Source organism: Arvicola amphibius, chromosome 12 (assembly GCF_903992535.2).
Source record: "Arvicola amphibius chromosome 12, mArvAmp1.2, whole genome shotgun sequence".
NCBI lineage: Eukaryota > Metazoa > Chordata > Mammalia > Rodentia > Cricetidae > Arvicola > Arvicola amphibius.
The window spans coordinates 98658775-98802953 of record NC_052058.2 but is presented as its reverse complement, the minus strand read 5'-3'; the positions used below and the strand labels follow the sequence as shown (position 1 = coordinate 98802953).

The following is a 144179-nucleotide window of genomic DNA, read 5'->3' as shown; positions in this document are numbered from 1 at the left end:
TGGCCATACAGAAGGTGCTAGAAAGAAAACTCCAACCAAAGAGTTTAACCACACCCAAGAGAACACAAAGAATAAATAATCCTAGGGAGCGGGAGGAGGGGAGGGAGTGGGAAATGGATTGGGCATGTAAAATGAGAAGAGACAGTTTTAAAAAAATAAATTAAAAGAAAAAAATTAAAAAGTAAGCAAACAAAAAGAAGTAAATGATTATACCATTGGTCCAGAAGGTGATATATTAAAACCAAGGGGTAGCAGATTTGGGGATTGTTGACTAAATCAGATCTCTAAATGGGAAGTGGGGCCAAGGATGCTAACTGATTATTAATAAAGAAGTGATACTTGAACATTAAAAAAAAAGAATAGGGGCTGGAGAGATGGCTCAGAGGTTAAGAGCACTGGCTGCTCTTCCGGAGGTCCTGAGTTCAATTCCCAGCAACCACATGGTGGCTCACAACCATCTGTACTGAGATCTGGCGCCCTCCTCTGGCTTGCGGGCATACATCGAGGCAGAATGTTGTATACATAATAAATAATTTTTAAAATGAAGGTACCAAACACAAGGACACTTCAAGTCACCAAAGAAGCACTGCTGCAGCTTAAGTCACGTTCTGACCCCACACACCGAGAGTGGGGACTTCAGTACCCACTCTCACCAGCGGACAAGTCATCTAGACAAACCGAAACCAGAAATGCTGGAGCTAACCAACATCATAAACCAAATGGACATAACAGATATTTAGAGAACATTTCACCCAAAAGCAAACGAATATACCTTCTTCTCAGAAGTTCTCGTGGAACTTTCTCCAAAACTTTAAGTTACTGAAGGAAGAAGTGAAAGAAGATATCACAAGATGGAAAGATCTTCTATACTCATGGATCAATAGTATTAATAAAATAAAAATGACCAACTAACCAAAAGCAATGTACAGATTCAATGCAATTCCACCAAAACTTCAACACAATTCTTCACAGATCTTGAAAGGACAATTTTCAGCTTAATGTAGAAACAAAAACAAAACAAAACAAAAACAAAACAAAAAACCACAGGATAACAGAAACAATCCTGAATAATGATAAAAGAACCACTGGATGTATCACCAACTCTAATTTCAAATTGTACTACAGAGTCATAGTAATGAAAACCACATGATACTGGCACAAAAACAGATATTTTGGTCAATGGAATCAACTGGAAGACCCAGACATAAATCCACATACCTACACACACCTTATTTTTTTATAGCAAAATCCAAAATATGCACTGGAAAACTGAAAGCATTTTCAAAAATGGTGTGGGTCGAACTGGACAGCTTCATGTAGAAGAACCAAATAGATCCATACTTATCACCCTGCACAAAACTCAACTCCACATGTACCAAAGCCCTCAACATAAAACTGGATACATTGAACCTGAATAGCCTTGAACTCACTGGTACATAAAAAAGACTTGAACAGAACAGAATACCATTAGTACAAGCACTAAAATCAACAATGAACAGGATCTCATGGAACTGAAACACTTCTGCACACCAAAGCACACCATCATTCAGACAAAGTGGCAGCCTCGATAATGGGAAAATATTTTTTTTTTACCAACCACACATCCAATAGAGGGCTAGTATTCAAAATATATAAAGAGCTCAAAAAACTAGATATCAAGAAAATAAAAAAAATCAATCAATAAATGGGGCACAGATCTAAACAGAAAATTCTTAAAAGAGGGAATGCAAATGGCTTAGAGAAATTTTCAATATCTTTAGCCATCAAGGAAATGCAAATCAAAACTACTTTGAGATTTCCTTTTATAACATCAGAATGGCCACAGTATATAACACAAGCAACAGCTCGTGCTGGAGCAAGGGGGACAGTCATCCACTGCTGGTGAGTCTCCCTTCTCAGGTGACTCCTAACTATGTCAAGCTGACAACAAAGCTAGCAAGGACAGCAAGGAATGAAGCCTCTCCAGTTCCTGACTGTGGATGTAATTTGACAGGCTGCTTTGACTCTCTGCTACATTAACATCCCCACCACAATGGACAATTCCCTGGGACTGAAAACCAGAATAAATCCATCCTTCCTTGATTTTATCCAAGCATGTTATCACACAAGAGGAAAAAAATGAAGACACATGAACACACAAGCACAAATACACACACACACACACACACACACACACACAGCTTCTTTTCAACAGCTTACGTTTATAGTCATTCTACATCTCTGTTTGAGATTTGCCCATCACATAATTTTGACCACATTATTGCCTGCAAGGCTGAGGACATAGCTCAGTTGGCCAAATCCTGCTGTGTGAGGTTCCGAGTTCAGATCCCCAGTGTTTGCATAAAATCCAGGCACAGTGGTGTATACCTGTAATCCCAGAAATGGGCAGGCAGAGGCAGACAAATTCCCTGGACTTGCTCACCAATGAGCTTCAGTTTCAAAATGAGACCTTGTCTCAAAAAGTAGGAGGGAAGCACATAGAAGAAGACAGTCAAAGCTTTGGCTTCCACACCTCATGGACAAGAACTCCTGTACATAAATGCGTGCTGTCCCTCTCCACATAAATAACCTACAACTCCTTTTAGATCTAGAGAATGTATCCCAGCATTTGGCAACTTAAAAATAAATAAAATATGCCTTGAAAAACTAAAGATTTGTCTCCATCCAGGAAAAAAAAAAGAAGACAAGACAGAAAGAAAAGAAAATGCACCAGGAGCAAAGAGAAGCTCTGGGTAGAGCTTCCCAAATGAAAATGCACCAGGGGCAAAGAGAAGCTCTGGGTAGAGCTTCCCAAATGTTCATTGTAGTGACCTCACAACAACGACACAGCTTTCAAGATTTCTAAAAAGCTACATTCCCTAAACACAGCTCTGTATATCCATTTAAAGTTCAATCTGGAAAGAAGGGAAGTGTAGTGGCATTTCGAATGTATTTTAATAAATAAAGACTGCCTGAAGATCTGAGAGTAAAACAGTCCCACGGGTCAGTTTTACAGACCATGTTATGATAACACACACCTTTAATCCCAGTAGCCATAATGACACACATCTTTAATCCCAGTAGCCACACTAGTTGCCATAGAAACTGAGTGGTGAATGCCTTTAATGACGGTGGTGCATGCCTTTAATCCAAGCCCTAGAGAAGATTATAAAATGGGAAGAAACAGCTCTCAACACAGTCTCATTCTGAGATTCCTAGAGGCAGGATTGCCATTTCAGACTGAGGTCAAGGCAAGAGCCACTGGCTGGCTGTTTTGCTTTTTGGATCTTCAGGTTGAACCCCAATTTCTGACCCTGAGTTTTTATTAATCGTGCTTCAGGGAAGAAAGGAAGGGCATCAGTTGTTACTTAATCATAATTACTTGATTGTGAACCTGATGGCGCTGAGATGTGCCTAAGCAATGAGTCGAATCTTCAGGAGTGTCCACGAGGGTGTTCCAAACACCTGGACCATGGGAACTCTTACCTAAGGACTGGGTTCATCCCTTCATGGGTGAATAATATGGTAGCTTGTTGGGGTTTAGATGGCTCTGCAGTTCCTTTCTGAAGCACAAACCCTGATCCAGATGTGGCCCTGTGACTGTTGACAACTGCAGGCATGAGATAGAGCCTAGGAGGACCGCCATCTGGGGTAAAACAAGACCACAAGGGCAAGGAAGTACAGAAACAAGAATGCAGACAAGGGGGTCCTAAAGACACTATATGCTCAACCTCTGCTTGCAATGCTATTTCTAGGAGCCAACTAAACCATATATAAAGAGCCATGGGAAAGCAAAAGTCACTAATTCTTGAAGTAAGCCCAGAGTCCTGTGTCGGTCTGCCATTACCATCAGTAGCATTATTGGAAGGTGATGGAAAAATAGGACAAGGTTTCTACTCACAGGAGATCTGGCTGCAGGAAAAAAGATACCACATATCTTTTATAGGGTCATTGTAGGAGAGCAGAGAGCCTGGTTATTGGCATCTTGGGCCGGAGAACAGTGAAAAAAATTACTGTTTGAATAGAAATAGAAAGGCCTGTTTTTTGAGGAGAGTACAAGGAGAAGAATAGGCATTAACTGGAATCACAGTAATCTGTGTTGTATATGGGGGTCAGTAACTCAATGTGGGAACACTATTGTTCTGGTTAGGGTGAGTTGTTTGCCTGCAGCTTCACAGCATGCCAATCAAACTGTGGAAAGGAAGACAGTCCAGACTGGCTGGTGTACAGTCCTGGGTCATCAGCATGAGCCACTGTGCATGCAAGTTCTAGTTGTGCCATCTCTGTCATGCAACAAGAACAGGGCCCATGTAAATCTAGGTCATGCAGATCAGGGTCATGCAAATAAAGACAGTTCTTAGTAACTGAAGTTTGGTCAAAGGGTGCAAGGTCAAAGCAGTCTGGGATTCCTGGGTCACGCCCCATGGACCAACTCTGTTTCCAGCCTCCAAACAGTGCCCCATTGCACCTTTCCCTGTCTCCTTCTATCCCTTTTCATTGTGTTCAGTCTGCCTGTTGTGAGCTACTCGGCTCTCCAGCATGCTCTCCTCACCTAGATGAACCGACACCTCCATAGACACCTCCTTAACCATGAGCCCAAACAATCCCTCCCTTTAAGTCATGTTTTTCAGGCACTTAATTGCCTAAAAAGAGAATAGCTGGGTCAAGGAAACTGTTCAGTGGGTAAAGCACATGCCACGGAAGCCTGAATGAAGGGCCTCTGGCCAGCTCAAGTGTGGTGGTTCTGACAGGTCTTGCCCCCTCCCACATCCCCTCTGACTGGATTAAAAACCACCAGATTTCATTCCTAAACCTAGCCCCCAAGGTCTATTCCCTTATTTGACCAATCCCTCCTCCTAAGGCTGACTACAAAGGTCCAGCATTGAAGTCCAGCAATCGAAAGCCCCCTTTGGCTCACCTAATTAACATGCCCGATCAAAATTAAACACCCCATCCTAATGCAGGGTTTCCCCTTGTGCCTTTTTAAGCTGCCATTTACCTATGTGCCATGTCTGTCTCCTCTCTATCTAGAGGCAGTCCTATGTCCCTCCAGGACAAATACCCCTTCTCCCTTTCCCTTGTTCTTTTCCCCTTCTCCCTCTTCTTCTGCCCTCTGTCTTTGTGTCTTGTTCCCTGCCCTTCATCCTCCTGGGACAAATAAATCTCCTTTGTGCTGAGAACTTGGTCTTGGGGTTCTGAGCTGATACTTTCCCTTTCAATGGATACCTGAGTTTAGATCTTTAGAACCCATGTGAAGCCAAATGCAGTAATGTACATCCAAAATCCCAGCACTCCCACAGAGAGATGAGAGGGGAGACAGGGGGAAACAGAGAATCCCCAGATACTCACAGGTCAGTTAACCTGGAGTACAGAGCAGCAAACAACAAAATATCTGTCTCAGCAAGATGGAAGGTGACTGTCCACACATGTACAGTAGCATGTGCCTACATTCACACATATCACATATATAGACATCATACATAACACATGCATACATACGTACATACATGAGAAATCACACTTGCATATGCACGTATATGTAGAGAGAGACTGTGTGTCTTGTAAAGTAACACAGCAATGTAACAATGTTTCAGTTCAAAGTAAACTATATACATTAGAGAAGCTGAAGAATTCATATTTCCCAGAGACCTCACAGCCATGGTGATGTAGCACAAAGCACTGCTCCTGTGTCTGCGGTGATGTGGGAGTAAGTAAAACTACTGTACAGTTCAGTCTACACAGCTGTGTACAGTGCCCAGGATCATGACGAGATCTAAGGCACTGGGTTCTGTTATGGCACCATCTTTTTAGACACTGTGAAGATGTGTCTTGGTTAAGGCACCTCCTGATTTTTTTAATAAAAGGTTAAGCAGGAGAGGTTTAGTGGGACTTGGGACAAACAGAGAGTGCAGGGAAGAAGAAGGAGAAGTTGCTAGCCAGACATAGAAAAAGCAGGAGATGAGCATGTCATGCTGAAAACTGGTACCACCACATGGTAGAGCATAGATAAGAAATACAGGTTAATGTGAGTTGTAAGAGCTAGTTAGTAAGAAGCCTGAGCTATTGGCCAACCATTTATGATTAATAAATCTCAGTGTGGTTATTTGGGAGATGGCTGGTGGGATAGAGTTGACTGATAGGACAGAGAAAAACTTCCTACAGGGTCCTGAATCTGCTATGTACCTTAAATTTAAGGTGCCTAAGATATTTTTACCCACATGTATATTGAACTTCAAGCATATTTCCTCTGACCCCACAACCCACATATCCTCCCCCTCTCACTAATCCTCCTCCTCCCCCTAGTGAGCTTTGCTTTTATGCCATATGCACATATATGGTTTTGCAAATCTATGAAATCTAAGGCCCATGAATGAGAAAAAACATGATTTATTTGTTTTTCTAATCATCTCCAGCTGTATCCATTTCCTGGCAAATAGCATTTTTCTTATTCTAAGATTTATTTTATTTTTATTTATGTATATGTGTATGCCTGTGGAGGCCAGGAGAGGGCATCATTTACCCTGAAGCCCAAGTCACAGGCAGTTAGAAGGCTCCAGTGTGGCTGCCAGGAACCACACTTGGATGCTATAGAACTGCAGAAAGTTCTTAACTGTTGGGCTGTCTCTATGGTTCCACATTCTTCCTTCTCATTGAAAAAAAACTATTGTTAAGGCTGGACAGATGGCTCCAAGGTTTAGAGCACTTGTTGCTCTTGCAGAGGACCCAGGTTCAATTCCCAGCACCAGCATGGTGGTTCAAACTATGCGTAATTCAAGTGATCCAACACTCTTTTCTGGCCTCTTTGGCACCAAGAAAGGTGTAATACATAGACATACAGGCAGGTAAAATACTAATGCATATAAAATAAAGTAAATAAGTACTTAAAATTTAAAAACAATTATGTATACATATTATATATACATACTTAAAATGAAATAAAAAATTTAAATGTGACTAAACATCTATAGTAAAACAATGGACTATATTATATTGACAGTAGCCCCATATCTCAAGCTTACCTCATCTTCTGATGATATCAGCCAGCTATGACATATGGCTTCATTCTGTTTGGGAAGACAATGGTGTAGGTGTTGATATTGCAGATGGAGACTTGCTTGTCTAGGCACACCCGACAGGGAAGTCTGCCAATTAGTAAGATTTGTTCCCATGCCCAGAATCTGATATCATTTCTATTCCTCTTTCTTAAAATTAACTTGGTGGGGTTGAAAAGGTGGATCAGTGGCCAAAGTCCTTGTTATGTGGATGTAAGAACCTGACTCCAGATTTTCAGAACACATACAAAAGTGGGCATGGAGTCTTGCCACAACCTCAGAGTTCAGGAGGCAGAGATAGGAATTCCAGGGAAAGCTGACTAGCTTGACTAGCTGAATCATCACATTCACACTGATAAAACAATTAAGTTGGCAGCTAACTAAAAACACACGAGAGTGGGAAAGATAAAGAGTCCCAAAGCATCATTTCTCGTTCTTCACCCTCACACCTGGATGGGAAGCTGAGGGATGATGAGCAAATGACTAAGGAAAACAGAAAAATACAACATAAGAAACTGATTCAGATAGAAAGAGACTTCCGTAACATCATATCCAAAGGTGAAACCACAAAAAACAGAACTCTAATTTTTTTACTTTAATAGAATGTATTCTAACCAATTTCCCCTCCCTCACCCCAGATCCTCCTACCTCCCCACCCACCCATCTCTATATGATCGTTCTCTCTCCCTTTAGAAAATAAACTTGCAAGCTAAAGAACAGACAGACTGGAATAAAACAAAAAAAGCACAAGAAGCATATATATATGTATGTATGTATATATGTATATGCAGATACACACCATAAAGACACAAAACTAAAAGTCATAATGTATAAACAAAGTAACATTTTTTAAAAAGCCCAAAGTTTTATGAGACAAAAAAATCTCTCAAAACACTGAATTCATTTTGTGTTGGTCATCCATCACTGGGCATGGGACCTACCTATAGGTGTGGTTTGTATTACACAGTGGGACTCTGCTGGAGAAGTCTAATTTTTCCTTATGAGTGGTTTACTTATAGAATAAGGGACTGGGTGGGAAGTAAGTATCTCCCAAGGAAGAGAAGATAGAATATATAGTTCTGGAGGGACAGAGGGGAGAGACAGAAGAGAAAAATTGAAGTGGGAGAGGGAAGTGGAGAGAGAATACAGGGAAGGGCAGCTAATGCTAAGATCCATTTGAAGGGTCATGTGGAAATCTACTACAGTAGAAACTTCCTAAAGTATACACATACATGAAAGAAATTGAAATGGAACTAACAAATAATGGGGAGATTAAGCCCCGACAAGATATCTCTTGCAACCAAGTAAAACTTCTAGTGCCAGAAATGGGTTAATATAATTGAATTGTTAGCCAAAAGGGCAACATGGAAACCCCTAAGCAATCCAGGTGATGGGTCAAGGCTATTGGTTGCTCTCTACAAACTGACGGTAAGGCCCTATTGCTGAAAACAGCACCTATATATCTTATTGACACAAAGAATTTGTGCCTAGCTAGAGCCTTTACTCTTACTGACTAGTGTTTGTGGTATTGGGAGGTATTCTGTATGAAACCAGATGAGAAAGGTAAACACTAACCTAGCTACAAACCCTGAGATCTACAATGGTCTCCCTGCAAGATATACTGTTGCAATAGTGGCTTGGTTCTGTGGGAGTAACCAACTACTCTCTGCTCAGATATAAGGTCACTGCTTGAGTGACCAAGAAACTGAGACTGGATGGGCCATGGACCTAGGGGAATACCAAATACTATTGTTCTGCTAAGGGATGTAGCAATGGAATGACTCCTAACAATCACTCTGTTATACCCATAGATCAATGTCTTGCTCAATCACTATCAGAAAGTTCTCACTAGTGAAGGTGTCCATGGATAAAACATGATTAATAAAAGCTCGGGGTCATAAATTGGGGTTCAACCTGAAGATCCGAAAAGCAAAACAATCAACACCACCCATTTTATATGGCTACTGGGATTAAAGGTGTGCATTATTATAGCTACTGAGATTAAAGATGTGTGTTACCATAATCTGGTCTGTAAGACTGACCAGTGGGCCTGTTTTACTCTCAGATCCTCAGCCAGGCTTTATTTATTAAAATACAATTGAAATGCCACTACACATGGAAGCCAGAAAAAGAAATCAAATATCCAGTAGCCACAGGTACAAGTGATTGTGAGCCGCTTGGTGTGCATGTGGGGAACTGAAATCCAGTTTTCTGCAAGAACAGATACACTCTTAAACACTGAGTTGTCTCTCCAGCCCTAGAAACCAGACTGTAAGATAGCAAAAAAAAAAAATGTTTCCTGGAACAAATGGTCAAGCATTAAAAAAATGCATCAACTAAAACTGTTAATAAAAAGACTAGTGGATATAAATCAAGACATTCCTTGGCGAGCTGAGGGGGGTAAAGGACAAAGGATATAGTAAAGAAAAGGTGTGGAGGAGCAGTGGAAGGTGGATGTGATCAAGATACATTGTATATGTGTATGAGCTGTCAAAGAAAAGTTTAAAATATTGCATTCATGAAAAGGAAAGAAAAGGTATGAAGAGAAAATCCAGGCAGCTCGGCACCTGATCAAGAGAAAAAGTAAAGGAATCATGGGAGAAAGATGTCACATAGATAATTCAAGTAATTCAAGAAATGAAAAGAAGCCCAAATGCTGATCAGAATTAGTGCAAGGAAGGCCAGCACATTGGCACACTATGGCAAAGTATCTCTTCACCCAAGGTGACAGTCCTTATTCTAGATTTAAAGGGGGACTGGAAGGAAATAGGAATCCGGTTAGACCAGGCTTCCCATGAGCAATGACAGCTGTCAGAAGACACTAGCGTGCAGGCTGCAAGCATGAAGGTAAATTACCGACAAAGAATTTTATATCCAGCTGCGGGGTCAGAAAAAGATATTTCAGGCATCACGGGTTGAGGCTGGTCTCACCCATGTAATTTCTAAACAATTTACGTGAAGGTTTGTGGGGGTGAGGGGGAGAAGAAGTGGTGAAAGCCAGAAATAGAGGAGGACCTGGGCGTTTGAGAAAGCGGGGAGCTCACTTCCTGAGAGCCAAGTGGACCCCGGGTCTTGAAAGCAATTATACTCTTCTGAATTTCAACACAATTGTCTTAAGATCAATGATGAAAAAAACTCTAAAAAATGTGATGAAGAGGTTGCAGAGCTGGATGAAATTAAGTCCGAAACCTGAATTTCTCTGGTGATGAGTAATTGTGGTTACAGTACTGGAAAGGAAGAGGCAGGTGGATTCTTGGGGTTGTCTGGCTGTGACTCTTACATGTGTTTCTTTCTTCCATGAGCTAAGTGACTTACCATGACCTCTGCACTGGATATAGCCTATGGCTCCTCAACCATGCATTCTACAGCCTTTCTTTGGAGATATCACTGAGTTCCTTCTGCCCCCTAGAACCTGATTCTGACTGTTCGACTCAACAGTCTCTAAGACATGTATGCGTGATGGATGCCAGGGTGTCTCCCCTCTCTGGCTTCCCTCACACCCATCAAGACTGCCTGCTTCTCATCTGCACTCGCTGACTAGCCTTGCCTAGCCTCGCCATGGGCATCTTAGCGCTGCAGCCTTAGTATCAGTTCTGAATGTGTACCTAGCGGTGCTCTGGCCACCATGCATGCTTCTTCAAGGCCTTCTCCTACAGTCTCTAGTAAGTTTGGAGAATTAGTTACTTTGTCCCTGACTGTGACAAAATGCCTGAGAAAAGCAACTTAAGGGAGGAAGAGTTTATTGTGGCTCTCAGTTCGTGGGTACAGTCCATCACAGTGGGGGGTGGTGGTATGGAGGCAGACTGAGGCAGCTGGTCAGGTGGTGCTTGCAGTTAGAACAAAGAGGGAGATGCGTGTTCTCTCTCTCTCTCTCTCTCTCTCTCTCTCTCTCTCTCTCTCTCTCTCTCTCTCTCTGTATGTGTATGTGTCTCCCCCCTCCCCCAGCAGCTCTGTCCAAGACTGTGGCTTACGGGACAACGCTGACCACAGTTAGGATACCCTCTTCAGTTAACCTAGTCTGGAAATTCTTGCAGACATGCCTCTGCAGAGGTCTGTCTCTTTGATGATGCTCTAGATCTTGTCAAGTTGAGCACCACTGTCAGTCATCACGGTCAAATAATGATTTATCCATGGTAAATTTTAGTTAGACCCTGGATATTCTATAAAGCAACATTGATTTTGATAATATTTCTATAATAGTTTGGTGGGTTCTTTGTGTTTTTGTGTGTTTGTTTTTCTGATTGGTTGATTGCTTAGATTTTCAAAACAGTTTTTCTGTGTAGGCGTGACTGTCCTGCGACTTTCTGTAGACCAGGCTGACCTGGAACTCAGGGCTCCACCTGTCTTTACCTCCTTTATAAAGGTGCTTGGACTAAAGGTGTGTGCTGTCACACTCAGTTAGAAAACAGTTACATTTACTGTGCGAGTGCTCGGGCACACACATGCCACAGCATACATGTGGAGTCAGAGGTCAACGTGCAGGAGTCAGCCAGTTCTCCATGTGAGTCCAAAGAATCAAACTGACATCCTCGGGGCTGAACATGAAGTACCTTTACCTACTGAGCCATCTTGCCTGATAGCTCTCCCCTTTCTTTTAGACAGAATCTTCTATATCCCAGGCTGGCCTCAAACTCCTGTGTAGCCAAGGATGGCCTTAACCTCCTGGTCCTCCTGCCTTTGCTTGCTGATTATTGGGATTACAGGTGTGTGCCACCATACTATAGTTGGGGGTTGGAAGCCAGGGTTTTGCATATACTAGATAAGCACTCTACCGACTGACCTGCACCTCCAGCTCTCTCAATCCTTATGCTAAAAAGAACAATTTAGCTCGGTGGTTAAAGCACCATTCAACAATGTCCAATTTCCTTTGTAATACGAGCAAACTGGCCTCAGACCGAGGGGCCTGGGTCAGCAACATCACTCTGGATTTGATCATTTTTATTGTATCTATTTTTGGCATAACTGCCTGATGACTAGGGACATTGATTTTCCATTATAGTAATGAGTTAAGGTCTCCTTTGAAACTGGGTTTATTTAAGGAGACTAGCGAATCACTTAAGGAACATTTTAATAACAGCACTGGTGATCTTAAACTATTAAACTGTGGCAGGGATCCTGGAGGGGGCAGAGAGATAACTGAAGTGGGAACAATCTCACCCTAATAAGCCGTGTAGTCACAGTTCTGTGCCCCAGTGCCTTCTGCCTACGTGCCACCGTGCGACTGAGCAGCCTTTATTGATGGAGCCGGCTGGGCTCGGTTTTCTATTAATATGAACTTAAGAGTTCTGGGGCTACTGGGTAAAACGTTTCTACTTCAAGCCTGTAGACCTGAGTGTGAATCTCCAGAATCCACACAAAAGCCAGTTGCATAGTGTGAGCAGCTGTAACCCCAACCCTCCCACAGAAGGATGGGACAGGAGACTCTCTGGAAGTTCACAGGCCAGCTACCCTGCCATAAGCAGTTATGGATAAGAGATACTATCTTGAACGAGGTTGAAGACAAGGGGCAACACCTGAGGTTGTTCACACACACACACACACACACACACACACACACACCTGCACGAATGCACACACATGCACATGAGTATGCTAACATGGAATTGTAATTGATGAAGGTTCATGGAAAATCAATTAGCATAACTGCTCATGGATTGAACAACTGAGTTGAGAAACCTGGGGAGACTGGACTGATTATCTGCCATTAGCTACAGTACATGGATGCTCAGTCATAAAATGGGTGCTCAGTAAGTACTCATAAAAAGATAAGGGCAAATCCCAAGTGACGTCAGTGATAAGGACTATCCCAGCAAAGGCTGCTGGGAAGGAAATACCTCAGTCTGCAAACTGCTTGCTGTTGGAGAATGGGGACCTTACTCCAAACCCCAGAACCTGAATTTCAAAGGTTGGGCATGGAGGTACCTCCCATCCCTGGGAAGCTGAAGAGAAGCAGGTCCCCGCAGCTTGCTGGCCAGCCAACATAGCCTAGTCCGTTAGCTCCAGGCCAGTGAGAGACTCTTTCTCAATAAAACAAGGTGGGTGGTGCTTGCAAAATGACAACCTAGTTGTTCTCTGACCTCCACACAAGTGCTCATTTGTGTGCAGTGTGTGCACCTCCACATACAGGTGTTCCCACCCTGCACACAAGAGGAAACTCAGATCAAGAGCGTGGTGATGTATGATCAATGGCTAAAGGGATGGAAGAGAGGAGGGAGGGAGGAGAGAAGGAAAGCAGGAAGGGATCATTGTCTTCAGGGACGGAGGGGGCACTGTGCTCAGGGCTGCAGCTGCGATCACTGTTAACACTCTCCACAGCTTCCACAGCTGCGGGGACTAAACCCCTTCACATCCCCACCAGAACTCTCAGGGGTTCTGAGCGTTAAGGTAACTTGATTATGGTCACTCGGCAACCAGCCAGACCAATGCATGGCCCAGCTCGTGAAGGCACAAGAACTGATACCCAAGGTGGAGTAGAACGAAGGCATCATTGTGAAGATGGCTGATGATGTTTAAGGGCTCAGGCGGCCATTTCCAGAGCAAGATGGGAACAAAGAGCAAGTCGCACAAAGCTGAGCCTGGGGAAGACCCACCTACAACAAGGTATCCAGAAACTTAAGGAGTGCAAGGGCTAGTTAAGTCCGAAGTTTCATTTGCTGGTATTAGTCAAGCAAGTCACAACACTTGCTCTGGCCTGCAAAGTCTTATTGGTGATGTGTACATGTTGGCAGGGAACTTAATCTCCTCCTTTTTTAGTTAACGTTCACCTTTGACACCTGTGGTATAAGATCCTTTCCAATACATGTAAAGAGGGTAGGATGGAGAGGTCACGTCCCTATGGGCTGTTATGGAAAGAAGGCATTTTCAAATATGCATAAAGAGGGAGTTAGCTCAGTAGTAAAGTGTTTGACTTTTAAGTGTGAGGACCTCAATTCAACCCCCAGCTCCCACATAAAAAGCAAGCAAGCAAACATCCAAGCATAGTACTGCATTTTTGTGATCTTTAAGTTGCTAAAGTGGAGACAGGGGCATTCCTGGGACTCACTGGCCACTCAGGCTTGCCTACTCAGTGAACTCCAGGCCCAGCTACAATTCATCCTACCCTGACAAACAAAATGGACAGCACCTAAGGAACAACACCCAGGTTGTCCTCTGGCATCCACACATGTACCTGTGCATACATGTGCATACACACATACACACTTAAACACACACAGGTGCTCTTCCATGCACAGTGAATGTGCACCTTCACATACGGTGCACATGCACTGCACGTGTGTGTGTGTGTGTGTGTGTGTGTGTGAGAGAGAGAGAGAGAGAGAGAGAGAGAGACTCTTACATGCATTTCCCTTCCATCATTTCACAGGAAATGGAGTCCAGCAGTATGACCTGCCCTAGGCACAATTATTTCTAATCTTCCAAACACTAGGTACACTAGCTTGGCTAGAAACTGGTTCTGCTAAAGGCCTGTTTTATCTCATTTGATCTTTTTTTTTCCTGAAACAAATATTCACATATTCTAGGCTGGCCTCACACTCAATCTGTAGCCAAGAATGACCTTGAACTCCTAATCCTCCTGCCTCCACCTCCTGAGTACTAAGATTTCAATCATACACCTCTATGCCCCGTTTCCATAGTGCTGAGAATGGAGCCCAAGTGCATGCTGGGCAAGCACTCTGCCAGCTGAGCCGCCTCCCAACCATCTCACTTAACTTTTGCAATCACTGTACATGATGCCCAGCCATCTGTTCTTTAAGAATGGACAACATATTTCAAGGAGGTTTATGAATGAATCATCTCACAATCACAGCCTTTGCACACTGCATAGTCCTTCCTGTTGAACTTGTAGTTCCAATATCAGTCACTGAGGCTGCCTAACCATTTCTGAAGAGACCGATGTCGTATTAATGGTCTGCACCCTCATTAGGCGTTGTCCTGTGATTACAGACTACAGGCACCTATGCTCTCAGTCTGTAATAGTGATACATTTGACTGTAAGTGGGACTGTCAGGTAAGAAGTCACGACTTTTAATATAAGACCCTGATGATCTATCCACAGTGTGAGTTCTGGTGGATGCTGACTGACAATTTGATAGGATCTAGAGTCACCAGAGACAAGTCTTTGGGTATATCTGTGAGGGAGTTCTCAGGCTGGGTTCACTGAGGTGGGAAGGTCCATCCTGAATGTGAGCAGCACTATTCCATGGGGCTGGGAACCTGGGAGGAAGAAAGTGAGTGGAGGACTAGTGCTCACCAGCCTCTGAATTTTCCCTTCAGACACAATGTGACCAGCTATCTTGCGTTCCCCCGCCACGTCTTCTCCACCACAAGGAATTGTACCCTTCAGCTGCGCCCAAATAAACCCTTTCTCCTTTAATTTGCTTTTGGTAAGCATTTGTCAAACTACTGACAGACAATAGTCTTTTATCCTTGTGTTATTTTTAATAAAATGCTGATTGGCTAGTAGCCAGGCAGGAAGTAAAGGTGGGGCGACCAGGCAGGATATAGAGGTGGGACAAGGAGAATGCTGGGAAGAGGGAAGCTCAGTCTGGAGTCATGACCCAGCCCCAGAGGAAGCAAGATGTGACTGTCTCACCAAAAAAGGTACCAAGCCATGTGGCTAACTCAAACAAGAATTATGGGCTAATGTAAGTTATAAGAATTAGTTAGTAAGAAGCCTGAGCTACTGGACCAATCAGTTTATGATTAATGTAGACCTCCGTGTGATTCTTTGGGACTTAACAGCTGCAGGAACGGACGGGACAGAAAACCTCAGTCAGTATCAAACATGTGACACATAACTAATGCAGTGCTTAAAACATAAAGTAATGAGGGGCCTGGGAGACAACTCGGCAGGTAAAGACACTTGCCACACTAGCCCAGTGCCTGAACTGGGTCTGTGATACATATGTAAAAGCTAGAAGGGGAAAACCAACTCACCAAGCTATGCTCTGGCCTCCACAAACATGCTGTGACGCATCCTCACCCCCACACAATAATGACAATAATGAATAAAGTAAGGAAAGCTGAGCAGTCTCAAAGTGGAGCTGGGAAGCTGTGGGAGGGTTGCCTTCAAACTGTTCAAATTAAACAAGAGGATGTTGCAACAAGGTAGGAAAAATAACTGAAGTCAGAACCACTCAAAACAGGTTCAGAGTTTAGGAAAGAAGTTAGTAAACTTCTTACCAAAATGACTACTGAAATCCTCTTAAAGAAATAAAAATAATAAAATACATATACATACACATGCAAATGCACACATATTGTATTTGCCTGAAGGGATGTTGTTCAGGGCTGTTGTGATTCCAGGACCCAAATTTCAACTCTTAGTTTCTCAAATAAATACTCTGGCCACTGCTAAGTTCCAAAGCCAGGACAAATAGCTGAGGTGTCTATTTAACATATCAAAGAACTGGCTGTCAGGTTCTCTTTCTCTCCCAGCATCCCTCAGTCTCTACCTGTTATAGGTGTAATGCTCTGCTCTGTCCTTTTAAGAGACAAGCCATGCCAGGCGGCAGTGGTGGTGGTGGTGGTGGTGGTGGTGGTGGTGGTGGTGGTGGTGGTGGTGGTGGTGGTGGTGGATGCCTTAATCCCAGCACTTGGGAGGCAGAGGCAGGCCTATCTCTATGAGTTCAAGGCCAACCTGATCTACAGGAGCTAGTTCCAGGACAGGCTCCAAAGCTACAGAGAAACTCTGTCTCGAAAAACCAAAACCAAAAACAAGACAAGCCACGCCCACTCCCTCCCCTGTCCACCGAGGCAAGCTGATCTTCAGCTTCCAGCCTAAGTCCCTTCTTTTCAGTCTCTCTCAGTCAGCTTCTGTCTCTCCCTTCTCCCCACTTCTTCCCTTCCCCCCACTCTATTTCTCTCTATCTCTTTCTCTCTCTCTCTCTTTCTCTCTCTCTCTCTCTCTCTTTCTCTCTCTCTCTTTCTCTCTCTCTTTCTCTCCCTTTTCCCCTTTTCCCTCCATAACCCACTAAATAAACATCCAAATTCACTCTGCACGGTGTGCCTATCTGTCTCTGTCTCTCACCCACCACGCGCTTCCTGCCTGGGACCAGGCTGCCTTTGTGGTCTGCCATGGTCCCAGGACCAGCTGCCTGTTGCAGCTACTCGGGGATCTGCAGCATTTTACTTAAACCATTACAACAGGGTTACAGGATATGACTGGCATTCTCCCCCTCAACCCCCAACAGCCCATTCCCCCAGAGACTCTTCCCTATATAACCCAGGCATTTTGGTTACCTGCCCCCTTGTACATTTGGCCTCTTGGCTGCTGCACCTGGTTTCTGTCTCTCCCATCTTCTTCCCTCTCCCCAGCTCCCCACATGGCCCAGCTCTGGTCATGCCTGTTTCTGGACTCTCCCCGATGTCCCTGTCTCTGGCCATTCTCTCCCACACATCTACAATAAACTTTCTCCTTCTTCCTTTCCTTTCCTTTCCTTTCCTTTCCTTTCCTTTCCTTTCTTTTCTTTTCCTTTCCTTTCCTTTCTTTTCCTTTTTATTTCTTTTTTCTATTCACACTGTGTCAGCTCCCTTGTTAGGCCTTGTTAATGCTAGTTAGGCCATTGTTGATCAGATAGTCTGAGGATATAGCCTTCCTCTTGACACAAGGTATAGTCAGGATATTTGCATATGGCCCAAATACCTTCAAATATCACCCAGGGGAGTCGGGTATATACCCTTTCTTGTATCTCATCACATGTTACATAATCTCAAATGTACTCCTTCCACAAAGACTCCCGGGGGGGCAAAATAAGTCTTCCCTCTGTTCTTTCTTTTTGTTAACTGCAGACGAGAGGAGTGCCCATCAGTTCTGCCAGCCACTCTTGCCCCTGCTATAGAGTTGTGTCTAACTTCAAGCGTCTCCCTGTCAAGATGAAGGTCAGGAAGGTATTTGGAAGGTGGGAGGCTTCTGCTGTGCCTGAATGCCCAGTGGAAGTCCTGTGGTGTTTCACTGGAGAAAGGATATGAAAACATTGGCCGGGGACTTCATGCCTGAGACCAAGTGGGAAAGACCAGGCCACTCCTCCCTTGAGATCCCCTCCTGAGATTCACCCTACTGTATGCCACCTTGCACAGACATCACTTGTTAAAGGGACTGACTTTCAGTTCTGTTTGGTTCTGGCACCTTCCCCTGATGGCATCATCAAGGTCTGGGGCACACACAAGGAGACATGATGGCCTTGCTTACAGGAGTTCATCGAGCAGTGGGAAGAATGGAGAGTGGCAGTAGACTAAATATTCTGGGCTGCCAAGGAACAGCAACTTTGAAGCTGGGAGAAGAAAAGAAGAATAGCTGAGGAGCGGGTTCCATCCTTGAAAGTGCCTGCCTTGTAAGTGCCAGGCACTGAATTCAGTCTTTACAGTGTTTAAAAAAGCAGAGCTTGGTAGTTCACGCTTCTAATCCTGGCACTGGGGAAGCAGAGATGGGAAAATCCTGTGGGTTGCTGGACAGCTAGCCTACGCTACTTGGTGAGTTCCACACTACTGAGAGATCATGTCTCTAAAACCAAGGTAGACAGTGCCAGAAGAATGGCGGTCATCTTCTGTATGTCACATGTATGTTCGCATGCACACACACACAGAGACACCAGCACAAGAATAAAAAATAGTGAAAGAGGAAACTTGCCAGATTCCAGACAAAGGGAAGATAGGATCTGGTTCTAGCTGCTAAAATCAACAGGTTCCGGAAACCTGACTGCTGAAGAAGAGCAGCTGGATTGAATCCTAGCTTTGTTCACCCTTCTGACAAACTGGACTAAGCCAGTATTTTCTGAATCTCAGCTTTTTACCAGTGCCATGGGAAATAATGATAGGCACCTATGAGATCATAGAGGACTAGATGGACAAACATTGGCAAATACTGCGCAGCCTCTAAGGTCATGCCTCTGCAGGTGCTTGCTGCATGGTTCTTTCATCATCATCATCATCATCATCACCATTACCATCACCATCATCATCATCATCATCACCATTACCATCACCATCATCACCATTACCATCATCATCATCATCATCATCACCATTACCATCACCATCATCACCATTACCATCATCATCATCATCATCACCATTACCATCATCACCATCATCATCATCATCATCATCGTCATCATCATCAGTGCTATTTTCCCAGCCAAATATTCAGGTCAGGGGCTCAGACAGTAATGCAGATCACCTTGCCCTTGAGGTGAGCACAGCTAATAGCATTTGTGGGGGTGCTGCTACAAACAAGCCCCATTCCCAGCACGTTAGCTCAGTGCACCCCAGTGCAGTGTAAGAAGTAGGTTTTCATGGCTACCCTCATTTTCAGAAGGAGGAATCAGAAGCTCATGGAGGTGGTGACTTACACCCTGCAAGGTCCCACAGATGATGGGCAAAAGTATTCATACATGAGCCTAGCTGTGCTGGCCCTAGATGCTTCCTCTTTGCCACTACCCCTTACATGGAGACGGACATCCAGAGGCAGCTGTGACATGGCACAATGTCCTAAGTGCAATGTCAATCTTATTAAAGAGTAAGTGTGCTAGTTTCCCTGAGAGAATAAATGGAGGAGATTGGGGAAGAGCGGTCGTAGTGAGCATCAGAACCTTCTTAGGGGATGGCAGGGAGCTGAAATAGCCTCTCCTTTTCCTTCTTTAAGTTGCTTCTCTCAGATATTTTGTCCCAGCAATGAGAAAACTAACCAACACCCCAACCCTCACAGGAGGTCGGTAAAAACAAAAACCTGGAAGACTCAACAGAAAGGAAGGAGTAGAACACGCGAGTACATCTCCAAGGACCCACAGGAAGCTGAAGTGTAGGTTAGAAACTGATATTTCATTTCTGACAACGTACTCGAACCCTCATATCCAGGCTTAGATCACTAAAGAAGCAGGACTTGGGACTTTGGAAACGACTCTTTTTACTCTGCCAGTAAAACGTTTGCAGCACAAACATGAGGATCTAAGTTCAAGCCTCAAAATCCACATAAGAAGGCTGGGCACAGTGGTGCACACTTCTAATACCAGCGTTATTGAGAGACAAGAGGATCCCTGGAGCTTGCTGGCCAACCAGCATGGCTAAATCAGTGAGCTCCAGGTTTAGTGAGAGACTGTCTAAGATGATGGGGGGAGAATGATTGAGGAATACACCCGACAGCATCCTTTAGATTCCACACATGCACACACTCACACACCTATACACACACATGCCTCCACACATACAATACATGCACACACTTGCATGCCTACACATATATGCGCACTTAAGCACATGCACACATACATGTGCACACACTTGCACACCTATACAAACATGCATATACAAATGTCTATGCATACACATTCAGCACACACACAAAACAATAAAAAGAAGAGAAAAAAGTTTCTTTCCCATTTTCACCAACCCCAGATCAGACAGAGGTCTGATCTCCAAAATATACAAAGAACTCAAGAAAATGGACATCAAAAGAAAAACAATCATCCAATAAAAAAATGGAGTACAGACTTAAACAGAGAACTCTCAACAGAGAAATCTAAAATGGCTGAAAGACACTTAAGGAAATTCTCAGCATCCTTAGTCATCAGAAAAATGCAAATCAAAACAACTCTGAGATCCCATCTTATACCTGTAAGAATGGCCAAGATCAAAAACACTGATAACAACTTATGCTAGAGATGTTGTAGGGTAAAGGGAACACTCATACATTGCTGGTGGGAGTGCAAGCTGGTACAGCCCCTTTGGATATCAGTGTGGTGATTTCTCAGAAAATTAGAAACAACCTTCCTCAAGACTCAGTAATACCACTTTGTGTATATACCCAAAGGATGCTCAATCATACCACAAGGACATGTACTCAACTATTATGTTCATAGAAGCATTGTTTGTCATAGCCAGAACCCAGAAACAACCTAAGTGTCCCTCAATCAAAGAATATATAAGAAAAATGTGGCACATTTACACAATGGAATACTACAGAGCAGAAAATAATAATGATATCTTGAAATTTGCGGGCAAATGGATGGAACTAGAAAACATCATTTTGAGTGAGGTAACTGAGACCCAGAAAGACAATTATCACATGTACTCACTCATAAGTGGTTTTTAGACATAAAGCAAAGAAAACAAGCCCACAAATCACAATTCCAGATAGCCTAGACAACAACGAGGACACTAAGAGAGACATACATAGATCTAATCTACATGGGAAGTAGAAAAAGACAAGATCTCCTGAGTAAATTGGGATCATGGGGACCTTAGGACCTTGAAGGGGAGGGGAGATGCAGGGAGAGGAGCAGAGAAAAATGTAGAGCTTAATAAAAATCAATACACACACACACACACACACGCACACACACATGTATGTATATAAGGGAATTTATGACCTTGGGAATGCAGAAGAAAAAAAAGAAGTATCTTTCCCTTGTGATAATTAAGTCCTTGTTCTCAGTCTATTTTCTCTCGTCTTAGGCTTCACCTTTCCTCCACCATTCATTTAACAATGTTTAATTACTTTCTCAATAGCTTCAGCTGCTCACTACTACTCTCCACACACATAGATACAAAGGGATGACGGAGGAGGTTCTGTTGATCAGTATCTGCAATGCACTGAGACTGATGAATGAACCACTAAGCATGCTATCACCGTCGCCAATAACAGCAGCCAGCTCAGCTCCCATTTATTGAGCATCTATTACATATCCGGTATTTGTAACGAACTGGAGAGATGCTCCAGTCAGTAAAGTGCTTGCCACTCAAGAATGAGGGTCTGAGTTTGATTCCCCGGGACCCACAGAGAAAAGAAAGATGCAACAACACACACCTATCATCCCAGAACTGGGGTGATGGAGGCAGGAGAATCCCTGGGGTTTGCTGGCCATCCAGTGTAGCTCAATCATTGAGCTCCAGATTCAGTGAGAATCCTGCTGCAAAAAAATAATGTGAAACATATCTTTAAAAGGCCGTCAAAATTGAATTCTGGCCCCTATAGAGACATGTGTGAACACACAGCCAATAGGAGCATATGTGCGCGCGCGCGCGCACACACACACACACACACATACAGAGTGGGGGCAATACAGATGGCACCTGAAGAACGATACCCAAGGTTAATCTTAGCCTCTACACACACATGCACACATATATGCACCATGGATTTGCACCCGTACATAACCCCACATACATGTACATTCATGCACACACATACTCAACATAAAGGAGTGATCTTCTTGCACAACTTCCAAGTCTTGTTCTTACAGCCATTCCTCTGTCACCAAAAGTGAAGGAATAGCTGAATAGTTTGGCTGGCAATACTGGAGTTGTTTTTCTGCATTCCACATTCCTTCTAGTAATTACACAAAGGGAAAGGAGTTTGTATTATTTTGAGAGAGAGATGAACCCAGGCTTTCAGTTTTACTAAGAAAGGGCATAAAAAGTTTTAGCAATGTAAGATGATTTCATTGGAATCGCATGACTTGCCAAAGATCAGAATTGCTGAGCTGACTGGGGCAGGGCCCTGGGCCAGATGGCTGGGCATGGTTCTCAGACAGCTTCACACAGGAGCATTTCAACAAGGCACTCCTCTGACAAGGCTATTGACGATTCATTTGGACCTATTTATGTGGAGTCAGTATCAAGAACCAGGCAAGGAAACTCAAAGCTGCCATTATATGGAATCTCTGTGAGGTAGGGGAGAGATGCAGGGGTCTTCCTCACAAGTTGTGGCACTATAAAAAAGATATGTCCGTAGATAGGATCAATAACCTGCCTACTTGAGACCCTGAAGCTAACACTGAACAAAATGTGTTTTTATTGTAACTGGCCTGCCAGTGATAAATTCATTCTTAAGGAACCCTTGTGTTACTCACTTTGACTATCAGATAACTCAAACTATATACCCGAGACATCAGAATTCCTTGGGAATTTCATGTTGGGGAAAGAGAGAAACTAAAAATAGCCTGGGCCAGACAGGGGGAAGCATTTTATACCACCTTACAGAGGAGACAATGGTGGGTCAGTAGTGGGCTGGACCACATCTTGACTGGGAATTGCTTAGATATGCACAACTCTGGCCTTGGTTGAACCTAGTTTATTGGGGTACAAGCTGTCACCCCAAGTCCAGCAACACTATCATTTTGACTAAGCTAGACAGCAGTTTTGAAACTTAATTATCACTTTACTTTTGCAGGATCCCATAAACTATACTAGACAGTAATTTTGAAACTTAACCATCATTTTACTTTTGCATAATCCCATAAAGAAAGCATTGCCCCCATGATAGCGGGAAGAAATTCTAGAGTGTACGACGCCCCTTCTCCCAAAAATTTGTCCTCAGGGCTGGGAACACCATTTAGGGGTTGTTGATTATTACTTGTATCAGATAGAGGGTTGGGGTAAAACTATATTTGTTTTTAATAAAAGGAAATAATAGTGGGTAACAGAGTGAATACATGTGAGCTATTATTTATGGGTAATTTACATTGGTATAGTTTTGTATATTGATACAAGTTCAAATAATATTTGCTATTTCTGTTTACAGTATTTGTACACCTATGCAATGTTATTCTATCAGATTGTATACATGCATGTTTCTACCTCTGTTTAGAACATTTTGTATATTGATACAACCTTTAGGATATATTTTCATATTGCATTATATATTATTCTTACCTCTGATCAAACACTTATACATTGTTTATACTTTGAGGTCATTGTCCTCATTTGCTGCACATTTGTTTACAGATTATTTAATATTCTGACATAAAGTCTTAGTCTTTAAGTTAAACAGGTATTAAATATTAGGTCAATAGTTGTTCATGTTTGTTATATAAACAGTAAGATTAATTAGGTTCTTTAGATACATTAAGATTGTATTCTGTCTAGATAGGTAATATTCAGCTACTTCAAGGATCTGTAAAACATGGCATTTAAATAAATTAGGGTTCTGTTGACATGAGACATGATTGCTCCTGACAACACAAATCTATTCCTGAGAGAATGTTGAGCACTGAAAACACTCCACTCGAAGTTTGTTTTCTTCTCGGCACAATTGGTCTTTGGGCAAGGAACTAACTGCCCATGCCTCAACCACTAACAAAGTACATGGTATCCAGACTGGATAAGCAGGACACAGGGTAAAAAAAGTCTGTCAAATCTTGCCAAGACAGGGTAAGATAGTTTTAAAAAGTTTCTGGCCTCTGAAAATGGTCTCTCAGTTACGATAGGCCTTAGCCAAAGTTGGTTGTCCCAACATTGCAAATGAGACTTTGGGTGATGGCTCAGGTGGCTAATTGTCCCTGTCATAGTCTACTTGTTTAGGAAGCTGCTTAATTGTACTTCCTGTCTACTCAAGAAATACTATCTCCCTTCTCAGGCCTTCAATGGGGTTGAAGATTAGATAGTCGTAGTTACCTTCCTCTTACGATTTAGCCAAGTTTATTTCCGATGTAAGATTTAGACTCCTTAGAATAGAATGTTTATTAAAACATTTGTCATGTATTTCCTGCTTAATATTGTTTATGCTGTTTGTAATTTTATACTTGATATCTGTTCCTACTGTATATAGTTTTGTATTGGGTTTGGATCACTCTTGTATAGAGAAAAGGGGGAGATGATGGGAAAAACCTTGTTAGCTGATTATCTTTAAGGTGTGTTTTTCTGGGACTTGAGGAAAAACCTGTGCACTGCCCAGTTGCTCTCTCTCTCTCTGTGCCATTCCCACTGGACATTGCTGTGCTTGGATTTCTCGTTTCCTATTTCGTGAGTTTCCCCTTATAATAAACAAAAATATAATTGTTGACTCCTTTAACTAGCCTGGTTTTCTCAACAGATGTGGAACATCTCAGTTTGTGTGTATGTGGTACATGCATGTTTGAATACATATGGGTGTGTCTCATGTTTACGTGTGTGTTGTGTGTGAAGGTACATGTGCACGTGTGTGTATATATGTATGTGAAGGTCTAGGGCTGACTTCCAGTATCTTCCTTGATTACTTTCTATTTTTTTTTCACTTGGATTTGAGGGGTTTCTTACATACTAATCCCAGTCCGTCGTCCCCTCCCCCGCCTCCCCTCTTTATTCCATCACCTTCCTCTCACCCCAGACCCCCATCTCTTCCTTATAGAGGGTAAGGCAGCCCATGTGATTGCTCTCCATTTTATTTACTGAACCTGGATCCTTCTAATTCTGGCTTCTCTGGTTAGTCATCTTGCCCAAGGGAATCCCCATCTCTGTTTCCCCAGTGTTAGGATTATAGTATGCTGCCATGCCTACACAGCTTTTTCATGGGTTCTGGGCATGTAAACTCCAGTCCTTGTGCTTATATGCCAAACACTTTATTACTGAGTTACCTCCATGACCCCTGGAACTAGTTTTAAATGTTTTGTTTGTTCCACATTTACCATTAAGCTTATCATCAGATCCCTCTTCTTTTCAAAAATTGTATTTATTTATGGTGCAAACGTGCATCCAATTGCGTGTGTGTGGAGACCAGAGAAGGACTTGCAGGAAGCAGTTCTCTACTCTGCCACGTGGGTCCCTTTACAGGCAGAAGCCAGCACATTTATCCGCTGAACTGTGCGCTGTCCCCATCAGACCAGTTTCTGAAGTACCGACATGAGAGTTTGATTTAAATAGAGGAATAGCAAAAGGATATGCACAGTTAAGTAGTCTTAGCCAACAGGTCAAGGTGTGATCTGCCCGAGGGTTGTCTCTGTTCTATTATTCAGGATGATCTGAAGAAATTCTTACTGCTCCAGGGAATAGTTGTGTTCTCAGGAGATAATTATGTCTAGCCAGGCATGGTGGCATTGCTAGTAATCCTATCGCTGGGAAGTGGAGACACACGCATCTCTGGAGTTCACAAGCCATGCTGTCTAGCTCAGTGAGCTCTAGGTTCAGAGACCCTTACTCAAACAGTAAGGTGGGAAGTAACTGAAGAAGTAACCTGACACCAACATCTGACTCTACAAGCACATGTGTGCAGCAAAGACACACATATACACACGCACACGCACACACACCAGATTTTTTTTAAAAAAAAATGGAACATAGGTGTTTACATCTGTTCCAGAGTGTAATGGTCTGCTCTGTCCCTTTAAGATACAGGCCACGCCCACTCCTTCCCCTGTCAGTGGAGATCTTCATTTTCCAGCCTGAGTCCCTTCTTTTCAGTCTCTCTCTGTCTCTCTCTGTCTCTCTCTATATATCTCTCTGCTCTTCTCCCCTTCTCCCCTTTCCTCTCTATAACACACTAAATAAATATCCAACCTCACTCCACTCTGCATGGCATGCCTATCCATGTCTCTGTCTCTTGCCCACCATATGGCTCCCTGCCCAGGACCAGCCGCCTCTGGAGACCTGTGGCAAGGTCTCATGGCATACCCATCTGTCTGTCTCTCCTCATGGGACTGGCTGCCCCACTGAGGTCTCTCACCCACCACATGGCTCCTTACCTGGGACTCACTGCCCCTCGTGGCTCATTGCAGCCACTTGGGGAACTGTACCATCCCTGCCTGTAACTGGCTGCTCTAGGGACCTGCTGCCACTGCCTGTCACCACTTTCTGGGATCTGCAACATGGACCACGGTCTCGTGGCCCGCTGCCCATTGCCACCACTCAGGGACCAGCAGTGTTTCTGCCTCTGCACCCCTCGGGACCTGCAGCATTTTAATTACACTCTGGGATGGTTGCCTTTGTCTGAGAGATAGACAGTCAGGGGCATTAGTTCCAGGACCCAAAATGATCCAGAGGGGAAGGTGAAAGACAACAATCTAGGTAGCTTGTTAGTGTTAAATGCCAGCTTGATGCAACCTAGAACGATCTGGGAAGAGTCTTAATCAGGAATTGTCTAGATCAGGTTGGCTTATGGTCTGGTCTGCGAGGGATTTCCTCCATTGGGTTAACTTAGGTTAGAATGCCCACATGGAATGTGGGTGGAGCCATTTCATCGGCTGGACCCGGGAGTGTATAATAAGGAGAGAGAAGTTGAGCCATGGCAGGTATTTATTTATTCTTCTCTGCTTTTGACTGTGAAGGTGATGTGCCTTGAGTTCCTGCCTTGATTTCCCCACAATGATGGGCTGTATCCTGGAACTAACTGTGCACTGAATAAACCCTTCTAACTTACAGTTGCCTTTGCCTGGGTGTTTTATCATAGACACAGACATGAAAGACGGACATTGGCCTTCTGCCACAGAGATGGAGACAGCAGTCACAAAATGAAGGCAGAGGGGTCAAGATTTCCTCCTGTGTCCAGTCAGCCATCAGCCCAGATGAGGTGACAATGGACTCCAGCCAAAGCAGTGTCTAAACTTGTTGATAGCTGTCAGCATCGAAGTACCATTGAACCAGTCCTTGGCCTCCACAGGATCTTCAGCTCTGGTTCCTGTGTGACCTAATTAGGAAGGTGTGTCCTCGAGGGAGGGTAGAAGTTAAGAAGGTTTGTAGGACTCCTTCCAGGGCAAGTGCTGGCACACACAGTTAACCTCTCTACTTCTAGTCATTAATTACAGCTCTTGATCTGACAATTACTATAATCATTTTATGTTCCGTCTTCAATAAGGTCACAGATGTCAAAATGTGAAGTATCAAAATGTGCAGAAATCACTTCATAGTTCCTACTTGTGGTTTTTAAATATTCAAATTTGATAGAACTTTAGTAAAGTAAAAAAATGACAGGTCGGTCTCCTCATTGGTGTGCTCTTGGGAACATGCGAATATTTTAGATCCTTTTAATATACAACTTTAATCTGAAAAGTGAAAACAGTTCAGGATGGCAGGGAGATGGCTCAAACAGTGAATCACTTGCCGTAAGCACAGGGACCTGAGTTTGATGCCCAGCACTCATATATAAAGGCGGGCCTGCTGGCATCTGCTTGTGATCCCAGCAGCAGGGAGGCAGAGACAGGTGGATCCTGGAGTTCAGTGGTTAGTCAGACTAGCCCAACTGGGATGCTCCAGGCCAGTGAGAGATCCTGTCTCAAAAAACACAAGGTGGACACCAATGGTTCACAAGTGGCTTATGTACACATGTGCACATGCACACACACACACATACACACACACACACACACACACACATACACACACAAAGTGAAAGCAGTTAAGTTGCTTTGAAGTCAAGCTCTGGGATGACTGGCATGGATCACCATGTCTAACCACTTTACATGGGTTCTAGAGGATTGAACTCAGGTCCTCATGCTTGCAAGGCAAAGACTTTACCACCTGGACCATTTCTCCAGCCCCATCTAACTCAGCCATTGATTTAGAAATGTCTCCACTTTAATTTACAAACACAATGTGTGTCTGCAAGATGGCTCAGCTGGTGAGACTTGTTGCCAAACTTAATGACCTGAGTTCCATTCCCAGGACCCACATGGCAGAAAGAAAAACCTAACTTACACAAATTGCTTTCTGAGCACAGGTTGTCTTACAACCTCCACAGCGAGCTGTACTGTGTATACCTGGGATTACAAACACTAGATAAATGAATAAAACAAATAATTCAATAAAGTTACTATACAAATAATCGTGTCCCACATCTCTTAAGGCATTTAACTCACAACAAAACAAAACAGGAACCCTCAGACACAGAACCAAAACTTACACTGCTGAAGTTGCTCACTACCCTAGTGAGAATTTAAATTTGTGTACAAAAGGTAAGCTCATGACTTCTGTGTATACGGTCAAATGCCACATCAAATGTTGTTCGGTCATAAACCAGAATAGATCAGATTATTGACATAAAAGGAATCAGTATGTATGAAACAGACAGTGGTGTTATTTTTCAGCCACTGCTAAAGGCAGCATACTGTCCTTTCCAATAGAAGCAGTTACAAGTGCCAACTGAAGCCTGTTCCCCTCCATTGCTTACACATAGCGCTTTACCCTAAGTTTTACCAAGCTTGAAAATCAAGCTCCATCTTCAATGAACTGAACTTTTGGGGGTTTTAGTTACTTTTGTTTATTTTTGTCTTGTTTTGGGGTGTTTTGTTATTGTTTGTTGTATTTTTAGACTACAGCTAGTTAACTGATAAATTTGTTGTGTGAGAGAGGGCCTATACATACCTCAGTGCAAATGCAGAGGTCAGAGGACAACTTGTCAGAATCGGTTCTCTCCTTCTACCGTGTGGGTCCCAGGGATAGAATTTAAGCCATCAGACTTGGCAACACAGCTACCCCAAGCTGAATTGCAAATTGCTACACATCTGGGGCTGACCTTGAACTCTGCTGGCTTCTCTGGAGTGCTAGGATTGCAGAGGTACAGCAACGCACCCAAGCTTATTCAGTGCTGGGAATGGATCCTAGGGCTTCCTGAATGCTTGCCTCTACTCACTGAACCACCTCCCCAGAGTGAATGGAAATGTCAATGACCTATTCAAGCAGTTTAAATATTGGATTCTGCTGTGACTTGAGGCAAGCGCTACACACGTGTGCTCTCTTTTCTGCTGTAAAGCAGGGACTGTCCTAGGTGGGTGGCAGGCATACCCTCAGCTCCACCACTCCACTCTGTGTCAGGCAAGTATTACCGGATAATGGCATCCTCATTCTAAAGAACCTTACTCATTTCAGAAGAAAAACTGCTGCTACCTAAAACCAGGGCGAGGACGATGTATGTCTCCTCCCTCTGCCCAGCTCTGGAGGCCCAGAAATGTGAGCCAGTTTCCACGTCAACCAAAGGTCAGGGAGTTTGGAGCTTTCTTCTAGAGCCTTCAAGGTTGTTGTGCTTCTACCTCAAACCTTCGCTCAGAGAGTTCTGCTCGCTTAAGGTTCTTGTCACAGCTGTGGCTAATTGCCAGACCTTGTGCTCCAGGAACAGAGAAATAGGTCTGTTTCTACAAGTTCCAGTTCCCTTTATGGAGATAACTCAGGATTCCACCCAGGGAGTGGTTTGCCACAGAATGTTTTTGTCTGGGGTGTGAGCGTGACTTGGTGACTTTTTTGGTTCTAGCAACAGAATGTTTAACTGAATGTAACCCGTGACTTTCAATTGGTGTGTTCATTTCCTTGCATCACGTTAATGCAGTCTTTTGTCTTACTCCTACCTTTTGGGGTCAGGGTATTTTAAGCAGTTGGAAACTAAACACAGGCGAATTTCAGTACACACTGAAATTCTCTCCCACGATACCATCCTATATGCTTCTCCGTTTATTATTTTCATCTGTGTCTTCATATTCTTTGCTGTATTTCTAATCCCCATCCCTTTACCCTGGCGAGAGGTAATGTTGTCGTGGCTGGTCCCTGACAAATGCTGCCCAGTGTGGTGCGGTCAGCTGACACCCAGCACTTGCTGCACAAGCATGAGGAATGACCATTTGTGCCTGTAAGCCCAATGCTATGGAAGGCAGAGACAGGAGGATCATGGAGGCATGCTGGATGCCAGTCTAGCTTTAGGTTCAGTGAGAAACCCTGAATCAACTGATTAGGGTGGAGACTGATGGATCAGGACACTCAACATACTTTTCTGTTTTCTGTGGGCACACACAGGCACAGTACACACACTTGAGTGCACACACACAATAAACGAAATAAATCTCTCAAGGAAATAGTGCAAGTATAAAAGGAAGGAAGGGCAAAGGAGAGAAGTGGTGACAGAGAAGACACTTGCTCATATTTGGAAAAACACCCAAAAATCACTTCTCCGAAATTTAAAAATGAAATTGAAATTATTATTGTCATTATTTTGTATATATATACATACACCCATATACACACACACATATATATATCACACATGTGCCAGTATGTTGTGTGTGTGTGTGTGTGTGTGTGTGTGTAGACCAGCAGTCAACCTTGGATATCACCCATGGGATACCATCTACCTTGTTCTTTGAGACAGGGTCTTTCAACAGCCTGAGCTGCCCTAGGAACCCTCCTTCCTCTGCTCCTACAGCGCTGCTTGCAAGAGCATCCAGCCACACCATTGTCTTCCGTAGGCTCTGTCTGGACTGAACTCGGGTCCCCGTTCTCACCTGACAAGTACTTTACTGACTGAGCCATCTCCCCAGGCCTGCAATTGAATTGTGAGGCATGGCTCTAGGAAAATGCGTTTCAGGTCACACACATTCCTTAGAATTATAATCCAGAGATCATAGATATAGCTCAAGTTGCTCTGGTTACTGGAAACCCTGGTGGTTGACATACTGCGATGCTTCTGTAAGTCCCAAGCTAGCTTATAAAATTAACCATCCCTCAGTATTTATTTTGACACCAACTGTGCGTTTCTTGGTCCTTTCACACACAAATGACACAGCTCTCATGGAATCCCATAGAATTCTTCTACCATCCTTATTTTATCTGCTCATTTTTTTTTTTGACTTGCCACTCCTTCCTCTGACCTCATAAATGCCGAACCTTTCAGGGGCAGCAGCCCCTTTAAAAGGAAGGCTCTACCTATCCATCTGAAAGCTGTTAAGGGAAAAATTCAGAAAATGCCTTCATACAAAAGCGGGAAAGGAAAGAAAGAAAAAGCTACCTCCCAGATTGAGTTGCTCGGGAAAGCACTGGGTATAAAGAGCCAGGCGTTCCCTGACAGATGGCAGGCAGGAGCACACAGCTAGAAGGGTGGTGCGCAGGGCTTTGCTCTGCTGCAGATACAGAAACAATAAAAATGCTTACAGATTTAAGAGAGAGCTGTAATTAAGTAGGTCATTCTAACCGATAGAGCTTTACCACGGCAGAACAGCCAGATCGGAGGCGTTTGCAAATTGGATAGTGTTTCGCTGATTTATAGGTCAGTTCTAGGATAGCAGAGCTTCCAGGATCCTGACGGGTGTGTGTGTGTGTGTGTGTGTGTGTGTGTGCGCGCGCGTGCTTGTGTCTGTGCTTCTGTGCTGCTGCACACACAACTAGAGCTAAGGTTTTAGATGGCTCCTAGCCATCTGACAAGTTCTCAGACTTAGAAAAACGGATACTATGACCCTTATGCTCAGTTGCTTTGGGCAAGCAAGAGAAAGATCTGTCAAGCCCCGGGTCTCTATGTTACAACTGGAGTTGAGAAATGTCCTCCAAGCAGCTTCAAGTCAACATTCGCTGTGACAGAAGCAAGACTATTATTTAAGGTAACAGAGAATGTCAAAAACAAACTGCGCCTGGCGTTTTGACAAGACACTATTGAAGGAGAAATACTTCTTCAGTACTTGTGTAACCGTTGGGGAGAACTCGACAATTAATATCCTGATGTCTGGGTAATAGGATTTCCAGGAGGCTCCGTGGCTGCCTTCTGATCCACATGAAAGGCACAAGCAAGTGGAGGACATGGGCAAGAATAATTTGAGACGATGAGGTCCCTGGAAAGGAGCTGACGTGTCAGAAGCCAGGTGCCTGGTGGCTAATTAAAACGTAACTCCTCCTTCTGGGAAGCACACTCCTGGACAGGTGACTCAAGGAGGGAAACTGCCGGCATCCCAAGGGGAAAAATGAAGAGAACCTGTCCCATATCTCTGATCCCTCTCCTCCTTCTGGTGGCACTGCCACATGAGCATCCCTCCCCAGACAGTAGCCCCAGACGCGGGCATCCCTCCCCAGACAGTAGCCCCAGACGCGGGCATCCCTCCCCAGACTGTAGCCCCAGACGCAGGCATCCCTCCCCAGACTGTAGCCCCAGACATGGGCATCCCTCCCCAGACAGTAGCCCCAGATGTGGGCATCCCTCCCCAGACAGTAGCCCCAGACATGGGCATCCCTTCACAGACAGTAGCCCCAGACATGGGCATCCCTTCACAGACAGTAGCTCCAGTCTGAGTCAAGCAAGCCCACAACACTGTTAAGCTATTAGTGACTCAGGATGCTGACAAGTGGCCAGGTTCCTGAACTCCCTCCTCAGGAATCTGTTCCCTGTCAAGGAACCCAATGCAAGGAGCACGCAGTGCAGTCAGCAGATGCCGTGTGCGCTTCACTACACTAGGCTTCCTCTTGCTTAGACAAAATTTAAGGGTGTGAACAAGATGGTTCAGGAGGGAAAGGAGCTTGCCATCCAGACTGAGGACCTGAGTTCAATCCCTGAGACCCACACTATAGGGAGATCTCACTCCCACAAGTTGTCCTTTGCACTCCATAGGAATACTATGGCAAGGATACACACACACACACACACACACACACACACACACACACAAAGTGATATTATATATCTATCATATAGATCACTAGAAGCACTTGCCCAAAATGTAAGGAATTTACATTCCAGAATTCAAGTGACTGCTCCTGACTTCCTTCCCTGGCTTTCTCCACCACACCCCAGGATTACCTCAGCCTCAGAATGCAGTTTTCCAATAAAATCCTGGCAATGCTAACGTGAGAGCCATGAACTGCTGTAAAGGAGGCAGTCTCCTCAATTTGCATGCCTCCAGAAAGTCACCCCCATGTGGTGCGGGAGAACAACTCTATATCTGTCAATTATGTTTTAAATAAACGCTGACTGGTCAGTAGCCAGGCAGGAAGTATAAGCGGGACAACTAGACAGGAAGTAGAGGCAGGGCAATAAGAACAGGAGAATTCTGGGAAGGAGAAAGCCCATTCCTCCCGAGTACTGTCCAGTCACGGAAGAAGCAGGATGTGATTTGTCCCGCTAAAAAAGATACTGAGCCATGTGGCTAACATAAATAAAAATAATGGGCTATATAAATTATAAGAGCTAATATGAAGCCTGAGTTAATGGGCCAATCAGTTTATAACCTAATGCAGACTCTCTGTGTGATTTTCTCTGGAACTAAATGGCTGGGGGACTGGGCGGGACAGAAACCCTAATAAGCAGGCCCTTCGTGTTTCACCCATGGGCAATTGTGCACCATACCAATGCAGACATGTGTGATGCTTATAGATTTCGCCAGAGCATTTTTAAAAACACTTATCTTTAATTATGGATATGTGTGTGCATATGAGCGCTGGTGTCCTTAGTGGCTGGAAGGGGACGGCAGCTCCCCTCAGCTGGAGTTACAGGCAAGTGGAGCTACATGATGTAAGTTCTGGGGACTGGACTCAGATCCTCTGCCCTAGCAGCAAGGGCTCTTAACTGCTGAGCCATCTTTCCAGCTCCACAAGAACTATTTAAAATGCCAAGAGTAGTCAGTCCCTCTGTCTTAAGGTCAACCTCCCACACTTTCTCTGTCTGCGGTGTTCACTATGCCTATCTATCCCCTCTCCCAGGATCTGTTTTCCGATCTGTCCCTACAAACTCACAAAGAAGTTCAGTCCCCAAAGTCATCTATTAATGATGTTCAGAAGGTTGAACCATAGTCTATGGTGGGCTAATGGTATCTTCACAAAGTGATCTGATGTTTGTGCTGTGCAACTATTTCCTCTGATTTAAAACATTCCCTCTCCTACACAGAGGCTCATTCAGACTCAGGGACACCCTGTCTTCCACCGTTTATATACACTACACAGCCTTGTGGCTCCCTTAGGGCTGATACTATGTCATACAGCTCATATACAAAACTCTGTCACCCAATACAATAATTCATACAAGTTTCTCTCTGATCAGATATTTTGAAAAAGTCAGAAATAAAATTTGTTAAAATTCTCTTTACTCTTCTGCAAGATTCCTTCCTGTATGGGACCAACTGGGTCCGTGGAAACTGCAGTAGAACCTCTACCTTGGAAAGAGGCCTGAAATCCAAGCCAAGGTGCTCAGAAGGGGAAGCCAATGGCCCTCTGGGAACACTTTTCCTAATGTTTCAAAGAAACCAGGTTACACAATAGAAGAGTATTGTCTGTGTTATTTATTCTTTTTGCAGCTTGTAGGGAAGGAGTTTATTTTGGCTTACGGTTTGAGGAAATTGCAGTGGAAATAGCATGGAAGCAGGAGGGTAAGGTCACATTGCAACCACAGTCAGGAAGCAGAGAGCATATAGGGAGTGGGGTTGCCCCATGAAACCTTAAGGCCCATTCCCAATAACCTGCTTTCTCCAGCTAGATTCTAGTTTCTAAAGTTTCTGCCATCTTCCCAAACAGCACCACCACCTGGGAACCAAGTGTTCAAACACATGAATCTGGGAGACACTTCACGTTCAAGCAATAGTCCACTAAGGTGCCTACAAAGCCCTTTAGTTGTATTATTATTATTATTATTATTATTATTATTATTAGTAGTAGTAGTAGTAGTAGTAGTAGTAGTAGTAGTATTGTGTATGTGTCTGATGTGCACACATGTACCACATGCTAATGTGCACATGGAAGTCATAGACATCTTGCAGGATTTGATTGTCTCCCTTCATCATGGGAGCCAGAAATCAAACTTGCATTGTCAGATGCTTTTATCTGAGCCTCCTTGCCCACCCATCCTCATTTTTCTACAGAAAATCTTAAGTTGCTTTCATGTCAATGATAGCTGTGCCAAGCCATTTATTATCAACAATGAAATAAGAAAGCAGGTGCACAGTTCATTCCGATCTGCTGAAGGACTCTCAGCCCAGTGACAAGAAGATCCTTGAAGTCAGATGAGGGTCTGGACTCCTGTTCTACCACTGAAAAACATGGACCCAGACAGCCACAGCAGGGTATCAATCAGGCTGGAAAGGTGAATCAGCTGGAAAGTGCTTATCCAGAAAGAATGAGGACCTGAGTTCAGATTCCCAGCACCCAGCTAAGAAGCTGAGCCTGGTAATGTGGATTTGGTATGAGTTCTGGGAAGATACATATGAGTGAGTTCCTGGAGCTCACTGCCTCGATAGTTTAACCAAATTGGTGAGCTTAGGTCATCAAGAGACCACGTTTCAAAGGTAGAGAACGATAAAGGCAGATATGCGACATTGACCTCTGGTGTCCATGTGTGCATGCACAGTTAAATGTGAACACGCACACATGCACACAGAGAATGATAAGAGGCAGATAGATACTCGACATTGATCTCTGGTGTCCATGTGTGCATGTGTGCACAGGTAAATGTGAACACGTACACACACACACACACAAAGGGTGGATCAATCCACACAGGGGCATACTAGGGATCTTACAGATACAAAGAGGCTCCTGACATATCCCTTCCCCTTACTTCTGCCTTGAGAGGACAGCAAGAACAAAAGCAAATGGCATTCTTCCTTCTCACCATCCTAGGACTTAGAGTTCTTATTTCATATATCTGAAATATTATGATATTATTATGTTATATTTTTACCATTAAATATTTATTTATAGTTATGCTTAGTATGTATCACAAAGAGAGAACATTCTAGTGAAAATACAATGCTACTTCTTTGCACCCATGGCTTGGAGCATTCAGAGTGGTCACTGGTATCTGGCTTTTCTCCTCCTGAAGGAAAGGTCACCCATCTATTTGCTGCTGGTCAAGGCTGCAGGATGAATCAATGTGTGAAGCAGAAAGGCAACATGTTGCTTCTGGGCTCAGCAGAAAATGATCAAAAGCTCAATGTCCATTGGTCCATACCTTGGCAAAGTGCACCATGGGGTAGCCACATATGGTGAGTCAGAGTTTTTGAGAAAGGGTCTCTCCATGATCTTGAACTCTCCAGGAGACTAGGTTGAGTGGCCAGTGAGCCTGAGGAACCCATTTGTTTTCCCTTCCCCCAGCACTGGGATTCCAAATCCCCATCACCACATTCAGCTTCTTATGTGGATTTGGGGTACTGAGCTCAGGTCCTTGTGCTTATAGGTAAGCACTTTACCAACTGAGTCATCTCCCAGCCCCTGAAGCACTGTTTCTTTACATATCAGACACTATTCTAACATTCCAACCAAGTTACATCTTGAAAGCAAATTGCCTTTTGAAAAGGCAAATAAATATATCAGATATTTTTCACTATTTTTGGGGGGAGAGGGGGAACAAACTCAATTTGACTCAACTTTGGGATGGATTTGACATTATTCTGGAAATATTTGCTTTAATATGCACGGGGCTGCGTTTTCTTAGACATGCATGATCTTGACACACATGAGGTCTAGAGCCACAAAAAAATTCAGGAGGGTCTGGTTTTATTGACAGTATTTGTGTGTGTGGGGGGGTATGCATGTGTGCATGCATACGAGCATTCGTGTGTGCATGTGTGTGAGTATGTGCATGAGTGTATGCATGCATGCATTCATGTATGCATGTCTATGTGTGTAGAGGCCAAAAGATGACCTTGGGTGTCATTCTTTCTCTGGTGCTGTCCAACTTGGCTTTTTACACAGGGAGTCTCATTTGCCTAGAACACATTGATTTAGGAGGGAAAAAAAGCTGGGGATGGTAGTACCACCTGGAAGACAAAAGAGGCAGATCCTGGGGCTTGCTGGGTAGCTTTTTTTTTTTTTCAAATTTATGTGTGTGTGTGTGTGTGAATAAGCACATGCCATAGGTAGCTGTATATATGTATATGTAGGTATGTGTGTGTATGTGTGTGTGTGTGTGTGTGTGTGTTCAGGTACCTATGGAGGGCAAAAGACCATGTCTTATATCTTAAATTAACCCATTTCTATTAATCTATGTATCGCCACAAGGCTGTGACTATCAGGTAAGGTTCTGGTATCTTTCTCCTTCCGCAGCTACATGAGGTCTGCCTGACTCCACCTTCTTTCTTCCTGCATTCAATTAAATTTTCTTGCCTAGCTATATTCTATCCTGCCATAGGCCAAATCAGTTCTTTATTAACCAATGGTGATAAAAACATATTCACAGCATACAGAGGGAGTCCCACATCAGCCTCCAGTAGAGCAGCAAGCACTCTACATATCTGATCCATCTCTCCAACCCACTCCAACACACCTAGATTTTTGTGCATAAATTCACATGCAGCAGCTCAGGTTCTCAGTCTGACCAGACAAGCTTTTTACCAGCCTTGCCATGTCCTTGACCTATTAGCAGCCCCTTTGATCCTCATTTTAACTGCACCTGCCCACAGATTCCCAAGCCAGGCAGGTAGGGACTGTGCACAGCAGATGTACCCAGATGACTGAAGGTGACGGGAAGACCCTGTGTTCTATGCCATGTCCTGCTGTAAAACAGCAAGCTTTTGTACAAGCAGAGGGATTCCAAGCAGAGCCACCACTGTCACACTCTAGTTGAGCAGACAGATGTTCCCGGCAGATCTCTGAGTGGCATGTGATGATGCGGGGGGGGGGGGGGGGTGTAGAATAAGCTGTGTTCTGTGGCAGATGCTCCCAGGGAATGTACTGCAAAACTTCTAGACAAACAGATTCAGCGCTCAGCCTCTTTCCTTTGTCTCCTTCACTGCTGATCACAAGGAACTGATCAGTGGCCACAGTCTGTCCAGCATTCCTCAGAAAGTGTTTCTAAGAGACATGAACTTGCGAATTACACAGTTCCAAAGACGCTTGGCAGCACAACAAATGTGCTGTTTTCAGAGCAGTACCCCCAAACATTTTAATATTTTTACTGTTTGACAATTTATACATGTTTACAATATATGTATCTTGATCATATACCCCAACTCTACCCTCCTCACCCCCAAACATACCACCCTCCTTCCTTCTCCAAAAAGACTGGAGATAGCTTGGTTGGCAAAGGGCTTGCTTTCTAGCTGATCCCAAAACGTATATAGAAAGTCAGGTGTGGTGTTGCATTCTTGCAATCCCAGCTCGGTGGCAGTGAAGAGAGGTGGATACTGGCGCTAGCTGGTCCATCAGCTGAGCCTGCATAGCAAGTTCCAGGCCAGTGAGAGACCCTGCCACAAAAACAAACAAGAAAAATAAAAAAGACAATCAAGGTAGACAGCATCTGAGCAGCCGCACCCGAGGTCATCCTCTGGTGTCCATGGGCACCGCCGGACACCTATAAGCACACCAGCATGTGCGTGCACACGCACTAGTTTTGGATGACAGTGTTTGCCAAGTATTGATCACTTTTAAAGTCCTCCTTCAGAACAATGGGCAGCTATATACCCTGCCATGAGAAAGCAGAAAGGAACACAGTTGTCATGGTGGTTTTGATTTGGAGCCAGAGCTGCCCTTGTTTGTGACAATCGCCACAGAAACAAAAGCAGTGAGATGGTGAAGGGGAAACAAATCGCCTGGGTGTGGCAATCAGTTTTGACAGCAGGCTCATCAATAGCCCAGCCTTTCCGGGGCACGCCATTATCTATCCTATCTGCCAAAGCTGATACCTAACAACGTTGTCTTCAGAGCTGTTGGCATGCCAGGAGAACGTCTATCTTGTAAATCACAGAGAGATGACAGCTTCTCCAGATCTCGTCGGCGATAAAAGGAAGCGACACACACAGGAACAGACGCTGGGGCGCTTGCTGGCAAGGACTCCGGGTACAACTTGTATTTTGAATAAGGAAATGTATCTGTTTCTATTTTTCTTGAGACCCAGTAAGAAATCACTGATTTAACCTATATATCCCAGCTTTTTAACAAAACAAAAATGGAGGGCCTCTGACGTAGCTGACCGGACATAGGCATTCAGCATTCACTACTTCATGATCTGAGTCTGATCCCAATACCCACATAAATGTACAAGGAGAGAAGCAACCCCCTAGGTTGCCCTCTGATCTTTGCCTCCACACCGTGACACATATGTTCACACAACACACATACAACGGAGGGACAGTAGTAATTGTAAATGGAGTTTTTTTAATGTACAGGGAAATGATAAGAGACAGCAATACATTGTAGTATAAGTGATGAGAGCAGTTAGGGGTGTGATTCAGCAGTAAAGCCCTTGCTTCATATGAAATTAAGTCTGAATGTATACACACACACACACACACACATACACACATTCAATCAGGTCAGTGAAGCAGGCAAGGTACAGCTTCTCCCCTCCTACTGCAAACCCATAGAAATAAGAACAACAAAAGCTTTTTAAAGAAATTGCATCTATACTGGAAAAAAAAAGGTACCTTGGCCCAGAAACTGTAAGGATTTCTTGAGAGGATGGAAACAGTCACAGGGAAACAATATCTCAAGATACCCATGAAGAAAACTGCTAAAAAAGCCAGGGACCTTCTAAGTCCAGAGGAGAGGTCACTGGTGTCCAAAAGGGAAGAGGGTAACTGACCTTCTTGGTCATAAGGAAGAAGCTAGGCTAGCCAACTGTTCCACACCTTCCCAACTCCAGGTGGACAAAAGCAAACCAGAATTCGCCTTACGTGGGTGTGAGTGCTGGCATTCATCTCTGCAGTGTACCAGGTCGTCCAGGGCAGGCCTCCACATCAGATGGTACACAGCAGTTCACTCATATAATATTAGCACTCGGGGCTGAGGCAGGAGGATCAACTCAGTTCAAAGCCAGTCTGAACCACAAAGATTCCAGGCAATCCTGGGATACAGTGTCTTGTCTCAAAACAAGAAAAAACAACCATTGCCCTTCCTGTCCCTTAAGACTTCAGAATTGACATCCTCAGAAAGTAAGGGATGTATGCCATACCTTCTTTAAAAATAGAGACTCTTGTGGTGTTTGCTGGCAGTACACAATTAATCCCAGACTCAGAAGGCAGAGGCAAACAGACCTCTGTGGGTTTGAGACCAGCCTGCTTTACAAAGAGAGTTCTGGGATTACACAGTGAGAATTTAGCGAGCAAGCGAGAGGGACCCTGGAAATTAAAACTGATCACTGAAATAAAAAACACCAAATAGATACAAATAAAGACAAGGGCTCTGGGAGCTGGAGGATCAAGTCAAGCAATTCTAAAGTGAAGCATGACAGGAAACAGCTGAGAGACATTCCAAAACCAGAAAGAAAGTTGGGGTTATTTCGGTTTGAGGCAGGCTCTCATGCAGCCCAGGTTGACCTCAAAGCTGAAACAGAGTTGAAGATGACCTCGAACTTCTGATCCTCCTCCACCTCCTGCGTGCAGCAATGATAGGCATGTGTTACTGTACCCAGCTTCTGCGGCGTGGTAGGTGGCTGAGCCCCACCCCCAGCCCTCTCACTGGCCTTTTACAGGGAAAAGAAACTGAGATAATAAGGAACATTAGGAGCAAAGACACGGGGGGAAGTCTCTCCACAGGATTAAAAGATTCCTCAAGTAGATTTTTTTTCATGATACCTGACATGACCTAAAGTCCTCTGAGAGGAAAGCCAGGGTTGAGGAATTGCATAGAACAGGTTGACCTCTGGGCACGTCTGAGGGTATTCTTATTAACTGATGTGGGAGGGCCCAGCCCACTGTGGGCAGGACCATATGTAGGCAGGTTCTCCTGGGTTGTATAAGAAAATTCGTCAAGAATGAGCTTGGGGGCAAGTGCCTTTCAACTCCATGGTTTCTGCCTCCAAGTTCCTGCCTGATTCCTGCCAAGAATCTCGCAAAGATGGACTGCCTCCTGGAAGCGTAAGCCAAATCACAATTTTCTTCTCCCAAGCTTCAGGTCACTGTTTCAACACAACAGAAAGGAAACCAGGACAACCAGGAGGATAAACACCTTACAAAATAAATAAATAGACAACGATATATATAAAAAAAAACCCTGGTTAAAATCCCATGCATACGGGATAATAGCTTCGTTCACTGACAAAGGAAGACATGAGTACCTTTCTTTGCATCTGGTCAGAGCCCGTTCCAGGCAGCACGTCTATCAGTTTGCACATCTCACCCTTGAGTATGTCCACTGATGCCCCCCACACCCGCCCACTCCAGTGAACAGAGTAAACAACTCCACCAGTCATCTCCTGAACCTCATCAAGGCTGGAAATGTTCCAAGCATTCTCGCCTATCTGCAAACCCACAGGCTGTCTTATAAAACAAGGTGTATTGGTTATTTCTCACTCTAGCCAAATGCCTGACGAGAAGCAATTTTGGTTGGGCTTATTTTTTGGCTTGACTTCAGAGCATAGACCATCATGGCAAGAAGGCAGTTAGAGAGTTGCAGGAGCTTGGGGTAACTGGTCACTTGACATTCACAGTCTGGAAGCAGAGAGAAAGAGTGGTGCCTAGCTCTATTTTTCTCTTTTTTTCAGTCCTAGATCCTAGTCATGGGACAATTCCACCCATATTATTCTCTGGAAATAGCCTCACTGACACGCCCAGATTCTGCATCCTAGGTGATTCCAAATCAACTGACCAATGAAGATGAACGTCCAAGGCTATCAACCTCCTTCAGATCTGCAATCTTGACTTCTTCCTATTCCCTCATGTGCTCAGACCAGCACAAGAGATTCGGCTTTCTTCCCCAATTTGCCTGCATCCTCTCACCGCTGTCTTCTTCTGTCCGTAGGACCCTCCATTTATCTTTCACATAGGCTGGGGCCAAGTTGACCCACAAATAGCAACCATAACAAATCTACTTTCTTGTGTTTGTTTCGATTCCTCAGCTGCTAGGTTCATCCACACACAGCACAACCACACCCACTGGCTCTAGTGCCAATGAACCTCCCTTTAGCTTGTTCCTTGACAGCTTCAACACGGACTGGCAATTGTTCCTTCATTTCTTGTCCGTTCCCATGTCTATTCCCAGATGTCTCCTCAAACTCCAAAGTTCTCTTGTTGCCTGCCCAGACCATGAGGTTTTCTCAATGGTATTAGCATTTGTGAAATATTTTCTTTTTGGTTTATTTGCTTATTTATTAAAGGCATGTTCTTGCTGTTTAGCTTAGGCTGACCTAAAACTGGTCATCTTCCTGTCTCAGCCTCCTGAATGTTGGAATCACAGACAAGCATTACCAAGATATAACACAGTAGGGACCAGGCAGGTGGTTCAGTTGGTAAAGAGCTTGTCATAACTTGAATCCACAGTAGCCATATAACAAGCTCCAGGAATGGTAGTGTGTGCTTATAATTCCAGCTCTTGGGGAGAGAGACAAGTCAGTCCCTGAGCTCAATGGCCAGCCAGTCTAACTTTCCAGGCAAGTTCCAGGTGAATGAGACCGTCTTAAAAATAAATGGGGGGGAGTGACTCCTGAGAAACTATACCCAAGGTTGTCATCTTGCCTCAATAGGCATGTGGATACATACACAGAAGATGTAACACACTAGATTGTTTTCTAGAAAGTAAAATCATCTAGCACCGTCTTTAAGATGAACTAACCCGTCTCACTGTCAAGCCTGCTGCGCGCTGCCTCAAGCCTTCCCACTCTAAGGCCCACTCTGGTGTCCTCCTCCTCCAGGGGACATTCCTCTTTCTCCAGCTTCTCTGCTCACACTCTAGAATGCCCCACTCCAACCCCCAAGGTAACCCCATCCATCCCCACAGCCTCCTTTATTACTGCCATGTACTGGTTAACATGCGGTCACCCAAATGCCAATGTCTACATTTCTCCGGATATCCCTTGCAAACCTCAATCTCAGCATGTCACAACCAACTCCCTGACTGCCTTCTCTGCAGGCCTCTCTAGGTTTAAGGAAATAACATCCACCTCTTTGCTCAAGCACCTTGTAAGCGAGGGTGTAGAGGTGAATACACCTCTACATATGTATGAATATGAATATGAATATGTAATGCTGAACATAGCACATGCAGACAGCTACAGGAGGATCAGAACTTCAAGCTATCTTTTGCTACAATAGAAAGTTCAAGGCCAGCTTGGGCTACTTGGAACTTCAAGTAAAAAATGGGGAAAAAGAAAATTTCCAGAGTTGAAGACATAGGCCCACAAACTGAAATTGCACACTTAATCCCAAATTGGAAGGAACAAACCAGAGTGAGAGGGAAAAAAAAAAAAAAAAAAAAACTCTAGAGTAAAATCAAGAAGTTAAACCACCCAGAATGGAGTGACAAGCTGGCCTGCAAAGCAAGAGTCACACGGAGAGCAGCAGCACACTCATCTTCTGCAGTGTCAGACAACACAAGACAGGGCTGAAAATCCTCGGGGGTGGCGGTAGGGTGGGGTGGGCAGTGACATGACTCAGGGGGTCAAAAGTGCTTGTCAGCAAAGCTGACCCTCAAGTCTGATCCCAGGGACCCACAGGATGGAAGTTGATTCCTGTGAATTATGGCACACATCGGCACACTCCCAAACATACCAAGTGCCAAAGGGGAAGGGAGGAAAAGGTGGACCCAGAGTCTCAAAGCCTGGTAAGGGCTTTTGCAGACATGGAGGGTTCAGCAGCTCCCATTCAGAGCATGGAAGCACTGCTTCACGCAGAGCATACACCTCAGGAGACGAGCCAAGCACGGCTGCACAAACACTCAGTGAGACTGACCAGGCTGTATATCTCACCTGGGTAAGACAAGATGTGTGAAATGACCACATTACCCACAGCTGCCTGGCCTAGCGGAGCAGGGACAGGGCTCAGTGTACACAGACAAGGGCTAGAGTAATGGCTCAGCCAGGAAGGCACTTGCCTCACAGCAGACAACCTGAGGTGGATCCTCAGAACCCAGAACAGGTAGGAGACAGTCGACTTTGTAAAGTATCAGCAGGACTCCAACGAGGGACTTTTCACTGTTTTCTTAAAAGGTACTCAGTTTTCAGAGGCCCAAATTGCTACGAGTTCACATAATGAGAGCAGAGACACACTACTGACAGTGTTTACTACATTCCTAAGTGCAGGAAGTTTATGTGGTTATCAAAATATTAAAAACTACTTTATTTTTGCCAGAATTAGTTTTCCTGTTGAAGATTATCATTTTTGAAACCTTGACTCAAAAAACTAAAAAAAAATCATTTTCATTTGATAATCCTTCTATCCCAAAGGACTTGCTGAGTTTCTTTCATCATTTCTTAGCATATCCAACCACCTGTACTAATTTTATAAGATTAGCCAACAGTCTCAAATCCTAATATTTATCATGAAGAAAAAGAACTCACACACAGTGATAATTACATATTTAATACATCTTGCTTTCAACAGCAATTTTCAAAGTAAACATATCATAGACCTTATAACTTATTAAAGATTTTATAGCTTACAAATTTGATTCTAAAAATATACCTTATTTGATCTAAATGAATAACATCTGAAAGACAGAATAATAAATGATAGCAGTGTGTTGGCCACTCCTACCATTAGGCTTGTGTACACATATTCCATATGGAGTATTCTTGGGATGTTCGCACTCTTAGCCTGAGAACACAAAGCACATTACACTCTGGCATACAAGATTTCAGCACTGCTTTGAAAGAAAACAGCTTTAAAGTATCTAGTTGACACTGTAGGAAAGCATGGGCACATGCACACACAGACACATGTATACATTTTCTCTCATACACTCAACACATAAGCATACACACACCACAGTATTCTGAAGAATTTACCCTTGTATCCAGAAAATTAACAATTCCAGGAAGGAAAAGCAAGTGGAAAGTCAGCTGATATACTTAAACCGTAAATGGTAGGAGTTGTTAATGAGACGTGCCAGGAGCTCGGTGACGAACTCTCTCAACTTACTCTCCAAGGATGGGACCATTCAGCAGGAGACATCAACACTCAGGGAGTTGTGCATCCACCATCCTCAGACTGCACTTGTGAAGGCAACAGACCCAGGCCTGCCAGAGCCTGGCGGGTACACGGCCCAGTCCCACCAGCATTACCTGCCTTCAGAACCTTCATGTTGTTCTGCCTGGTGTTCCTTAATCATCCACGTGCTAAAGCAGTGAGCTTCAGTAACGAGTAATAGCTAATATCACTTTGGTTTCTGTGGCAGAGAGAAAACCACACAGTATTCCCCAAACACTTTTATCTAATCAAAACCCCTAAGTTTTAGCTATTTATGTTTTTCCAAATTTAGACACAAAGCAGGTTAATGCTGATCACCTCCCCTGACATCACACACACCCCTGGTAAAGTCTGTCAACGTAGAACAGTATTCTTTGGACTCCTGCAGTAACGCAGTAAACACCATTCTATGGAAGTTCATCGTTGCCATATTTAGGACTTAAGCTCTCTGACACAACAGCAACAGAGACAAAGCACACATGGGAGCTCGCAATGCACACAGCTGATGAGAAACAGAAGGCACGACCGTCAGTGAGAGGGGAAGACCAGCTACCCGTTCGCTTTCTGTTTGGTTTGTTTTCAGCTTTCTTCTTCTGTTTCACTAAATTTCGAAATTGTCCAAAGCACTCTTAGTCTCTGTGACAGTAACAGCGTAGTTTGGCACATCAACATTGTGAAACAACGCATGGTATGTCTAAAAAATTTAGAAATTTCATGTACTCATAAACCTATCTTTCATGTAGTGCACATATATCTTACATTTATTGAAATCAAATACCGAAAGGTTGGTAGCTGATTTACAGAAGCAATCACAGACTGCAGAAACGTGTGTCACACACACCAATCCAGGAAAACTGCATCCTCGCAATTTCACAGTCCAAAGTTTCGCTGGTGCACCTAGCAAATACGCGATGCTTTCCCATGGCTTCCTAGAGAAAAGACAGATTCTGCCTTCTTCATTCTTGATGAGATTTTTCAGGAATAACTTTACATTCATACTGCAAAAATTAAATGGTCAAAAAGTTAACAGATTTAAAATCACTTGTGAACTGCAACTTCCAAACAAATTAAAAAGCTATAAAAATAAATGTTTTAGTATGTTCACGTTATTCCACAATGCACAATGGCATTCAAAGTGAAAATCTGCAGAGAGCAGTGGAGGGCAGCACAAAGACGACTATTCCCATACTGTAAGCCACAGCAGCTGGTGATGCAGGGAAACCCTATGATACACAGTGCTCACAGACCAGCCAAGGACAAGCCATCAACTTCAGGACAATGCTGAATTCAAGTCATCATTTCAAATCACTCTATGAGTTAGCAGAAAAATGTATTACAATATAAAGGATACAAATTAAAACAATATTCTAAAAGTATAACTACCAAAATGAATAGTTGAAATTCAAAAGAAACACACAGAGTTAGAACTGGGTGCTCAGAGTATCAGAACGACAGCAAGTAAACCACACTTCTCCCAGATGGCCAAACTCAAGTGAAAGCCACTGCTGTGGCCTCCGAATGTCACTCTGTAACTCTTGCCACATGACCTGGGGAGTGGGGTGAGGGGTGGTATCACAGTGTGTTTCCATTCATAACTAAAATGAGTATCTTGGTCAGCTTGAGATAGTCTTAATTTACAAATACTATATAATATGCCCTCTTCATTTTTAAAATTGTTCTTTTACCAGGGGCTGAAGCTGTGGCTCAGCTGAGAGTGCTTGCTGAGTATGAAGGAGGCCCAGGGTTCAGTCTCCAGGGCCACATGATCCAAGTGTAGTGGTACACACCTATAACTCCAGCACTCAAGAGGTGGAAGCAGAAGACCAGAAATTCAAGGTCATCCTAGACTACAGAGTGAGTTCAAGGCAAGGTAGGCTACTTGAGACTGGATTAAGACAAAAAAATGTTGTTGATGGAATGGAAAACTGTAAACTAATAAAAACAAAGCAACAAAAATAAAATATCACTATATGGTCAACAAACTCTACCACACTACCCATAACCTATTTTTCCTTTTCTCTCTAGTTGTTCTTCAAGTATTAATAGTCCTCAGATTAAATTCATCCAAATGATTTATTTCAATGAAAGCACAAAAGAGAGTTCAAAGAACCCTGTCTTCATCGATGCTTTCCCTTGAGTGACGGGCATTTTGAGAAACAGTATCATGCAACTCAACCCTGCGTGGGTCTCCGCTTACCATTGCCAGTTGACGACCAATGTTTCCCATTGTTATGCCTCCAGCAAAAAATATACATGGCAACCAAGAACGGACATAGAGAAAATCTGGAGATGTGTATCTAGAATAACAGAAACATTTAATAACCCACAGAGCAAGGACAAGGGCACTCAAGACAGGCATAATGAAGATAAGTGATTTATACATTAAACTGGTTAACCCCATTGAGTTCTCAATTTTGAATGCAGTTATTGCTGATTTACACAGCAACCAGGTAAAAAGAGGGACAACACTTACTGATAGACACCATTGTAGACTAGCAGTTGGGTGACAACAGTAGCTAAGAAAGCGATTCCAACACCAAGGCCAAAACCACTTCTTGATCTGTCAAAAGTCCACCACAGTCCTACCGACAGCGCAGCCAGCGTGAGGGAAAACTGGAAGTTGTTGTCAAAGTCTACTTTCTGAGACCAGTGCTAAGGAGCCATCAGAAAACAAGGAAGCAGGTGATATCAACTGTTCACTTCTCTAAATAAGAGGCCACTCTCAAGGGACTTGACTCTTCTGGAGTGTCCGCAAACTTCTATCACAACACATGAAGAGAGGTGCAAGTAAAACTATGTCTACATACCAGATACAGAGGGCACTAATTAACATTTCCTACCTTCTTATAACCCATCCAGGGAAAAAAGGCTGAGTGTAAAGTCAGGCACTCTTTAGGAAGTGCCTTTGTGTCTAAACATGTAACTGTGCACTTTGGATAGCAGTGCTAACAGAACACACTTTTGGGGGGGAAAAAAGAAAGAAAGGAAAAACAATAATACTTTTCAAAAAGGTTTAGAATTACTTGAAAATCATACAGGAACCTGGAAATAGAAGAGCTGACAGCTATTTAACAGGGTACCACATTGCTGTGTGATTTACTGACAGACACATTTTATAATAATGCAGTTCAGAACAAGAGCACCAAGGACATAGCATCCCTTCTATTATGTCAACTGCTCTGGTTTTAATTTGTTGAGGATAAAGCCTTGAAGTGAACATTATCTTCCCCACTGCCAAACTATTCTGGTGCCTGCGACTTACTAGCAGGGCATTCTGCTCCGATATTTTATTTCTGGCACACACTTAGGCATCTATTCACAAATATATGGCCCCTTTTACTCAAGAATCTCTGAGGAGAATGAAGCTTTACGAATTCAATTTTCTGATTTTTTTTTTTTTTTTTTTTTGGCTAGAGGATTACACTAGGAAAATTAGTTCTGCCATTAAAAAGGTATTTTCTATGCTCCAAAGGCTCCACCTTGGCTCTGTAACTCGTTTATTGTTGGACTAGAGAGCTGACCAAAGCCAGTACTACAAAAGTCTTTTCTTTGCCTCCCAAAACACGCCCATGAACCATTTCCTGATTCTAGTGCTACCAACCTTTTCTCCACCTTTCCCCACCTTCCCCGCTAAAGCAGTATATAAAACCCCTGCTGGCCAAGTCCAGGCCTCTGAGGACAGCTGTATGCCACTCTCTTAAGATCAGTCCTTGTGAGTGGCTCGTCTATCAAGAAAACTAACAGTTCATTTCGGCAAATTTCTTTTTTTCTTTTAACTGTTCTTGTATGGACACTCTAAACACAAGGTTCTCAGCACTGATTAGCTTGCCTGAAGATCAAAGTGCAGAGCTAGCCACACTAGTTAACCACAGGGGCCAGGCCGCCGTGGCGCACACCTTTAACCCCAGCCCTGGGAGGTGGGGACTGAAAGTGAGCAGGCAGGAGCTCAGGATTCAATCTGAGGACTTGTAGAGAAAGGATTGCCCATTCGGTCTGAGGATTCACTAGAGGTAAGAACTAGTGTCTGCCTGCTCTGCTTTTCTGATCTTTCAGCATTTACCCCCTAATATCTGATTCAGGGGGTTTTATTATTAAAACCAATTAGAATTTGCATTACAAGAGGCATTCACATAAATAACAGAAGGAAACAACAGTAATGGGTTTCATCTTGCTAACTAAGTTATTTAGCACAATAAGAAGGCTTTTAGGGTAAATCAGTCAAACATATCAATTTCAGAAGCTTACCTTGTGGTTTTCCAAAGTTTAAATAACCTAATATGAAAAGTCTTTGCTATAAATTTTGTAAACATCATCTATCTTCTTTAAAGAGTAGACAAGACAGCTAAGATTGCTATGTTTAAATATTTCACTTAGAAACAAAAAAAGTGAATAAAACCAAAAATGCATATTGTATGCAAGGCTTTTAAAGCTGTAGAAAGGGCTATTTAAATCTCCCACCTACAAAGAAAACACTCTTTTGGGGGGAGAGGACTCAGCAAGTAAAGGGACTTCTATGTAAGCAGCAGGACAAGTTAAGATCCCAGCACCCACATGAAAAAGTTGGCAGGGGAGTGCAGGTAGGGAAAGATGTATGAAAAAGTCATATAGAAGCTTAGTACTTTGTAAGCTAATTAGAGTTGTGTGTGTGTGTGTGTGTGTGTGTGAGAGAGAGAGAGAGAGAGAGAGAGAGAGAGAGAGAGAGAGAGAGAGAGAGAGAGAGAGAGAGAGAGAGAGAGAGAGAGAGAGAGAGAGAGAGAGAGAGAGAGAATGAGAATTAGAAGGGAGATATCGTCAGGTGTGAGACACTTCTGATGAGTTGCTGGCTAAGGAGGCTCCAGAGGCTTCCAAAACAATTCAGGCTCTTGCTATTCCTCTTGGTTACCTACCAGAACTAGTTGGTGATAAGACCCTATTGCTGCAACACAGGAGTAGTTTACAATTGCAAGGTGAATAGAAATCAAGTTACAACTCAGTTGAAAGTGTCCATCTGCTGGCCAGCTTTCCTAAAGCTAAAGGTGCTCTACCAGTTGGTGGAAAGAAAAGGCATCTTACTGATGGGTGAGCCGTAGACCTGCAATACCAATCTGATAGGCAAGACAGGTGCACAGGTGCAACAATGGTATCACTGTTATGGGGGCACCAACCACTCTTCCTCTGTTCCAAGCTCTGACCACAAGAGGGAATTCATACCTGTGCTGTAAACTCAGTCAAAGCCCAAGGCTATGGAGGACTTAGACTCTAGAGATGACACTACTGTTGTTAAGCGGTCAATGTGCCATGCTGTCTTCTATTTACATTTAAACCCATAGATAAATGCTACCCCCATCCTGAATCAGAGAAGTCTCTTTTTGCAATGAAATGAAGGGGCGGGGGGGGGGGGGGAATACAGAGACAGATGACTGCTCAAAAAAGAGATGACTGCTTTTTACAAAGGACTTCTGTACGACTCCCTGCAAGGTTCAAAGGTCAGGTAGAAGAGGATGTGGAAAGGATACAAAGAGCCTGAAGACGAGGAGAAGGCAGTGAATACTGTCTTCTGAACATGGCGCAGCTAATGCAGAAATGATTTCTCAGGTGTGGCTGCCTACAATGGACCTACTGATGTCAATCATGAATAGAGAGAGGCTCATGGAGCCCTTCCTCCACCTCTCCCTGTTGAAGTACTGGCTTCTGGTGGACTGTAAGGAGAGAGTCATCCTCTTCACATGTGTACACACTAAGGAGCCCACCAACCTCCAAAGGATACTTTAAAGCCCATTGCCAGGCAGGGAATCCTGGTGAAATTCAGTGGATCTCAAAACAAAAAACAAAAACAAAAAGGAAAAGCCAAGGATGTGGACTTGAGGGCGGAGAGATAATAGGAGGAGAAGAGAGAGAAAAGGGAGGGCGGGGTCACAGTAACTGGAGTGTGCTGCACACAAAATGTACGAAACTGTCCTAGAACAAACTCAATAAAAATTATTAAAATTAAAGAAAGATAGATCAGAAGTCAGAATGAGAAGTTGAGCATCACTGGTAAGGATGCAGATTTTATTGAAACAGGTTTAACGATTTGGTTGCATTGTTTCAAAATGAAAAATACAAAACAGATATTTTAAAAAAAAAATCCAAAAACCACTAACTATGACAAAAAAAAAACAAAAAAAAAAAAACCAAAACAACAACAAAAAACTACTCTAGAGGCTAAAGCAGAAGGGTCAAAAGTCAAAGCCAGTTAGGGTTAGCTAGCATAGTAAGACCCTAATCTTATAATGAAGTTGGGGGAAGGAATGTGTTTTTTGATGTTGATTAAAACCAATAAATGTCAGCATAACTTCTTTAAAAGAGTACCTAAATTACCTGGGTCCTCACCTGCAAACCCTAAGTGAAGAAAGAAAAGCAGGGGTGGGGGGTTTGAAATGTACCTGTTCCATTTTTGAATTAACAAAATTTCACGTAAGGAATTTAGTAGACTAATGAGCAGAGTTTCTACACGGAACTGAAAACGAGCTTGGCAAGGCCCCACCCGCCTCTAACCTCACGCTTGCTACCCTGGGTCAACAACTGGGTCAGCACAGTATTGTGTGACTAAGGGGCTGCAGGCTGCCTCGTTACTGCAGGTTTCATCAAGGATACAGCACTGGCATGATTGATACCCACGAACACCGCCACACAGCGCATAACACTGGACCACTCTCTCTTGAATTTATGTGGTTCTCCTAGATGCCTGTCAATGCAGGGGTACAATAACCCGATCACAGCTGTGAAGAGAAGAAAAAAACGGTAAGTTTCCACCAGCACTGCACTGGCAGCAATCACTACAGTCACTGCTTTCAAGATCCTTCCAAAAAAAATTGTATCCAAACGACTGAACACTGCTGGCATCTTTAAACTCACCTTCCAATGGAGAACACGAGTTTCCCAGTACAGAGAGCTCCGAGGAAGCTGCAGCACTCTAAGCGCTACACACTTAAGAGCAGGATTCACAAGGAGCCAGAGACACCAAGTCAGCCCACGGTTCCCCACACTTCCCCTCTCCTCACGTAGGTATGCTATTTATCACAAGCAGAAGCTACAGAGAAGGTAGGCAGTGGGCCTGTAAACTCCCATGCCAGGCTCCCAGGGTCCTCACTGCCCTGTCGGCTGGCTTCCTGTCTGCACCCAGCACTCTCTGACAGTGCCCCCAGTCCTTCTCACAGCACTGCTCTGACAGCAACAAAAGACTACAGACAATATCTCTGCTACACACAGAAAAAAGGAAGGACCTGGAGAACAGAAAAATTACAAACTTGCTAGGTATGACAGTACACACCTTAAATCCCAGTAGTCAAGAAAAGCAGGCAGATCTTTGAGTAAAGGACATAGTCAGACCCGTCTAAACACAAATTAAAAACCTACAAATTTACAGATAATATGTAAGTTTGCTGTTAAAAGGTAAGAACAAACAACATCTTGACTCCTGCCTGGGTTAAGTAATCATGAATACAGTGCCTGTGTCTAAGATATCCATGACTAAGACCTCCCCTCCACTATTCTCATCCTATGCCTACCTCTACTTACCAAATCTCAACATCTTACTCACTTAGAAGACATGAAATTTATGTGTACGTTCATGAATGTCTTCATGGAGCATGTGGAGATCAAAGAATAAGCTTAGCTGGCATTCCTCAACCACCACCCACTTTGTTGTTTGTGACAGGGTCTCTCCCTGCCTTGGAACTAGGTTAATGACCCAGTAAGCCCCAGAGACCTACCTGCATGCATCTCTTCTGCACTGCATTACAAGTAAGGACCACCATGCCCAGCTTTTTTATCTTTTTTTTTTTTTAATATGAGTGATGAGTGGTCAAACAGAGGTAGGACCTCATGCTCCCAAGGCAAGCACTTCACTGACTGGGCTATCTCCCAAGTACACAAGAACAAATGTATTTACTTGCTAAAGATTACTTTTTAAATTTGTGTGTAAATATGCATATATGCCTTTTAGTATACCCTCATGCATTTGGGTGTCCATGGAGGCTAGAAGAAGACATAGGGTTCCCTCAATTACAGGAAGTTGTAAGCTACCCAATGTGGGTGCTGGGAACCAAATTCAGGTACTCTGAAACAACAGTAAGCACCCTTAATGGTTGTACCATCTCTTCCCCACAAACACATACCCTTTTAAAATTTAAATGTAAATTAAAAGAATAAAAAAGAAAAAGAAAACTGGAAACCAATTAGTATCCAAAAAGCACAGGCAAGTAGAGCAAAGAGCAGCACGGGAAAGAGACAACCTAGCTACTCTCACCTGGTGATGAGACTGGAGCTCTATGCTCTTTCCACCTTAGCTTCAGTAGAGAATAGATGACGCACAAGCCATTTTGAGACCAGTGACAAAGCTCGGCAATGCACAGAGAGCTCCAACGGCTGCTAGAAAATGTAAGCTTCAGGGCCTGAGTGATAGTTCAGTTTGTGAAGTGCTTGCCTTGCAAGCCCAAGGAACTGAGTGCAAGCCAAAACAAGAAAACCTAAGGTGGCTAAGGAGTAATAGCTGAAGTTATCCTTGCACCTCCACATAGATACATGCATCTGTACCTGCACATGCACGAACATACACATGCACATACACAAAGAAAATCCAAGTTATGGTCCTATTTGAAACACACTACTGACAAATCCCACTGGATTAAGTGACAGCATTTCTAAATTTCTACATGATTAAAACGACAAGCATGCCTAATAATTGAAACATGTCTAAATGATACTTTTTCCTCAAGGGGTATCACAGAACAGCTCATTTGTCATTCCACCATTCTCTATATAACACACATAGATGCATCTACCTACATATCACCTATCTATCATCTACCATCCACCCATCCACTACCTATCATCCATTACCATCTATGTATATACCAGTTAATTTCTCCTCAATCTCCTGCATCTTTCTGTTTGCCTGTGGCTGAGTAAAAATCCAACCAGAGAAGGCTTTCCAAGTCAATTCCAAGTCATCTTCAGCAGCGGATGCCATGGGTAAAGAATTATCACATAGAGATGCTGACATGTATGTGCAAAAATATAAGTAAAACAGACTACGCTCCTATGCAAGTGAGAGACAACTGAGAAGAGAAAGTGAAAACACAAAGAAGAAATTTAAACAGCCACGCTGCCAACCTTGGGATTTGCCAATAAAACCCAAATCCGTCGAGTATGCGTATGCGTGGTGCTCAGCTGCTCACTGAGAGAGAGAATTTGGGGAAGCTTGTCACTTCCCATTAAATGTCTTTCTTTCTTTCCTTTAAATAACAGCATGGCAGAGTCTGATAGGAATATACAGAGCGCGGTGAGGATCCACTGTCTGAGAGCTCAGTGGAGTATGTCTGGGCTGCTGCTTCTCTCTGTACCATTTTTTTTTTTAAACAAGAGACTTAAAAATCATGCTGTGTAAAATCATATGCAAATACAATTCTGCTTAATCAGATGGTTCTCTGATGTAAAGTCACGTGTCTTCTGATATCTTTAAGTGATTCCCAGTAAGTCTGCCCAGACCACAGACAAAAGGAGTCTGTGAAGCACCAGTAGTAAGCCATCACTCTCAGGGCGGTGTGCTCAGTGCAGTGAGGCAGGAAGGAGCACAGTTAAATTAGACATCCAGCAAGGAGCGAGACTGAAGACAACCAGACCACTCAACAAGACACTCTTCCATGGAGACTACAACAGAAGCGGATCATGTTTCATTCAGCAAACATTTAAGCCCTATAATGTATCTTGTTCTTGGTATTTCCCGGGGATTTTAAAAGAGAAAAAAGGGGGGCTGGGGAAATGGTTAAGATGGTAAGCCCAAGTGCTTAAGTGCTGCTGTGTAAGCCCAAGGACCAGAGTCTGAGCTCCAGACTCTACTTCACACACACACACACACACACACACACACACACACACACACCTCCCCCATATACAATCACACACACACACACAACTCCCCCTACACAACCACACACACACATACAACTCCCCCATACACAACCACACACACAAACCACACACACACAACTCCCCCATACACAACTACACACACAACATACATACAACTACATACAGACACAGGGGTGACACTTGTAACCCCTGCACTGAGATTTAGACAGGCTGATCCCTGCTGATCCCTGGGGCCTGCTTGCCAGCTAGCCTACCGTACTTGGTAAGTTCCATGCTAGTGGGAAACTCTGCGTAGATGGCATCTAAGGAATAACAGCTGAAGCTGTCCTTTGACTACACACAGGCACAGACATGTAGACATTAATAAACGAGAGGGTGGCAAAGTGGCACAGACACTATTGAGTGCTGACTGAGTGCTGACAAGCTGCTGAGGGGCTCTCATCTTGTTCCTGCACATGAAGGAAGTTCTAAAGAAGTGACTCTGCATGCAGAAGCATGGAAACAACTCTCTTATCAAAGGGAGGCCTGAAGGGACCAAGGCACAACCAAAACCAAACACCATTACCAGGAAACTGTAAGGTTTGAGCATGAAGGGAGACTTGGGTACAGAAAGGCTCAAAGTATTAGAAAAGCAAAAGTATGCCACAAAAAGGCTTTATTTAACACTGTGTGTATTAAAGATTTGGGAACACACTGTGTGTCCGAGACAGGCAATCATTCTTACAGCCCAGTGTGCTCAACAGAACACAGGAAGTGGGATGGGTCAAAACAAAGCCAGAAAAAAAAAAAAAAAGACTAGCATCTCCAAGCCCAAGGGGTGGGGGCCAGGACTAAAGGGAACAATGCAAACGGTACAGGCTCACCATGGGAATGGGCTGGGGGAGGATGGAGGATGGAGACCTCTCTAGGAAAGGGCTGAGGAACCAATGACTAGAAGAATCCTTTACATGACTTCCAAAGGTTTGGCTACCTGTGATTTTGGAGACAACTTCTCTACTTTTAGCCAAAATATAGCAATAGTCTTTTAACATATTTATTCGTTGGCGCTAGTAGTGGTAAGCCTCTAATTCCAGCACCCAGGAAGTGAAAGCTGGACAGTCAGGAGTTCAAGGTCAGTCTCACCTACAGAGTTTGAGGTCATCTTGAGATGCATGAGATTTTTATTTTATTGTTTGAAATGTAACAAGACATCTACTACATGGCCAGATAAGAAGATACCCTTTATACACGGGTTTCCCAATCCCGGCTCGGGTGCACCACACATATAAAGAAGTCCATGACAACACCAGCCTTGCTAAGCTTGTTTAGACCCTTCCGATGAAGACATCACACACTTTGGTCACAAAGCATGGAGAAATCAAGCTGGCGCTGACAGGAAGCTTCCTCCATGCTGGCTAGCTCTCACAGTACTGAAAGGAGCTGTGCAGGCACCTCGGGGGAAACTCATCAGCAGTGCCACTCAGCTGTGAACCCTGTGAGCCACAGTAACTGGCATGGGAAGATAGGTCCATGGGTGCAAGAATGGCAAGAATGTTAGGGGGATCCGCAGAAGGAAACGCATGCCGAGAATGTAAATCTGGCCAAGAACCCAGAGCTGGGGAGCTCACGAGCCCCAGAGGTGAGCCTACTTGCTATTATTTCACAAAATGGACATACTGCCCAGCTACCCTCTAAACCTGTATCTCCGTAGCCACAGATTAGGGCAGCTATATAATCTCATTGGAGAAGCTTCTTTGTGTAGTAGAGGGCAGTTAACACAGAAACACACAACTGGTCACAGCACAGAGAGGAAGTGTCTGCGGAGCACTCAGGCACAAATGGGACATCTCTATCACAGCCCCTCACTCCAAAGCTGTAGAGCCATCAAAGGAGACCTATCTACAGTACAAAGACTGTAAGCACCAATGGTCAGCGAGGACCCTGGTGAGACAACATCTGGTCATTACAGGCTGTGGCACTAATGAACTCAGCTGCTGCGGCTGCCTGCACAAGATGACGGCTGTAAACATTCCAGCATGGAGCAGGGAACACTCTCCAGCTTCCACCCCTAGCTGAGGAGCTACTGAGAGTTGATGGCTGCTGGGAGAGGAAGAATCAGTTCTTTTAAGCCTGTGTCCCCACAAAGGTCAGTTCCTATCGAGTGACTAGCCCCACGTCGATTAGAACGTGGCGAGCACAAACTGTCCTTGGAGTCTGTGAGATTAAGAAAGGAGGCTAAAGGTGACACTGTGCAGTGGGGGTGGGGGAGGAAGGGAGGAGCGAATATGCTGAAAACACACTGGACAGGACGGGTGTGGAGGCACAGCCTTGAATTTCAGCATTCAGGAAGTAAAGGCCAGCCTGGTCTACACTGTGAGTTCCAGACCAGAGTTACACAGTGGGACCCTATCTCAAAACAAACAAAAAAGCAAAATTCCATATGCATGAAAGTCTTAAAAGAGTTAACACAAATAGTGTATCTATGTAAAATATATACATATACAAATAACATTATGTAGACCGAGCAGGTTGTATTTACATATTTAGGTAGGTGTGTAGGTGTGTGTGTGTGTGTGCACATGCATATATAAAACAACAATTACAGAAATAGAGGGCATGAATTTGAGAGGGCAGATACAGCAGAATGATAAGACACAAGGTCTCATCTATTTGGACGATGTCTTAGAGAAGGATTACCCCAGGGAAACCAGGACACCGCACTGTGATGACTTCTCTCAATGGAGGGCTCCATCGGTTCTAAGGCTACCTAAGGCACATGAAATCTGACTGCAACAGTGTTCACCTGTCCATGCAGCAGGGCTATGTCACTGTCTTCATGGGATTACTTAAAGATATTGTACAAGTCGGCCTCAGCCTTTTGACACACGCACCTGTGACCTCTAGCTCTAGGATGGAGATGTACCCAAACTGTGTCGCACAGTATTCGCGCACACTAACTACAGACATAGAATTAACCATTTTCTCCCACATGGCTATGACTACCTTCTATTATTTTATTACATAAAGTATTGTTGACCCACTGACCTTGTCATTAGACACAGCTGAAGAGCTGCCCATTACAGGGCATCTGGAAATGCTCCCCTTAGCCATCAATGGTCCTCTACTGAAAATGGTCAAAGTCACTAACAGGACTATCAGGATTTTAAGCAAAGACAGTCTACCTCATTGACCTTCTCAAGTATTTACTATTTCTTCTGGTACATTTAAAGGCCAGGCAGCAAGAATAAAAGCACATATAAATAAAAAATATAGTATCAAGTTTTCAACTTGAATAAAATTACTCTATTACTCTATATATCACATTTTTGTCTGCTTCAAACACAAAAGTATAGCCCATACATCAAAACTTCTAAGCAGTAGTGAATATTACCAAAATAACTTAGAATAATATTTAGAAGAAATGAGAGAAAAAGTAAATGCCCTACACCCAAAGAAAACAAGAATTGGTTTCATGTTTAAATGCTAAAGGTGCAGGAATCAGGTATCCAAGAGTACCTACTGGCTGACTCCAAGAGCTACACTGAAGGCAGAGATAACCCTGGAGGGAAGAAAGCAGGGCCACTGTAGCCTGAGGCCAGGGTACAAAGGAATGCAAGAGAGCATGAAAGACTGGGGATGATAGAAATGCTCCACAGCTGGGGGTGGTAGCACAAAATGAGGGCATCCATGTACCAAACATATCCAAGTCCCTCACAGAGTCCAGTGCACTGTATTTAAATTATATCCTCCACTCAGAGGGTAACAAGCTTTCTGCAAAAGCATGAAGATCTAAATTCAGAATCTCAGCACCTATAAAAACGTCACTGTAGTGACACACACCTAGAGTCCCAGTGCTAGAGAGATAAAGACAGGCAGAACCCGGGAGCTCAATGGCCAGCCAGTCTACCTAACTGGCAGTATCCAGGTTAAGAGGGAGAGTGTCTCAAGAAACAATTTAGAGAATAATTGCGGAAGACACCCAACCCTGACCTTTAGCCTCAACATGAAGGCACATATACATTCACATACAACCACACACATGTGCAACCCCAAACACACACTTGTCACTTAGGCAACACCCTCTACACTTGTAAGCAACACAGAACACATTGCCTCACACATACCTGAGGCTGTGCCGCAGCATGGTGGTACCCACCATGCAGATGAAAAGATGCTCGTGACCACATCAGGTGGAAAAAGTGTCACGTTTCTCTGAATCTGGAGCAAGTTCAACACTAAGGCGAGGAACACTCCAATGAAGAAGAGCACCACCCCTCGGATCACCACGTTCACACTCTGGCTGGTGACAGAGGAAATGTATGGGCCACACTTTATGGGCCCAGGTGACTCGGGCTTTCCTTCCGACATGGTCTCATAAGTTCAGTAGGCCTAAGCCGTAAAATAAAACAAGGCTTCTCAGTGGAAAAGATGAACTGTCTGTGAATCGAAGCAGACCAATGTTTCAATGGTACCACATCTTGCCTGAAGGTGGAACCTACCAGAAATCCTACAAGAGATAAGAAGAGAGAATCAGCATGCAGCTGACACACAATTGTACAAGTTTTCACACTCAGTACTAGTTAGGCAGATACAGAATGAAACAAGTCTGTATACTAATTTATTTAAATTATTTACTCAGTAAGAAAATCCTTTTTTTTAAAAAAAGCCTTTATATGCATGCTGTAAAAAATAAAAAAGTGAAGTGTTCCATGTGTATTTCCTAGGATACAGCAGGTGACTTAGGAGACCCCAGCCAGAGACCCCAGCAGTAAGAGGTCTTGCAGAGAACCCAGGTTCCCAGCACCCACAGGGCGGCTCACAAATGCCTGTAGCTCCAACTCCAGGGGAGTCGATGCCATCTGCTGGGTTCTGTGGACACTAGGCGTGCATGTGGTACACATACACACATGCAGGTGAAACACTCATGAACATAAAACAATAAAAATCTTTAAAGGGGAAGGCACCAACAGTTGGATCGGCAGTGAAAGCTCAACTAGTAAAATGTCTAAAGCACAGCATGCGGCCCTAAGTCTGATCCCCAGCACCTACTAAAAACGCCACGTGTGGTGACATGCTCCTGGGACACACGCCAGTGCTGGAGAGGGGAGACAAGAGGATCGCTGCAGCTCACTGGCCGGCTGGCCTAGCCCTACCTTAAAACAACAGTAGAGAACTACAGAAGATACCCAATGCCTAATCACACACACCCCACTACCCCCTCAGCATTAAAATAACAGAAATACAGTTTCCCCTACCTCAGAGAACAGCCAGCCAGGTGATTCAAAATACATCTACTGGGATCTACAAGATGAAACCCCACATCTCTAGGTCGTCCGTCTAACCTCCACTCCATCAGTTGCAATCGAATCTCTTATACCTCTTAGAAAAGCAACATATTCTGACTGAAGACACTGTAGTTTTGATAATAAAATGTGACTTGCTCATGAGGGCAGTGTCCACAGAAGGATCCATCCCCATGTTTAATGCTTATGTTGCTGAATTTCTGCAACCAAGCGTCCTATGAAACCCAGCCCACAAGCACCCACCTACACATATACCAGCCAGAAAAGCCAGACTTTAGCCACTCTTCCAGACCACAGCTGTGCCGCCAACCTGCAGCAGTGTGCTGAGCCAAGTGCTGCAACCACGGGGTCATTATGATGAGGAAGCAGAGGAAGCCAGCGCCAAGAGAATGCAGCCCAACCCAGTACCACCTTCTGAGGGCCGGCCTAGGTGCTGTTCACTCCTCTAACAAAAGTGACTGCTGGGTCCTGCATTGCTATGCTGGTAGTTGAGGCCTCGCTGTGATGCTGGGAGATGAGATGGGATCTTTCAGAGGTAGGATCTAACCTAGAGGTGATGGCGGGGTAGCTGGGGTTGGCACATTTACGATAATGATCAAGAATTCAAGGTCACCCTCACCTACATAAAAAGCTGGACACCAACCTAGGCTATAAGATATCTTTTAAATGGAGAAGGAGACACACATCCCAAAAGAATGTTCTTAGGCTCATTGAGGGCACTGCTCCGGAAGGAAAGAGGCTGTGAGACCTCAACCCCTTTGCTCCCTCCCTGGTAATGTGATCTCGCCCTTTCACCCACACTCCTGCCATCGAGATCCTTACCAGAGCGCAACTGATGCTGCCAGCTACACCCCTGAATCTCCAGAATGGTGAATAAAATAAGCCTGCTTCTTTGCAAAGTTAGTCTGCCTTCAGGATTTCCCTACAGTAACACAAACTAATCAGATCCTTCGTGTGTGCTAAGGATAAGCACATGTACTCTCCCAAGCACCTGACACAGGCCACTCACTTAATCCTCACAGTATCCCTAAAGGGATGGTGTGACCATCTTGGGCTGTACAGGGACACTGTCTCAAGAACCAAAATACTAACAGTAATAATAGCAACAACTTTGAGAGCTAAGTGTAATTTTACAAGTGAGGGAAGCAAAGCAAGGTTAAGTCTACACGCCTAGGTAAGAAGCATAGCTTGAATCAAATCCACTGTCCGGCTCCCTTGCTCTCATCGTGATGGTGCTGCTCAAATTGCCATGTGCCTTGTTCTCAATGCACACTACCGGCTTTCAAATGTGAAAACAATAGGTAGGCTTTTTGCTTTGTCATTTATCTTCATCTTAATTGACTACACTACACCTTGGGTATCTCTGTAAGTCAGTACCTAAGTGGTATGTCTTGTGAATCCTGAAACATTTTATTTGAATGAAGTTCATTTCATACGTATGTATGAGTGGGCGGGCTTGGCACAGTGCACATGTGGAAGTCAGAGGACAGCTTTTGGAAGTCAGTTCTTTTCCACCATGTGGGTCCTGAGGGATCACATCCAAGGTGGCAGACTTGGTACAGGCTCAGCTTTACCCACCTAGCCATCTCCCACAGACAGAACTTCTAATAGCTACCTCGTAACTATCTGCAGATAACTATCTGCAGATAACTATCTGCAGAGCTGCTTTATGGTTATAAACTTCTCATGTTGGTCTTATTCACTGACACCAATCTCCATTGTATCTCTGCATGCAGCAAGCTTCCTGCTTGGCCCACAGGGATAGCTGCTTCACATAGTTTAAGCCAGGCTCATTCTTCTATGATCAAACTCTCGTGGGCTCAGCTTCAAAGGAAAAGGCAAATCTAGAACCTAATCACCTAAAACACAATGCCTCTAAGTTTCTAATTTTCAACCTACCTTAAATGCAAATTTTGAAACAAAACTGAATGTCTAAATGAGCCCACAGGTAACTCAGCAGGAAAAGGGGCTTGCAGCCAATGCTGATGGTCGGTGTTTGACCCCTAGAATTCATATGGTACACAGAATGAACCAACTCCTGCATATTGTCCTCTGAGCTCTACACACATGTGGCATGTGCATACCCACACATGTAAGTACACACAGACAATATAATAAATAAATATAATAAGAAACTTTTTTTTTCTTTTAAGACAGGGTTTCACATAGCACAGACTAGCAAAGGTTGGTCTTAACTTCTGATCCTCCCACCTCCACCAATCCCCTTTTGAATGTACCCCTACTCCTAGAGCTGAGATTATTTGGTAGCTGTGCTACCAAATCTGGTCTGTGCAGTGCTGAGACTCAAACCCAGCGTTCCCTCACTGAATCATCTCCACAGTACTCGAGAATAAAAATGTAAGACAACATCAGGGTTAATAGATACTTTGAAATACAAAATAACAACAAGCATCAAAGTACCACAAAGGGCTCCCTTACACACTGCGTGTGACCAACAGTGCACTCTCCTGCCTAGACCCTAGGCAGGCACATAGCCTCCCTACCCCTCCGCAGAGCACGAGTAACACAAGAGTCAAGAAACCACTTATTCTGCCTGTGATTTTTCCCAAAGCAGAATTAACAGCAGTATATACCTTAGGTTCAACAGTATTCTTAGAAGGATAAATTACTTTAATTAGCTAGTCCCATCCATTTCCAGAGATAGCTGCCCAGAAACTGCCAGAGAAGCCTTGGTGAGTTTAGGTCAGACGGTCTCTTACTGTGTGGAAACTCTTCTGAGCCTGGCATATTATTTAGCATCCCTGGCTCCTGGCCACTAAATGCAGGCCTCCCCTGCTTGTGATACCCAAAATTGTACCCACAGTATTTCCAAATACCCTGAGGGAGATTCTGTGCTCCAATGGAGCTGCTGCTTGCTGGAGACGTCTTTCCTCATCCCGTCCATCTACTGCAGACATTTGGAGCCGTTCATTTGTGTTTTCTCCCACTGCTGTTTATCCAACTTTTCCTGGCAGCCCTTCTTCAGTTTCTTACTTCACCCCCACAAGTATTCTTTAAAAATAACACCGCATTTGTTTAATGTTTACTTGAAGCAGAACCAAAGGGCTAACTGTGGTTACATCACAGCACAATGATATATAATTACCAGGGACAAAAATAAAGACTACAGTACTTCACCATCAATGTTCTAAAATGTAAGGACTGGAAGGGGGCCAGGAGACCATCTATTCTAGGATATATTTGAGATTCATGCAAAGTAAAAACAAAAATGTGTATGTATGCATTTTTTCAGAGTTCACACACATACTCAAAAATCTCCAGTATCCAAAGTCAACAATGGGCTATCAAGCTAGGCAGGCAGGCAGGCTGGTGAGGTGGCCCAGATCTGTTGGGGGAAGGAGGGAGGGGAGCACAACCAACCTAACAGTTCTCTCACTCACTTTAATACTGTCACAAAGCCTTCAGGTGAACTAACAAGATCAGGAAAGAATCAACGGAGCTGGGCATACTGGAGCAGGGATATAGTCCCAGCACTTGAGAGGTGGAGGCAGGAGGAGCTGAAATTCAAGGCTGTTTTCAGCTACAGTAAAGGCAATGCAATACTGGATTTGGGAGGGGGGTCATTTCTGGATCTTTTTACTCCAATTACATATAAGCATGTACAATAAATAAACAGGTTGGTCAAACAGATAAAAAAAAAAAAACCAGCAAAGAATTCACTATTTCCTAGACAATAGTGGAGTTTCTATGCAAATAAAACCACGTAAATGGGCTGGTGAGGCGGCCCAGAGGGTATGGAGCTTGCTGTGCAAACCTGACAGTTTGAGTCAGATCCAGAATCCCACGGTGGAAAGAAAGAATCAGCTCCTCAGAAGTTGTCCTGACATCTGCATACATGCTGTCCCATTCAACCCCTCCCCCACATACACACCAATGACAACAGTATTATACTAGGAAGGTGGGATATTTTAAAGACTCTGGGAACAAATGTAGCATAATTTAAAATCCCTTTAGCTATTCACATTTTCTTAAAACATTAGTAGTCATATTTTTATATATTATACTCATAGCAAATCAAAATTTGGTTCTTCAAATTTTTAAATTTTACCAAAAAACTTAGATTATAAATTTAAAGCACAATACTGCAATGGCTCCTAATGAGTTAGTATTAATAAATAGGCTGGTGTTTTGAGTTCCCACTGTACAAAAATCAGACAGGCTAATACGTAGTTTTCTTTTGTTGTTTTAAACAAGATTTCACTATGTAGCCAAGGCTGGCCTCAAATCTCTTGATTCTCCTTTCTTGTCCTCCAGAGCATGGTGATTACAGACTTGAGTCACCAACCCAGGCTTCAAATAGGCTATGGAACTTTGCAAGAAGGCCAAGTTGTTAGCAGGTAGCCAGCCATATTTAAGCCAACCACTCTGCCTCCTCTCCCAAACGCCACACAAAGAGCTTAGGTGCCACAAAGGAGACTGCTTGTACGGTCCCATTCACGAGCTACTGTTAGCTCCACAGCAATGCTTTGTACAGTTTAAGGGAAAACCTTACTAGAAGACATGCAGCATTCTGCTTTGAGTCCTGAGCTACGATTTCCATAAAGTATATAAATGAACACAGAAAAACAGTTCATATAGTTTGGAAAGATTGGTGACAAATCATCAAAGCTGGAAAAATACTTTCCCATATGATTTCATGTTAATGGATCGATACCATTTCTTTCAGACAAAAGAGAGGCATAAGTAACGCTAGGCATTCTACAAGTAAATACAAAGTTTATGTTACCAACCGAAACATCTTACAGGTAATAAGCTTTTGAAAAAAATATAGAAACAAAACATAGTAATAACCAGTTGGAATCTAGGCTTTCTGTTGTTGTTGTTGTTGTTTGTTTGTTTGTTTTTGTCTTTGAAGTAGGGTCTCATTTAGCCCAGACTGACCTCAAACTCAATATATACCCAAGAATGACCTTGAACTTGATTCTCCTGCTTCCACCTCCCAAGAACTGGGATTCCAAGCATGCACCACCACACCTGGTTAAAATCTAGGAACTTAAGAACCATTTGGTCTTAACAATTGTGGCAAACAAGATTCTTCATTTTTCAGTGATTGGTGGTCACACAGATAAGTGTTTTGCATTCTCTAATGACTGTCTCTCTCTTCAGGGGCTGGGTCAGATACATCACCAAATAATAAAGTTAAATTACTACCGCCCACTTTTTTCAGCACATGCCTGCTCATTAGAACGGCATTCACAAACAGAATAGCACCAGTATTACGAAAACACACTACAACAACATGGTCTAACCCTCCTGAAATAAAAGCACATAGAGTTAATCTCAGACTGGGTGCATTAGAACTCTGGAAAGAAACAAATGTATCCCCTGAATATACTGAAGCTCTTTTCTCTCCACAAATGCAGAAAAGATTAAGCAAGCAACAGTCACATAGCTTACTGCTTTAAACATATGGCTTAGCCCTTAAGAAATGTTACTCTTCTGTTTGATGACAATTTTCTAGCAACAATGAAAACACTATTTTTTACTGAACTGCACATTATCTTTCCCTTTTCAATGTCATCATCTAAAAACACAAATGTCAGTTTTAAAAGCATCAACCTTTCCCCCAAATACAAATGATTCACATAGTGTTCATTTCATAACGGATGTGAGCTGAGTACTACGAAAGCAAATAAAACCACTACGGTTACAAATCCAGAAAAAGGATGGAGGACAAAAACAGAAAGAGAACACAAGCTCATTGTTTTTTTCCTACAGGACCCAACAGGATGAGTAGGAACACCCCTTTATTCAGTCTGTGGTTTACCATCAGGGCCAAATCCCAAAGGCGGGGGTGAGGGCAGAAAACACAGCATGGCAGCCTTCATGTATCTGTACCCAGAACTGGTGCCCGGCTTTCATTGCTATGGTCAGTTTCCCTGTGATACCGACGCTAGCCAGCTTCTGTGGCCCAACTGTCAAGTCTATTTGCTCTTTCCTCATCAATCCTATAAAACAGCAAGCTCTTCGGGGTAAATTTCCCCCACTACATAGCTAACATCACCCATGAACAACTTTTCCCAACACTCACTGGACTCGAGTTATTTTCACTTAAGTTTTAACACCATTTCACGTCTCTAGCCTCATCCTCAGCAAAGCACAGCTTACCTTTCCCAGACAGCTCATCCCCACTGAAGGACCCCAAACCCCAGTTACTGTCACCAACCGACTTCTAGGCCCTGGCCAGAGCTCTCTTTGGCTGCACCCATTGATATACCTAAAGGGTATTCACTTCCGATCCCAAATCCCTACTCTTTAACTGAGTGTCCTCTTACTTCGGTAGATTCTAAACTTACTATGATTATGAACCTAATTTCGATCCATTTCCTATACAAGCCTGAGCTTTTATCCCTGGCTACAAGACACCCCAGTCCTGTCAGGTGTACGCTAGACAGCTGGCCCATCTCTGTCCCCAAACAGACCTCCAGGGTCGCCCTTCCCGCCGTCCTCCAGCCTTCTTCCCCTCTGACAGTCTCAAACTGTCCGGAGACCTCGGCGCCCCCTAAACCTGGCCCTCCAGGCCCGCTGTCCCCTTCAAAAGCCCGCCGACCTCTCTCCAGGTAACCCGAGTCCCCTCGCCCTGCAGGCCCCACCTGCGGGTCCTGGATCCCCCAACACCTGCCACCAGGACACCCAGCCCGCAACGTAAAGGCATAAGTAGCTCCTCTTCCCGAAAGCCACCGCATTTCTCGAGCAGTCCCCTTCCAAATACGCTCACCTGCGCTCTACAGGGAGACCCCCAAGTCACCCCCGCCTCCGCCATCTTCAGGGACCGGCCCCCGGACCTACTCCCCTCCCACAGCTCCGCCTGAGCCGTACTGCGCCTGCGCCGCCCGGGCTCCTCGCGGGGAAGCTAGGGGCAGAGGAGCTTCCGGTTGCTGCGCCGCCAACTCCCAGCGCTCCACGGAGACGGGGCATAAGGACTTCCGGTCTGCGGGCCACTCGGGGCTGGAAGGAGGCGGGGCCCTTGTCTGGGATGAGAGGCTGCGGAATCGGCTGTTGTTGGAGGACTCCGCAGTCAAGGGTTCTGACCGGCGTCTAGGCTCTGGGGGCGGAGTGAGGAAGTCGTGCACGGACGCACGCACTCACGCGCGGCCCGAGACTCCGCCCTCTGCGTGGGCCTCACTCGCAAGCGAGGTGGAGGGTTCAGCAATTGTCGCCTTCAACTTCCTCGTGCCCTGGAATCTGTCTTAAAATCCTTTCTGAACACGGGTTAAAGGCAGCTGTTCTCATCGCCCAGGCTCTATAGAGATTTGCACCAAAGAACAAGGAAATGAAACCTTATCACCTCTCTACTGTCAAAGTCATCAAGAACATCGTCCTTCCTTTTGAGACAGAGTCGCACTGTGTAGCCTTAGCTTGTCTAAAACCACCTAAGTAGACCAGGCTGGCCTCACTGAGAGCTTCCTGCCTCCACTTCCCCAGTGCTGGGATTAAAGGTGTGATCCACCACACCCCGCTAAGCTTCCTTTCCAAATAGGAACCAATCTTTGGAGATTGCAAATGAACTTGTCTTGGATGAAAAATTACACAGGAAAATTCTGTTTTGTTTCATTTTTTTGAGAATTTCGAGGGCTTGAAGTTCGAGTGGGAAAGTGGAGGGTGGATCTGGGAGATACGGGGGAATAAATATGATCAAAATACATTGTATGAAGTCCTCAAAAAAAATCACATTTTAAAAAGAAAGTTTTCATGCCCGTATACAATGTGTTTTGATCATACTCCCTACTCCCCATTTCACTCCTCTATAGAGTGTTTTTGAAAGCCAATACCAAAATCTGTCTTGATTACCTCTCCTCACTGGGCTGTTCCATGGATCACCTCTTTTGGGGGCCCAGCCAAAAATACATTATGGATGCAGTCTGATTACATTGGTTTTAAGGAGAATTTTGTAGGCAGTATGAGCCTAAAGTAACAACTGCTATTGGTTAGATGCCTTTGTTTTTTGTTTTGTTGTTGTTTTTCTTTGAACTGGCAAACAATCAGATGCACTTTTTAAAAACCTGTTTCTGACCCTTTTATCAACACATTTGTTTCTAAAAATGGGAAGAGAAACTAAACTTGGACCAGCAGTCTCAGCGTGTATTATTAATATGATCTTTCTTGTATTTCTGTTTTTCCCTAGCTCTTACATTTAATTCCTGCGGGTTTTTAATGCATAGTAAATGAAGGTCCAGGCTAACTATGCTGTATAGATGAAGAATGCTGTAAGGAAAAGTAAACGCACACATGTGATGGCTAATCATCTTTGTCAACTTGACAGGATTTAGAATCGTTATGGGAACATCTCCGAGTGTGTGTCGAAGCAGGAGTTTCCAGAAAAGTTTAAAGAAAGAAGGGAGAAACACACTGCATGTGGGCAACACTGTTCCTTGAAGTGGGATCCTGAACTGAAGGGAAAGGAGAAAGCTTCTGAGCATGCGCACTCATCTGTTTCCTTGCCTTACATTCAATATGACCTCATACCCACCACCACGCCTTTCCTCTGGTGCTGGCCTGTGTCCTCTCAAAATGTGAGCCAGGATAGACCCATCTTCCCGAAAATTCTTTTGCCAAGTCTAAATCCAAAATGAACTGGTGTCAGGATATGAATTAAGAGGGCAGTGAAATCACACTTACTTTGGAAGACTCTGAAGTTCTGTGCTTCTGGGTTGCTGGTGGGTTTTTTCAAACCTCAGCTGTACCAAGGCACTGACTGCATGTATGTAGTCATGTCCAGTAATTCCATTTTCTAGGTTTTTCTTTTTATAGCTATAGTGAAATAGGGATCCCGGTGGTTTTTAAAATCCCTTTTTTTCTTTTGTTTTGATGTTTTTGTTTGTTTGGTCAGTTGGTCCGTTGGTTTTGAGGCAGGATTTCTCTGTGTAACAGCCCTGGCTGTCCTAGAAGTTGCTTTGTAGACCAGGTTGGCCTTAAACTCACAGAGATCTACCTGCCTCTGTCTCTGGAGTGCTAGGATTAAGGGTGTGCACGACCATGCCTAGATTTTAAAGTCCTCTTAACTGTCAGAAATATCAGTGATTTGATAATTCAGTTGCTCCCCTGACCCACTAATGTTGCATATTGTTTGTTCTTTCAGTTGAACAGACAATTAGGCGAGCTAGAAAGAATAAAAACTTTGTAGCTAAATACAAGCAAACGTCAGCAGAGGTCATTGGAGGGAGATACCTTAGACCTCATGTTAAACATTGTTTCTGGCTGATGCTTCTCTAAGCCAGATTCTCAGATTCTGAGAACCTGACCTTGGGAACCTTACCCAAATTAAAAGCACCAAAACTTTAAAAACAAAGAATATGGCCATTTTTCTATTCAGTAACTACTTCTATTCAGATCAAAGTCATCCTCACACTTGCATGGCAAGTGTACTACCGAACCATCTCCACAGCCTTTCAATTCACTCTTACATCATTGGTTCAAAACCCTTTTACATTAGCTACCAGAGTAGTTCTTAACCCTGACTGTATGTTAGGACCACCTGTAAACTGATTGAAGTAATGTGTGTACAGTGTATGACATCTTTCAAGGACCGGAGCTATACCCTGTACGTATTCCAATTTAATTGGGCTGAAGGACAGACCTGGACTCTTCCAGTAAAGTCCTTGTATAATCCTAGTATATTCCTAAAGAAATGCTAATACAACCAAAATTCAGAAGCACTGGCTCTATCTAAGTTTGTCTGGCATCATTTGGCAATATAATAAGTAGCAGAGGAGGCACCAATTCAACAGGCATCTGTTCATTTCCAGTGCCTGTGTTCTTAGCCCCTCTGCACAGCCCTGTCAGCTGCATACAGTAAGCGGCTGGAAACCCACTGAGGCACCAAAGTAAATGAGACAGAGCTCTTACCTTCAATAAATTCATCTAGGGAAGCCGAGGTGTCAGTAAAGGAAGCCAGTTCAGCTCACATAAACAGACAGAGGCTAACTGAGAACTCCTCTGGAAACCAGACATGCCCTGCTTTAATCCAGATTGGTGTGGAAGGTGACCAATAGCAGGGCATGGAGGAAGGCAGGATTGCAGATGTCAGCTGGGAGATGGTGCAAGCATTCACTGAGGCAATGGCAGAGGTCACAGAATTGGCAGTACTAACTGGCCACTGATGTGAAAAGTGACACAGAGAGCTAAGGGGAAGTGGCTTTCAAGTTCTGAGCCAGAGACTCTCAGAGGAACAGCACTGTTGATTTAGATCAAGAGTTGAGAGTTTGATTTTTGGGGTTGAATGAGTTCAAAGGGTGTTGAATGTTTAACTAGAAATGCCCCTTAGAGCACTGGAAATGTGAATCTGTAACTCAAGTGACCAAATATGTTTACAAATTAAAACCCTAAAATGGTTCCATTGGTAAAGCCTTAGACTTAAAGCATGAGGACCTGAGTTCCATCCCCAGAACCCACATAAAAAGCCAGGTGTGTTGGCACATGCCTACAAACCCAACCCTGGGAAGGTGGAGGCAGCTGGATGCCTAGAGCTTACTGGCCAGTCAGCAATGTGGAAAGCACCTGAGAATGATTGACATTTGAGGATAACTTCTAGCCTCTTCATACACCACACATGAGAGAGAGAGAGAAAAAGAGAGAGAGATCAAGCTGTGGAATCACTGACTTAGTAGGTGGTTAAAGCCACACCTTGCACCATTTGCATGCTACAAAATTTTTTTAAAGAAAAAGATATTAGAGATAGAGAAGAAAAATCTTCTGAAGTTGCTATACTAGAATATTCCAATAAGGTTATTATCTATCTGTAGTGACTTTAAACACAGTCAACTCATGATTACCCATAATGAGTTTTAATACTTCTCAGACTGACCCTGGGAACATTGCAAATTTAGTAGATGATACATAGCCATAGGATACAAGCCAGTTTAAAATTAGCTTAATATTTAAGGATGCTGTGCGGTGCATTGAGGCAGGACACTGTCCTCTAGTGTTTCCACAAGAATGGCTTTTATAGTTTTGATTTAAACTATTTGGATTATAGTATTACTTAAACCTGCTGTAGTTATAATGTTATAAATTTGTTTAGATAGAAAAATCTTAGGTTTAAACTCATAAACACGTAGACGCTCTTTAGAGCACTCGCACAAAGGGCATAGATTAAAAGTAACATACAAGACATTTTCATAATGTTGTACAGCATAAATATTGAAATAACAGGTATTTCTAGATTCTTTGGAAATAAAAGGTGCTTTTAAGTGCCCTGTGGTGATTCGATCTCTCACCAATCCCTCTATTAGGACCTTGTTTACATGCTCTACCCAACCATTATTTGGTCCTTGTTTAAAACACATGAAAATTCCCTTAAAATAAAATATGAGAGCTACAATTCTTTCCCTTCCTTTGGTTCATTTGTTCATTTGAGAAGAGGGCCTTGTTATGTTACTCAGGCTGGCCTTAAACATGCAATCTCCCTGCCTCTGAGTGCTGGAAATACTGGCAAACACCACCAGGCCTATATAGATGTCAAGAGAAACTGTGTGGCAATATCTTGTTCCAATTGGTTCTATGTGATCTAGAGTAGCAAATATTTGAAGGTTATTGTGCTGTTCAAATCACATCATTTCAAGTTTGGCTTGAGAAATTGTGGAACATAGAGAAAATAGTCCTGCTCACTAAAAAGCTACAAAGGTCACTGCCTTAGTTAACTTTTCTTTCTTTTTAATTATAAACTGATTGGCCCATTAGCTCAAGCTTCTTATTAACTAATTCTTATAACTTACATTAGCCCATAATTCTTGTCTGAGTTGGCCACGTGGCTCGGTCCCTTTTTTTGCGAGGCAGTCACATCTTGCTTCCTCTGGGGCTGGGTCACGACTGCGGACTTAAACTTCTCTCTTTCCAGAATTCTCGTTGCCCGGCCTATACTTTCTGCCTGTCTACTGGCCAATCAGCATTTTATTAAAAATAATACAAGTGACATGATAAAAGACCATTGTCCAATAGCATTCTACCCCCCCCCCCCGTTTTTTTTAAACAAGAACTCTGAATAGAATCTCCTTGGTTTAGCTTTTTGTCCAGACATTCATTATTCTTAACATCTTGTAACCAACATTCTAAACAAAGGCAAACATCCATAATCCATTTCTAGGGAATGTGGGAGTAGTTTTTGATTGGGGGCACTGATAATCTTATGAGGACCCAGAGAAAATTTGGAATTATGATCAAGTCCTGACTGGAGGATCCTGTGAGGCTTGATCATCTCAGGCAGCAGTCTTGAATCTGTTCTGGATGTAGAACTCAGACATCTGAGCCATCTGCTCCTATCAGAGATTTCTCAGGTGGTATTCCTCCATCAAACCTTATTTTTCTTAATCCAGAATGAATCCACAGCCTCTCATTTCCTGTGGAAACAAAAACAAAACCTCTTCTCCAAAGTAACATATCTTTTGACTTCAATTTTGAAGTCAAGGTATTTCCAAAATATCTATCTTGGATTAATTCAGCAGCATTTATAAACAAATGTCTTTTAGCAGCTGTTGCTCCTTCCTCAGTCATCAAACAATTCAAAAACAACATAATAACATACAGTATCCAAACTTTCTGTCTATTTTCCATCTTTATGTGGCTTTATTTTAAATTCTATTTCTTTTAGTTTTATTTTTAATTTTTGGTTTTTCAAGACTAGGTTTCTCTGTGTATCTTTGGCTGTCCTTGAACTCACAGAAATCTGCCTCTGCCTCCCAAGTGTTGAGATTAAAGGTGTGTGCCACCACACCCAACTACTCTCTTTCTTTTTTTTCATTTTAAGTACTTTAACCTTTTTTCTTTTTTTCAAGCCTACATATATTTTTAAACACATTGTAAATTGTTTATAGCCTTTTTTTGGTCTGGATCTATCTTTACTGTATCTCTCTTTTTCTGACCATGTGAGTCTTTAATTTGCTAAGCGATATGGCTAGGATTAAAGCTGTGGCATTGACAGCTGTATTCAGCCCATTCTTTAGCTTTCTGAGATTCTAGCCTCATGGCAGAGATGCTGGCTGGAGCCATGTTTATTGCCAGAACTCTATGGCATTTCAAGGCCCTTGCCGCCACCAAAAAGCATACAGTCAGCTTTTTCATCAACACCATTTAAGTGTTTCATGGCAGAACCTCTTAAAAGAGCTGCAAGGTTTTTGCAGCTAAAGCTGAGTCAGGAAGCCTCTCTTAAATGAGAACACTGGCCTCTAGCAAGCAGAGCCTACCCGAGAAAGTGCTGCTATCAATAAGCCATGCTTAACTCTATCCTTTTCTGTCTAAAATTACTTCCCAAGCTCTCTCAGGTTTTATGTGGGTGCAGTTGTCCATGTGGGCACCATTTGTTGACCAAAGTTTTCTGTCCCGCCCGGTCCTGCAGCTGTTAAGTTCCAAAGAATCACACAGAGGTTTCCATTATTTATAAACTGATTGGCCCATTAGCTCAGGCTTCTTATTAACTAATTCTTACAACTTACATTAGCCCATAATTCTTGTCTGAGTTAACCATGTGGCTCGGTACCTTTTTCTGCAAGGCAGTCACATCTTGCTTCCTCTGAGGCTGGGTTATGACTCCTTAGTTACTTTTCTATTGCTATGACAAAACACCATGGTTAAGACAATTTTTAAAAGAAAGTGTTTAATTTGGCTTAAGGTTTCAGAGGGTTAGAGTCCATGATGGCAGAGAAAAGACATGGTGGCAACCATAGCTGAGACCTCACATCCTGATCTAAAACCAGGAGGCAGAAAGAGAATGGAGTAAGACTTTTGAAACCTCAAATCCTACCTGCAGTGGAAAACTTCCTTCAATAAGGTTATACGTTCTATCCTTCCCAAACAGTTCCTAAGGATGAAGTGTTAAATTGTGTAAGCCTATAGGGCCATTTTTATTCAAACCACCACAGCACTTTGAGAAGTACATCACCCTAGGGGTGATGCTTAGCTTAACTGTCAACTTGACACAACTTAGAGCCTCAATGAGGGATTAGCTACATTGAGTTCTCATTTGAACACATCTGTCAGGAGTGTCAGCATCCTAATGACGATAAAAATATATCAAATTCCCTGATTTAGGAGTTACAAAAATGTAAGCTGGTTTTATAATGAGGAAACATGTGTTCTTGGATGAGTCTTCCTAAGTCTATAAAGTCATTGGATGTTTTCTGCAGTCATTGACTTTAGTCTTGTTTGAGCTAGTAGCAAACTGGAGCACATCCTAGCAAACCGTGAGGGAAACACAATGAAAATGGCAAATGTACTCGTAAATTGATCAAGTCACAAGCAGGTGGCCCCAGATGTGGTCCCCGTCTCTGATTATTACTAAGATCAGCACTTGCAACAGAAATAAAATGAAATAAAGACTGTGTGTTCAAGGGTGAAGATTAGAAGTCAGGGTAGGGCATTTACCCATTAGTGTTGTAACTCGGGTGTTTTCAGGAAGTATTGATAACTAAAATCAATAAATCAAGTCACATGGGCCTTGTGATCACTGAGATCGCTCAGCGCTCAACAAACAGAGTTCAAAGGAGGCCAGGTCACTGTGGATGAGCAAGAAAACTCTAGCAAGAATTCACTGAGAAGGTGACAGGAAGATTATATGTTGTAAACTGTTTCTCAGGGAGGCCATGACGTAGACCAAGAATATGTAGGTTACATTAGCTGTAGTTACCTAAAGAGTCCATACAATCTGACGGTCAAGGGCACATGACAAGGTGTCCTCTGAGGTTTCTGACCTGCTGTTTGTCTGTGCTGCTTGGTACAGATCTCTGGGTACACAGCCATTAAAAGTGGATTCATGTGATGGGGCTGGCAAAGTTTCCAGGTCTCTCATCTCTAACTGAATTAAACTCTTAGTGTGCCCAAAATAGACATTGTTCATGTGTGGGTGTGTGGGTGTGCACACATATGCTCTGTCTGGAGGCCAGAGGTCAATGTAGAGACTCTCTCTCAAACACTTGTCACCTTATATTTTGAGACAACATCTCACACAGAACTTGGACCTCACCAACTTGCTAGACAGACATGTCAGAAAGCCCCAGGGATCCTCCTGCCTCTGCCTCCCCAGCACCGGCAGTGTGGGCATGCATTTCCATGCCTACCATTTCATGTGGGCTCTGTGGGTCAGACTCCAGTTCTCATGTTTATGCTGCAATCACTTCACCAATTGAGCCATCTCCCCATTTCTGTCTTTATAAAATACTGACAAACGTGGGAGAGGATTTCCTTTTTTCCCCAAGTATGTATGAATGTATATAAAGATTTCATTTGGTAGAAGACAGAATGCACATGTAATCCAAAAGTTAAACCTCCCCCAAGAATATATGCAAAAGCCAGATGATGTGATGGACACAGCTCACATCACAGAAATAAAAGGACTTGGATTTAGATTTGTTCTGGGATTTGAACTGGCCCCAAACAGAAATCTACCCATAGAAATAAAAAGAAAAAAATACAGGGAAATGATTTTGAATTGAGCTCCCACAGAATTTGAAAATCATCACCTTTTTAAAAGGATAGGGATTATGTTTTGGAGAGAATTAAGAGAACTCAGGCATTTTTAAACGCCTATCTTAGGTTTATAAAATAATTTAGTATTGAACAATCGGAGGTGTGAGAAGTTTGTTAGCTTGCAGGTGACCTGGGGAATCGTGAAAATGCTTGATAATCTATCTCCACACATTTCCTATATCTTCTGGATTCTCAGCTCTCCCCACTCTCCTCTTGTTTTAGAGATTTTTTACCTCCCTTCCAGTCTTGTACAAGAAAAGTAAGATGGTGTACTAGTCTACTCATCCAGAACCAGGCACATCTGGGTTTTAGTCTCTTCTCTCTACAATCAACCTTGTATTCCACGTCAAGTTAACAGACATCTCTGCCCCTCCATTTCCTCATCACTGTGATGAGTCTGGGGAGGTTGCTTCCTCTGCAAAGTGGTTTGCTGTGCAAACAGAAGGACTTGGGTTTGAGCCTCAACAACCACAAAAAAGGTCAGATGTAGTGACTACGCCTGTAATCCCCAGCATGGAGGAAGTGGGGACAGGAGGATTCCTGGGGTTCCATAGATATCAGCCTAGTTAAATCTGTGAACCCCTGGTGAAAGTCCTTGTCTATAATAACAATAACAACAACAACAAAGCACAGTTTGGGAAAATGACTCTGGTGTGAAGAGAGCTTGCTGCTCTTGCCATGTACCTGAGTTTGGTTCCCATCACCCATTGCCAGAAGCTTACAAGTACAGGTAACTACAGCTCCAAAAGATCCCACATCCTCTTCTGGCTCTCAGGGTACCTGCACACACATGTGCATATACACAATACACATAACACAAATCTTAAATAAAAAAATGGAAAGCAGAATGACCATGAAACAGACCCTCCAGCTTTCATAGACTGCTCAGGTCCACACACAAATATGTGTGTGCACACAGCATACTTCCTCTTTAAGGAGTAAATATGATGAAGGAATGATAAATGGTGATAGCTTTATGGGTATTGATCTTAATCATTTAGAGAGTATCCATGACAAATGACCTTCCTCTTCCTGTTGAATGTCACCAGAACTGGGATTCCTCACCCAAAGAAAATGCTTCCAGCCATTCACAGCTCCCAGTAGAAGAGTTTCTCCTAGGGTTTCCTGCTTCAGTCTCCTTATGACTCCTATCCATTCTGTTCTACATGACAACTTTTTGTTTGTTTGTTTTTCGAGACAGTATTTCTCTGTGAAATAGTCCTGGCTGTCCTGGAACTCACTTTGTAGACCAGACTGGTCTTGAACTCACAGAGATCTCTGCCTCTGCCTCCTAAGTACTGGGGTTAAAGGTGTGCACCACCACTGCCCAGCCTACATGACAACTTTTAAATTGTGAGTGCCTCCTTCCTCTCCCCACAAATTCTAGTCACTTCCTTAGCTACTTTCCATAAGAGAGTCTTTATCCCTTTACGTCAATAGCTGCTTGCTTTCATGTCCCTTCCACAGAGGTGTTTCCAGAGCAAGCCCCAGGCTTTTATTCTGAATATATGTTTTAACACAGTGCCTCATTTTAGTAACATTATAAAAGATAATTTAAATTTTTTATTTGTATGGGTGTTTTACCTGAAGCATGTCTGTGCATCACAGGCATGCAGTGCCAAGGGAGTCCAGGAAAGGGCATCAGATCCATCTCCTGGAATTGGAGTTACCGAGTTGTGAACTGCCACATGGGTACTGAGAGTCAAGCCTTGGCCCCCTGGAAAAACAGCAACATGGCCTTCTCTCTATTGCTATAATAGTATTTTGACAGTCACTTTCCACTTTTAAGTTGTAGTGAACTGTTAAATTTAGGTAAGTGTTTAAAAAATTTTATTTATTATTATTTTTTCTGTGTATGGGTATTTTGCCTACATGCACGCCTATATACCATGTGCATGCCTGGTGCCCATGGAGACCAGAAAGGGTGATGGATCCCTGGAACTGTAATCTTGAGACATCATATGGTTGCCAGGGTGTTCTGAAGAGCACTCAATGCTCTTAAGCCCTGAGCCCTTGCTCCAGCCCTAAATTTAGACAGCTCCTACTAAATCCATCCTGCTGGATTTTCCCACTTTTGCTTTTTTGTCGATAGGGGATGAAATTTTTGATAAGGGATGAATGTTTAAATAGGAGGTTTATAATTTCCCTGGTGAGTGTTTTCATTTTGAAACAAGCTCATATTCCTCTTGTGAGTTTTCTGCTGTGAAATCCATCACTCAACATCCTAGTGACCTTCTTAGCTTTATTGTGATCCTAGTTTTATTCCTGTTTGTATGATAAATAACCTGATGAAGCACAATATAGGAGAGGAAAGGGTTTACTCATCTTGCAATTCCAGGTTACAATCTGTTATTGCAAAGAAGTCAAGGCAGGAATTTAAAAGCACCATATTCTCAGGCAAGATCATGAAGAGCAAAAACACATGGATCTTTGCTGCCTGCTACTTAGTACTCACCAAGTCTTCTCTACTCTCATATAGCGCCAGGTCCAGCCTAAGGAATGGTGCTGCCCACAGTGAACTGGGTCAAACAACAGTCACCACAATCCCCCACAAACAAGCCCACAGGCCAATCTGATGTAAATAGTTTCTCAACTGAGAGTCTTTTCCTAGATTGTGGTAAGTTACTTAAAACTGGCCAGTATGTGTCTGCAGCTGCATCGGCATGCTATGAGACTACTTGAAATCTACTCCAAAGTCTTAATAAATTTAGAAATGGTAGCTCCAAACACAGAGAACTCTAGGAGAATATGCAGGCCTGCCTTTAGGAGGACATAATATTTGCCTGAAAGAACTCTCTCCTTCCAGCTATTCCAACTGTGCAGCCAGTTCCCATGCAAGGCAGCACTGTAGAAAGCCTGGACAGTCACCCAAGGTTCCTCTGCAACATTGGAGCATCCAGCCTACAGGCCTAGAATATCTGACAGACTTTTCCACAAAGCAGGGTTTTTGAAGGACTTCTTCCCCACCTTGTCTGGGCAAGGTTTGGAAGTTACTCTCTTTTTTGTCCTGCTTGCTCCATTAGGACAGTATACTGTCAACAGTTGAGGCAAGGACACTTTCTTGCTCAGTGACTTACTTTTGCCACAAAGAAAGCAAACTCCATGTGGAGTTTCTTCAAAGCCAATTATCTTCTCTGAAGTAGATTGGTGCTGCCAGGAACAGACATGTCTCATTGTCATAAAAAAAGAAAAAGGCACTTATATTTTTAAAACATCTTAAATGCCATATTCTGTAGATCTCTGAAGTGTTTGAAAATGACCTGTCTATTTAAAATATATCTGTTTGACCTTGAAAGCATGTCTAATGTGACTACAAGTTCTATTGTAATAGGTGACCAATTACTAACCTGCATTTGCTTACTATCCTAAACAGTAGGTAATAATAACCTTCAAGGACTAGAAATTTGCATTACATTGTTAAATGAGCTGTATAGATACAATACCCTGGACAAGGTTAGAAATGTATGTACAATCTGTTTTAACAAAATTAATCTCAAATATGTCTCTACCTTTCTCTTATAAAGGTGTAGTAAAGAAACAATCTTTTAAATTAATAACAATAAGAGCTCATCCTTTAGGCAATAAAGAAGGTAAAGAAATGCCAGCCTGTAGAAAGTCCATTGGCTGAATCATCTTACTAACAGCTCTTAGATCTGTTATCTTTCTCCTTTTTCATATTTCTTTTTAATAACAAATACAGGAAAATTGCAAGGGCTGATTAATTCTTCAATACACTGAGTATCTAGTTGCTTCTGTACCAGCTGTTTTAAATCCTGCAGTTTCTCTATTATTAAAGGTCATTGCTTAACCCATACAAGTTTGTCTTGTGAAGCATTTTAAAGGCAGGGCTATTGGTGCCTTTGAAATATTATCAGGTGTTGGGCCTGCTCTTGTACAACCTGAATATTTTGTGACTGTTCTTTATAAAACCTTCCAATGATTTTCCCAGAAACATACATTAATTTATGGCTCATTTCTAACGTTGGTGGAATATTAATCTGAGTATTCCATTGCTGTAACAAATCACATCCCCATAAATTCATTGCTATGTTAGCTACATATGGTTTTAATATTCTCTCTGTGCTTCAGGCCCTATACATTCAACCCATCTCATGTTCTGCTTTAACTGAGATAGTATTCCAATCCTTAAACTGAAAAGCCAAAGTTTCAATTATTATTTGTCTAGCTTCTGAATTTGGTATCATTCTATTTACTGCTAAAGTTATTCTTTGTAAGAAATCTGTAAAGGCTTCCTTTGGGCCCTGCATTACTTTAATAAATGACTCAATTTTGTTTCCTATTTCTTTAACCCTGTCCCAAGCATTCAAAGCTGCTGCATGACATAAACCCAGGGTGTGGTCATCATATACAGCTTGCCTTTCTATAGTAGCATAGTCTTCTTCTTCAAGAATTTGATCTTGGGAGATTTCCCAACCTCTAGTTTTACTCTATGGTTCAATAATCTTAGCTCTTCTCTGAATTAGGTGCTCCATTGTAATTGTGGACCAGGCGCTAAACACCTTTAACCAAATCTATCTAGTTGTAAGGATAATTCTATGATAAACTGACCACAGGTTTAACATTTGCTTCACAAAAGGTGATTGTATGCCACATGACACTATTGCTCCCTTGAATCTCCTTAAATGTAACATTGGCACAGAAGCCCAGTTAGCTGTGACAGAGCCTCTGCCACTTGGAAATTTCTGTAAGGTTACTGGATATATTAAGGTTGGTTGTCTGAAAACTTTAGGCTGTTTCTCTCTATTCTTATAATGCAATGCTGAAATTGACTCTCCATTAAATTCCTCCATCTAGATTTGAATATTTCTGTCATCTGCTTTATTAGGCTTTTCTAAGGCCTGTATCTTAGCATTCAAATTAACTAATATTTTAGTAATTAGACAAAAATGCTACAGCTGATAATGTTTACAGTTGACACATAAGTTCATCTAAATTAGATATTCTCTCATTTGATCATCCCATTTTCAAACTGTCTAGCATATTATCATATAGGGATTCAAGTCCCTCCATTATAATGTTTTTTCCCATTTTTTAATGTGGGGAAAAACTTTCTCTTTTAACAAATTCCTCCCTTTAAGAATTCCCAACTGTCTTATGAAGAAAATCCTTACAGGAGTGTCGAGTATCTTGTGCTTTAGTTGATTCCAGATACACTCAGGTTGGCAACCAAGATTAGCTGTCACAAACCCAACCATCGTCAACTTGACACACAATCATACCTCCTTACATCATGCTTAATTTTCAGATGAAAACAATAACCAGGCCACAATTGGCCTAATGTGATATAACTATCATACAGAAAACTATGAGTCCATGGTGTATTTTAGAAGAAGTGGCAAAGTTCATCTTTTAAGTATGATAATATAAGTTATCAGCACTTAACCACTGCTGTTATGCCAGTTGATGGTATATTACGAGATAAAGAAATAGAGGAAAGAAGATAAAAATAACATACTCAACATGTTTTCAAAAAATAAGACATAAATCCTCATTTCAGTTATAATCCTCATTTCTATAACTGGTTATATGACTTTAGCTTCTATTTATAGCTACCTTCTTCTGTATAGGGATCTATGCTACCCATTCTGTATTTCTTCCATCCTCAGAAAGCATCTCAGCAAGTCTTGGCTCAAATCCTGGAGAAGAGACCCATCCCTTCATTCCTGAAAGGTCAGGATTGGATTATTACAGTTTCCTATCGATTTTAATCACAGGACATAGTGATACCAATATCCTCCCTAAAAGATTCCTGCACTCCAGACAAAATCTTTTTCACCTCCATTGCAGAGAAGCAATCCACTTGCAGCCTTCTCCCTTCCTAGCACTGCTATTCCTTCCATAACCTGTTGAGTTCAGGGCATCAGAGGCCAGGAGGAAGTCTGAGCATTAAGGTCACTTGTTTTGTCTTCTGCAAGGGGCGCTCCCATCCTCAAGCAAGACTTCTAGGCCAGCAGAGCAGACGGTTGTAGGAGTGGGAAGCAAAGTTTTCCTAGTGGACCACTAGGAGTGATAGTGAGTGAAACCATTTCCATTTCACCCCGTTATTACTGGACCCATGAACAGTAGCTGTAGAAGAAGTAATGCCATAGAAAGGATGCTTATTCAAAGCATAGACCGCCTTGTGGAGGACCCCACCTCGGCCCTTCAGGTATTGTCTCCTAACTGGTGTTGCGATTGTGTCTTCATAATGCCGTTCCCCATTCTATCAGGATGACTGGAGAAAGAGGCTGACGGTCCACAGAAGGGGTCATCTCCACTTCTTGATTGTTGAACTCCTCTGCTGAAGTCACCTTCTGATGAGCATTTACACGGGGCACAAGTATCATCACATCCTTCACCCATTTGGAGAGATCTATCTGTATACTTCTTCCCCAAAATGTCTTTCTCATCACTTTCCCAATCATGTTCTTTCCAAGTCCCTGGCCATCCAGCCAATCCATTGGCCACAGCATATAGTTGTGCATCTGGTCGTTTCTCCTTCCAGGCCAAATGTGTGCATGTGTGCACTGTCCAAAGATTGGCCCACTGTGAAAATTTCCCTTCACTGAAGTCCTTCAGGTCATCTCAGAAAAGGCTGCACTATTGTTTTGCTCCCATCAAGTTGAGAAGATCAGTCATCATATTCCTGGGCTAGTTACACACATGTTCATATGTGTGTTTCTGAATGTTCGTGCTCTAGAGACAGTTCCCAGTCTGACTTCATGGCTTCCTTAACTCTTCCTTCCTTCTTGCTTTATATTTCTGTAGTGGTTTGAAAGAAAATGGCCCCCAAAGAGAGTGGCACTATTGGGAGGTGTGGCCTTGTTGAAGTAGGTGTGGTCTCATTGGAGGAAGTGTGTCACTGTGGAGCTGAACTTTGAGGTCTCATATATGCTCAAACCCTGTGAGACTGCACACTTCCTCTTGCCTGTGAGTCAAGGTGTAAAAACTCTCAGCTTCTTTTTCTGGCACCATATCTGCCTGCATGCTGCCTTGCTTCCCTCCGTGAGGATAATGGGTTGAACCTCTGAAACTGTAAGCCACTAATTAAATCCTTTCCTTTGTAAGAGCTGTCATGGTCATAATGTCTCTTTACAGCAATAGAAACCATATCTAAGACAACTTCCCATGCTTTGACCGGATCCTTTGGTTCCAAAAAATGAACACCACATCTCAACAAATGAGCTCTTACATTCAGGTGCATACTCTGGGCCCTGACATTCTTTCTGGATCCAATTTTGCTGTGTACCTAACTAACCCAGTAGCATTCGGATCACCTCATGTCACACATCAACCCTGTTGGTCAATGAATGTGTTATAGGAGTGGATCAGAGTCCAGAGAGTAGCTTCTGAGACATCCAAGATCAACATCCTGGAGCACAGAACCGGACCAGGACACACAGAGAGCAGTAGAACTATAAACAGTTTATTAAAAAAGAAAGGGATGTTGTTGAGAATGGAAGTGGAACCGGTCTGAGTCACCAAGTGTCATCAGAGTCTCCGTCCTTTACAAGTCATGAGTGTGATCTTCTGGCATTTAGAGGTAACATTTTTGTTATTGTTTGGTTTTGTATTTTATTTTTCTGATTATGCTGTTTTGTTACACACAGCCCACTGTCAGAGGGGTTTCTAGTATCTTCGGTTATTCTCATATTTCAATTTTCATGCCTTTGGCATCTCTTCCTCCCTGTCTCATTTTTCTACCTGAAAAACTTCAGCTGGGCCTAGACTTAAAGTATCATGAGAATTCACCCTTCAGCAAGAGACACATCAGAACACTGGCAGACAGGTTTGAAAACCATCATGTGAGAGTTGAACAGAGCACAGCCGTGCACTCAGAACACTGGCAGATGAGTTTGAAAACCATCACATGAGGGTTGAGCAAAGCACAGAAGCACCACGAAATACAGGAGTTTGGTACTAGGCCCCTCTTACTCTGCCTATATCAGCACTTTTCATACAGTTCACTTCATTCTGGACACGAGCATCAAATATTCTAACAGGCTTACACTGCCACTCTGTCTTGAAATGTGATTGCTTGTCTATTTTCTATTTGAATTCATCCAAGAACACATTCTGAATCCATTTTAAATTATCTGGCACCAAAAATTAAATGTCGAAAGGATTTTATTCCTTTTCTTAGCATCCTTGTAAATGTAGTACTATCAACCTTTTGTTCTGTCTACATCACCTGTTTCACACACGTACACAAGCACACACACACACACATATGCACACGCACACGCACAGCTTGAGCGGTTTCTAACTATAGTCTTGTTTGAGAAGATTATGGAACCTCAGGAGACGAAGCTTTGCTAAGGAAGCACATCACATCATCACATGGCTTGTACTTTGAGGCTATAAAGCTTGGCCCCGCTTTCTGTTCTTGCTCTGATTTCTAACTGTCAGGCTAGCCTCACACTCTTTCTGCTACGCCTTCCCCACAATGTTGGACCTATGGAAGCATAAGCCAAAATAAACCCTTTCTCCCCGAAGCTGATTTTTGTTAGGTGTTCTATTGCAGAAAAGTACTGAGTAGACTCACAAACAGACTGGCACTGCAGGAGAGTAGGGACTGGAGTTTGCATCGTCAAGATTAACACATGCAGGAAGCCAGCTGACAGAGAAAGGCGGGAAGCCTTTTCCTTTCTTAGTTAAAGAAAACATACAGCACATTTGAGAAAAATAGGAGATAGGCAAAAGAAAGAAGAGAGAGAGCACTATTGGTCTAGAAATGGTGCTGATCCCTGTGGCCCAGTGTCTCTGAACACAAGCCTTTCCCCATCTCACTGGTTTACTCCCTTTCTCGGAGTCTCTTTCTCTTTCTTTCTTTCTTTTTTTTTTTTTTTTTGGTTTTTTCGAGACAGGGTTTCTCTGCAGCTTTAGAGCCTGTCCTGGAACTAGCTCTTGTAGACCAGGCTGGTCTCGAACTCACAGAGATCCGCCTGCCTCTGCCTCCCGAGTGCTGGGATTAAAGGCGTGCGCCACCACCGCCCGGCTTCTTTCTCTTTCTTAGAGACTGTCGCTGTTTCTGTTATATTACCACATGCCCCTGGAACAGTGTTGGAACACAGAATCTGGAACCTTCAACTGGTGCCTTCTGAACTCAGGTTTTCCCCAACACGCGCGCACACACACACGCACACACACACACAAAAGAAAGAGGCACACACACATACATACAGAGACAAACACACAGAGAGAAAGGCAGATACAGACACAGAGAGAGGCACACACACATACACACACACACACATGGGATGGGAGGTGGGGCACGTGCACACACACAGAGGCATACACACAGAGCGACAAACACACAGAGAGAGGCAGATACACACACACAGAGAGGTATACACACACACAAATAAAGAGAGAGGCACACACAGAGACATAACACACACAGAGACAGACACACACACGTACACACACGCATGCTCTTTGAGAATTTCATGTGCACATGCGGTGTGTCTTGATTGCATCCACACCAGCTTTCCCTTCCCACTCGCCATAACCACACACTCCTAGGCACCTCCCTCTCCTGCTTTCGTCCTGTCTCCTCTTTTAAATCATAGGATGCGGAAAACCTACATACTCCCAAAGAAAACACCCAACCATCCCAGCAAACCTCAAAACCAGTATTTCTCCAGCTACACAAGTGCCTCATGAGCCCACCTCCCATTCATCCTGGGACTTTGACTGGTTGGATCTTGTGCACATAACCACAACTGCTGTGTTCACGTGTGCAGTAGCCAGGGCATCTCCAGAGGACAGCAGTTCACAGCGCTCCCCTGTATCCCCCAGCTCCTTCTTACAGCTTCTCTTCCTTCCCTTCCACCAGAGTGTTCCCAGAGCCTTGCCGAGGCTGACCTGAGCATGCAACAGTCACTTGTTCTCAGTATTTGGACCAGTGATGACTTCATCTCTAAGCATTTTTATGAGACACTGTGACAACCTCCTTCTGTACTTTGGCTCTACATAAAACATACCCAACAAATGACCTCACAATATCGTGTGTTCTTTATGGTCGTTGCTTTTGTTTTTGCCTGACTTTATTTACATTTTTAGTAAAATCTGCTGGAGTCATCACACCCGTTCATTCATTATCTCCTTTTGCAAGCTTTTCGTGTTTTGCTGGCTAACCAAGCCCAGAGGTACAGATTATACACTGCTCCTGGGCTGAACGGTCTGATTTCAATTCCACTGGGGTATTGGAGGGAGGCAGGACCAGCCAGTTTCCCTCTGCCATCAACTCCAAGCTGCCTTCCTGAGGGAAACTGATGGAGAGGAATGTTGCTTGTCTAGAATGGTTGCTCTGTTTGCAGGTAGATAATTAGCCACTACTCAGTGTGTAAATACTCCACAAATTACTTTATTTGTTCCTGTAAAATGTGCTGCAGAAAGAGGAGTTTTTATAGCAGCCAGGGCTGAACATGAGAGATAAGACATTGTGGGAAAGAACAAGCAAGAGAGGCAACACTGTCGTGTATCCCTCTGCGGGGACGAAGCTTATGGGTTCTCACTCCTCATTTTCTTAGAACACTGACTCCCCTGAGTGAATGATTTAAAGGACAAATTGCCACTCTTCTGGGTACCAAAGCCAGCCATAAGCCAAAATTAAATTATATCATAAAGCCCTACAAGAAAACGGAGCAAGGTTCAGAAATATAAAACCGAGGGAATCCAGAGTTAAGGATGAAATATTAGTCGGAGCTGTGTCCTTGTCTCTCGGTGCTGATGAAGTGAAAAACTGAGCATCGTCTCATGCAGACTTAAAGAACCATTATCAAACCGTCATCGCCAGTGCTTGGCAGTGGCTGTTGCAGTGATTTCAGTTCCACTGGGGTATTGGAGGGAGGCAGGACCTGCTTCACGTCCTTGCTCTGTGGCTGACTGGCCAGGTGACCTTCAGCCAGTCACCTCCCAACCTGGGCCTTCATCCCCAACTCTTCAGACGAAATAAGATGAAACTAGAATTTGTACTTTCAGTTTTTCCCCATACAGCTCAGATGATCATGAGCTAATAAAAAATGTATCACTTAAAGTATAGAAAACAGGAGTTGGCCCAGCAGGTAAGAACATTCTTTTGCTGCTTGCTCTTCCAAAGGACCTGAATTCCGTTGTGGGCAGCTTGCAAGCAACTGTAATTCCAGCTCCAGAGGATCTTACCAGATCTTCTTGCCTCTGAGGGCACCTCTCCCTCTCTCCTCATGTACACACACACACGCACACACACACACACACACACACACACACACACACACGCACACACACACACTACATAAACACAATTTTTTAAAATTAATATATAAAATAGTCTAGACATATAGTTCAGGTAGTGGAGTGCTTGCCTAATATGACTGAAGCCCTGAGTTCCATATCCAGCACCACATAAAACAAGTCATGCTGCTACATACCATAAGCCCAACAGTTAGGAGGTAGAGGCAAGACCATCGTTAAGTTCAAGGTAACTTAGCTACATACATTCAAGGCTAGCCCGAGAAATGTGAGATCCTGCCTCAAAATAAGATGTAGAAAGTCCAATATCTTTTTAAAAATATGCTTAGTTAAGATACAAATATCTGGCCAGGAGACTGTCCCTCAGGAAGGTTAGTTCCACCTGAAGACATGCCAAAGAGATGGGAGGAATAATTATCCCTTTAATGAGATAATGTTCCCTGCACCTCCCTAAAGTCCTTCATCCTGCAGTTGCTTTAGATCTCCTTGCTAAGCCTGCCTACCCTTTTGAGTTCTAACTCAAAAAAGAATAAATTTTCTGAGTCTACTTTTAAAATTATTTAATCAAGAAGACTAAGGAACGACAAAGGGAATCCCAGTTTCTAACATAACTATATGAGATTTCATTATGGCATTTTCTTTTTTATTGATTTTTATTGAGCTCTACATTTTTCTCTGCTCCCCACTCTACCTCTCTCTTCCCCTTCCACCCTCTCCATGGTCTCCATGCTCCCAATTCACTCAGGAGATCTTGTCTTTTTCTACTTCCCATATAGATTAGATCTATGTATGTCTCTCTTAGGGAACTCGTTGTTGTCTAGGTTCTCTGGGATTGTGATTTGTGGGCTGGTTTTCTTTGTTTTATGTTTAAAAACCACTTATGAGTGAGTACATGTGATATTTGTCTTTCTGGGTCTGGGTTACCTCACTCAAAATGACGTTTTCTAGTTCCATCCGTTTACCTGCAAAATTCAAGATGTCATTATTTTTTTCTGATTTGTAGCACTCCATTGTGTAAATGTACCACATTTTCCTTATTTATTCTTTGGTTGAGTGACATTTAGGTTGTTTCCAGGTTCTGACAAACAATGCTGCTATGAACATAGTTGAGCACATGTCCTTGTGGCACGATTGAGCATCCTTTGGGTATATATACAAAGTGGTAGTGCTGGGTCTTATGGTCTGATGGCATTTTCAAGCATCTTTCTTTCTTCCCCTTCTCTCCATTGCCCTCCTTTGTTTTAGCCTCCCATCCACAGTACCCTACTCCATATATCATGTGGATCTTTTTGACTCCTCTTTGATGTTTCCTTTCCCTTTCTATGGTCTCCTTTATAGTTTTATAACCTTTGCCAACATACACTTATGTACATACACATGAACATTTATCCAAAAATGGAATATACACATGGGAGAAAACACGGGATTTAGAAAACATAATATTCTTATTAATGCTTTGGAAATTTTAATTATGCATGTAATATATTTTAGTTATATTCATTCTCTACCTCTCCCCAAAGTCCTCCCAGATATACTCCCTAACAAACCACTCCCCCAGCTTCATGTTCTATTTTATTTCCTTTATAACCCAGAGAGTCCAATTTGTGCAGCCCATTCACTGTATATAATCAACCCACCAGGGATTATATACTCTTAAAGAAAACTGAGGCTTCCTTGCCCAGAACCCATCAACTGTCAAAAGCTCCTCAGTTAGGAATAGGGGCTCAGGAGGCCCTCTACCTTTTATACTGAAATGTTCACTGGCTTTATCTTGTTTCAGGTTTTGTGCAGGAGACTTCAGCTTCCATGAACTCATGAGGGCAGAGGTTCTACCATGCTCAGAAGACACTGTTTTACTGTGGTGCTACCTGACTTCTGGCTCCTACAACCTTGCTGTTCCCTCTTCTGAAATGGTGTCTGAGCACTAAGGTGGGGAATATGCTAAAGATGGCTCATCTGTGGCTAAATACTAACAGACATGTATTCTCTTTACTTTGCCCATTTTTGAATTTCTGCATTAACCACTGTCCACTGTACAGAGAAACTTTTCTAACGAAGTTTAAATGCTGCACTTATTTCTGGGAACAGAGATGCGAATTTGAGGGAAGTTGATACTAATTATGTACACTTAGCTAAAATAATAATAGTAGATTTACCCTGAGGCCTGTGATCTTCCCAATAATGGGTCCTTGGCCAGATTTACAGTATCAGACATTTGTTTTGTCCTATGGAGTAGGCCTTAAATCCAGTCTCTTTCTGACTGAGAAAGCATTTAGCTAACTCCATAACATTCATGTCATTGTTGTGCCAATGGTCATGTTTTGCCAGACAAGTGTTCTTGTAGCTCACAGGGTTCAGATCTGGCTAAGGCTTTTGACAACTTTTCTCCCACAGCAACTACATAGTTTTCAGTACCATGAAAATCAGCCAATGGGGAAAGCTTTCTGGTCAGTATTTGATGTGGGAGAGTCTTCTGTTTGAGTTGATTTCATTGGTTAATAAAGAAACTGCCTGGCCCATTTAATAGGCCCGCCCTTAGGTGGGTGGAGTAGACAGAACAGGAAGAAGGAAGTGAGGTAGATGGCTCAGTCAGATGCCACGCCTCTCCTAAGTGAGACAGATGCCTTGCCTCTCCTCTCTGAGCCAAATGCGATGAAGCTCCGGCCCAAGATGGACATACGCTAGAATCTTCCCGGTAAGGCACCACTTCGTGGTGCTACACAGATAATTAGATATGGGTTAATCAAGATGTGAGTAAGAGGCTGGAACTAATGGGCCAGGCAGTGTTTAAATGGATATAGTTTGTGCATTGTTATTTCGGGGCATAAGCTAGCCAGGCGGCCCAGAGCCGGGCAGGATGAAAAGCAGGCCTGCCCACAGTTCCACACTACAAGTACTACCTTGAGTTCTCTGAACCCTATGACCAAAGTTTGTTTTTGTTTATTTTTTCCAGCAATTTGGTATTATCAAAGTCTAGTCAGCAGCAAAGAGTGTGGCAAAACCCTGTATTTCTGTGGAGAGGGGTATCTGGAACACCCCAACCAACACCTCGAGGAAAGGTATCCTACTTCTGCCGCTGAGATTTTTATTTAGCAGTTTACGGCAACAGGTTAGGAACCTGTGTAGGATAACCCCAATTCAACTTTTATATGAATATATAAATTTATGAAATTTATAAAATAGTAGGCTTCCATGTGGCTTTTTCAGATATTCTTAATGTTAGCTATTCCTTCTCAACCTCTTTCTCTACCCTCCCCCCAATCCTGTCTCCCCACTATTCCCCCTTCATGTAACCTATATTTTAGTACCGCTACTCCCTAAGACATTAATTTCTTCTTACAACCAACATCCCCTTTCTAGTTGCCTAGATTCTTGATATACTCCAAGTTAAACATACAAATCTAAAAGCTTAATGCTAGAGTCCAAGAGAAAATTTCACTTTTATTTTTCTTTATGGGTGAATAAAAACCAATTGTATATAAATACATTTTATTATCTATTCTTCAGTTGATACACATTAATCTGCATTTCTATTGAAACTATACCCATTTTGCAAAATGATAGTAGTAGGTTTATCCCTGGATTTTTGACGTATTTAGAGTACTCAGCAGGTCTTTGCTTCTGGGGAGCGGGCCTTGAGTCCTATCAAAAAGGAGTCAGTTACCAACACAACATCCACGCCAGTATTGCACCCCTGGTGTATCCTGCCACACCAGGTGCTATCGTTTTCATGCCCTAGCTATTATGAATAGAACAGCAATGAACATGGATGAGCTTGGGTCTCTGTAATTGGAGTTGAAGACTTTTGGGATATTCCTAGGAATGGTATAGCCGGGTTATGTGGCAGTTTTGCTTCTATCTTTCTAAGGAATACCACAGTGGTTTCCATCGTGACCACACCAGTTTGTACCCCACCAGCTGTGCCTGAGGGATCATTGTTTCACACTTCCTCACCAACACTTGCTGTCTTTTGTTCTGTTAATCCTGACCGTTCTGCCTGGAGTAGGGTAAAATTTCAAGCTCTTCCAACCCTCCTTTTCCCAGTAGCTGAGGATGGCAAACACTTCTTAAAGTGTTTCTTAGCCACTTGTATTTCTGCTTTAGGGAGCCCTCTGTTTGCTGAGGGATTTTTTATTGAGTTGTTTGATTTCTTAGTGCTTAATTTTTTGAGTTTTTTACATATTCTAGAAAATAATATTCTGTTGAATGTGTAGTTGGCAGATGTTTTAAAAATTCCTTTTCCTTAGCCTTGATCACCTTGGTTAATACATTTTTACTGAGTGTTAGCCTTTACTGACTCAAAAATGTTTTCTTATTTCTTAATAAGGAACCAGGAGATCTGAGGCAACTTTGTAAACAGAAAACCTTAACGTTTTGTACTCCAATGCTGTTTGCCCACACTGCTGTGAGAGGAGTGTGTTGGTGACTGAGAGGGATCACACCATCCTGTATCTCGAAGTCAAGTAGGACTTTAAATACCTAAGATTGACCCCTGAGGAAGCTCGCCCTGCCTGTGCTGAAGTCAGATTCCAAATACCTCGTCATGCTGCCCTGGGTAGAGAGGGGAAGGATTGCAAAACTATTCCTTTATTTAATTTTTTGCCAAGCAAGAACATTGGTAAACAGCCTGGCATCTATTCTGCTGCCAGCATGCCAAGTGGCTACTAAAGCAAAGGAGAAATCTGCAGAGCAGACACTGTTTTGCTGGGTGCTAAGACCTAGATCTTTGGAAGATCTGAGACGTGTCTTGGTTTTAGCATTTGGAGTTGAACTATGTCATTATAAGCTAAGTCAGGTTAGCACTGCCTACCATGACCAAGCAGAGCAACAGGGAACTGAAACCCCAAAGTTCAGTGATGCTGTTGACCTCCTAGCCTACCTGATAAATGTTGCAGCAAAGTTCACAGACCAGAAAGCTCTGCCAACTGAAATGTTCCAGGTCTTAGAATTTGTTCATTAGTAAAATTTCAAAGGTGAAAATATAGAGACAAAGAGACATGATAAGAGATAGATGATAGGTAGACAAAAGGTAGGAGGTAGGTAGGTAGATGGATGGATAGATAGATAGATAGATAGATAGACAGATAGCCAGGCAGATAGGCAAATAGGCAGATAGATGATAGATAGGAAGGTAGAGAGGTGGACAGACAGAGAGGACCGCATACAAGGAAGACAAATGTTATGCCATTGGTCCACAAAAGAAAAGCACATACAATTCATTCACTGCCTTATCACTTCTATGTTGTGCCTCTCTGTGGAGGTCAGAGGACAAGTTCCTTCTTGGGCACCATTCAAGCTCCTTTTCTTTCCTTCTCACTTTGCCCCAGTTCACCCCTTTTTTTCAGATAGTCTCCCTCTTAACTTAGAGCTAAGTCGGCTATGCTGCATGTATAGAGAGCCCCAGGGATCTACCTGTGTCCACTTCGTAAGTTCTAGGATTATAAGTGTGTCCCACCATGCCTAGTTTATTAGCACCAATTCCTGGGCTCCAACTCAAATCCTTGTGCTTGTTACTCTCTCTAGCCCACTGCTATCTCTGTAAATGGATACTTTACCTCAAAACCAAAAAACTGTCTTGGAATTCAGGATAGTCCTTGCATTAGGTCTAATCACTAGGGCTTAGTCAAGGGACTGATCTTTGCCTTCCTTCGTGGTGAGAAGTCGGTGGAAACTTCAAGCTGGCAGGGAACTATCCTTTGACCTGCTTCTGGGAGTGCTTCTGTCTCTTAAGATACTTTTAGGATTAAAGTCCTCTTTCATTGACTATTAGAATCTAAAAATTCCTTAAGGCCCACTTTGAGCTCCTTCTCTACCTTGAAGATGTTCCTGGTTGTCTTCAACCATAACATCCTACCTTCTCTGTAAGAACCTCCAGGATTGGTGTATAATCTAGTGTTTTAATTTTGTTGAAAGGGCTTTTAGACTTTAGAGTGTCTGAGAGGTTATGGTTTCATTTGGAGTGCTGGTTTGCTTGCTTGACTTTGAGATAGGGTCTCATGTATTCTAGGTTGGCCTTGAATGCACTATGAAGTGAAGGATGACCGTAGATTTCTGGTACCTCTGCCTCTATCTCCCAAGTGATGTGCTGGGATGATTGGCTTGTGTTTCCATACCCAAGCTATGCAGTGATAGAGTAGAACCTATGGCTTCCAGCATGCTAGACAAGCACTCTAGCAGTTCAGCTATGTTCCCAGCCCTAGCTGCTTTTGTAAGCTAAAACCTAAGTTCTATTACAGAAAGAACCACCATATTAGACATGTCTGAAGAAAGCCCTAGTTTAGGCAAGCAAAGAGAAAGAATACTAGAAAACATCCTGAAATGAGATGAAGACTTTTGAAGCTGACATCCTGGAACCTCTCCTGTTTTCATCAATACATTAAAAACAACTGAAAATTGCTTTCAGAGATTTTAGCCTTTGGACTTTGAGATTATCCCTTGCCTTCCGCAAGCTAAGTAAACATCAGAGCCGCCACTCCTGCCCCTTTGCTCAGATGACCTCTCCTTCTGATTTGGGTTGAATATGAGGTGATAGAAATTGCATTTAGTCATAGGAAATGATTTATGAATCATTAGCTCTGTAGCTTAGGAAATAATCTAAAGAGTACACAGATAGAATTACACCACAGTAAAAGGTTTCTGTATGCCACAGGAAACAACAGCGTGAAGAGAGTAGAGACAACCTGCAGTGCAGAATAAATGAAAATCTTCGCTAGATAGTCATCTGACGGGAGATTAATATCTAGAATTTATAAGGAACCCAAAAATTAAATGCCAAAAGAATAAGTAAGCCAACCAGCAAATGGCCAGATCAACTAACCAGATACTTCTCAAAAGAAATGGGGGCTCTGGGGATGGCTCAATCGGTAAAGTGCCTAGAACCCATTAAAAAAATCCAGGTATAGTGGCTCAGTGCTGAGAAGGTGGATATGGGCTGATCCCTGGGGTTTGCTGCTCAGCTGGCCTGCTCTACCTGGTGAGCTTTGGACCAATGAGACACCCTGTATCAAAGGAGACGAGTGATGTTCCTGAGAGATGGCACTGAAAGTTGTCCTCCTGCCTCCACATGGAGACGCACAGATGTGTACCCAAAGTCATAAACACATAAAAAATACCAAAATAAACCTAGACAAATGTCCAACGTCTTTAGCCACCTTGGAAATGAAAATCAAAAATACCTTGGGACTCTATCTTACTACAATCAGAATGGTTATACTCAAAAAACTCTCAAAACAGTAAATGCTGTTAAGAATAGGAGTGGTTGGGGAGAAACTCCCAGATATACGCTAACAGGGTGTGTTGTTTTTGTTTGTTTTGTTTTGCTTCCCTTTTATTTTTTTAAACATTTATTTGTGTGTGTGTGTGTGTGTGTGTGTGTGTGTGTGTGTGTGGCTGTGCAGTGAGTGTGTGCAGGTGCATATGTGTGTATATTCCTGTGAAGGTCCATATTGGAGAGTATATTAAGCTGTTGCTCCTTATCTTACTGTTTGTTTCTTCCTTTAACACATGGTCTCATTATGTCGTCTTGACTACCCTTTGTATGTAGACCAAGCTAGCCTCAAACTCATGAAGATGCGCATGTTTCTGCCTCCCTAGTGCTGGGATTAAAGGTATGTGCCACTATGCCCTCGAGACAAGGTCTCTCATGGACCTGGAATTCACCAGTCAGCCTAGTTTTCTGGCACAAGAGCCACCAAATTTGCCTGCTTCTATCTACCTAGCACTGAGATTATAGGCACATGTAACCATACCTAGATTTTTAAGATTTGTATTTATTCTTTTGAAAATTTTATGCATGTATACAATTTATCTTGATCTCTCTCCTCCAAATGTCCTCAATCTCCCCATCCTATTCCTCTCCCAACTTTAAGTCCTCCTTTTAAATTTATTTTAAGCTTTGTTATTAAATTAAAAAAAAACATAGCCTGTTGAGTCCTTAGTGCTGACTCATGTGCATGGGTGTGGGGTATACACAAGTGACCAATGGCCACCCTCTGCTGTAGTAGCCACCCTCTGTTCTAGTAGCATTACCGCTGATCTGAGGTTGCAGGTGATGCTTCAGGAATTCCTCTATCGTCTAGGCTGGAGCTCCTAATCGGCTTGATCTTGTGCATATGAGTATATGTGCTATGACTTTACGTGTGCAGCAGCCACGTCGTGTCCAGGATGACTACATGCACTGTGATTTCACGTGTGCAGCAGCCATGCCGTGTCCAGGATGACTACATGCCCTGTGACTTCACGTGTGCAGCAGCCATGCCGTGTCCAGGATGATTACATGTGCTATGATTGCATGTGTGCAGCAGCCATGCCGTGTCCAGGATGATGACATGCTCCGTGACTTCATGTGTGCAGCAGCCACGCCGTGTCCAGGATGACTACATGCCCTGTGACTTCACGTGTGCAGCAACCATGCCGTGTCCAGGATGATTACATGTGCTATGACTTCATGTGTGCAGCAGCCACGCCGTGTCCACGATGATGACATGCGCTGTGACTTTACGTGTCCAGGAGAATCAATTCAGAGCATTCTTCCCATCCTCCAGCTCTCACAGTCTTCTGGTCCTCTCTTCCACGATGTTCCCTGAGCCTTAGAAGGGCGCTTGACATAGACGCCCTGTCTTTGTCTAAGCACTCACTAATCTTGGCCTCTTGAGCAGTAATGCATCTCTGCCTTACCACTGCCCACTGCAATAGGAAGCTTCTTCGAGCAAGGTTGGGAGCAGCACACATCTACAGCTACATACTTAGTCATGAGGTGGTTTGACAACATAACTATTCAGGCAAAGACTGTCAAAAGCCCCTCTAGGGCCCACATCTTCCCTAGCCATGTTTCTTCATCCTGCTTGCACTACCAGCCCTGAATTCCCTCCCATGGAGCAGGTCTCACACCCAGGAGAGCATCCCTAAGCAGTTTCACCACTGCTGTGGGCACTTCCTGCCTACCAGGTCAGTACTGGAGCATCTAAGATTCAGCACTGGATAGGACCATGGCTGTCTCTTCTCCCCCAGCAGCTGGCATAGCATTTCCAGCACTGTGCACGGCAGCCAGCAGGGAGAATTCTCTGGTCAGTTTTCAATTGATTTCTCTGTGTCCTGCAAGAAAATCTTGTGTTGTCTTCAATGATAGGATCCTGTCATCGAGTTCTAGTGGGCAACTAAGAGCAATAGCAATACCCTGTGTAGTATTTTTGGTGCCTCCGAGGCCTCTTTGACTAACAAATCACAGGCTGGCAATTCATGGCTGGCACTGAGATTTTCATTTAATAGCAGATATCTTCCAGGAGCAGCAGTGTTCACTAATATGAAGTACTCAAATTCAACGCCCCCACACCCTAAAAATTGTATTATTAATTAGAGTACAAAACAATGGGCTACAGGCTCTCTGCTCCTCCCGTTCTAGAGACAGCCGCTTCTTTTCGTGCAGTGCCAGCCTCGTTCCAGAGACACGATGGTGAAGGTAGGAGTGAACGGATTTGGCCGTATTGGATGCCTGGTTACCAGGGCTGCCTTCACTTCTGGCAAAGTGGACATTGTTGCCATCAATGAGCCTTTCATCGACCTCAACTACATGATCTACATGTCCCAGTATGACTCTACCCACAGCAAGTCCAATGGCACAGTCAATTGACTGTGACTGAGAATGGGAAGCTTGTCATCAATGGGAAGGCCATCACCATCTTCCAGGAGCGAGATCCTGCTACCATCAAATGGGGTGATGCTGGGGCCAAGTATGTTGTGGAGTTGACCGGTGTCTTCACCACCATGGAGAAGGCTGGGACCCACCTGAAGGGTGGGGCCAAAAGGGTCATCGTCTCCGCCCCTTCTGTGGATGCCCCCATGTTTGTGATGGGTGTGAACCATGACAAGTATGACAATTCCCTCAAGATTGTCAGCAATGCTTTCTGTACCACCAACTGCTTGGCCCCCTTGGCCAAAGTCATCCATGACAACTTTGGCATCGTGGAAGGGCTCATGACCACAGTCCATGCCATCACTGCCACCCGGAAGACTGTGGATGGCCCCTCTGGGAAGCTGTGGAGAGAGGGTCGTGGCGCTGCCCAGAACATCATCCTTGCATCTACTGGCCCTGCCAAGGCTGTGGGCAAAGTCATCCCAGAGCTGAACGGGAAGCTCACAGGCATGGCCTTCCGTGTTCCTACCCCCAATGTGTCTGTCATGGATCTGACAGGCCGCCTGGACAAAGCCGCCAAGTATGACGACATCAAGAAGGTGGTGAAGCAGGCATCCAAGGGCCCACTAAAGGGCATCCTGGGCTACACTGAAGACCAGGTTGTCTCCTGTGACTTTAACAGTGACTTCCATTTTTCCACCTTTGATTCTGGGGCTGGCATTGCTCTCAATGACAACTTTGTAAAGCTCATTTCCTGGTACAACAATGAATTCGGCTACAGCAACAGAATAGTGGACCTCATGGCCTACATGGCCTCCAAGGAGTAAGAAGCCCGCCCTGGACCACCCATCCCAGCAAGGACACAGCAAGAGAGAGGCCCTTGGCTGCTGAGCAGTTCCTGTCCTAACTCAACCTCAACACTGAGCATCTCCCTTTCAGTTTCCATCCCAAACCCCCAGAATAAATAGCAGGAGGGGCTTACGGAGCCCTCTCAGGAAATTCGGGATCAACCTACCCCAGGATCCAGCAATACCACTCCTGGGAATATACCCAAGAGATGCCCTATCATACTACAAAAGCATTTGTTCAACTATGTTCATAGCAGCATCATTTGTAATAGCCAGAACCTGGAAACAACCTAGATGCCCCTCAATGGAAGACTGAATAAAGAAAGTGTGGAATATATATGCATTAGAGTACTACTCAGCGTAAAAAACAATGACATCTTGAATTTTGCATGCAAATGGATGGAAATAAAGAACACTATTCTGAGTGAGGTAACCCAGACCCAAAAAGATGAATACGGTATGTACTCACTCATTAGTGGATTCTAGCCATAAATGAAGGACATTGAGTCTATAATTCATGATCCTAAAGAAGCTAAATAGAAAGGTGAACCCCCCCCCCAAAAAAACCATCTAGTTATCCTCCTGGATATTGGAAGTAGACAAGATTTCCAGGCAAAAATGGAGAGCTTGGGGGTGGGGGTGGGATGGGGGTAAGAGGAGATGTGGAGAGAGAAGTGAGAAGGGGAGGATGGGGAGAATTTGGGGGAATGGGACAGTTGGGATGGAGGAGGACTGGATATGGGAGCAGGGAAGTATATATCTTAATTAAGGGAGCCATTTGAGAGTTGGCAAGAGACCGGACTCTAGAGGGGTTCCCAGGTGTCCAAGATGTCCCCAGCTTGTTCCTTGAACAACTGAGGAGAGGGCACCTGAACTGGCCCTATACTATAGCCACACTGATGAATATCTTGTATACCACCATAGAACCTTCATCTGGCGATGGACGGAGATAGAGACAGAGACTCCAAGCACTGGACTGAGCTCCCAAGGTCCAAATGAGGAGCAGAAAGAGAGAGAACATGAGCAAGGAAGTCAGGTCCGCGAGGAGTGTGCCCACCCACTGTGACGGTGGGACTGATCTAATGGAAACTCACCAAGGCCAGCTGGACTGGGTCTGATGGAGCATGTGATCAAACCGGACTCTCTGAACGTGGCTTACATGGAGGGCTGACTAAGAAGCCAATGACAATGGCACTGGGTTTTGATTCTACTCCATGTACTGGCTTTGTGGGAACCTAGTCTGTTTGGATGCTCACCTTCCTAGACCTGGATAGAGAGGGGAGGACCTTGGACTTCCCACAGGGCAGCAAACTCTGACTGCTCTTTGGACTGAAGAGGGAGGGAGATGGGGGAGGGGAGGGGAGGGAAATGGGAGGAGGAGAGGAAGTGAAAATTTGTAATAATAATAATAATAATAATAATAATAATAATAATAATAACAACAATGGGCTACAGAAGGCTTCTTCATATGTCATCCTAAGTTTTGGTTAACCAGTCCCCTACCCCCCTGGTTAGCCAAAACTTAGGATAGCCCCACTTAACCCTTTGCTCACAATATTCCCCTCTGTTCTTTCACATCACATACCTACATTGTACAATTCCCTCATTCAGTTGTTTTAATCCGGATTTCAAGATCATAGGTTCCAAGTAGCTTCTTCAAGCATAGTTCGTTTCGGGTAAGTCTTCTGTTGGCTCTTCCGTCCCTATCACCATACTCTGCTGCCTGCTGGACTGCACCTGCCCCGCCCCGGTATTCCTGCTCTCTCTCACTTTACCCAGATCTTGCCAACACTACCGATGGCACTACAGGTTCCTGCACCAGACCTGCCCACAGCTCCCAGGAATTCTGCTCCAGAAGTCTAGCCTCCATGTCTCCTCTGCCAAGTAAGGACCTCAGATTCTCCTGCCTCGGCCTGCCTAGGTCACCTGATTAAACACCTGCTCTTGCCGCTTAAGCCTGCCTATACTTCCCTGGAACTTCCCTCCAGGTGCGAGTTCTGACAAAAACTTCCGGGAATTCTGTGGCAGGAGTCCAGCTCCCAGGACCTGGCTTTTTATGTGAGCGCTGGGAATCTAAGATCCGGTCCCCACACTTGCAGGGCAAGCACATTACTGATTGAGGCATCTTCCCAGCTCTGGGATCACACCTCGCAATCTTCTGTCTGTCACCATCTTCACACCTGTCTTTGGCTCTGCCCACACAGATGCTCTGGCAATGCTTGCTAGCTGAATGTTTTTATGATCGTGGGTAAAAAGACAGCATAAATTCAAAACGCGATTTCCCCCCCACTCGCCTGGGTCACCCAGGAGCATCATTCCCGTTTTCTCATTCGTAGCTGACCACGTTGCAGACCGAGGGTCTCATAAAACATGCAATTGAATGAAGCCATCTGGGAAGACAGTCGTCATATAAATGCAAGATATTGATATTATCTGGCTACTTGGGGGAAAGGACCATATAAATGAAGGTGCAGCCCAGCTCCATAATTCAAATCTGGTGCTGATGTACAAGGTCTTTGGATGATAGACTTCTCAGATTGATATTTCTTACAAGTCCAAGGCTACCTCTCTCCACTCCTTGGCAATTTTGAGAGCTATTTTTTGAACAGAGGTTTTTTTTTCACTTTTTGAGAAAATAGATTTTATATTTTAAAACATTTTTTCAGCATCAGGTGAGGACCTCGAAACAGATTTGTTTAATGTCTTTATTGCTTTTTAATAGCTTATTTTATTTTATTTATTTATTAATTAAAAATTTCCACCTCCTCCCATCCTCCTATTTCCCTCCCACTCCCTCCACTTCCCCTCCACCCTGCTTTCCATTCCTAAGAGAAATCAGGGTGCCCTGCCCTGTGGGAAGTTCAAGGCCCCCACTCCATCCATAAGCAGGAAATGCTACAGATGAGTTAAGCACGTTTTTCCCACTTGAACAACTGTGCAGTGTGTTGTGCGTGTGTTGAGTAGCCTGATCAATTCGGCTGCCCTCTCTTTTTCTGTGTTTTTCCAGCATAGAGGTGTCCTCTGCTTCTGAGGGTTGTCCTGACGGCCAATCTGGAAGGAGCAACCCAGCACTGTGTGTTCCTCTTAACCAACTGTTCTCTGGGAGACAGTCACTAAGACAATTCTGTAGGGGGGTTCTCTAGAGGGTCAGGAAAGGTAGAATGAATTTATACTACAAAGAAGAGTTAATAGATTGGCTCCCACCAGACAGGCCCAAATAGTCAAAACGCAGCTGTCTCTATGTTGGAGAGACTGGAAAGTGAGATGTTCAGCCCAGGTGGTGGATACCCCAGCAGTTCCAGTCCTGGAGGCTTAGAAGATGTTGGGAGACTTGCTGGTCTTTAGTCTACCTTGGAAGCCAATGAAACTTGGAGTCTGACATTAGCAAAGATTATCAGCAGCAGCATAACAGAATAGACACATTTACCAGCAAGACCAACCCTGAGTTTTCCATAAACTTTTGTTTGTGTGTGTGTGTGTGTGTGTGTGTGTGTGTGTGTGTGTGTGTGTGGTGTCTGCAGGGGCACGTTTATAAGCCTTGGCTCACTACTGTCTGCTTTGCCCATTTCTTGCATGTGGATGGGGATACAATCCCTCGGCTTCCTTCTCTGGTTATTTACTGCCTCTGCCTTCATTATGGACTCTCCCTCTGGGTCTATAGTGTCCTCAGAGAACAAAAAAAGGCACTGGATACTCTGGAGGTGGTTACAGGTGGTTGTGGGATGCCAAATATAGGTGCTGGAAATCAACACCAGGTCATCTGCTCTTGTCAGCTAAGTTATCTCTCTAGCACACTTAGAACATTTTAAACTGGCGACCATTAGAAGGTGTTGCACACTCTGGGCAAAGATCTTCTCCCCTCAATCAGTCCTTCCTAAAAATATCCCCAGACCTGCTAGAGGCATTTCCCAAGTGACTTGACAACCAAGTTGGCAATCAAGATCAAATCACAATTATGAGTTCAGTCACACCAATGATGGCACCATGACAACATCTTGCTAGCTCTGGCACTCCTGTATCAAGCCGGGGTAACATGTATTCTATTTTTGTCCTAGACTGTAGATAAGATCATGGACATGGAGACCAGAGATGTTAGGTGTCCCCCACTATCATTATCTACTATCTATGTTTTTGTTTTATGTTTTGAGACAATGTCCTCCACTAGAATTGGAGCTCACTGGTTGGTCTGAATATTTGGACAGTGATCATTAGGGACCCACTGTCTCTGCTTGACCCCCTTCCCTGGAAACACAGTGGGGTTTCAGGTGCATGCCCCTGCACCCATTTTTTTCTGAATGCTGGGTATCTGAACTTGGGTCCTCATAAGGCAAGTCCTTTAACAGCTGAGCCATCTCTCCAGCCCAGGCATGAAGGTTTTAGAGCTCAGCCCCATGTCCTAGCAAGTCACTGTTTTTTGGCTGTAGTGCAGTAGTGGTAGTGTATTTACTTACTCTTTGTAAAAACATACACACATAGGGTAGTTTCTTCTTTACTTTTTGTTGATGTAATAAAAAACCATGGCCAAAAGTGACTTATGGAAGAAAATGCTGATTTTTGGCTTATAGTTCCCAGAGGGAGAGTCCATAATAAAAGGCAGAGGCAGTAAGTAGCCAGAGAAGGAAGCTGAGGGATTGTATACCCATACACATGCAAGAAACAGGCAAAGCAGACAGTAGTGAGCCAAGGCTTATAAACATGCAACTGCAGATACCACACACACAAACACACACACACGCACACACACAAACGCACACACACTTCACTTGTATGCACAGCTGTTAAAGTCTTAACAATGTTCTTAATGTTTAGAATCTCTGAAATTCTTGAGGAGGCATAAGGAAGCATATATTCACCCCTGACAGGGCCACAACAGATCAAAGAAACAACTCCAAACAAGTCCAGCATGATTAACTGATGAGCTCACCGACTAAGGGACGGCTTACAGCACACGGGTGACTGGCTACTCACAGTGGTAACATCTTTGGAGTTTCCCCTGCCCATCCACCTTTTGCTTCTTATATACTCTAGCACTCCCCGAAGACCAGGTGGAACTAGAAGGCAGTAGGGGAGTTGGGTAGCATCTCCGGTGAAAGTCTAGAGACCCTCTCCCCCTCCACCTGTGTCTATGAGGGAATGTTGGAAGCTTTGTCACCGTGACTATGCCCTAGTTATCTTTGTACTGTCTTTTTTCACCATTTAGACAGGAAGACGGTGCAGGTTACTCTGTAGTTCCCGGCAGCAATCTCTTCTCTATGACTATAATTATATCATACTCAGAAGAAATACTTACAAAAAAGAATCTCCAAAGTTTTCTTTTTCACACTACAAAATGTGAAACTATATTATGAATGTGGTACCAAATAGTCTGGATATCCTTAGGTAGTGGAATTCTAACTTCAAAAACAACTAGGGGATGATCCCATCTAAATAGCCATCAGTGGCATGTCTGTGTCTGCTCTGTGGATCCCATCTAAATAGCCATCAGTGGCATGTCTGTGTCTGCTCTGTGGATCCCATCTAAATAGCCATCAGTGGCATGTCTGTGTCTGCTCTGTGGATCCCATCTAAACAGCCATCAGTGGCATGTCTGTGTCTGCTCTGTGGATCCCATCTAAATAGCCATCAGTGGCATGTCTGTGTCTGCTCTGTGGATCCCATCTAAATAGCCATCAGTGGCATGTCTGTGGCTGCTATGTTGATGACACAGCAGATTTGCCTCAAATTAAAAACATGCATACACTCTTACAAAGGAAGCAAGTGCCTTGCTGGCCATTATCAGAGAAACTTCCTCAGCAGCAGATGGGAACAAATATAGAGACCCATCGCCAGACGTTATGCAGTGAGTGAGAGACCTTGGAACAGTCATTATTAAATGGGATGTCTCCATCAGATACCTCAGCTCAGAGCTCAGGGAACCCTGCAGAAGAATAGGCAGAAAGAGTGTACGAGCCAAAGGGGATGAAGGACACCGAGAAAACAAGGTCCTTTAAATCAACAGGATTGACACACACATAAGAACGCACCGAGTCTGAGGCAGCACACACAGGACCTGCACAGGACTGCACCAGATGGGGTCCTAGAGCTGAAAGAAGGACACATATGCCCCATGCCTATCCAGAATTGACAACCACTTGCAAATGAAGATTTAGTTTTTCCCAAAGGAGTCTCCCTTGGGAAACAAACTATTCTTAAGGATAGGTTGCATGTCCAGTAGTAGATGGCCAACAGCAATAAAAAAATGAATTCAAAGGCATCTTTGGAGGTTCCTTGTTTCATATTACTGTCTCAGAGATCTTTTTATCTTATTTTAAAATTTATTTTATTTATATATTTTTTCTTCTCTCTTTTAACCCTAATGGTTCTTTGCACATCCATTATGACTCCAGTTTAGTGGGTTTTTTACGGGATTCCGGAGTGTGAGAATGAGTGGGTCTCTGTATCTATATCTCTTTCTTGCATGTTTTCTTGGATTTTTTTCCCTTCTGTTTGGTTTGCCTTATTCCAATGTGCCAGTTTTTGTTCTACCTTATTTTACTTTATTGGTATTCTTTAGGCACCTATTGGTGTTCTAACAAGATTCAGGAAAGGGATGGATCTAGATGGGAGATGAGACAAGGAGGAATCGGTCTGAGTGGAGGGAGGGGAAACTGCAATCAGAAAATATTGTGTAAGGAAAAAAATCTATTTTCAACAAAGGGAAAAACATGCAAGAGAGAAAGCTTTTGTCTAAAACATTAGGCAATTATGGGAAACAAGCATTTGCTTTTAGATGTGTTTGTGTGGTATGTGTGTGTGCGCGTGCACGTGTGTGTGTGTGTGTGTGTGTGTGTGTGTATGCATGCAAGGTGCCCACAGAGGGCAGAAGAAGGGATCGGATCTCTGGAGCTGGAGTTTCAGGTGGGGTTGGGAGGGTGTTGGTGTGGGGACTGGACCTGAGCTCTAGTCCCTCACAGTAGCAGCAAGCATTCTTAACCACTAATCTATCTCTCCAGTTCCAAAGCACTTGCTTTTAATGGCATACAGAGAGAAACTGACCTTCCAGATAGCTGCCCATCTTCTTAGCTGACATTGGTTTCTTCTCAGCTAGTCATCACAATAGGGCAAGACAGAGAGGTACTGCAGGTTTCCTCTTAGTCATGCTGGTGGTGGGAAGATGAGATTTCCTGTGGAAGAATTAAAGAAATACAGATTTATATTTAAAATCATTTGCGTTCAGAAAACTGAGGCAAGAACATGTTCAGATTTTCCTGGTCTGCAAAGCAATTTTAAACAGCTTGGCCAATTTAATGGTTTTAAAATTAAAGGCATTGAGGCAGTGGAGTTCCATCTGGACGGAACCTTCATCTGGCGATGGATGGAGATAGAGACAGAACCCCACATTGGAACACCGGTCTGAGCTACCAAGGCCCAAATGAGGAGCAGAAGGAGGGAGAACATGAGAAAGAAAGTCAGGACCGTGAGAGAACCTTCATCTGGCGATGAATGGAGATAGAGACAGAGCCACACATTGGTGCACCAGACTGAGCTCCCAAGGCCCAAATGAGGAGCAGAAGGAGGGAGAACATGAGCAAGGAAGTCTGGACTGCAAGGAGTGCTTCCATCCACTGAGATGGTGGGGCTGATCTATTCGGAGCTTACCAAGCCCAGCTGGACTGGGACTGAAAAAGCACGGGATAAAACCGGTCTCCCTGAACATGGCGGACAATGAGGGCTGCTGAGAAGCCAAGGACAATGACACTGGATTTGGATCCTACTACGCATACTAGCTTTGGTGGGGCCTGGCCTGTTTGGATGCTCACTTTCCTGAACCTGGATGGAGGGTGGAAGAACTTGGACTTCCCACAGGGCAGGGAACCCTTACTGCTCTCTGGATAGGAGAGGGAGGGGGAGTGGAGGGGGGAGGGGGGTAAATGGGAGGCGGGGAGGAGGTGGAAATTTTTAATAAAAAAATTAAAGGCATTGAAAGAAAGGAAAGAAGGAGAGAGAAAAGAAAGGGAAGGAAGAAGAGAGGAAGAGAGAGAAGGGAAGAGGGAACAGAGAGCTGGGAATGTAACTCAGTGTTTGAGCATCTACCAAGCATGCATAAGTCTCTCTGTTATAGTCAAAATAATCTAGGAAAGAAAAAAAGATTAAGCTCTTTGCCTAGTGTCTGAAATTTTATAAAAGAAAAAGGTTATAGTTATAACTAAGAGGTTTAAAGAATTGATAAGATCTTAGTGACTTTGCTGCTGCTGCGATGGAATACTCTGAAAAAGCAATAGAGTGGAAAGAGTTTATTTGTGCTTACAGTTACAGAGGAACACAATCGCTGATGAAAGGGGGGATGGACTCAGTGGCAGGAGCCCGGAGCTGGCTGGTCACATGACATCTGCACTCAGGAAGCAGAAGAGGAACAGGAAGTAGCACCAGGCATAAAGCCTCAAGACCCTCTATTAGTGGCTCCCTTCCTCCAGCAAGGCTCTGTCTCCTAAAGGTTCCACCCCTTTGCAAACACCTTGCTTGCTGCACAAACATGAGGATCTAAATTCAAGCCTTAGTTAGCACGTAAAAGAGCCAGATATGGTGGCTCACCCTTGCAATCCCAGTACTGGGAGAAGTGGGAATAGCAAGATCCCTGGGGTTCACTGGCTAGTTAGTCTAGCCAAATTGGTGACCCTGTGGTACAGTCAAAAACCCTGCATTAGTTAGGGTTTCTATTGCTGTGTTTAAACACTGTGATCAACAGCCATCTTTGGAGGAAATGGTTTATTTGGCTTATGTGTTACAAGCTATCATCAAGGGGAAGCCAAGGCAGGAACTCAGGGCAGGAACCTGGAAGCAGTAACTGAATCAGAGGCCGTGGAAGAACGCTGTATTTTAGCTAGCTCCCACAGCTTGCTCAGCCTGTTTTTTCACACAACCCAAGACGTCTGCCGAGGAATGACACCATCTGCAGTAGGTTGGGCCCGCCCCCATCAAACATTAATCTATAAAATACCCTAACAGACTTACTTGTCTACAAGCCAGTCTGATGGGGGCATTTTCCTCAGTTGGCATTTTCTCTTCCTAGATGGCTTATATCTGTGTCAAGTTGAGAAAAGCTCACAAGCACCGGCCCTGTCTCAAAATACCATGGTGAGGTTAGAGAGATGACTCAGTAGTTAAGGGGACATACCGCTCTTGCAGAGGACCCAAGATTGGTTGCCAGCACCCTCACTGGGTGCTCATAACTACCTGTAACTCCACCTCCAGGGGATCTGATGTCCCCCTCTGGCCTCTGAGGGCACCCACACACACTGTGACATACACACCCACAGAGAGAAACATACAATTAAAACTAAGATGAATCTTTAAAAACAATGATGAGAGCAACTGAGAAAAGCACCCCCACATTGACCCTGGCCTCATTATCCCTAGAAAGCACACCACGTTGATCCCAGCCTCCACATGACACACACATGTACACCAGCATGCACACATATGTACACAGGAATGTGTGTGTACATTCCTAAAGAATAAAAGGAAAATGCTAGGAGACACTGGCAGATTCTCTTAGACACATGACTCAGTTTAATTAGATTGTCATGTCTGACTTGTTTGTGTCAGATTTCACGGACTCTCCCAGAGAATCCTCCTGATAATTCAATGGAATTCACTACGGCTTTGCTCCTCTGCAGGGAGAGGGAGTCTGGCCTGAATTGGGATGTTTACGTTTCTGTTCGTCATGCCTTTGTTTTCCTTCGCAGCTCAGTCCCGCCTGCCAAGAGCAGCTCAGACATTCATCTGCATGCTTTCCTTCAACTGAGGCTCCCGGAGGCTGTGGCCGAACTGCAGAAAAGCCAACAATAATGACAAGAAGGCAGAAGGCGAAAACACGATCAGAGAGCCTGCTCCCTAATTTGGGGTTTTGTGGTACTTGAAACTTGTATAAGTCAATTCTTTCCTAGCTTAGCATTTTCCAGACCCTCTACTATGACTTATGCATTAAGGAAGAGGTAGAATAGACACCAGGTACATAGACATCAGCTACAATGAGTAAAAAGGCTCAATATACACCTTGTTTATGCCCTCACAAGCCCTTTGGGTTTTGTTGATGATTGCATGTTTGTTTTGAAACAGAGTCTCAGTAGCCCAGGCTGGCTTCACATTCCCTACACAACCAAGGCTGGCCTTGAACTTCTTTCTCATCGTCCTATGTATTCCTCCTGAGTACTGGGATTACATGTAAGCATCACTATTTCAGGCTTGAGTTCTATGAGGTTCTTTTTAATGAAATTTTTTTTCAACATGTGTGTGTTTTCTGTTAACTTGAAGCCACAACTCCTAATTATTGGCAATATTTCCTTTCATATTTATTTCCGTAAGTCATTTTCCAAAATAAGTTTCATGAGATGCTCATAAATGCTTCATGGAGAAAGCCTCTGTGGTCAGACATCGGATGAATTTCTGTTACACAAGCTGAAGAAGATTTCTTTGCAACAATCCTTCTTGTTCCTTTTATCGTGCCAAGGTCTCAGGTCAATCTCTAAAAGGAAGTATAGTTTACACCCCAGAACCCAATTCCGTGAGAGTCACCTAAACAGATTAGTATTCTGCATTTAAACAAGACTGCCTTCCTGATTGAGGGCTTGGCTTAAACTGTGAATCATAGAAGACAGACATCCAGAACGACCTCGGTCACAAGATGCAGAGATGGCTCATTGGGTGAGTGCTGGCTGTGCAAACATGAGGACCTGAACTGGATCCTCAGAACACACATGGAAAAACAAAGCATAACAGCACACGCTTCTAGTCCCAGCACCGGGGAGGCAGAGACAGGCAGATCCTTGGGATTTTGTGGTCAGCCAACCGAGACTCTTAGATCCTTGGCCACATCTAGAGCAATTCAGATGATCACTAACCTTGCTAATTAATTGATTTCCCCTTTATTACTCATTTTCAAAGATTTTTTTCTTAATGGTGTGTGTTTGTATCTGTGTGAAAATATGTGCATGTGGGTGCAGATGCTTGAAGTAGCCAGAAGAGGGCATCAGATGGCCTGGAACTGGAGTTGGAGGCACTCGTCACTGGGACTGGAGTGCACTCCATGCTCTTCGCCACTGAGCCAGTGGCCGTTTGTCAAGATCTTTATTATAATTTTTTGAACAAATTTACCCAAAATTGTTATAATATCTCCCTAGTACTATAAAAGAGAAAGTAAGGATGGCATGTCTTTTTCATCTGGTCCAGTCAGTCTAAAGCTTTGCACTGGCTACTAGGCAAAGTTTGTTTGTACCATGCAGCTTCAAACCATCTCTACTGAACTCTTCATCTTTCATTTCTGAATTAATGTGACACTTCCTTGGGGTTAGATGAGATGTGATCTTCCCTTGGCCTGGCCCTGGTTGGTGGCCCAAGCAGAAAGATTCTGATCATTTCCCTCCATTGTGAAAACTGCAGACGTAGCCATGCTCAACTCTATAGAGAGTAGCCTTTTCCAGGGCTCCAGCGGTTTCTGCCGCTGCGGTTTCCACGGTGTCTACCGGCTGTGAGATGATAAGGGCTTATTCATAGAATTTACACTCTGGTGGTTTGATAAATACATAACATGGTGAAGAGGAGTTTCGTGGAAAAGTAAACGTTATTCATCAGGGTTTAGTTTTTCTTCTCTCTGCTTTCGACTGAGCCATAGTGGGAGTTGCGCTTTTTTCCAATTTTTATTTATTTCCCATTTATCAGGTCTTCTTTAGATCCTCGACCTAATCAAATCCAAACAAGAGCAGCAACTCCAAGTGTGGCAGGGGTGTGTACGTCTTTTTCTTTACATTATCTTTGTTCACATATTGAGGGCTACGGAAGGCAAGACTCAGCAAGGCCCTGTTTTATAGCGTGTTTCACGCTTATCGGTAATTTTTTCCCTCTGACCTTCTGCCTCAGACAATTAATTTTCTTGAACTGCTCGCACACTGGAAGAACATGGTGGGAGGGGGTGGACGATGTTGGCACTGGTGAAAATAATCCAGGCAGCAGAGTTGTGCAATTATTCAAACACCTAATCTTATCTCTTGTTTCATTTTTATATCACAAGTGCACGTTTAGAAGTATTAGATGGACCGGGATGCTGTCGCACACCTCTGAAGCCCAGTAAATAAATGCCGCTAAGTGCCACCAGGAGCGAAAGGGCTCGTAATGAGCAGTGCGCGGCTGATATGGGCTTCATTCATCATTCTGTTCAGACCAATATTGAGGCTCTTGTTATCAGCAGGATTCGTGGCGATGTCATCGCGCTGGGCATAAATCTTCTGTCAGTGTGGCGCAGCCTGATGCCCTATTAAAAGTCTGCCTTCACCTAATCACAAAATGACCTTTCAATGTCTTTAATTAACCTCTGACCCCAACCATGCCAATGTCTTGTAGGTAGGTAAATCTATGGCATGACATTTGCTTGGGGCACTCCATCTGTCTTGGTTCAATCATTGTCCCCTTCCGATTATGGCTTAAAGGAAATACAGTTGGGACTCCTCTTAATAGTTGGATTAATCTTTAAAAGGTTAGAACATAATATTTTCCTCTGAGCTCCCAGCAGTGGCTTTGCAGCTATTTTCCCCTTGGGAGTTAGACTCCCCCACTAAAGTAAGTTTAGGTAAAGCCCTCAGTTTCAGCAATAATATCCTCTTTCCCACCCAAAGTTATTTCTCTTGAGTGGTTTGGGAGCCAGAGACACTCTGACTGGACCAGAGGACAGAAGCCTTAAAACACAACCTCTCCTCATATGCCCGAGACAATGGGATGGACCAGTGGTGTGGAAATAAAAGAAAGATAAGAGAATAGGGATTTCATCTTAATTTAGGATCGAGGTGATCTACGCTGCACTGTACGTACCCATTTGGCCCTGAGACCACTTTAGGTAACAGAACAGCAATCCTGTCTCATTTTCTATGAAGTAAAATGCCACCAGGGACTCCTATGTGAATTTGTGAATATTACAAATGTAAAATAGTTACAAACAAATACAATTTCCTTACATAAAATCTAGCCACAGATTGATCAGAGTGCTGACTCCTTTAAATGTGATAGTTTGTTTCACATGGCAGGTTGTAATTGGTCTATAAATCACACCAAACTGAATAAAACAAGAGTTTGGAGGAATCTAAACTGCGCCCAATTTCATACTCAAGCAGAAGCCTGCAAGAGCTTAGATTGGCTATCTCTGAGGTCTTTCTCCATTATAAAAGTCCATGAGTCAGGATGGTGGGATTACAAACTCTGGGTTATTGGATCTGAGTTTAAAAAGTTTCCTGCCTTTTAACTGCTGTTTCTTAGTAGACTGCAAATCCTCACTTGCCAGCTTGCTCTGCAGAGCCCTTGTAGGCACTATGCCAATCCAAGATTTACAGGAGTGCTGGGGATTTGAACTCTGGCCCTCTTGCCTGTATTAGTAAGTACCTTAACCACTGAGCCATTTCCCCAGCCCATGTTATTTTTTTATCTTAAATTTAATAAGTAGTATGGGATAGTCACACCTTGAGATTTGTGTTGGGAAATGCTTAGTTTGATAACCATATGAAGAACGGATGAGAATAAGACAGGGAGATTCGAGGAGAAGCTAATTCCAACACCTTGTATTATATAAAACCCCTTGAGAGTGATCTCCCCAGAAATAAGGCCACTCTAGACCTTTCTTTGGACTCCATAAAAAGTTATATTTTTGTCTCTTTGTGGGCACCAAAATGGTAAGGGGTGAAAGACCCTTGTGTTCCCCAAAATGCTTATCACTTTTTAGGACCAAGAGGCGGTCCAAAGACCTCTCTGCTTCTATGTCATTCCTGCTGGGACCACAAGAGAATAAGACTGTAACATCTAGCCCAACATCTGCCCTCATAAAACCTTGGTGACTTTATACTGATGAAGTCACTCCAGGAAACAGTTAGTTAAGGGAAATTTCCCTCTGAGGTTCAGCGATTAGTTTTTTTTTTTTTAAAAAAAAAAAAAAAAAAAGGTGGATCAGTATTTTAAGGCCCTTGCCGCCAAGTCTGGTGAGTTTGATCTCCTGAACAAACATGGTGGAGCAAGAGAACCGACTCCCCACAGTCATTCCACGCCCTGTACACAAACAGAGAAGGAGAGTGAACAAACAAACAAGCACAAAAACAAGTAAAATGTCTTTTCAAAAATCAAAGCCCTGGTTCTGGAGAAACAGTTTACTAGTTATGAACATACTCTTCCTGAAGACCCAGTTCAGTTACCAGAACCCACATGGTGGTTCACAACTCTCTGTAATCAAGTTCCAGGGGAATCCAAAGCCCTCTTCTGGCCTCTGAGGGCACAGGTATCTAGGCAAGCACATTCTGCATATATTTATTCAACTCTTTTGTGTGTGTGTGTGTGTGTGTGTGTGTGTGTGCGTGTAAGCACAAACATGTGGGTGCAAGTACATGCAAGCACAGCATACATACAGAGGTCAGAGGATGATCTCCAGCCTCATTCTTTAGGTTCCTTCCATCTTTTGGTCTGAGACAGGGTCTCTCAGTAGCCTGAGACTTCACCAAGCAGGCCTACCCAGCTGACCAGGAGATTTCAGGGAGTCTCCTGGCTCCACATTCCTTCTCCCCAGCTCTGGGATTACTAGAACATTATGCCATTATCTGTTTTTATGAGGGTGTTAGAGACTTAATTCAAGTCCTAGGCTTGTGAGGCCAGAGTTTCACTAACTAAGATGTCTCCAAAGTCCTTATTTATTCAACTCTTACATGCCAGCCACCTCCAATGTTTTAAATGATGAATCATACTGTCTTAGAGGTGTCCTGTACTGACTTAAAGGAACATGAAACACTTACAAACCTGCTGTGTACTGAATACTTTGCATTGATTGTCTTAATTGTACATTGATGCAGCTCTAGAAAATAGAAATTGTAATTCCCACTTTATGAGTAGGATTTGAACCTAGACTCGTTGGCCACAAAACCTTTGACTCTCTGTCATTCAGTGCTATTCCTCAAACAAGAGCCCCTTTTCAGAAGCTGACTCCTAAGAAGTTAACTTCCTGGCTTTGTAAAGTGGAGCCAGTTGTGAGTCCTGGTTATGAAAGGACTTGCCAAGCATGAGCAAGTTGTATTTGTGCAAAGCACTTAATAAAACATGCAAAATAAACATTTGCTAAATGATGACTCCCTTGTAACACACACACACATACATACACACACACACACACACACACACACACACACACACACACTGAAGAAAAGAATGCCTTAGAACCACCAGACCCCCTGCAGGAAACTTGCATGTTCAAGAACTGGCTTCTGAGTGTCCTTTTACAAACCACAAAATTTTCTGGCTTCTCTGTTGCTAACTTCTGCGTTATGTCGGCTACAGATAAGAAAGAAAACAATCAAGAACTCTATGTTGGGGATAGAAAGGAAACAATCAAGAACTCTATGTTGGGGATAGAAAGGAAACAATCAAGAACTCTATGTTGGGGATAGAAAGGAAACAATCAAAAATTCTATGTTGGGGATAGAAAGGAAACAATCAAGAACTCTATGTTGGGGATAGAAAGGCAATCACGGAGGAGCAGAGATTCTGCAATGACACGTGGACATGGTGGTTCATCTTGATCATCATCATTCCTGGATCTGGAATAAACCCAGAGGCACACCTCTGGCTGAGGCTGTGAGTGTGTTTCCAAGAAGGATTAACTTGGGAGAAGACTCTCCCCTGGAGTAGGTTGTACTTCCCAGCAATGACCCAGGGAGAAAGTGGTCAGAGAGAAAAGAGTGCAGCTTGGCTGCTTTTGCTTCTTGCTGGTGAGTGAATCTACTCTTTGGTGTGGCTGTCGTCTTCCTTCGTTGCCATCTGAACCCAGCTTCTTAGCCTTCAAAGCATAGTAAAGTTCCTCTCCAGGAATCCTCCAGGCCTTCAGACCTAGACAGGGACTGCTGAGGCACCCAGCCTTGTAGATTGAGCAGCCACTGGCTTTTCAGCTTCTCCAACATTCAAATGGCCATTGTTGGGCTACCCAGTAGCCTATCTGGTGTACACCAAGCTAGTAAATATTATTTTATGACATATATTCATCTAACCATTCTCTCCCTCTAGAGAACCCTGACTAATACAACAGGGCACTCAGAAAGAAATTGGGCCAAAAAGAAATGAGGAAAAGGAGAAGAAAAAACAGGAGGAGGGAGAAGATGGGGAGGAGGGAGAGGAGAGGGAAAGTGGAGAGTTGCCTAGCAACACCAGGAAGCAAAAGGAAAAACCAGGTATGAAAAGGACACCTGGGAACCCCTCTAGAGTCCGGTCTCTTGCCAACCCTCAAATGGCTCCCTTAATTAGGATAAATGCTTCCCTGCTCCCATATCCACCCTTCCTATATCCCAAGCATCCCATTCCCCCAAGCTCTCCCCATCCTCCCCTTCACGCTTTTCTCTCCCCATCTCCCCTTGTCCCCATTCCACCCCATCCCCAAGTTCCCAATTTTTGCCTGGCAATCTTGTCTACTGACTGGGAAAAGATCTTCACCAACCCTGCAACTGACAAAGGTCTGATCTCTAAAGTATATAAGGAACTCAAGAGACTAGACTTCAAAATGCTAATTAACCCATTTAAAAAATGGGGCTCTGAACTGAACAGAGAATTCTCAACAGAAGAAGTTCAAATGGCCAAAAGACACTTAAGGTCATGCTCGACCTCCTTAGCTATCAGGGAAATGCAAATCAAAACAACTTTGAGATAGCATCTTACACCTGTCAGATTGACTAAAATCAAAAACACCAATGATAGCCTTTGCTGGAGAGGTTGTAGGGTAAGGGGTACACTCATCCATTGCTGGTGGGAATGCACACTGTGCAACCACTTTGGAAAGCAATGTGGTAGTTTCTCAGGAAATTCAGGATCAACCTACCCCAGGACCCAGCAATTCCACTCTTGGGAATTTACCCAAGAGATGCCCAATCATACTACAAAAGCATTTGTTCTACTATGTTCATAGCAGCATTATTTGTAATAGCCAGAACCTGGAAACAACCTAGATGCCCTTCAGTGGAAGAATGGATGAGAAAACTATGGAATATATACATATTAGAATACTACTCAGCAATAAAAAACAATGACATCTTGAATTTTGCATGCAAATGGATGGAAATAGAAATCACTATTCTGAGTGAGGTAACCCAGACCCAAAAAGATGAATATGGTATGTACTCACTCATAATCGGTTTCTAGCCATAAATAAAAGACATCGAGCGTATAATTCGTGATCCTTGAGAAGATAATAAGAAGGTGAACCCAAAGAAAAACATATAGTAATCCTCCTGGATATTTTCATTCTTATACATGTTGATATCCAGCCATGCCAGCACCACTTGTTAAATATGCTTTCTTTTTACATTTTATATTTTTTACTTCTTTGTCAAAAATCGGGTGTTTGTAGGTGTGTGGATTAATATCTATGTCTTTGATTTGGTTCCATTGTTCCTCCTGTCTGTTTTTATGCCAATATCAGGCTGTTTTCAGTACTGTAGCTCTGTAGTAGAGTTTGAAGTCAGGGATTGTGATGCCTCCAGAAGTTCTTTTATTGTACAGGATTTTTTTTTGCTCTCCTGGGTTTTTGCTTTTCCATATGAGGTTTAGTATTGTTTTTTCAAGGTCTGTGAAGAATTTGGCTGGGATTTTGATGGGCATTGCTTTGAATCTGTAGATTTCTTTTGGTAAAATTGCCATTTTTACTATGTTAATTCTACCTACCCAAGAGCATGGGAGATCTTTCCACTTGCTGGTGTCTTTTTCACTTTCTTTCTCCAAAGATTTAAAGTTCTTGTCATACAAGTCTTCTACTTGTTTGGTTAAAGTTACTCCAAGATATTTTATGTAATATATTTGTGGCTATTGTGAAGGGTGATGTTTCTCTGATTTCTTTCTCAGCCCATTTATCATTTGTATAAAGGAGGGCTACTAATTTTCTTGAGTTAATCTTGTATCCTGCTACATTATTGAAAGTGTTCATAAGTTGCAGAAGTTTCTTGGTAGAATTTTGGGGTTGCTTATGTAAACTACCATATCATCAGCAAATAGTGAGAGTTTGACTTCTTCTTTTCTGATTTGTATTCCCTTGATCTCTTTATCGTCTCTATTTCAGTTTTCGAGTCTTGAATAGTTTCTGTCATATGTTTCATTGCTTTTTCTTGGTTTTCTTTAAGGGATTTGTTGATGTCTTCCAATTTTTGTTTGTTTTTTCCTCCATTTCTTTGAGGGAATTTCTCATTTTTTTCTTTAAGGGCCTCAAACATTCTCCTAAAGTTATTTTTAGGTCATTTTCTTCTGCTTCATCTATATTTTGTTGTTCAAATCTTGCTATTGTAGGGTCACTAGATTTTACTGGTATCATGTTGCTCTTTGTGGTGTTGCATGCGTTCTTACCTTGTCTACCCATCTTTTCCTCTAATTGGTGTAATTTGGGCTGTCTGTGACTCTGGTGATCAATCTTCCAGGTGCCAGTAGATCCAAGGCTCAGATGGTTGCTCCTTGTGGTGCAGTCAGTGCCACCATTCCAGTCACCCCGTTGGTCATTCTGTGTTCCTGGAGGTCTCTCAGTGCTCCTGGGGTTTTCTGTGCTCCAGTGGAGTTTGCTATCTCAAGCCTGCTCTGGCCTAGATTGCAGGCTCAGACCTGTTTCTGTAAATGTCCCTGGTCAGGATCTGCTCCTGTAGAGGTCCCTGGCTTGGGGTAGGTCCTGCAAAAGTTTCTGGCTCTGATCTACTCCCTCGGAGGTCCCAGACTTGGGTGTTCCTAGACCCACAGAGGTGCTGGCACAAGCCTACTCTCTCAGAGGTCCCAGACCCCACACCCAGACCCTCAGAGGTCTCTGGCTCTGTCCACTCACTCAGCAGTTACTCCCCTGTACCTGCTCCCATGGAGTTTGCTGTCTCCTGTCTGCTCCAGCTTAGGTCACTGGCTCAGTCCTGCTTCTGTAAATGTCCCTGGTCTGGATCCGCTCCCACTCACGCAGAGTTCACTGTCTCAAGCCTGCTCCACCTAGGTTGCTGGCTCAGTCCCACTCCTGTGGAGCTCACAGCCTCAAGACTGCTCCTGCCTAGGTTGCTGGCCCAGTCCTACCCTGCATTCTAAGACCCTCAGGACCCTAAGACCAGGGCCCTGAACTGAGGTGTTAGAAGTTCTGGATGTAGAGGAAGACACAGAGAAGAGATGCCTTTCATGTTCTTTGGACTTTATGTGCACATACATCACCCCATGTTTTGAGACAGGGTCTCTCACTGAACCTGAAATTTGCTAGTCACGTGGACTAATGGGCCAAAAACCCCCAGGGACCCTCCATTTCTCCCTGCCTCTCCCCAGTGTTGGGGTTACAGATCCATGTTGCCCCATCCCATTTTGCATGGGTTCTGGAGATCTGAACTCAGGTTCTTGTGCTTATGCAGAAGGACTTTCACTGACCAAGTCATCTCCCCAGTCCCTCTTTTTGTTCTTTTACCTCAGACATGAAAAATACAAAGTGGCAACCTGTGACTCTTAAACCTAATATTCCCACTGCTGGAAGTTCCTATCCATCTTAGGCATGCAAGAAAAGGGATGAGGTCCAACAGCAGTGTGTGGAGATGGGGGTGGTCTAAGAAGACACAGGTCTGAAAGGGTGGCATGCATGCTCACGTGCTCATCCACACGTGGGACAAACCTCAGTATTGCTCCTCAGAAACATTATGCACCACTTTTATTGAGACAATGTGTCTCAGTGGCCTGAAGCTCACTAAATGGGACAGGCAGGCTGGCCAGGGAGCCTGAGGGACTCACCTTTCTGCTTCCTGAGCACCAGGCTTAGAATCAAGCCTAACCACACACAGCTTTCTTTTTACATGGGTCCTAGGTATAGAACCCAGGTCCTTGTGTTTGCACAAGTGCTTTGCCCACTGAGCCATGGTCCCAGCTCCCATTAGAGTCCTTCAGATGTCATGGGACTGACACACCTTACAGAAACAAATGGATTTAATGCTTTTCAGGCTAGAGGATTTCAGTCACCTCTACCTTGCTGAGAACTGTTTCCTGTGACCGCAGGGTTTATAGCCAGTGACCAGTTGTTCTTGGTGTGTGAAGAGGCTCCTCAGAGCACTGAAATACCTCTGGGCTACCTGCTCAGCCACACACATCCGCCCTCCCTACAACCAGTGCTTTTTTTGGCATGATTTGAGTGTGAATCGGGAACTGGAAAGAGAGTGGCCAGATCTCACATCCAGAAGAGCCCTGGAGTTTAGACTTTTAATGTTTGTTTTTCCTCCCCCAAATGAAGTTATATAAATACTAGAGTTTGAGTGTCAATGTAGGGATTTATTAAATGTAAATATTTTAAGTCCACCAACAATATGCAGCCCTGTTGTGATATCTTTTCTATTTTTAATGTTTCTGAACCATTAAAAAACTAGGTGGGCTAAATTCTCAATGTCTCTGGTAGCCATGTCCAAACACAGTTACCTGCAGCATTCCCCCCCCCCAAATATTGAAACTTCTCAAAATAAAAGCTGAGATGAAGAGTTGAAAGTAAAATTGGTAGGCTATGCAGTGTGTACGTTCAGATCCACAGGAAAAGACGGCAATCTGTACTGGAGATGTGGCTCAGCGCATAGGGTGCTTGCCTGTCATGGGTGACGCCCTGTGTCCTTCTCCAGCCAGCAGTGCATACGTTGGTCATAGTGAGTTATATTTATAATCCAGTACCTAGGATATGCAGACAGAGGATCACCCATGAACACCCATGGCTACATAATGAATTCAAATACCATGCTTCAAAAAAAAGGAAGGTTGAGGGAAGGGCCATGCTGGGCAGATAGCTCAGTCAGTAAAGTGCTTGCTTTACAAGCAAGAAGGCCTAAGTGTGAGCCCCAGAACCCAGGTGAGAAAGCGAAGCTTGGTGGCACCTAAACCTAAACTCAGATCTGGGGGAATTTGGAGAGAAGAATTCCTGGGGCTTGCTCCATCCAATTGAGCTGAACTGGTGAGCTCTGGTTCAGTGTTGTGCCTTAAAACAACATAGAACAGCCAAAAAACAGCACCGGGGTGAGCACTGGAGGGACACACACTCACACACACACACACACACACTCACACACACACACACACACACTCACACACACACACACTCACACACACACACTCACACACACACACGAGAGGGGCCTTACGAATGTGCTTTCACGTGAGCCCATACACTCACTTATGGGCACAAATACGAACATGCACACACACACAAGTACCTGGATTATCCTCCCCACCCCTCGAGTGTGTGTGTGTGTGTGTGTGTGTGTACCCACGCAACTTTTAAAAGAAAGCATTTAATTTATAGGCTCAAGCTGCAGAGGGTAGTAGAGTCTAGGACCATCATGACATAGGACATAGCAGCGGGTAGGCAGGCATAGATGGGATAACAATCATGAGACGGAGAGAACCAGCTGGAATCATGTGAGCTTTTGCTCTCAGTCTCGGCTTCATTCTGAGATTCCTGGAAGTCAGGATGGCTATTTTGGACTGAAGTAGGAGCCAGTGGCTGGCTGTTTTTCTTTTCTGACCTTTAGGTTGAACCCCCCCCCCAATAAAAACCAAAGCCTGCCCCCAGTGACACACATCCTTCAACAAGGCCACATTTCCTAATCCTTCTCTAGCAGATCTACCAGCTAGAGACTAAGCATTCAAACATTAGAGCCTATGGGGTTTCTCTCATTCACACTACCACACCAACCCTAGAGCTATGCTGGCTGACCAGAAAACCCCAGTAGTCTTCCTGTCTCTGTCCCTCACAGAGCTGAGATTATATGCATGTGCAGCCATGCCTGGTTTTTTACATAGCTGCTGGAGATTTGAACCCAAGTTCTCACACCTCTGTACCAAGTGCTTTTAGCCAGTAAGATATCTTACCAGCCCCTGGAAGATGATTCTTAATATAATATATGGTGCTGTCAAATTCAACTGTCTGCCAGGGAATCATTTGTCAATACGGTAGGCAAATTTTCAATCTGAAGCAGACTTCAAGTCATTGCTCAGACAAATGCCCAACTAAAGGAACATAAATGATTTTTAATAACCAACCAAGGAATGCATATGTCAGCGAGGGATCTGCAGCTGGAAAAATCAGAGCATATTCCAAAACCAAAGAGGAATTCCTTTTGGATTGTCAGTTGCTTGGGATTACCTGGGGCTGGGTCACAGATCATTGGTGTGGATAATCAAGAATTGACCGCACATGTGGACATTAAGCCTGCTGGGTCTCTGGTATTCCCCAGTGGTGGGATCACAGCCTCCATTACTCCTGCTCGCCAGAACCCAGGGAGGAGTGAAGCTATAAGCCCCAGCAATCCTGGAGAGTGTACAGAAGTCCTGTGCTAATAATAACCCAGAGACCAGAGCTGCCCTTAGAACTGGGGGCGCGAGCTGTGGTTTGCTAGGGGCCGCAGTCAAAGCGACGGGCATGGGAGAGTCTGGGATTCTCTGTGCCAGCTGCACCTTCTTAGTCACTGTTATAACTTATGGCAAAGGACAGGCATGTAGAGGGGAAGCGGAGATGAATTGCCCTTCGGAAGAGCATTATTAGGGGGACAGCATAATGGTCATGCACGGCCACGAGGGACCCTGCAATTGGAGCACATTAGGAGAGATAGCGGCGGTGTACAGCGTGACAGGCTCCTTCAGGGAGAGAGCTTCCAATTCCCTTCCGTTCCCAGAATATGAAGAGCTGTAGCAGCCCGTGATAGACAACGTGACAGGTTACTAAAGGGAGGATAGACCCTTCAATTCCAGGGAGTGAAAAGGATTTCTGACTCTCACAGGTTTTCTTGGGGGAGGGAGGGTGATTCACACTACGTGACACAGCCTCTGTGCCAAGAATCACAAGACTCTAGATATAATTGACGGTTGTCATAGGTCCGAGCATCAGGGAACTGGTCGCAGCCACACAAGGAAGGGAGGAAACTCTTGAGTTGTTAGGTCACAGCAGCTCTTGGAGCTGACCTTAAAGAGACAAGCTGCGCGGGGTGCGGCCTAATTTGGGCAATGGAGTGGAACCTGGAAGCTCTGTGCTCTAACAGTGGTTCCAGCCTCAGAGCTGTCTGTCCTAAAGTGTTGCCCACGTTTAAAGCAAGAACAGCCGTGGAGAGCAATTTAAAGAGGGAATTTCTGTCCTGGAGACTTCTACTTCATGCCCGTACCCTCTCCCAGGCCCTGGGCCAGCACCTAGGTGAGTTTTCTCTAGACCTTTCTCCCTCAGCTTCAGGGGAGGATGTTCTCAATGTCTCTCCTCCCACCCAAATACCAGTTTCCTGTTTGTTGCTTAGCTACTTCCTCCAAACTGAGACAACCGCTATTGGAGAGAGGAGTGTTAAGAGACAGGAAGTACACCAAACATCAGTTCCTGAGGAAGGTCCTGAAATCAGGTTGACAAGCATGTCCTCGGAGAGCCTGGCAGAGTCCCTGCTAGTTGTGGAGAGCTGCAGGGATGTATTTCCTGAGCCATCGCCAGGTTGGGGTGAGCTTCTCAGTGGTACTGAGCATGCCTTTAACTTACCCATGCTTCTGTAACCCCAGCAACTTGCTGGTTCACTTAGCTAGACTCTTGGGGAATCATTTCTTTAATCTGTTGTTGGTACTCTGACTGGGAAAAATTACTTTTGTTTGTGTTTCTCCAGAAAAGGTCACACCGTGTTGTTCCATACTGTCCCTTCCTCAGCCTTCAACGGTCAGTCCAAGAACAATTTGGTATATCAAATGCATCGTGGAATGTTACACTGTAAATATGTGTCTCTGCCTAAGGTGCTTTCTGATTGGTTTAATAAAGAACTAAGTGGCCAATAGCTAAGCAGGAGACATAGGTGGGACTTCCGGGCAAAGAGAAGAAATGAAATGAATCTAGGCATGCAAGAGACCAGCCAGACGTGGAACTCTTTGGACATACAGAATGGGATCGAGGTAAAAACCATGAGATAGAATGTAGATTAATAAAAACATGGCTTAAGTTATAAGAGCTAGTTAAAAACAAGCCTTAACTAAAGGCCAGGCTTTCATAATTATTTATATATATATATATATATATATATATATATATATATATATATATATATAAATGTCTGTGTCATTATTTGGGGGCTGACTGGCAGTGGAGAAGAAAGTCCAACTACAAAACTGGGCTTTCAGACGGCTAGGCAAATGTGTTCTCCTTCTAACAAGAAACCTCCAAGAGAGTTGCCCATTTGTGCTGCCCAGCTTTTTCCAGGAGCCCAGCAGGAAGGCCCCAGGGACTGGGTTAGGTATATTGTTTGGAAGTCTGTGAACTGAGGGTTTTCAGATACTGCTTCTGCTGGCTGGATCTGCCTCTGAGAGACAAGCGGGGATCAAGAGTCTCTGCAATGAGGGGCAAGGATGTTACTCCATAAATTTCTTCCCCATTAGGCTCCTGGGGTAGTTTAAGGGTTTTCTGCTCAATTATTTCATTTCTTGGGAGTGTGTGTGTGTGTGTGTGTGTGTGTGTGTGTGTGTGTTAAGACAGTGTCTCACTTATGTAGCTCTGGCTATCCTGAAAGTCATTACATAGACCACACTGGCCTTCAACCCACAGAGATCCTCCTGCCTCTGCTTCCTAAGTGCTGGGATTAAAGGTGTGTGCCTCTATGCCTGGCTTTCCTGGGAATGTTTTAACAAACACAGAGAGAGTAAACTGAAAGTCAGTAACATTGTACTGAACACAGAGACCATGGTCACTGTGGACAGGTGGTTTTGTGGTCCGCGTGAGTTAAGGAAGGCACTGGACTCTCGTGAACTGAGAATCTGCCCTCAGCGTGGGGCTTTTTAAAGATGTCCTTAGCCTCACAAAAAGAGTCTGATAATTTATAGGTTAACATTTTCTTTTAATCTGGATAGCGTTTTCCTCATTTATAGTTAATTAGGTTAAGCATGCATGGGGAGCGAGGGAGAAAGGCTTTTAGCAATGTTCTAAGTGATTAGTAATTTGAATAAAGTAAAGAAGCTCTAAAAGATGGAGTGCCGGCTCCCAGCTCAGAGTCTCCGCTCAAAGCCACAGTGGTTATTAAAGCACCGAGGAGATGCAGAATGTGCCAGCATCAGATAGGTTTGAAGCTGTGTGCAGGTGGAGCATAAATGGCACCAAAACAAATGGCTGGTGAGGCGGTGGCTCAGGGTGTAAGAACGTCTGCCACATACACATGAAGCACTGAGTTTAAATCCCCGACATTCATGTAAAAACTTGAGCATGGCCATATGTGCCTGGAAGCTCAGCACCGTGGAAGGAGGAGACAAAAGGACTGTTGGCTGCCGGCCTACTTCCGTTTTCAGTGAGAGATCCTGTCTCAATAGGACCCCATGACTGCCTTTGATCATCGGGGTACACTGGGATATACCCCACTACACGCACACACACACCTGCGTGCACACACATACACCACTACCACACATACAAAGGCTGAAGGCTGAACAAACTGAATTTCTAGTATTCTGGGAACTAGTGTTGAGCTTGAGTCATTAAGTCACACCAAATTGCTGCGGCAAAGGGGTAGAACCGTGGTTAAATGCCAATTTTTTTTTCTATATTCAGGCTCAGTTTGCTTATGCGTTAAGTAAGAGTAGTAATAGCTTCTACACCTTGTCTTGTCTCTGCCGAATGACAAGGATGTGTCTTGGTCGCTTTTCCATTGCTGTGATAAGACACGATGATCAAGGCAGGAAGAAAGAGTTTACTTGGGGCTTAGAGTCTCAGAGGATTGATTCATGGCAACAGGCAGGCATGGAACTGGAGCCGTAGCTAAGAGCTCACATCTTATTCGTGAGTAGGAGGCAAGGGTGGGGAGGAGACAGAAGAGGGAGAGGGAGGAGGGGAGCAAGCTAATTGGAAATGGCTGAAGCCTCAAAGCCGGCTCCCAGAGACACACCTCCTCCAACAAGGCCGCACCTCCTAATCCTTCCCAAACAGTTACAGCAACTAAGAGGCAAGTATTCAAACATCTGAGCATTTGGGGGCCATTCTCATTCAAAACACTGCAGCGTGCACTTCATGTTGTAACTAATGGACACTGATAGGGGTATTGTTATTTTTCTGAAGGCATTTATTTACTCTGTGTATGTGTTCCTGTGGGTGTATGTTTGTGTGAGTACAAGTTCGGTTTTGTTGTAAGCTCATGCATGTAGCGGACAGCTTAGCTGTTGGGCTTCAGCTACCACCTACCTTGTCCTCTCTTCTAGCACAGAGTTCAATAAGTAGGCTAGACCAGCTAGCCAACGAAGCCCAGGGATTTGCCTACCTTTACCTGTCCAGCCCTGGGATTACAAACTAGCACGTGCCACTGCACCTAGCTGTTTTGCTTTTTTCCTTATGGGCTCTGATGATAGAACCCAGGTCCTCAGGCTTGTGAGGCAAACATTAACCAACTAAATCATCTCCCACCCCCATAAATTCTTATGTGCGTTGTTTTTCCTGAAGCTAATCTAGCTGGAATGGTTTCAGTTATTGTTTCCTCTCCAATCATTTTTATAGAACTGAGAATTGGAGGTGGGGCCTTGGACATCTCCAGTAAGCACTTTACCACCGAGCTATATCCCCAGCCCCTCCAATCATCTTTAGCAAACAAAATGTAAGCCCCAGTTTACAGAAGATACTGTGTTTTTCTCGCGGTTCATAAGTGCTAGATTGGAGTACCTTCCTCCTCTACACACAGGCAGGCAGCTGTGGTATCACAGGGAATGGGGGATGCTTAGCTAAGTCCTGCTTTTATCCTTCTTACTCATGTGACTCACAGCTCGTTCTCAGTCCTCAGACTCTATAGATCTCTGTTTCACTTTCCCCAAAATGGTGATTGTCTTCTTGAAGGAAGTAAAATAAATTAAAGCTGGTGAAAGGTTCAGTCAGTAAATTGTTTACCTTGAAAGCGTAAGGATTAGAGTTCAATCTCCAAAATGCATGTTAAAAAAAAAAAAAAGCCAGGCATAGGAAAGACTGCTTACCATCCTACCACTGTAGAGGCAGAAACAGACCCCTAGGACAGACTGGCCGGACAGCCTCAATCCCTCCACAAGTTCCAGGCCAGGAACAGACTGTCTCAAATAAAACAAAATCAAACAAACAAACAAAACTTAAGGTGGACAGCAGCTGAGTCATGGCAGCCGAGATTGTCCTCTGGTCTCCAGATGCATGTGCACAAATGTGTTAGCACACTCCCGCATGCACACACACCTAGCCACAGAGACACAGAGAGACAGAGAAGGGGAGAGACAGAGCTCTAGGTCTCCATCGGTGGGCAGGGAGTTCACTAACGTAAAGAGTCCTCTTGTGTAGTCGACAGTGACTGAGACATGTATGATCACCGGTGTGTCCACTGAGAGATGAGTGGATAGGGAAGGTGTGGTGTGCATACAAGATGGGCTACTTTTCAGGCAATGAAAGAATGAAATTCTGTCTTTTACAGTAACATAGAGAAGAATGAAGGACGCCATGTTAAGAAGAACAAGCCAGAGGGACCGGCACTTCGTGTCTGCCTGAGGAAAATCCATACCAGGGAGGAATGGAGAAGGTGGTTGACAAAGTCTGGGAGGTGGTGCCTGGGGGAGGGTAGATAACTTGGGAAATTGGTTCTAGAACAGTTCTAGTCTTTAAGAGTGCAATAAGGTTTCTTAGTCTCCTATAGTCTTTATTCCTTCCTTTTCTTTTTTAAGGTCTTATGTTTCTCAGGTTGGCCTGAGTTTGCTAAGTAGCTGAGGATGACCTTGAACTCCCGATCCTTCTACCTCTACCTCTATGGCTTGGAACTACATGTACTGCATGCCACACTGTGTGTGTGTGTGTGTTTGTGTGTGTGTGTGTGTGTGTGTGTGTGTTACTAGGAACAGAATCATAACTTCTGGCACCTTCACTGATTTCTGACTAGTTCTAAATGATTAGAAGAGTTGGAAGGTTGCAAACATGGAAATGTTGCTGGAGGAAGCAGAAATCCTGCTTACCCAGGTTTGCTTGTTATACACTTTATGGCTGTAGAAAAGTACGTCACTCTACCCCACTAATGTGTATAAGTGTTATATGTGAATTTAACAAATATGTAAAGGGATTTTGTGTTTATTTATCTCTTTGTCTAAACATATGTGTGTTGGTGTGTGTGCCATGGCATTCAAAGACTACTTTTGGAAATTGGATGTTTTTCTTCTACTTTGTGGGTCTCAGGGATTGAACTCAGGTCGTCAGGCATGCAGGAAGTGCCATTTACCCATCGAGCCATCTCACCAGCCCATAAAACTTATCTTTTAAAGAACCAAGACTGATTGTTCCACACGTTTCTGTGGCTAGCTTCTTGGCTTTTTGCCCGGTGTCAACTTTCTGGTGATGAGGAGAACTGACCTTGGGTTTGAAGCTTGGCAGACTGACTGGGGATTCTACATGCCCCTTTGCTAGCCAGGAGAGCCGGAGCAAGTTCCTCAGCCTTTCATTCCTCAGCCTGTACCCTTTCCAGCGGCTAACACAGCCTACTTCCACAGCCGGCAAGAGGGCACAGGAAGGATCGTCCTGGCACAAAGGTGGTGTGGAAGAGTTTCCTAACAAAAATGAAGGCGTTTCAAGATGTGCCCTCTCCCCCGCACCCCTTCACTCCATGAACTGTCCAGTTGGCTCCTGGGAGTACTCCATAGAAACCCACCTTCATCTCTCTCACCCCTGCCCCTTCCACCACCTTGACTGCCTTTAGCATTTCTTCAACTTTCTCACTTTCCCTGAGAACTAAGCCTGCCTAACACCAAGGCCCTGCAAGGGGAGAGACCCAGGTACATCAGTGCTCAGTCCCAGTTGGTGAGGCTTTCATGATCCTTAGTCCTGCCCTGCCCCTTCCAGGTAGCTGGCCTGATAAGGAGCAGGTGACATTTTATTTAATTTTTTTCCTGCCCATTGTTTTAATCGAATTCTAATTGAAAGTCAGGAGGGAAACGCCTTGGATGGGTTGTTGTTGTTGTTGTTGTTGTTGTGTTTATTTCCTAGCTCAATCTCCTCATGGAGTTTGCCCCAAGACTTTCTCTCTTGGTGATAGCTCACTCTGGCCAGCGTAGTCGGGGTGTGTCTGTTCCATCTCAGACCACCCCCCTCTGCAACCTTCCGCAGGCAGGAAGGCTCCTTGCGCTTGCTGCTGCCGGAGAATCACTCAGCTGTGAAAGCCTCACTATCTGTCACTTTGCTCATTAAGCGAGTGAGAAAATGTATCTCCAGCCCTGTCTCGGGGTCCTCATTAGCCCAAAGGCACGTTTGCACTTTCCTTATTTGTTTTAAAGATGAATGCATGCGAGATAGTCCTCAGTCAGAATTCCTCAGTATCATTTGAAGAAGCAAAAGCCTGGATAATCTTATTATCTTCCCAATAATTGTGTTGTTCAGACGGTCGAGAAAGGGTAATTGCCCCGACTACATTTCCAGTCAGGGTAGGTGTGGAGAGGATGAAACTGGGCTAGCTAGCCAGAGCAAGTCCTCAGCCTAGCGAGCAGACCATGGTGTTTTCAGGAAGACTGTAAACAGGGCCAGCAAAATGTCTGACCGAGTTACCATACAAGCTTGATTGCCTGAGTTCAATTCCCAGGACCCTCATAAAGGGCAAGGAGAGAACGGACTCCCGGAAGCTGCCCTCTGACCTTCACACATGCGCTTATACACACACAGCACCAAAACAATAATAATGAATAAAATAAAATAATAAAAGAGGAATGTAATAAATGCACACAGTGAGAGCAACTACTAATGAACTTTACCCGGAGACCCACGTTTTATTTTCATACCATGCTCTCCACTGTGCTTAGAAGATACAATAATATTATTCTACAGTTACCTTTGTATTAAATGCGACTCTAGCTCCACTTGGAGACATAGCAAAACGTGAGGCTGTTTGTTTCGTTTTTGGTGGAGGCAAGGGCGAGATATTGAGTGGATTCATGGGAGTGAATTAAGTTGTGCTCTCTGTGGAGTGGTCTTTATAGGTGTTCTACTTATTTATCAAGATGCAAAAAGAAAGCTGAAATGACCCAGTATCATTTGAGAATCCGACACACCCGTTTGCCTTCCTGATGGAAATGTGTCAAGCGGTTTCCTGTCGGCTGCACTCGACCTGGGTGTTTAGGATCCATTTCTGTTCTGTCACAATAATATTGTTTCAGCTTTATTAGCATCTGTGTGGAGTCTCAGCCGTGGATACCCTGTGGTTGATGATTTGAGTACAGAGCATCTCCGTCCCACAGGATTAAAAGAAGACAAATACTGTATGCTCTACCTAAGTATCAAGATTCTGACATGAGCCGGAAAAATGGTTCAGCGTTAAGAATAGAGCGTTGCGCATCCAGAAGGTGTGAGTTCATCAGACCTACAGAGTGGGTGTCTCACAACCCCTGCCAACTCCAGCTCTAGGGTGTCTGACGCCCCCTTCTGGTCTCTGTGGGCACTGCAGTCATGTTCGCATACCCATATATAGAAACAAACATGTACACATAAATAGGAATACAAACAGATCTTTAAAGGAATAAAAATACTCCTCACACACACGTAACCTTTGAGGGTCAGCATTTGAGGCCCCTGCATGCGTTCACACGTAGCTTCCCACACCAGAACAAACAGACGAGCCAGACTGGGGATGTGCCTCACGCTCACTGTTTGTATTCTCAGATCTGAGTCTGGAAGTGTAAAGTGTGAAGAAAGAAGCGTCTCCTTTATTTTTAAAAGCTTGATTCTTTTGGTAACAATGCCTGCTGCAATGCTCAGGTTTTCCTCTCCCTCAACCATTTTCTTCATTCAGAGAAGTGAGAATGCACGTAGTCCATTCAAGGAGACTATAATGCTTTATTATAATGGGGCCCGGCCCGAGTAGCTAATCACTTTTTATTAACACTTTTTGGCCCAGGGAGTTGGGATTTCTCCAAGCTGACTGTCAGGGTAGGGATCCTGGGAGTCTCTATAAGTAATTAGCATTACAAGATCTTGGCTCCTGGGGTGATTCAAATTAATACAAAATAAAAGTGCAAATTTCCAAATAGACTTGAAAGCCAGATCTATTATTAAATTTATGTTATTAAAATATTTTACAGCTAGTATGCAGGGAGTCCAAGGCGGAGGTTTTCCTTAAATATCTGCACGACTCATCTTGGATTCTTTAAAATTAAATGACGGAGCCTACAGTGAAGGATCAAAAGAATTTTCTGTACAATTGAGTTACGCCTTGGCAGCGAAGTTTTCCTCAAACCAAATCCCTACAAAGCAATATTAGTTTCATGGTCACAGCCGCCTTTGGACTTTTCCCGATACACTTGGCAGCTCTCTTCAGAACACCAAAGAACCGCTGGCAGCATCAATCACTCATTTCATAAGCAGGAGCTCAGAGGCGACAGGAGGGCGCTTGGCACAATACCACCCCTCTGCCACGGAGCCCCTCCCGGGCAGGGAAGGAAGAGCGATGCATACTCACACATGGTATAGCATAGAGACATTACAGGGCATTTGTCTTCGGATAAGGTCCCACTAATGTGTAAATAACCTGTTTTCTCTAACCATGTCTTTAGCAGGCTAAGTGGCTAATTGTTATTGATCAGCTCTGCCCACTGTTCCAATATCAGTCATTATTGAAAATAATCTCAGCACCCTTCATTAAGCATGCATCTGTTTCCATGGGAATGCGTTCGAGACACAGAGAGCGACTTGAGCGATATTGGTTTCACTGTAGTGCCGGCACCGAGGGCCGTGGTTGCCTAATCTGTCATATTTAATCAACTTTCATCTCTTAACACTGACTACAGTTATCAATGAGGTAAGGATTAATATTCTGGGCGAAGCAGATGATAAATCATTTGTATATAATTAGTGTACAGCAAGGTTACAGCTGACATGAATTTTTATCTTAATTATGAGAGAAATTTGTTCCATTAATTTAATTTAGTTTGCATGAGTGGCTAGACACCTAACAAAGTTAATCTTACACCTGTCAGTACAACATTAAGGAGACAGCCTCGAACGGAGGCTCTCTCCTCGCGCATCCTCCTGCGGATGAGGATAATATTGTTCATCCTGGTGTGGAAACAGATGATCATAGATGGGAGCCGCAGAGTGGGCTCTTCTTAAAGGCATCTCGGGGGATTTATGGGGAAATGTTAAAGCAACTGGAGTTGTGTTGCTCTGCTTGCTTTGGATGCTATCGTCCTTTTGCAAAATTGCCTTGTTTCTGCCTTATAAATCGTGTGTGTGTGTGTGTGTGTGTGTGCGCGCGCGCGCGCGCGCGTGTGCACTGTGGATGTGTCTGAAATGTATACATACCCATTTCAGAGTTTAGGGACAAATGCAGTTTTGTCCAGTGACAAGCCATCACATTTATATTAGATGCAGTGAATTAAGAAATATGTGTTTGGGGCTTGCAAGATGGCTCACTGGGTAAAAAATTCATGTCTCTGTTTGATCCCCAGGACCCACATGGTGGGAGAAGAGATCCAACTCCTTTCTCTTCTGACTTCCACTTCTATAATGTCTCATAACACACACACACACACACACACACACACACACACAATTAATTAACTAATTAAAATGTAATTTTTAAAAGGAAATGAATGCTTGTTCAGGATGTCTAAACGCTTCTTGTTTTTAGTGTAATTGAATAGAATTCCTGTGTCTCGATCTACTGCACAAACAGCACTTAGGCAGGCATCCTAAAGACACCAGATTTAAACTGCACTATTTAAACCCTGCACTAATTACCAGACCAATGGCTGCATCTGACCAATCATAGTTTATTGGCGGATTAGGTGAGGCTGTGGGTGAACTGAAACGTGATGCTGATCTTTTTTTTTTTTTTTTTTTTTTTTTTTTTTTTTTTTGTTGTTGTTAGTGAGTGGCTGCCCAGCGAGGATTTTAAATAGAGAAAAAGACATAGTGGTTTAATTAAACCACCTCCTTTAAAAATCTACCTTTAGGATACTTTAGGAGAGTATTCTGTCCTGGTGTCAAGCCTTGGGTAAGGGGACATCAATTAAAGAAAGAACAGCAAAGAGGGCAGAAAGCAGCAAAGACTCAATATAAAATCCCAAATAAGCAGGACAGGAGAGGATAGTTCCACAGATGTTGAAATAGAATTAAAACTAGTCTCACCAAGGCTATTTTTACCCGTCTACGTGTTTATAATACACTGTCCAGCTTGAAGAGGCCCAGACTTCTGCATTTAGGAAACCCCAAATAAGCTCTTCACCACATTACTAATTACACAGTAAGCCAGATTAATGCGTTGTGATACTAGTCCACAATTATCATGTGGAGCTAGGGTCAAGAAGTGTAGAGTTGGTTATTCACAAGAAATGACTGATTTAAAAACAAAGGGCGCTAATGGAATCCAATAGCGCTTTTCATTCATTCTGCTTGGCATCTCTATTACCTGAGATGATTCACCGTCCATTATGGGAGCTTCCATGCTAATAGAACGTCTATCTTCTGTAATACAGACACATCACGGCGCTAACTGGGAATGTGTCACAATGAATTTCATCTCGATTTCAGTTCATCTCTTCATGGACTGTAAAATTTGCTCTTGCACAATGCCTAAATTTACTGTGGGTAATTGAGAGAGATCTATAGAAGCAGCCGCCCTCGGTTTAAAAAAAAAGGGGAAAAAAGCAGTTTTCTGAAGATCTATTGTAAATTGTGTAGCTTTGCCTCAGCTGGGGAAAGATTACAAGGAGCCCAGTCTTGCCTTTACTAATGAGATGTTTTGCTGAGTTCAAAAGAGAGATTGGGGTTGTGGGACATGCTTAAGGAGAGTCTACCACATGGAGAAGGAGAAACAGGCAGGAGCCTATCTTTCATTTCAGGGGAAAGCTTTTGCAAAAGGAACAAAAATAAGTTTGGACGCAGGCTTCATTACCTTCCACAGGGAGTATAAATCAGGGCCCCGATAGACATAATATTTTCCAAATCCGCCTGCATTTACTTGGCAGAAAACGAATACCTCATGCATGACCCAGCCTTCCAGTGGCTGTCGTTCCTCCTCACACAGCTGAAGTAGACCCAGCTCTCGTTCGCCAAGCCTTCTGTTTCACAGGCTGTTAATCTTAACTAAAATATTTGGTATTAAGCTATCTGCATGAATTGTTGATAAAGAATTAAGATAACATTTGAGCTATTAAATATAATACGTGCTCATATTTTTTTCCATGGATACTCAGGTTACTGCCCATAAGCTTCACCCACTAGCCTTTTCTTTCTTTTATCCCCCCTTCAAGCCATTTCCCTTTCTTTATTTTATTTTATTTTTTTAGTTATTCACATCAAAAGCTAAACAGAATGACTGGGTGCCGTTAACGATCATAAGGCTTAATATTTGTTAGCCAATTAGAATGGTGATAGCTTCTGTAGCTCTTTCTTCCCGAGCCAGGGACTGAATAATAGCAGTATGCTTCACTGGCGGTGAAGTGAGCTGAGCCTTTACATTAGGGGAAATCAGGACGGGATGGCTGGGGTTCGTTACTGAAATAGGTAGCTGATGAACTGAGAAAGACAAAGGGCATTGTTCAATGAAATGTCATTATTAGAGGTGCTCATGTTTAACAAATGTACTGTAAGTTAATTCAGCAGTGTTCCCTATAAAGTTCTACACTGAACATCCATGACTTGTTTTTGCCATCTTAGCATACCCAACACTTCGTTAAAAATAGCTTTATGGAAACAATGCCAATGCCCAGTCACTGGTGTGTGTGTGTGTGTGTGTGTGTGTGTGTGTGTTAGGAGTTGGGGGATAATTATACCAAGCTCAGAACCACTTTCTATGTACAGTATTATTATTATTAATTATTATTATTATTATATGTGTGTGTGATTGCATGATGCATAGGTATGGAGGTGTGTGCCATACGTGTGGAAGTCAGAGGACAACTTTGTGAAGATGGTCTTCTTCTTACACCTTCACACGGGGTCCAGGAATTGAACTCAGGTCATTAGACTTATATAGCTAGCACTTTTCTCCACTGACTCATTTGGCTGACCTCAGTACTATTTTTTTAAAGACTTATTTTATGTGGTTGTGTGTGTGAGTGTGTGTGTATGTATGTGTGTGTGTGTGTATGTGTGTGTGTGTGTGTGTGTTTACCACTGTATGAAGGTCAGAGAACAACTTTTTGGAATCAGTTTCTCTTTCCATCTTGTTTTGAGGCAAGGTCTCTCGGATCCCTGCTGCTGTGTTGCATATATGTGATTCTCCTGTCTCTGCCATCCAAGGAATTCATTCTGAGATTATAGATGCCAGCCAGCACATCGGACTTTTTATATGAGTTCTGAGGATTGAACCCAGATCATCAGACTTTCATTCTAGTGAGAATGAGCCATCTCTGCAGCCCCAAATCCAATATTTATGTCACTTTCTGTAAAAACCTTGGCTGGATGCAATTGTGTTTATGTTCCCAGATTTACATGCACTTTGCTAGGACGTTGGTCATGTAGTGGAGGGGAAGGGAGGGGAGGGATGGGAGGGAAGGAGAGAGTAAACACAATCATTTTGCAAAAGACTTGTGAAAAACATTTCAAGATTAAGGAGTAGTGATAGTATTGGGGGGGGGGGGACCTTGTTGGCCTCTGTGCAAAACTGTTTGCTTGACTCTAGAGGTGATAAAAGTAATTTATGAGGCTCTACATTTTTAGCAAGAGGAAATGACCTCAGCTTTTGGCAACGCCATGCAGTTAGTGAAGCCACTCTCTACGACTTTTATGGATTTCCTTGAGCTACATATTCTGTGACCTGGATTTCAGATTTATCGGCAGATACATAAGCCACATTAGGCGATATAAAATGCAGCGGATGCATCAGCTATCTCAGCAGGGACCCACTGGCAGTGGGCGAGAGGCTGCCTCTTGGAAGAAGGCACTGAATTGGATAGCTGTTTATGCGTTGCTCTAAACAGGCTCTGCGTTTTGTTTTAAATAAAGACATTTGTTTAAAACAAAAGAGACTCCAGCTGTACTCATAATCTATTGGGTGGCAGGAAGAGAAGGGGTGGCCAACTTTAAAAATCAAATCAAACCCTCAAGATTTGAGTGTGAGCATGTTTTGGCTTCCAGTATTGGGGAGGCAGGCTTCTCAGTAGGAGAAAGGAGAGCCCTGCATATAGTGTTTGCTTCTAAAGCAAGACAATAGAAGATGTGGTCTGCCTGATTCGCGATGAATCTTGACTGCTTTTTGGTCATTACCAGGAAGGAAATGAGTGCCTTTCTCTCAGCCCTGGACACAGATGGAAGAAGTTTTGGAACCCCATGCCCCATGCCTGGTATCATAAAATACAAATCCTGGCAGAGAGGGGTGGGGGGCTAATAGCTCAATGGTTAAAATGTTTGCCTTACAGGCAAAGGGCCTCAGTTTGATTCTCAGAGTCCTCATAAAGATAATGCTGGCATGGTGGTCATAATGCGCTTATAATAGCAGTGCTGGGGGTCGGGCACGCGTGAACTGTGCAAGCTTAACTAATGTATAGTTCCGGGCCGACAAGAGGCCCTGTGCCCTAACACAAGGTGGATGGTGCCTAAGAAATGATCCTCGAGGCTGGCTTCTCACTTCCCTCTACATATATACATGCCCATACATGAGACACACACACACATGCCTTGCACGCACACAAAAAGGAAAGTGCCCACTGTGGAAAAGAGAGCAGGAGGGCGCTCGGATGACCATCTAGCTCAGCCTGCTGAGTCACCTTAGGCAGCCTGCACTGTCTTTCTGAAACCCAACAGTGGGAGTTGTGGCATCTTTTCAGTAGAGTAGTCCCTGGGCCCTTGAAACTGGGGTCCCAACGCCTTCTATTAGAAATGGCAACATGAGATGCAGGAGATGTCTTGAGCAGCAGTGAACAACTTGGGGAGACCCCAATCCAGGGATAACTCCAAACAGAAAAGAGTGGAGCTGTGGTATCATGGGGGAGCGTACAACTTCCCCTTTCTTGGCTGTTAATAAGACTGTCTCCAGAGACCCCCCCCCCCCGATTAACACACTTTCCTCAAGAAGCCATCTGGGTGAATATCATCCCACCTCTGCTCCCCGTTCTCTGAAAGCTGACTGCTCACTGTTTAAACCACCTGACGTGGCCCCTAGGAACAAACAGTTAGGGATGATTTAGGCTCAGAATCAGATGTCCCCACTCTAAGTCCTGATTCGGCCACTATCAGCTATGTGGCCTTGGGCAAGTCAAGTCTCTGCCTCCCCGAGCTTCAATTTCCCTGTTCAATAATTCAAGGATAACAATGATTGCATTCATTTACTAGGCAATCGTTATAATAAAATGAAAGGCATCTTGTGGAGCATTTCATACATACTGCTTCACAGAGTAAAATCTTCCAGTCATATACTTTAGGTAGTATTAGTACCATGAACCAAAGTTAATAATGGTATTTTCTCAGTTGCAAGAATATAATTCATTGGAGACAGAGTCACTGGAGTGAATGTCATGTGTGCTCCCTGCAGTGTTTAACTTACACAACTTTTTCCTCCCAAGACAAGTACTAAGCTAGAAAGATAATTCAGTCAATAAAATGCTTGCCTTATAAGCATAAGGACCTGAGTTCAATCCTCAGAACCTACATTTTAAATGGTTGGTCTGTAGGGAGGGATTGGGTAGCTCATTGAGTAAAGTACTTGCCACATAAGCATGGAGACCCGAATTCAGAACTTCATCATCTGTGAAAAAAAGAGCCAGGTATAACACCATTCTTTTAATCCCAGGGCTGAGAGATGGAAATGGGGATAGCAGGAGCTCCCCGGCCAGCCAGTATCAAAAGAGGTGGAGAGTGATAAGACACCAGATGTTGACCTCTGGCCTCCACAGGTGCTCAGGCTGGTGCACACATGTGCACACATATACACACAAACCTAGCTGTTGTCCCAGAACCAGAAAAGCAAAGATAGGTGGGTTCCTGTAACTTGAAAGCCATCCAGCCAGCCTAGCCTACTATCAGAACTCCAGGACAATGAGAGATACGATCTCAAAATAAGGTGGATAAAGTTCCAAAGAACCTAAGTTGTCTTGTGGCCTCCGTATGCATACAAGTGTACCTGTATTCATGCAAGTGTGCACATGAATACATACAAACAAAGGACTAAGGGAAATAAAGTTTTGCTAGGGTAGAGAAAAGAGAATGGGGAAAACAGCAATAGAATAAAATACCCATATTCTTATTGCATATACAATAGTTCTGTGCTTGACTGTCAGCTCTTCTTATATAGAAATATAAACATTAGGGGCTGAAGATATGCATGAGTGATTAAGAGCATTAACTGCTCTTCCAGAGGGTCTGGGTTCAAATGCCAGGATGCATATGGTGGCTCACAGTCTTCTGTTGATGCCTTCCTCTAGCCTCTGAAGACGCTATGTGCATGCAATGCACAGACATATATGCAGGCAAAACACGCATACATATAACAAAAAATAAATACAAATGTTAAAGCATATATATCAACTTGTTAAATAGTATATGCAATATTATAGGAAAGCTCTTCTGAGGTACTCCGTGAAGGTATTTCTAATGACTACTCTTCCTCTTCTAGATAGATAGCAATGTGGTCCCTACTTTAACAAAACAGTTGAAGTGCAGGCAAGGTAAGAAATCTGGAAGTGAAAGGAATGGGAATCAAGCTGAAGTCCACCATTTGCTAAGGTCGATGTCTAGCCTGCAGCCCTGACACCACGGACACCGTACTGTCCAATCAGATAGGCATACATCACAGCCCCCTCCTTCCAGGGGGAGGGCTAAAACCAGCTAGGATAAGAGGACCAATAAGAGCTCAGTGAATAAGTATTTGCTGCAAAGCCCAAGGACCTGAGTTCGATTCCTGGGACCCCTGTGGTGGAAGGAGAGAACCAACTACGACAAGCTGTCCTTGGACCTCCACACACACGGAACCATACCTCACCTAACCTCACACTTATTAAAAATTAAAATCTTAAAAAAAAAAAAAAAGAAGTTAGTGGTGAATGGGTGAATAGTGCTGAATCACGACGAGCAAGACATATCTCTGGAAGTGGCCAAAACTAAAAGAGAGACTCTCCCTTCACAGACACATAGTAAAAGCAACAGGGCAGCACTAGTGTAATGATTTGGCCACTAAAGTGCTTGCCTTGCAAGAAGCAGGACCTACATTAGATCCCAGGAATCCGTGCAAAACAAAACAGAGAAAACAAACAGACAAGCATGGTAGTATGCTCTTGCAATCCCACTGGGGAGGCAATGATGGACAGATCTCTGGGACTCTCTGACCAACCAGCCAAGCCTACTTGGAGAGCCCCATAGCAATGAGAGACCCTGCCTCAAAACAGCAAGGTGAATGGCATCCAAAGAGCAAAAAGGAGGCTGTCCTCTGCCTTCCGAATGCACACACATGAGCACCTGCACACACAAACACACACACACATACAAAGCAAGCCAGGATGCACGCCATAGCTAGTGCCATTCAGGATAAAGGCAAGAAGTGCTGAATAATGGAGGTGTTAGAGGGGAATTGCAGCTAACTGTGAAGTCTCATTCCTTGGGAATGATAGCCATGCTTTAGATGCCTCTGTCTCAGCAGGAACCAGATGGAGGGATTCCCACCGTCAAGGGAGTTATGAAAGAAAAAGGGGATTGGGAGAGGCAGCCATACCAGCCCTAAAAATCCCAGTTGGTCACTGTAGACTGTGGCTTGGCGTGGGACCAGTGGAGAAATATGTGGCCTGAGCACAACAGGCTGGGGACCACAGGGTCAGAAAGGACATGGGCTTATGGATGCCTTTGTCAGACTGGAAGGATCTGGTCTCTCCAGGCAACCGTTTCTAGATGTGCGTGCTCTTCCAGAGGCGGTTCACTTTGTACTGTAGTTATTCACATTGCTTCCCAATATGCCAGATAGAAGGCTTGGGAATGATAAAACAGGAGGCTCAAAAAGCTCATTCGCCTGGGGTAGAGGAGTCCAGATCTCTGCCAGCTAATTTAACAAGAGACCCGAGGCAAGAACCACCTCTAATAATTCAAAACTAAAATTAGACATTCATTTGGAAAAAAAATCAGGTAACCGAAACAAAAACGAGAGGAACTTTGTTTATTTAAATTATGAGGCTAATTGCCTCAACTCTCCAATTCCCCTCAGTGGGGTAGACTTGGCTTGAGTCTATCAGTATCCATGGTGACTCATCTAATAAGTAAACTACATTAGCCCTGCTACTAGCAGAGAGGGAGGGAGGGGTCTTGAAATGTATCTATGTGGCTTCCTTCCAGAGCAAGACATTTCATTATGTCCCAAGGATATGAGGCAGTTCAAAGAGGACTGAAATATGGAATGAGGGGGAGGAGCTTGGCATTATAGACTTGCTTTTTAGTTTTATTTTTATATATGAGAATCAGACGCGTGAGATGGGGACTCTGGGGAGAGGCTTTATTCTTTTGGGCTAGAGTTTTGTTTTGATTTGTTCGGTGGTTGATATCTTTCCAGAAAGTTTCCCCACAAAAGCAGGCTTTCGTGTTTCCTCTTATAGACATAATTTCAAGTACATGTGGCAGGCTATCTTTTAAGACAATACCCACATATAATTCCACGGCTAGAAGGAAATGACAGAACGAATCTGCGCTGGTACCAAAACAATGTAAAGTGGTAATAAAAATCACCCCCAAACAGGCACTGTGGGGTTCCTGTGACAATGGAAAGCTCACGTGCTCTGCATCCATTTACTTTTAAGAATCGTTTCATGATTAGAAGCGTGTCAACTGTTCTAATTATTGCAGCAAATAATGAATCATTTCCTTTACAATCGCTTATTAATTAGCCATCATAACACTGTTGTGAGTTAGGTGCAAAGACAAGGATTCAATATTCGGTTATTAACACCTAATTAAAATATTCATTGTTTCCCATGTGTTGTTTATAGCTTGGCTTCCGCACACTTGACAGGATTTCACTAACATGGAGCGACGGCTTCCATTTGCTTAGCTACGTCGCCATCTGTTGTTCGGAAGTAGAATATGTCTTTTTGTCCCCCTGTCCCCCACACAAAAATAACCTCTTGCTTTTGGGAAAGTTTTAAGTTCAATGGACAAACAGTGTTCTCCTTCTGAAAATGTTTTCCTTAATTTTTCTTCCTAGCGTTGTCACTGACTAAATAAGATATTCTGGTCATTTCTAACGTTCTTTTTATTTTTATTTACCTATTCATTTGTGCACACAGCCACAACTTGCAGAAGTCAGTTCTCTCCTCCCACTATAAGAGTCCCAGGAAGAATCCCAGTGAGGGCCCAGCGTCAATGGTGCAGCAGAGACCAGGGGCCTCCAGCCAGATCTCTGCGATGAACACCTGCAAGTAAAGATGGATGGATAAAGGGACTTATTGTGTGACCCACTGTCACACTATAGCTTCCATGATGAGATTTTTCCCTGTCTCCCCTTTTTCTCCTCTTTTTTCTCTTAAATTTTATTTTGTTTTATTCTGGGGAGGAGGGAGATGAATGGGACCAGGAGGTATGATGGGAATGACACTAAGAATAAATAAAAATAAAGCTAAAAAATATGAGTCCCAGGCATCAAACTCCAGTTGTCAAGGTTGGCAGCAAGTGCCTTTACCTCCTGGGCCATCTTGGCCAGCCCGCGTTCTGCTGATTTCAAAGGCGACTTCTAATAGTAAATTAAGTGAATCCAGCAATAAAATGACATTGGAATATAGTAGTCCATCCCTATAACATAGGCATTTGGTCCCAGGTCACTGTCCTTACCTGGAGATGATCCGATTATTTGCATAATACTGTGTAGTGTTTGCATATAACTTGTATGTATCCTCCTGGATGTGTTAAGTCATATTGTGAACTGGAGATGTGCCTTGTTTAGCAGGGTGTTTGCCCAGCGTGCACAAAGACCTCGATTTCGTCTTCAGCACCACATAAGCCAGGTGTGATGATGGGTGATCCCAGCACTTGGGAGACAGAGGCATGAAGAGCAGGTGTTCAAGATCATCCTCAGCTGTATAGAGTTCTAAGCCAGCCTGAGTTACATGAGAAAATGCCTCAAAAACAAACAGTAACAAACAAACAAAAAATAACTGGAGGCTGGAAAGATGGCCCAGCAGTGTTTGTTGAAAACCTAATCCTCATGCCTAGAACCCACATCTTTTTGTTTTGTTTTGTTTTGTTTTGTTTGTTTTTGTTTTTTGTTTTTCGAGACAGGGTTTCTCTGCAGCTTTTTTAGAGCCTGTCCTGGAACTAGCTCTTGTAGACCAGGCTGGCCTCGAACTCACAGAGATTCGCCTGCCTCTGCCTCCCGAGTGCTGGGATTAAAGGCGTGCGCCACCACCGCCCGGCTAGAACCCACATCTTTTTTAAAAAATCTGCCAACAAGACACATTCCTATAATCCCAGTGTCAGGGAAACAGAGACAGATGGATTCCTGGTCCATCATCACAGCATACTTGACGAGGTCCAGGTCAGTGAGCAGCTGTTTCAGAAAACAAGGTGGGTGGCAAGTTGTTCTCTGACCTCTACATACGTATGTACAAATGTACATCAGCACACATGTGCACACACATACATACACACACTCAGAAGCAGGAAAAGTAGCGGTGAATTATCCGTATGTGAGGTCATAACTGGGGGGAGTTTGAGATAAAATGGTCCAAGCCGTGTGTAGATTTACATTGTGTGCTTTTGCATAACTAGAAAGGTGGAATCAGAGGGCCAAGCACAGTGCATCCACAAACACCTAATGATAGAGATGCTACCATGATGTCCCTCTAACAAACTGGGAAACAGGGTGGCAGTGAAGTCAATTCACTAGTGTACAGCAGGTTACACAATGCAAAATGTTCCAAAAACAGGCCTAAGGTCAAAGCTCCAACAAACAAGCAAGTGAACGAATGAACAAATAAAACTTTCAAGGCAGGATAGACGGCTTAATGGGTAAAGAGCTTGCTGCATAAGCCCAAAGAACTGGGTGCAGATACTCAGAACTCACATAAAGCTAGACATGGTCATGTGGACGTCTGTAATCCTAGCATGCCTATAGTGATATTGGAGAAAGCGATGGGAGATTCCTCGTAAGCTTCTGGGCCAGGCAGACTGATGAATACAGTAAGGAAGTGAGGGGAATAGACTGATGAATACTGGGTAAGAAATGAGACGTAGTGATAGTCAAGGCTCGCCTAATTAGCTGTCTGGAGACAGAGCCTGAGAACAGGTAAATATGGAAGGAAGCAAATCAAGAGATGCACAGGAAAGCACACCCTAAGTGAAGGAGTTTGGGGCACCTGGCGATGTCTGCAGTTCAAACAAATAAGACACTGACTGTCCTTTTGTTTTCTCCTTTGAATGTGTGCGTGTGTGGATGCAAGTGTACACAGCTGCACATGTGTGTGCATGCTTGTGAAGCCCAGTGGACAATCTTAGGTGCGGCTCTTCAGGAGCCGTCTATCCTGCCTTTCTTTGAGACAGGGCTCTTTGCTGGTCTGGAATTTACCAAGTAGGCTAGGCTGATTGGCCAGTGAGCAAATCTGCTTTCACCTCTCTAGCATCAGGACCATAAGCATGAGCTACAACACCCAATTATTTTACGTAGGCTCTAGGGCTGGAACTTGGGTCTTAATGCTTGCAAAGGAAAGCACCTCACTGAGCCATCTGCCCAGCCCCACTTTTCTTTCTTGAATAAACTTGAACCTGTTTTCTGCTCTTTGAGAGAAAGAGTCCCAATTGACCAATAGAGAAGCAGATTTGGGAAGCATCCTATTAACATGGCCACTGAAGCCCTGATGAATGTACACAGGTCCAAAGAGAAAACTCTGGAGAATTTCCCTTAAAGGGAGAGTAAGGGAAGAGGATCGGTTTCAGGGAGTGGTGATGGAGGCCTACTGCAGGATATAGTATTGACCAGGAGGGAGGTGGAGCAGGCCAAAGATACTTGCCAGGAGTCCACTGACCTAAAATATAGAAGGCTGCTATAGCCTGAAGCTAGGACTCTGTTGAATGTAGGAAACCAAGGCATGGTCAGTGGATTACAGAATGCACACATTTACACACACACACACACACACACACACACACACACAGACACACGCATACACACTATTTTATTTAAAGTCCTCCTGAAACACAATTGACATCTGAAGAAAAGAAGTTTTTAAAATATTTAACTTAGTGCCAGCTGTGTAAGGGTAACAACCAATGTTTGGATCCCCAGTACCCACATAAATGCCTGGTGGATATGGCGGCCTCCCCTAGCATGTGGGAGGCAAAGACAGGGGATCCCTGGAGCAAGATGGCTAGCTTATTCTAGCTAAATCTGCCAACAGTGGGTTAAAGTAGAGATTCTGCCTCAATATGTAAGGCAAAGAACTATTGAAGTCAATCTCTGGCCTCTATGCCTAGGTGCGCCTCTGTGCACCCACACACATACATGTGCCCACATACACCACACACAAAAATATTTTACCGTGCAGGGACAATGAGAACGATAGAGAGGAGCATCATGGGTAAAAATATAGCAGCATCAAAGGGAAAAATTGTACGTGTGTGGAAGCAGGCTCACAGAGGAGAGGCAGGCAGCACAGGGCCACTTGGACCTTCTACTCGGGAAAGAATCCTGCGATCCCTGGGAATCGTTCTCTAGAGACAGCGGCATGACAGGACCAGACAGGCACCTTATTGAAAAACTAGCAGTTAGGCCCATGGTTACATAGGCTCAAAGAGGAAGGACTAGCGGAGCAAGGTCTGATGATGGCTAGGTGTGCACAGCTTCCTACCAGGGAGGGCAGGAATCAACTGTACACGACCCAAGGAAAACACGGAAAGAGCTTTTCTGTAGAAAGAATGTCCCTGTGGCAGCTTGTTTGGCAAGAGCGTTACTGACTGTGGACTACAGCGCAATCTCTTTCCCTGCCTCCGCATGGCTCAGGTAATAAGAGGCATCTACATATTGTTCAGGAAACAGGAAAGAGAAATGGCCTCATTATGGTCTCTGTGTTTAGGAAGCTAGGCCCTACTAAAGCGCTCCACCCACTGTTGCTAATTCTGGCTCCCTCTAGTGGTGAGGGAAAATATCAGACCCACTGTTCATTTGGGTCCCCAAAGCCCCATTTCCCATTACCCCATCAGATCCCGTGTGCCCTGCTGTTGTTCTCCTTTACTCTCCTCCTACCTTCTTCTTTGTGTATCCCGTTCTCTAAAGAGTCCCCGCTTTCCCGTTTCCCTGGCCAGATCACTTGTACCCCGCTATTGCCCTTTCTATTGCTCCCCAAGACCCCTGTCCTGGCAATAGTCCATTTTGCTTTCCGGGCTTCTGTATCCAGGCTATGTGCTCACATCTGAAGATTTGGAGTTAGGAGCCTCTGGTGAGAGAGAACATATGCTTGTCTTTCTGCCCAACCCTCAGTTTTCATTTATTTTGAGGTAATGTCTAGCTAAGTCACTCAGGCAGGCTTTGAACTTCTTTTGCAGCCCAGAAAGGCCTTGAACTTGCTGTTGTCTACTGCACAGCTGTGGTGACAACTGTGTGCAGACAGAGCTGGCTAGGAACCATGCTGCTTAAACACCCAACAAGATTCCTCCTTCTGCTCAAGGGTATAACTATGGCAGCAAAGAAGAGAGTATAGCTGTTAATGACAAACTGGAAACACCGAGCTCAACTCCATGTAAAAGTGTAAGCTTACCATCTTCCTCCACTTTCAACAAGAAATGCTGAGTTATACTTACTAACCACATTTTTGTTATATTTGGGGGTTTGAGACCATTCTCACGCTTGTAGGTTCACTGGAAGGACCAACAGGACTTAGTTTACATTTGCATTAACAGTGGAATCCAGTCCTAACAGAGTTGCATACAGAGTTGAGGGGAGGTGTGGGGGTTAGAAAAGGAAGTGCACAGATAATAGTGACAGGAGGAATAATACTTTGAAAAGAAAAAATAAAATAACAAGCTTAGCATCATTTTATTTATTCATATTTTCTCCAAAATCAATTAAAATTAAGGAGGTTACTACTTGACACAGTGCAGAAATCACTCACAGCAAATAGCCGCCGTCTGTCGAGTGTGTGGTTTTGAGAAACACCTTGACTTGCTATGATTGTTCGCCTTACAAAATGACTTCTGCACCTGAATAAATGTGGGGATGTCACAAATTATTTCTCACTCCAAGGATCATCCTGATTACCATGCCTTTCGCACCCTCACTTCCCCAGAAGCCTTGCGACTGAGAACTCTGATTCTTGACTCCTAGCCTCTCGCAAGGTCGCTTCCGCTGCTCTTCCTTGCAGTGTTTTGAACATAAGAAAAAAAAAGAAAACTTTGAAAACCAGTTTTTAATCTCTTGCAGAAACTACCCTTGAGCTCCTTCCTCTCAGATCTCTACCTTTGGCTGGGGTGATGGCTGAGTCACACTGGCAATCCCAGCACTGGGGAGGCAGAGGCAGGAGGCTCTGCAGAGTCCACTGTGCAGCCAGCTTTGCCTATTTGGTGAGTTCTATGAAAGATCCTGTCTCAAAAACAAGCAAACTAAAACAAAAACAAAAACATGGCTACTGCCTCATGAGCAGCAACTGAGGCTGCC

At 43.7% G+C, this 144179-nt stretch overlaps 1 protein-coding gene, 1 long non-coding RNA gene and 1 pseudogene across 11 annotated transcripts; 2 read left to right on the top strand and 1 right to left on the bottom strand.

Moving 5' to 3' along the window:
* Positions 1-34717: 34717 nt before the first annotated feature.
* On the bottom strand, positions 34718-70542 carry Insig2 (insulin induced gene 2). 5 transcript variants are annotated; one of them, XM_038349763.1, is made up of 6 exons: positions 70327-70542; positions 59281-59663; positions 51899-52023; positions 47757-47935; positions 47481-47580; positions 34718-38629 (listed from the first exon to the last, which is right to left on the bottom strand). In XM_038349763.1, exons 2-6 carry the CDS (start codon positions 59522-59524, stop codon positions 38588-38590), a joined length of 690 nt encoding a protein of 229 aa, XP_038205691.1. In that variant the 5' UTR covers positions 59525-59663; positions 70327-70542; the 3' UTR covers positions 34718-38587. The 5 variants fall into 5 exon arrangements, with proteins under 5 accessions (XP_038205691.1, XP_038205690.1, XP_038205693.1 ...); XM_038349762.1 differs by lacking the exon at positions 34718-38629 and adding an exon at positions 44662-46281 and having other exon boundaries at positions 70327-70535; XM_038349765.1 differs by lacking the exon at positions 34718-38629 and adding an exon at positions 44662-46281 and having other exon boundaries at positions 47757-47923; positions 70327-70515.
* A 12589-nt stretch (positions 70543-83131) lies between these two features.
* LOC119827325 lies at positions 83132-125467 on the top strand. 6 transcript variants are annotated; one of them, XR_005287644.1, is made up of 5 exons: positions 83132-83479; positions 88952-89100; positions 107376-107541; positions 121290-121569; positions 125073-125467. It is a non-coding gene; the product is annotated as an uncharacterized LOC119827325 (long non-coding RNA). The 6 variants fall into 6 exon arrangements; XR_005287647.1 differs by lacking the exons at positions 121290-121569; positions 125073-125467 and adding exons at positions 109348-109411; positions 109697-111489 and having other exon boundaries at positions 83144-83479; XR_005287648.1 differs by lacking the exons at positions 121290-121569; positions 125073-125467 and adding an exon at positions 90125-90230 and having other exon boundaries at positions 83137-83479; positions 107376-108046.
* Positions 95551-97892, top strand: LOC119827324 (annotated as a pseudogene).
* Positions 125468-144179: the final 18712 nt, after the last annotated feature.

Bases quoted from the DNA above. Each gene is read 5' to 3' on its own strand.
- Insig2 (XM_038349763.1), bottom strand. From the start codon at position 59,524: ATGTCGGAAGGAAAGCCCGAGTCACCTGGGCCCATAAAGTGTGGCCCA. The intron at 52,024-59,280 runs GTATGTGTGAGG...TTCTCTTCACAG, and splicing joins ATGCTGCGGCACAGCCTCAG to CTGTGATCGGGTTATTGTAC. The intron at 47,936-51,898 runs GTATCCTTGATG...ATGGCTCCTTAG, and splicing joins GTATCAATCATGCCAGTGCT to CACTGGTCTCAGAAAGTAGA.